This window comes from Lepisosteus platostomus, chromosome 8 (genome assembly GCF_059453375.1).
Source record: "Lepisosteus platostomus isolate fLepPlt1 chromosome 8, fLepPlt1.hap1, whole genome shotgun sequence".
In the NCBI taxonomy this organism is placed as follows: Eukaryota; Metazoa; Chordata; class Actinopteri; order Semionotiformes; family Lepisosteidae; genus Lepisosteus; species Lepisosteus platostomus.
The window spans coordinates 26426549-26570727 of NC_142618.1; the positions used below are offsets into that span (position 1 = coordinate 26426549).

Genomic DNA, 144179 nt, shown 5'->3' on the forward strand with positions numbered 1-144179 from the left:
CAAGGAAACTGGAAAACAGTAGGAGGCAATATTTTTATTATAATGGACAACAACTTCAAGCATTTAAAGAATTGAACATTAGAAAATAAACATCATGGCTAAGATCTAAGTAATTCTGTGACTGCTTCAGGGAGGTTTTATTATACAAGTCATTTAAGAGGGAGCATGTTTCTAAAGACAAAGAGCGAACATTTCCAAAAAAAGGAAATTCAAAGTAGTTTCACATCTTTATTTCATGTTCACCATAAATATTTCCAAACATAATCTATAAATTTAAATTTCATCTTAGTTTAATACACTAAATATATTCATAGTATTTGTAAAGACACAGACACTCACACCAGGGACAGTCTTCACAGATGCCAATTAACCTAACAGTATGTCACAAAGGAACAAGTAAAGGTTTATTCCATGGTGAAAAGAGAAGAAAGGAAACACAATGTTTCGGCTATTGAGCCTTCTTCAGATGTGTCACCCGAAAAGAAGAAAGGAAACGTTGAGTTTCCTTTCTTCTTTTGAGCATGGAATAAACCTTTACTTGTTGCTTTGCAGCCTATGAATGCTGACGCAGCTACCTGCTTGAACTAACAGTATGTCTTTGGACTATGTGTTACACCATGCCCTCGGAGGACTCGTTCGGCTCCGCTTCTGGTTTTGTACTTTTGCACTGGCTTGTTTACCCACGGCTTTTGGACCTCGGATTGTTATATCGACTACGCCTCTGGAGATTGTTCTGGTTTTCTGCATAGGGTCCTCACTACTATTTCCTAACACTATGGAAGGAAACTGGAGCACACACCCAAGATCCACATCATAATAATAATAATCCCCATCTATGAATTGACTTCATTACTCTGCTCTCCTCCCCACTGATAGCTGATGTGTGGTGAGCGTTCTGGCGCACTATGGCTGCCGTCGGATCATCCAGGTGGATGCTGCACATTGGTGGTGGTGGAGGGGAGTCCCCATTACCTGTAAAGCGCTTTGAGTGGAGTGTCCAGAAAAGCACTATATAAGTGTAAGCAATTCTTAATTATTATTATTATTATTATTATTATTATTATTATTATTATTATAAACACGGAGAACAAACAATCTCTACACAGATAGCACCATTGGAATTAGGCCCAGGGCCCCAGCACTATCAGACAGCAATGCCAACCACTGCTCCATTGTACCACTCTTGATCTTAATTATAATGTTAAAAGGGCAACCTCCAACATTTTTCGGTCAATTCTAATATTTGTGCCACATTTTGTAATGCCAAATAAACATCAGATAATTTTTCCAAAGAGCTTTTAAATGAAAAGTCTGCTGCTCATTTGGACATACACCTTCTCTGTGGGGAGAACACCTTGTTCTAGAAGAAAAGAGCCCTTGAATGTTATCTGCAAAAAATATGTCTGATACTGAAACCACTCAAAACATCCAGTTTCAAAATGAATGTCTGCTACTATAATAGAACTGGATGATAAAATAATCCCAGTTCATTGTGTTGATTACAATTGGTGCTTAATTATTGCAGACGTCAGAGGTGGCCTTCAAGAGAACACTGCACTCACCAGTCAGAAACTATGAACACATCTGGTGAATGAATATCATATGTTAATTTTCACACAAGCTAAAAAAAGGGGATTGAATTTAAACTTTAATGCTGATTATTCGACATTATTACCTTAAATGTATATCACTTTTTAATATTACTTAAATAATGTATGGTATCTATGAAAAATCATCTATTGAAAGCTATTACCAGATTACTGTACACAATTAACTATTTAATAACTAACCAGAGACATTTGATATTTGTTCCAAAAGTCTAAATTGTTACATAATAGAACTATCATGGACAAGCTAGAGTCTGAAATTGTTACTTAAGTAGTAAAGCAATGATAAATCACACAAAGACATGGCAAACTAAAAAAAGAGATTAAAAGGGCACCATTTTTTTACTATTAAAAAGGGCAGAATACTGAAGATCTTAACTACAGCAGATACAAGAGTTCAAATGGTTGAATGGAAATAAATAAGAAAGGCTATCAGGGGTAGGCTGCAGAACAAAATAGATAGATAAGACTTTATTGATCCTGAAGGGAAATTGATGTGTTACAGCAGTCCAGTCCAAGACAAGCAAAATCAGATATCAGAACAGACGAAAATTATACAAAATAAAGATAAAATAAAATAAATGCATAATAAGCCTATTCTTTATAATACTGGTAAGAAATAGCTGTTTTGATAAACAGCTTGTTTTTATGCCTGCAAACAATTGACATTAGGTTTTATTTAGTGATACCTTTCACTTGAACTCGACAGACAGATCATGTCTCCTTTCATTGATTTGCAATTTAGTATTGAGAAAGGTTTAGAATTTTAACTTTGGAATATAAATGTCTTCACAGTTACTGACCAGGCTCACACCTGCATTGCTTCAGTGGATTGCCAGTTGTGAGTTACAGGTTGATATACTGTACAGTGGCTGCTGGTAATTTAATAGAAATTTAAGCTATAAAAATTTAAATTCACATAGGGTTTACAATATTCTGGATCTTTATTTTCAAGGAGCCGTTGGAAAAGGTCTCCTATGAGAGATATTCCACCGTTAGCACTCACTAGTTTTACTCTTAGCTGACATTGACATAAAACACAGTTTTAGAGAGTAGCAGAATTGGAGTGAAGAAAGATGTGAAGACGGGGGTTTGAATTTAATCTTTTCTGTAGGGGGTTTAGACTTCCAAGTCACAAGCTGGGGTTTATGGCAGGAAAGGGGGTTAACTGATAAGGATTGCAGATGCCAGCTAGGAACCCCCCTGGGTGTAATGTTAAACTGACCATTTGCCCAGAACATCGTAAACTGGCCAAATACCATGAACCCCCCTCTTTACCATCAGACCGAGTGACGTCAGAAACGGAGAAGAAAACTGTATATAACCCAAAAGTTTGTAACAGTACGGGGAACAATACTTCGGTTTTATTGTTTCTTGCGGGAAACAAGACTTCGGCTTTATTGTTCCTTGCATGCAATAAACTCATCTGTTTTACTTCATCTCGGGATCAAGAACCTTATTTCTTCTGTTACAACAAATTTGGCGTAGTCGGCCGGATGCTCCAGAAGGCGCAGAACTTCCCATCGGCAGGAGAGACGGTCAGCGCGCACATAACTAAGAGGTAAGGACTCCTCTTTTATTTAAAAGTCCCGACTCTCTCTGACCGATTGGGAAATCTCTGCTCCCTGCGAGAATCGCCCGAGATGACGGAGTAAACGTGAGTTTCTGAATTCCTCTGGCCCGGGGAAGGCACCGGTGTATGTAATGGGGTGGTTGCTGTAAGCCCAGAATTTGGTCTGGCAGGGGTTCCGCGGTATTGTGTACAGGCGTTCGAAACTGGTGTATGCCTTAATTGCGCGTGGAGTTTTGAACGGGTTTTGGACCCTTACCGTGAAGTTCAGGACTGGTTTGGGTCTTAATTGCACCCGGAGTTCTGAGGCTCAGAATCGGTGTGGGCCTTAATTGCGCCCGGGGTTCTAGAGCAAGTGGTGCATTAAATGCACGTAGTTCAGGACTGGGGTGGGTCTTAATTGCACCCGGAGTTCTGAAGGTCAGAACTGGTTTGGGTCTTAATTGCACCCGGAGTTCTGAGGATCAGAATCGGTGTGGGCCTTAATTGCGCCTGGGGTTCTAGAGCAAGTGGTGCATTAAATGCACGTAGTTCAGGACTGGGGTGGGTCTTAATTGCACCCGGAGTTCTGAAGGTCAGAACTGGTTTGGGTCTTAATTGCACCCGGAGTTCTGAGGCTCAGAATCGGTGTGGGCCTTAATTGCGCCCGGGGTTCTAGAGCAAGTGGTGCATTAAATGCACGTAGTTCAGGACTGGGGTGGGTCTTAATTGCACCCGGAGTTCTGAAGGTCAGAACTGGTTTGGGTCTTAATTGCACCCGGAGTTCTGAGGCTCAGAATCGGTGTGGGCCTTAATTGCGCCCGGGGTTCTAGAGCAAGTGGTGCATTAAATGCACGTAGTTCAGGACTGGTGTGGGTCTTAATTGCACCCGGAGTTCTGTGGCTCGGGATCGGTGTGGGCCTTAATTGCGCCCGGGGTTCTGGAGCTGAGTGGTGCATTAAATGCACGCATAATCCAGGATTGGTGTGGGCTTTAATTACGCCCGGGGTCCTGAGATTAGCTACGCCTTGATCGTGCACAGATTGGAGTGGCGTGGTTTCTGGCGTGGCGTGGTTTTTTTTTGTTTTAAAGGAAACAGGAGTAGAAGAGATATATGTATGTATGTTTTTGGTGTTTTCCTTGTTTGTGAAATACATATACACACGCACGACACTAACATAAACACACCTCATAATAAAAGAGCAAAGCATTAAGTAGCAGGATTTAAAGGATGTTGAGACCCGAGAATCGCCCTGATTGAGCTCAGTGCGTAAGTCCACCCCGGGGCAAAAGCAGCGATGCTGGCGTTCTGGGAATGGTGAATTACTGATCAGGAAAGGGGGTTTTCGAGGTCTTGTTTCTTACCTGTGAACAGTGCGGTGTAAATCCTCTCTAAAGTCTCTGAGAGGTATTTAGATCCGGAGGTAACAGACGCCCTTGGCTGAATGAGTGCAGGAATGCACAGGTTTTTCAAGTGAAAGCATCCCCCTACTGAATGAGCTGTTACCTCACACACGACAAAAGTAAATCTTAAAGAGACCGAACATGTGCGCTAACTGATGGTTTGAGAAAGTGGTGGAAGGGTCCGTTTAAATATCGGAAAAGTGTAAGTTGACGGAAAAGAAGGAGAAAAATATGGAAAAAGCTGAGCTTGTCAGAGGGAATTTGGGGCGAAGACGCCTGTAAAGAAAGCATATATGAGTATTGATTGGCAAAAGCACAAGCATGTAGCTCCCACCCTGGTGCACGGCCGGCACCAGTGGTGGCAGATACATGAGAAAAAAAAAGAAATTGGGATGTGATTTAAAAGTGTGTTTACGGGGAAAACAAAAACCCGGAAGAAAATATACTTTACTCGCTACGAAAGAGTATAGAAAAAAAAAACTAAAAGAGGCAGTACAGGAGAATGAGAAACTAAAGAAGGAATTAACTCCTGGTCACGCTGCACTGGTTAATGTGCTGCAGCCAGCGACTAAGTTATATCCTGCTCTCCCACAGGGGAACAAACAGGCAGGAAACGAAAATAATTGGGATCAATTCCCTCAGTGGCCATATGGAGAAGGGGGGTCTGATTGGGATAACACTTGGTATGAGTGTGATAAAGACGGATCAGGGTCTCCCCTGTTAGAGGGAGGGCGCCCGCAGATCTGTACTCTCACTCGAAGTGGGAAAGGACTTGATGTAGCAGGGGCTGGCGCCGTTGATGACAGCGCCACTCTAACACTGTCTCGCACCCCGTCGAGGGGGTCTGCAATCGCACCTACCTTCCCTGATTTCCCCCATACGATCAAATCCAAAACCGTAAGATATTGACCGGTGGGCTAAAGTACCGCACCCGAAATTAGAAATGCAGCGAACCTGGAGTGCGCTTCAGGAATTAAAAGGATTCATGTAGAAGTAAAACAAGAATACAGCACATTGTATTACGAAGAGAAAAATATATTCTCGATGTGTATGTGTGTTTTATGAATTTGTGTGCCGGCATGTATGTGTGTAACTGTGAGTTTTGGTCTACTAAATGACGGTGTGAGTGTGTTTAGCCAGCGGGACTGGCTAGAGACGTAACTAAAGAGACTTGACGAAAATCAACTTAAGGAGATTGGAAAATATAAGAGCGTCTGAAACGTATAAGTACAGTACAGGTGGACGTAAAAGTAGTTAAACAGTTTTTGTATTTTTATACAATTAGTTGCAATAATGGAAACAATTTGGTTTTATTCGAATGTCTCGAAACCAGACATGCTGAAACGCTGTAGGTTTAGAATCGAGACTGGGGAGAATAACGTCTTGTGAGAAAATCTGTTTACCTAACGATTAGATCCTGTAAATCCCTTGTAGCCTCCCTAAGTCTGTCCCAGTCCAGTGGATAAAAATGTACTGTTAATGGAGTGTTGGTTTCTCTGTTAGGGGATACTGGAGCACTACTGTCCTGCTTGTTTCACTCCTCTGTTCAACAGTGTACTATATAGCAATGTATAGGGGAAGATGGCAGGAGGCCACAGGAGTATTGGGACAGCAAGTTTTACTTGCCGAGTACCAGATTTTAATGGGTGGTTTTATTCCAGATCTATTGGGTTGGAATATTATGCATTACAAAGAATGACTATGCAGAACAGGGTATCACGGGGCTTCAACTGGCTGTGATCACTCAGTATGTTGATGGTATTCTGAGTGCTTCTCCTGACGAGGAAACCCACAAGTCTGAGTTGCTTCAGCTTTAGAGTGTCTAATAGAAGCAGTTATGATAAGGCCCTTTTGTGTCTAGCATTGTGAAATTTTAACAGGGCCTGGGTGCAATGTTTTTTTACAGGGTGAGCACAACTCTTAACAGATCTGCTTAAGGGGGGAGTGCAGTACAAGGACAAGATTGCCTTGGTTCCCACACCAAAAGCCGCCTGTAATAATTTGAAACAAGTTCTCTTACAGGTGCTGAGACTGGGGTTTCCTCAGATGGATCAACCATTCCTTTGTATTATTGCAAGTAGCTGACAGAGGCCACCCAAGGAGCCCGCGAGCAGGTCCTGGAGGCGTGGGGACCACCACCTGAAGGAGGGCACAACCTCATCCCAGGAGAGTGGGTGTGGATCAGGAAATTTCCTTCACAGGTTCTCCAGCCCAGGTGGGATCCAGATCCTGTTGACAACCGAGTCTGCGGTTCGAGTGGAAGGAAAAGATCGCTGGATCCAAGCGCCACACTGCCGACGAGCATTTACAGACTCAGAATGAAATCATTTCTGTTTATAACAATAATTGTTGCTGTAGGACTATGTTCCGCAGGAATTAATGATCATCTCTCCCACAAAGGAGAACATGGAATTAATTCCTTTTTAGGCCTCTCCTATCTGACAGCTAAGAAAACCAACCAAAGTGCCTGCTGGGTGTGTGCCGCATTACCCAAATATGTACAGGGAGGACTTCCTATGGGAGCCATTCCTTGGCGTCTCGAGGAAGTCATAGGCATGATCATTTGGAGGGATAAATTAGGAGATTTTAATATGACAAACTATGGGGGGTTGCCATAACACGACTTTAACCTGCACAACATTACAATATCTACAGGAGCGAGGCTTAGAGCCCACGAGTTTCACAGGCTCTTACGCTCCTAAATATAACAGAAGCCACACACCACCATACCTGACTCTCAATAAGGAACGTGAGGGAAACATGTTTTCAGTACACTAATTGGTCTGCACTTGGTTGGATGGAGTCGTTGCAACCTTACCATCGCTGCAAATATATCCACCTCTACCTTCCAAATTCCAGGATGGGATCGGCACACCCCACAATTCGGTATAAGCTTCTTATTTTCAGAGGCAGGGGGAGCGCCAAACGGAACATCTTTCATTTGTGGAAAACGAGCCTACCCATGGTTGCCAGCCCAGTGGTCTGGCTCATGTTATTTAGGATATGTGGTTCCTCATATCCGTGTTCAAATCCACAGCCCCTTCGGACCTAACCACAGACCACAAAGAAAATTGGCTGATTGGGAATATTATTTAGGTATAATATTTCCACAAGCCGGCATGAACTTTCTGAGTCGAGAGTTAATTCAAATGGCCTCGACTTTAGAAGAATTAGCAAATCCTACCTCATCTAGTCTGAAGGCTGTTAATGATGAGATGGTAGCCCTCAGAACAGTGGCCATGCAGAACCGACTAGCTTTAGATTATGTACTGGCGGCCCAAGGAGGAACTTGTGCAGTAATTGGCACTGAATGCTGCACATATATCCCTGATAATTCTGAGCACATCTCAGATCTGGCCCAACACATTTACAATGAGGGACAGAAATATCAGGACTATTATACTGAAAATTGGGGAATTGGGTCTTGGGTAAAGTCTGTGTTTGGGGCCTGGGGTGGAACCTTTTTATAGTGTTTATCTGTAGGAGTAGTATTGTTTATATGTATAATTGTAATCATCACGTGCACAAAAACATGTATCACATCTTGCCATAACCGTGGAACGTACAATGTCATGGCAATACATACCTGTTCGCCAAGAAAGGAAAGATCTGCCCTGACATTGTATGTATAAAAATAGGCTACACTGACGTATGCCATATTTTATAAGGGGGGAATGAAGAAAGATCTGAAGACGGGGGTTTGAATTTAATCTTTTCTGTAGGGGATTTAGACTTCCAAGTCACAAGCTGGGGTTTATGGCAGGAAAGGGGGTTAACTGATAAGGATTGCAGATGCCAGCTAGGAACCCCCCTGGGTGTAATGTTAAACCTACCATTTGCCCAGAACATCGTAAACTGGCCAAATACCATGAACCCCCCTCTTTACCATCAGACCGAGTGACGTCAGAAACGGAGAAGAAAACTGTATATAACCCAAAAGTTTGTAACAGTACGGGGAACAATACTTCGGTTTTGTTGTTTCTTGCGGGAAACAAGACTTCGGCTTTATTGTTCCTTGCATGCAATAAACTCATCTGTTTTACTTCATCTCGGGATCAAGAACCTTATTTCTTCTGTTACAACAGGAGGTTACTTATAAAAGCACTTCCTTGAGATCAGAGCACTAATAGCAATTTAGTACAATCTTCAGGCATTGCAAAGGTAAGAGAAATTAACACCACCAAGGATATAATTAGAACATAATAGTAATACGGTATGTAGTGGAAAAGATTAAGAAATGAACAGTCATCATTCAATTAAATTTACTATGAACAAAAAGAGCTACATTATATACTGTATAGTTATACTCCAATACTCCAATAACAAAAAAGGTAAATATTATGCTTGGATACAGAACAAAGAATAGAGCAAACACAATATACTGTACAATGCTCCAATCTGACTGCATGCCTTTTTAGAATATGTATCATACAGAGATATTGAGAGTTATCCACTTATATTCAAGCACTTTGAAAAGTCACCTTTAAAGTTGCTATATACTGTAAAATAATGTTCATTATTTTTACAGTATATACTGTACCACCTATTCTGTGATAGAAGTGGGAATAAGGCGTATTTACTACTCGGAGGACATTAAAGTGTATCCAGGTGTAAAAATCCTATGTGCAGCCTTTAGAGGTTCCGATACCTCTATTGTATTCATTCACTTACATTAGATAGTGACATGAAGTACAACTTTGCTAGGTAATGTGTATAGCAACAATGACAACTACTGCAACTAGAAATGGACTGATTGCTCACTGGAAAATAAAGATGCAGAATTCAATGTGTATTGTTTTTGTATAAATAAATCAGAACAATGCAATATGGTTTCCAAATATTTTGAAATATTTGATATATTTTCAGGTGGGTAGCTGCGTCAGCATGCGTAGGCTGCAAAGGAACAAGTAATAGGTTTATTCCATGCTGAAAAAAAAAGAAGAAAGCGAACACAACATTTCGGCCGTGGAGCCTTCTTCAGGTGTGAGAGAGACAGGGCAGTAGGCAAAGGAAAAGTAGCGGGAGAACAAAGGTTGGGAGGGAGCAGGGGACGGAAAGAGAGGCCAATCAAGAGGTGTGAAGTCAGAATGGGTGCAGAGAGGTGTGAAATGAAACTTCCAATGAATGGAGAAAATTTAAAAGAACAGTAGTCTGGCGTTAAGGGAAGGGAGAATGTGTGATCTTAGCTGCAGAATAATTTTAGTTTCGGTGTTCTTTCTGATGTATGAGTTCGGAAAACCGTCTTTGAGAACACAGATGGAGAGATTACAGTGGTCGTGGCCGTCAGAGGTGAAATGAGAAACAATGGGCTTGGAGAGATCTTTAATCTTCACAGCCCTGACGTGTTCTCTGAAGCGGTCTCCGAGTCTCCTTCCTGTTTCTCCAATGTAGATGGCTGGAGATTTACTGCAAGAGATACAGTAAATAAGGTTGCTGGAGGTACAAGATGCTGTCTGGGTGATCCGGAATTGTCCTGAGGGGCCTTGAATGAATGTGGTGGTGGCTGTGTACTTGCAGGTGATACAGCGAGCTCTGTTGCAAGGGAAAGTGCCTGGTGTGGATGGTTGTTGAGGGCGGTCAAGGGAGCTGTGAACAAGGAGGTTACGCAGATTAGGTGGTCGGCGATATGAGATGATAGGGCGATCAGAAAAGAGGGCCCCAATGGAGGGATCATCCTGTAGGATGGAAAAGTTGTGGTTAATGGTCCTGGGGATAGGAAGTGTGTTAGGGTGGTAAGGAAGCACCAAAGGAATGCAGTTGTTACGGCGGGAGTTCCTGATCGGGTTGATGGTCCGGGGGGTGATTTTGGCTCGGGCAAGGGCCCTGTCAATCACACTGCTGGGGTATCCTCTGTTGATGAAAAATGAGTACATTTCGAGGGCTTGGTTCTTGAAGTCAATGTCGTCGCTGCATAATCGTCGTAACCTAAGGAACTGTGAAAAAGGAAGAGAGTTTTTAGTATGGTTGGGGTGAAATGAGCTGTACAGGAGGTAGCTGTGTGAATCTGTGGGTTTGTAATAAACTGAAGTGGACAGTCGGGGGTAGTAGATAGACAAGTGGATGTCTAGAAATGGAAGAGTGGTGGAGGATATGTTAACCGTATATTTGACGCAGTCATCAATATATCGTTTGTAGAGGTCAGGGACATAGCCAGTGTAGGAAGCGAAGAAGCGTTTCTTCGCTTCCTTGATTTATTTGATATATTTTATACTTTCATATACATCTGAACATTGTATGAACTTGATTATCACATTTGGGTCACCTTAAATATTTTTAAGTATCAGAAACAGGGTTATTAGCAATTTGCTGTAAATATGTGAGATACTGAATGCTTTATTTCCATCATATACAATATCTTATACTGTATGTAATGACGCGGCAAGGCGAAAAAAGCCGTGTCTGACTGAGAGCTCAAGCAGGTCTCAGGCAACAACGAGGCGGGGAACACCGCAACAAAAGGGAAAAAGGAAACCAAAAAGAAAAAGAAAAACACAAAAGTAACCCAGCACTCAGGGCTACAGAGCGGTAGTTGCAGAGAACAAACTACCGGTTCTCTGGTGGATGCTGCACATTGGTGGTGGTGGAGGGGAGTCCCCATTACCTGTAAAGCGCTTTGAGTGGACTGTCCAGAAAAGCGCTATATAAGTGTAAGCAATTATTATTATTATTATTATTATTATTATTATTATTATTAAAGAAAGCGCTGAATACAATTAAGCGCAAAACCACAATGGACTAAACAAACTAGCACAAGGAAGCTGCAAACTAGCAAATCGCACGACAGCTCAACTAATAACAGACCCCTGGGTGAAGGGCGAGGTAAGTATTTAAATAAAAATGGAACTAATAAGGAAATTATATTTCAATAATAGTTTGATTAGTCGCCCGCTAGGAAAGTCTACCCGAGCATGTTCTAACAGCGCCGGGAGGTGTGCTGTTAAGCGTGTGTATGTGGGACCAATCACGGGCACTTGCTCAGGCGTGACAATATAATCTTAAATTACAAACATAGCTAGTATATACTGTACATTAAATAAAAAAAAACATACAGCACTTTATCCAAGATTTGTCAAAATATTGAAAACTGTAGACCACTGGTAATTTTACGATTACTTTATGACGTGATTTAAGTAAGGTTAATTTGGATGTTTTTCGACAACTTATTTTCATCTGCATTAAAGTTCAGCAGTTAACTCAGTAAACATTTCCCCACATTTGTTGAAGCACCACAGGAAGGTTTGGTTATAAAATTACCTCTGAGTCACTTATGTAATATTTACAAAATGTGGGTGACAATTTATAGTTTGTGTATACAGCTAGATACTGTATAGCTATGCATTCACAAAGATTTTAACTCGCTCCAAAATGTCTTTATTACATCCTTACGCAATTACTACCAACGTCAGACTGTTGTATTGCAATCTTTTAATTTCCTCTTGAAAGTTTCATCTATTCATACAGCTGACAAGGCTATTACCTTGTAAAATAATTTGCAACCGGCAAGGAAGACATCAGGGGCATAGATAATTATGAAATATAATGCTGCATCAGTTAGCAATCTGAGCAAATGGCCAAAAAACTCTTTATCCATATTACTCTATACTGTACAAACTAACGAACCTTATTGCATCATGCGACTTCAAGGACAGAGCTTAAGAGTTGTAGAATATGATCAAACATGATGTGGGGAATAATCATGTTCAAATATAAGGTCATCTGACACAATACAAAATGAGACAAAACATATAATCATCATTGAAGAAAGTATAAAAACACTCAGTTTTTTAACACAAAAGCAGAAGATAATTGAGGCAATAAGTATTATAGAGACCACGCAATAACACAAAAAAAGATTCCTCAAATGTACTGTAAGTTATTAAAATACAAAACAGTATACATCTGAATGAATATGTACAGAGAACAGTGTGCTTTTAAGTCCAAATACATGGATTGCAGTCCAGGTGATTAAAAGGCTATTAAGAGGAAAATCATTTGGTCCACACTTCATTATTAGTATCATCTGATTTAAGAACATTGTGAACATTCTTTTAGAAAGTTTAGTTAGCTTATTTTTTTTAGCAAAATGTGGTTTTAGAAGGATTAGTAATTTATTTTGAGTGAAACATAATGGTAAAAACAGTGCTACCATCTGACATCTTGGGTCTTTGGAGTATATTAATTTATTCTTTTTCTATTGCTAACACTGGCTATGAGAAATCCTAATATATTATTTTCTTCAATGCAGAGAAGTGTCAGTTCATGACACATGATCATGTACTTGACAACTGTAAACTAAAATGTGCCTGATAATTCTAGGATTAGTCTGTTTTATTCTGATGTTTTAATTTAATTTATTAACAACTCTTGAGTTCTAAGTTTTTTTTCCATATTTGGTGCATATTTTGAGCAGCTGTGAGGTGAAATTAAATGTTGTTTTTTTCTTTCTATTAAGTTTTCAAGGATAATATGCGGTAATGACTTTGTAACTCCAAATTGCACCTTCTCTGGGGGTTTAGTACACATGCCAGCTACTATGCCAACTCCAAGAATCAGCCACTGCAAAGCCTCCTGGACACATCAGCATAAAAATCTGTGTAAATGAAGTATTTCACAGGGATCATCAGGAACAAAATTTCGAGAGAGAGAAATTCTCCCGGTGAGAAGTGAATTGAGCTGGCTAATGGACTGGAACTAGGCAAGCTACAGTATGTGATGGCTTGAGAAAATACAGTGAGGGATGCTGTACTGAGTGAGGGATACCACAGTGGTGTGAGAGAAGAGATTATTTGCTGGCCATAGCCAGCTAGAAGAGCAAACTGTGTACCTTCTCACTATGTGTGAGCGGAGAGACAATTGAGGGTGCAAACATGATGAAGTACACCGGAATGAATACAATGAATAATTGTGCTGCAGAATAAATGTAAGCTGCAGACAAATGGGCAGCCTAAGGTGTTCTAGGAGACAGAGAGCAAGGTTTTGCAGTGTAAACCATAAAGAATGCACTCCAGACATAGTGGGAAGTATTCTGTGGGAAGACCTTGAGAGACAAAGAGAGAACTGAAAAAGGAGTAAGCCTTACACATTGATTTGCGAAGAACATTCTGTGCATGTTAGTGTAAGACCTGTGTGAATACAGAGAGGGTCACAGGGGAAAGAAAAAGATCACCTAGAGAGAAGGTGTAAGAAAGAGGGAGAGGAAAAGGTTTAGATCAGAGATTCAGAAACTTTTTTGACTTGGTGCCCCCTTTATTCACCAAACTCTCGTCCCGCCCCCCCACATTTTTTATTGAATGAAATCTAGCCCTTTGCATATATACTTATATTATTGCTTATTTGCATTATTTTGTAATAAATGTTGTGTGTAACCATAATGTACAAGCATCCCCAATACACAACAGAATAGAAAATAAAATACAGAAGAGATAAAAAATTACTTCATCAAATAATAATACACACATATACAGTATACTGTATATATAACACCTCTAAAAGGAATAATCTTAAAGTGCTTAATGTCCACACTGTACATGCTCTAAGTTTAATTTAGCAGGGACTTTGAGTATTCTTTTGAAGATTACATAGGGATCTTTAATGATCATGTAGGTAGATCCCAGATTTAATGACTCATGCTTAATGTACAATGTTTAATGGAGAGTGTTTGCAGTCGGCATATTGGGCATGTGTTTTTGTAATTTCTGATCCACAGGTAATAGTACCACCTACTGATCCACCATTTGCAGCAGCAACCTGTTTTTTTCCTCAGTGCTCTCTCATCTCAGAACATAGCAGGCTTAGCCTTCCTTAGCTTCTGTGATCTATCAACAGCAGGAGGTAAAACAGTTGTTTAATAAAGAATTTAATTGCATGTCATGGATTGAGGTGTTCATCAACTTCATACAAAAAAACACAAGGACAAAAGCAAGTATGCATCAGCATGCATAGATTGCAAAGGAACAAGTAAAGGTTTATTCCACCCTGAAAAGAGAAGAAAAGAAACACATTTTAGCTGTTCCACACCTGAAGAAGGCTCCACAGCCAAAATGTTATGCTTCTTTTCTTCTCTTTTCAACATGGAATAAACCTTTACTTGTTCCTTTGCAACCTATGCATGCTAACGCAGCTACCTACTTGAACTACTTCAGCCCACCTCTGCTGCACCCTACTATGCCTTCCTCTAAGTCTTTTCCTTCTCTTCATCTTTCCTTCTCCTCCTCCCTGGCCTACTTACCCCCTTCTCTCACCAAACCAGCATTCTATCTCTTCATAGCCATCTGTTCCAAGACCAGGCTTTCTAACCACCTCCTATTCCTTTACAGATGTCATCGTTACAATATCTGCTTCCAAGATGACGCCCTGTTAGTGGCAGCCTGTTACAGGAGCTCTGTGTCTTTTTGTTGTCTTTTCGTTTCTTTCAGTTAGTGAGTTAGTGTTTTTCTTTCATATCCTTGCCGGCGACTAGATACATATTGTATTGTATGTATTGGATTATTATTGTATCATTCGTTACACTGTGCTGTGTTGACTGTGTTAAGCTGCTGTGTTCTGCAATTTCCCTCATGGGATCAATAAAGTATCTATCGCTATCTATCTATCTCACAGCCAAAGAAGGCTCCACAGCCGAAACGCTGTGTTTCTTTTCTTCTCTTGTCAGCGTGGAATAAACCTTTACATAATTCTTCAGGTTAAATTATCTCTTCATCCCTTGCTTCCTTTGGAACACCTCTGCACCATGATGTTATCCTGGATGATAAATATAAATTTAAGCTGTGGATCTTGCTTCTGGAGCAACAGAATGGCATCACAGTCTATAATGATCACTCTAAACCTCTGTAACCTAAAGACCTCCATCTTTTCACAGATGCTGCCCTGTTCATAGGTTAAGTGTCATTGCAGTGGTTCCCTTTTCAGATCCTGAAACAATCAGTGCACAACAAAATGGTCACCAGGATATTTTGTATGAAATATTTACACAATGTTATCTATATGTGTGTGTTTACTTATCTCACACATTCATCTTTTTTATTCCTGGTTTATTTGATTTAACTATGTATCTTAACAAGGTGAATTAGTGTGAATGCAGTTTGTAGATAACTCCTGAAGCTCCCTTAGCAACTTTGGTCATAAACATCATCATGTGAAACATTAATGGTTTTCTTTGGCAACTTCTAAATTTGAGGTTTCTAGATTTTTTAAAACTGTACCCTATTGTTATTGCATCAATTCCTTGGGGATACCACTTGCTAATTCTGTACCATTCTGTTCCACACACTTCTGTATCCAATGTACTGTACACATTACAAATTCTAATCTCTGCTTAGAATGAACCTGCCCAGATGTTTAACCTGGGTTTCTATCTGTATCAAATTCTAAATATGCACTCCTCATATTCCAGATTACCCAGATTATATTTCAGACTCCCCCATTCAACAGTTCAGGACTCAAAGACACAAGAAGCTTTAAAACAATGGGTTTGAAGTGTTTGCGCAGCTGAAGATGGGCTAAGAGACTGGTAAATATGAATGGTCAAAAGGATTTCTAATGGCTAACTCTGGTTAATTAAATCCATACTGTAGTAAATCACTAGAACCATAATAAACCACTAGAACCATAATTAAGGATAAACATGTAACAGCCACAGAACATACCATAAATATAGAGACAAGAGAGGAAAAACAAAGGAAATTGTACAGTAAATCTTAGACATACTGTATTCTGACACATCTGGGTTAATTTTATTGAGATGGGACTCTACATTTGTGTTTCTCAGTGGAAACCAGGGATACTGAGGATTTGGGGGTAAGAGAATAAATTGTGTAGGCAAATATAAGGATACATGAAAGAAAAAAAATTCTTTATCATCATTACTTTTAAAAGTAATTATTTAAGACAGTTCTTCATAACAGTGCCCCTTTTCTTATCTGTGGCTGTGGTACAATAAGAATGGTAGTAAAACAGCTGTAATGTGCAGACAGTCTTGGAGACAGAACAGGAGGCTCATCCCAGTTGATAGCAATGTTGTGTAGGACCTCACATGCCACAGTGACGGTGCATGGACTGGTACACAGATCTAATAAGAAACAAGCAAATCTCTTTTTTAAAAATTTAGTGATCAAGTATCACATCAGTAGTATGTACCCTTATCTGACATATTTTAACATAAATCTTCATAAATGTTCTTAAATTAAAAATAACAGTAAATTGCCACAAACATTCAGTTACTGTATATATCAACATGTGACAGAAAAAGTAATAATCATGGGCTACATATGAACTAACTGATTAGTTTAATTGAAATGTTCTGATTCATAGCCCCCTGCAGTTCCTGCTAATTAGGTCAACAACAATGCTGAGCCCTCAGCACTGTACTAAGCCCAAGTTCAGTTGGTCACCAACTTTGTTCCACAAGATTTCTGTTGCAGTTGAGTTCAGAGGTGGAGATGATCTCCAAATAGTATTGTATTAACTAGTCCACAACTTCGTACACAGCTGCAATTTACCCAATTTGAGGAAAAGTTAAATATTTTTCTATAAATCTGGATGCTACAAGTAAATCCCCCTATTCCAAAAGCATCCAGTAATGGGAAAAGATTTTTTAACCTAGGGATTCTCCATACAGGAAATCGGAGTTTCCTAAATAAAATAAAATGGAAAGCTCCCTATACAAGGTTCAAATAATTTACTAGAGTCTGGTCTTTAAGGTTGATCTGGACAAGAACCTCTCACCTCCGGTGTCTCCCTTTTCCCATTTTTCTATGTTACTTCTGTATTATGTAAACACAATACAATAGACTGGAATATGTTAAAGGTGAGCAACCTTAGAAAACAAAACATAAGGGTCTGTAACATGCATATATTTTGAAGGAAATAAATGTCAATTAAGAACAACAGTGAAATTGAGTTTTTAATGAAAGTTCGGAGGGATGAAGGCAGCTGAACTACTAATTAAAATCAGCTGCCACAACTCACACTCATTTTGACATAAGTGCTCTGTCTTCATATATACCACGTCACCTTCTCCTCTTCCTTTCTAGTTTTTCTCATCCCTCCTGCACCTTTGCAGCTAGTCCCTTGGTTGGACAGAAGCCCTACCCTCCCCATTAAATGGCCAGGAGGTTGACCCTCAGTTTATCTCAATAAACAATTCTACTTTATCCCAGTCTTGGGCTGCTGTCATTCCTCGTGAAAGATAAAAACGTTCCTGAGAGAAACAGTATGTTTTAACCCCTTTAATTAATTGATATTGTACCTTATCCTAAAGGAAACTATAAATAGAATTTATTGCATACAATAAAAATTCAACAGTCTATTCTCCTTTACTCTTAAATAAGATTGGATGTGCTATAATTTGGAGTGTAGGGTTACTTTTACTTTTGAATTATGGACTAAAGATGTATACAGGTATACTGTAAATATTTTATTCAAAGTGAACGTTGCATTACTGAGAGGGAAAACACACAATGATGTGTGACAAACTTTAAAGAAAAAAAATTATGAAAAAGACCGAATGCTTTCAATATCTGATAATTAATGGGAGTTTCAAAAGGTGAAAAACACAGAAGTATTCTACTTAACATAAGTGTGCCCACTAAATAAAACTATAATTCAAGTCTTTACATGTAACTTAAATATTAGTCTTTTCCTTCTTTTCAGACACTTAAATAGTAAGTGGACTAAAAATGGTCTCCAGGGTATTTTTATGAAGTATTTATACAATGTTATCTATATGTGTGTGTTTACTTATCTCACGCATTTATCTTTTTATTCTTTTCATGTTTTTACTACTGTATGTAGCTTGACAAAGTGAATTAGTATGGGAATTCTGTTTTTGTAGATACAGTAGCTGTTGAAGCTCCCTTAGTAACTGGTCAGACATACATTTCAGTATGTGAAAGAGTATTTTAATTTGATCTTTTTAAATTTGAGGCCAAGTGTTTATTCTATTCTGTGATTCTGTAACCTTTCAATACTGTATATTAAAAAAGTATTGAAAAAGTATTTTTTCTGGATGACATATTCATGAGCTGTCTTTTTATTTCTATAATTTTGCTTCAGAAAAATGAAAATTTTGTCATAATGGATTGAGCTATTAAGTTGAAGAAAATGTCTATAGTTCACAAAACAACAATACAGTTTCTGACCCACCTCAAGCTTTTTGCAACCAAAATGCAACGACCTTCTCAAATGTCAAAATATTTTCATGCTTCATTTAAATTTACTATTATTAATTATTATTATTACTATTATTTTAAATAGTTTTCAGGCATATGTAAGAGTAGGCATATGTTGTTTACTTAATTGGAACACAGTGCTCTGTACTGTACATTTCAAAATATTAACATAAGATGTTTCAGTTGGAAAAAAAGAAGTAGAACTTTCAAGTGCAAGACAGACATCAGACAACAATAATGTGTGGACAATAACTTTTTGTAGCCATTGGAAAGTCTCCATTATGGTGTAAAATACATTTTTAGAGTTTTCTAATAACTTTATGACTACTAAATAAACAGCATGTGACCAACAAGCACAAATCTGGCATCTAACACAAAGAATTATAACCATATTACAAACTATTTCAAGTGAAATATATTGTTTAATATCACAACATCCAGTTTTGCAACTACATATGATGATTTTTTTTTACTTTGAAAACATCATTACATCTTAAAGTACAAATAATACTGTATATAATATATTCTGCAAATAGACAGACTAATAGACATTCTAATAAAACAAACCATTCTAATCTCACATAATACATTGTACATTTACCATTCCAGAAATAAAAAAAAAAACAGTAAAGGAACAAACCATACAGAACATTATATACAGTTTTAACATAATTAAGAATATACATTCTCGACAACATTTTCTTAGAGGTAGAGAAGCTAATTCACATTTGCCTTTACACTGTAGACAACAGATATTGGTGTGAAGCCTTCAAGCACAGTTACATATCAGAAATCGGAAATACAAGAACAGAAATGCAAGGGGCTTGCAGACAGAAACACAAAGCTAATATAGACAACATATTCCAACCTTATAAAGTATATCACCACTAGTTTTTTAAGTTTTATTTGTATTATTTGTGTTTCAGAACTGTTACCATCTAACAACTCTTTGTCAGTTAAACAGATATGCACCGCTTTAATTTCAAATTACATATTACTAGTATTTTACCGGGAATTTCAACTCACATTTGCTTTCTTTCAAAGAACAGAAACAGGAATGCTTATTTTATTGCAATTATAAACTGTTAAACTGTTAATCAAGCAGGATCACAGAACAGAAAAACCTAAATACAACAACACTTCCGCAGAGCAGGTCCATACCAGCTAACATTAAAAAAATGTTGTAATAATATTTAAAAATGTTGCTGTAAGGATGTGATTAGATTATGTTAGACAACATTTTGCAGTGTTTTACAATGTTACTAGAAGAGTGTCATTGGCACAATCAGGCATTTACACATAATGTTATAGCCATTTTACAAAAACCTAAATTATTTACAGTATATGTGGTATACAGAATATGTTCTTATACATCAAGCATTGTACCAGTAGTGTGTTAATTCTATGTTTTCTTTCATGCTATGACTGTGATAACATAGTGATAACATAGTAAAGAATAGTTCTTCAACATCCATTTTTCATTATGGTACCACAATTTGGTAAATTGGGTATCACTATGGTCCACTGGTGGAAAAGCGAAAAGAATACTATCTGTGATGTATTATTATATAATATCTAAACAATAAAGTTTAATATTACATATACATTCAATTTATGAACATCATTACTTTTATTATATACTTTTATGCTGTCCTTATAATCATTAGTCATTGGCTAACAAACAGATCAGACAGAGGAGGGCAATTTGTCTACTTATGATGATTCCAGTGACCACATAGTATTTCCCTTTAAAGGTACCTATACGGTATATATAAAAAGTTCAGTAGCCATCATTCAATGCACTTCAGTGCTACAGTCACAAGATACATTGCTCTGCTGGTGTGGCTGCACAACATCCTAATATACTGTAGATGTATATAATATCTGTCCGCTACATGTTTTCATGTGAAACCATGTTTGAGTTTATTTGAGTTTATTAATTTTAAATTTGTTTATTTATAAATATGGTTTTCTAAAAGCTGACCACTTGTTCAACTCCTACATTTTAAGTACTTACAGCTTTTCTTTGGTGATTGTGTGCAGTTGTAAAAACTTTAACATTTTGATCTGAGGAACCTGGCTTAATGATGCTTTAACTCAGACAAAGTGCTTCATTATCCAGTTGTAAGCACCAGCAAGATTGACACACACTACCACTATGTACTGTATTTGTGAAAAGGACAATTGTTTTTTTGTTTGCAGGAAGCGGGAGGATTGTCATAAAGGTACTGTATTTGCAGCCTTTTTAGTACACTTAGTGTAGAAAAGGTCATTAATTGTAAATTTATCAAGTCTACTGCCATTAACACAGACTCAGGTTTTGGAATGTGCAGAATTTTTATTTATTTTTTTCTATTTAAAGACATGTCTGTGTCAAATAAGTTCTTACAATATTCACGATATGTACACTAATATAAACTCTTGGTAGCCAGCTGTGAAGTTTAGCATTAAAATTTATTGATTGATTTACTACTAGAGCTTTTTTAAAGTTTCATAAAAGAACTGCTTAAGATTCTTCTAGAATATTGTTGTTGTCTGAATGTATTACTTTTTCTTTTTTCATTTTGCTTTAATTTTTTATAGACTCTCTTGTATCTTGAATGAACGTTCCCAACAAAAAAGCTGAAACACCAAGCAGAGATGCAATATACTGTAAGTTCATAACTATGTTAAACTACAGAGGAATCAGCTTGAAAGCTAGATGCCCTCTGGGTCTTTGGACTGCATCTTGTGAACACTGAGATCTGAGTGCTGAAGTTTGTGCCACTGTTTCCCATAGAGGGTTGATGGTACTTCATGTCCGTGCCAAGCAGCCTCTCCAGATGCCACCTCCTCCACTTCCTCTTTATTTCTGCTTGAACCTGTGGTTAAAGAGTAGAGACACTTTTTATTATGATTATCACTTTGGTCTCATGATGTGACATATACTGTACATACTGTATATAAATACAGTAATAAACTATCAATTGTAATAAAATTCAGTTACTTTTGGTAAAGTCGGAAAGATATCAACAGGGATATTTGGATAACCTTAATCTCAGATGTCAAGTCTTGTATCTTTAATTTGTAAGTATAAAATTTGGAATTAAAAAATAACTAGCATTTCTTTTATGGCTCTTGAGTGTTAGGAATTTACTGTCATCATGGTGGTAATAAGAAAGGGAATGCATTTCTTATTACCAATTAGAACTTGAGGACACAAACTACTGTTTTCTTAGAACTAGAAGAAGAAAAAATATTACTTGGAATACAATGTAAAATAATCAGAAAGCCAATCAACACAGACACACCACTCCTGCAACATGCAGAGTACTAGTTCTTGCTACACAAGCAGTAAATGTTTCTGATGTAAAATGATTAACAGGAAAATTATGTTTTGCCCTGTTCATATATATGTTTAAGATAACCATTAAAAAAAAGATTGCCATTTCTAATTAAGTCATTGTAATATGTATTAAATATGTTAATAAAAGTTTTATTAACCAAAATAAGCGAGTGAGTGTGAGTTAAACACCCTGTGAACACAGAAGTGACAAATGATAATAACAATGACACCATTTTGTAGCCAAGGCTACATTTGGCAGCCATCTGTGGAAGATTGCTGGCTGTGCATTCTGAGGCCACTGTCACCATGGGTAAGTGATGCCAGACAAGGTTTTGTTGAAATTAAGTGAATCACTAAAGTGGTTGGCTTCTGAGAAAAAAAAAAGTGAGAAGGTGAACAAAGCAGCTACATCCCAGCTGTTCCCAGATTCTTTTCAAAAAGGATATACTAAAATTAGATTTTAAAATATTTTAACCAACCTCTCCATTTAGAAAACAGTAGAGGACAGCTACAAGAAACCCCTGAAAAAGACAACAGACAGTTAGAAGTTTTAAAATGAAAGACAACAGTACACTGTACTGTTTGTCTTGACAAGCTTTCGTAATAAGACAGACACCATTGTTTATGGTGTAATTTAAAAGATAAGCTTTCAGAGTTTAAAAGTAAATTAATTGGGACTTTCTAAAAACATTTACTACCACAAGACGTCCAGACCTGTTTTTTTTTTCAATACAAAAGTGCAGCAGATGTAAAATCCTAAAGGTTTCATGATGCTACCTGAACAAACTGGAAGGAAGTTTAGAAGTACTGCTTGGATTTTGTTGTATGCACAATTCAATTTTCCTTTACATGTAATTAGATACATAACATTGTGTAGATTTTGCTACATTCTTTTAAAATGTTATACAACGTATTAATATCATTGACGATTTAATTGATTTTATGAATTACACCTTTGTCTAAAATTAAATCGAGAAACTTTAATTGTATTGTAAAATATATAAAGTTGTAAGTTATTTTATTTATGGAAGCCCTTTTTCATGCACGTATGGCACATTATGAGAGTGCATATACATTAGTTTAAATACTTGATGGCTGTAGTGCAGACTTTTAAAATTTAAGTACCAAAACTGATATACAACAGGTGTGTGTTTGTAATCCAGGTTTTTAAATATATTGTACAAGGTCATGAATACAAAGCAACTATTACTGACAATTGTACTATTTGCGGCAATAAAAACGTAACAAGAGAAGTGCTATGGTTAAAGGAGAATTATTACATGCATTGCTTCATTACTTACACAACAAACAAGGAAAATAAACATATTTATTGTTGTAAAACTGAATCCTTTGGGTGCCATAGTGAAATGGCAGTTAAATAATGCTGGCTGCTAGCTTTTGAGCCCTGAGTTCAATGGGGTTTATGCTGGGTGCTCCAGTTTCTAATCAGAAAGCATAGGTTATTTGGCGTTTTTAAATTCTGCCTGTAAGCATGGGAGTGGTTTCATTTGGTCCAGAGAGTAGCCCCTAGTCACAAACATGAGAGAACAATAAAAACAAACACTTGGCCCACTACATTAGAAGGTGGTGATGATGATAATAATAAATCCAAGAATTTCTTGAAAAAAGACAGGTTAATTGCTTCAAGAACAAGGCTGCATTAGACCATTGTTTTCCCAGAAATGTGCCTCCTATTCGCAATTTTAAAAGTTTCTCCACATAGTTTCCACCTGTGTCCCCTGTTTGTGTTTCACTGGTAATTCAAAGGCTCTGTGTCCCCTGCTTCTAGGATAGGCTCTGAGTTGCTGTGACGCTTACCAGGAATAAACAGTTTCCTGTTAATGGATGGATGACCACTTTAGACCGAGTGCCTTAGTTATGTTCAAGTGGCAAACTGCTTTTACTGTTTTCAAAGTGCATACAATGACGTGGAAAACAGAAGGAAAGCACTTAAAATGAAAATACTGACATCTACAAATGCTAACCATCTTCTTAAGTCAAGTTTGTGTTGTAATGCTGCTGTGTACACAGCTCTGAAACCCATTTAAACACTTTTTTTTCCATTAAGGCGAAAGACTTAACCAGCTCAAAAAGGGAGCAAATGAAGTGTAGTTCCAGGCTGGAAAACTCATTCCAGAATAAATTGTGCAGTTTGATGTATGAGGTGATGTATGTGATAGATAATTTCAATTCCATTCCTCTGATAAAAGGGTCCTTATGTTTATTTGCTATTCTCCTACTGATCTAATCAGTTGCCCTTATTAGAATTAAGAATTAAGGGTATTGTGTGGTCATATATAAATTCAGGATGAAATGTTATTTACACCTTGATAGCTAAGGATTATCCTCTAATAAAAAAAAAGAAAAAAAAACTACTTTCTGCCAAAAACTACAAAGCTGCATTTCAAATATGTTTAATTGTTGTACAATACAGTTAGGACTCTTACACAGAAACATTAGAAGAAGATACCTGTATAAAGTTGGAAATGTCACAGCTCACATGTTACATCTTTAATCTTACTGCTTCATCAAGCTGCCTGTTGACATTTACAAAAAAGAGACCTAGCAAGCTTCCCTTTAGATCTTTGAAATGCCAAAGACAGAAATAAGGTGAAAATATACTTTAAACTTGAACTTAAAAAATCACTTATGGCAGACAATATGAATTTCAGCAAATTCATATAGTTAGAACCAGGAAAATGAATGAATCCTTTTTGTTGAAGATGCACCGGCATTTTATTGAACATGACAAAGTAAATTTGGTATGCTGGTTAACATTTGTCATAAACAGGGTTGATTAACACAGGGTCAGCAGTGAAAGGCACAGGCTAATTGCATGAGTGGCCACCACTGTAACCAATGCATGCTTTGCATCAGGTTGCAATCTCCAGCGATCCCGTCCCATTATTGCAGTGCTAAGACAAAAATCTGTCTGGTCCCTGGACCCAAGATGCCGTATTTCATCCTAACTCATAAAATAATGTGTGCTCAAGTGTGGCAAGGATTTGCTGCATGGATAAAACTCACATTCATCTCCTAAGAAAACTGTTTTTACATGAACAACAGGGAGATGTGTGTTGTCCTGTTGTAATATTGTCATGTCAAGATGAGGTGAAGGTAGGATTGTATGTGAGGTCAAAGGGTGGGATAAATGTATACGTCTATACTGGAGATCTGGAGGCTACCACTACAAATGGAATTGATTCACTTCACTACAAGTCAGAAAGATCTGAAGTCAACAGTCAACTAAAATCATTGTTTTCTTGATAAGCAGGGTACATTGCTGCCTTTCTCTGTTTTTCTTTCTTAATTCTTTCCAGGCCTGACATTCAACAGGTCAAGTAACCTCCTCATCTTGGCCCAATCAACATTTGTACTGAGAGAAGGTGATTTAAAACATATGCATTATCAGTATCATAATTATTATCAGTAAATCAGGCCTGAATGATAAATTAATCTAATAATCTAACCAAAATTATTTTAATCATTTAACTTTACTTACTGTACATGCATATGTATGCATATACAGTATGCTCAGCACATTTAATATACAGTACAGGCTTTTGAGCAATTTTCTCTACTTACCTGAAATGACCCAAGGACAAGGTCGATTACCAGTCTCACTTCCCATTTAAAGTTGTCAGGAAAGAATGCAAACATGATGTAATGAATCCCAAAGAGAGGAATCAACAGCAAAGTGGATTTTGCCAGTCGTCTATAACATCAAAAAGAATATTACTTGCAATGCAGTTTGCATTACTAATATCCAATTCTTATTATGGCATTAATTAAATATGTTACCATCATCTGCTGAATTTAATGAGAGTAATGGCATGAGAGTTCCTCATACACTTCCGAAATAATCTTACATCTTTCCATTATCAGCAAAGGATCTTGAACCTACTGTAGTGCAAAGCTATGAAAAGCTTTCTGAAGAACCACTGTTTTACCTCAGGATGAAGAACAATTTGTAAACCTGATATACCAATGCACAAAGACAATGCAACAATCTAACTTTCAAACCAATAGCTCATTGGGAACATACATCATGTATTTAAGATTTAAATAGTGAGCACATGGATTTTTTTAAAGTAGAATTGATACTTCACATAACAAAAAAATGAACTCAAGTTATGTGATTTCACAAAAAACACCAGGTGCTCTGCGTTTGGCATTTTAGCTGGGTGGATATTGAAAAAATGAACTAATGATCTATATAAATATGCATTGACAAATATTATTTTTAATTAATGCAAAAGTAGTGTCGAGATTCAATCACACCCCACTAATGAGCAATGAAAATGTTTTGTTTGCCATCAGGATGATTGAAGGCAGACTGTGAGAGAAGTTGCCTGGAGAATTACATTTTCTGCTGCTATAATCAACAGACTAGTCTGGTGTAAACTGCATCTATTAGACACAAGCTACTGTACATTAAGTGCGACATACCAATGGCCAAGAACCATCACAGCTATATGACCCACATGTGTAATTGTTTTCAGTGCAGTGTAGTGTAACTGCAGCACAAGAAATTCTGGGAATAATTATTCTGTGTTTCAGCAGAGTGACTTCTGAGATGTTAGTAAAGAGTGGTGGAGAATTCTACTCAGTTATGAATGCCTATAATAGCCTTGTCAGACATAACATTGGACAAGCTGTGGAAAGTTGTTGTGAGCATTGTGGTAACTATGTAATTTTTAAATCAACTGGTAGTGCTGGAAAAGGAGGAATCTTCATTAAAGTAAAAAAAAAACTTTTGATGCAGACTGAGGGCAACCTGTTCAGCAAAGTCCTTGAGTCAACAATTTTTTCATTCGTGCGTGCCAATCTGGAAATGTCTTTTTTCCAGTAACAAAATAAGACCACACTTTGCTTTGATTACAGTGGAATGACTTTGTCAAAAGTGTGAAGGCCAGATTATAAGATAAGAACATATGTGGGACCCAGTCATCAGTGCCATCAAGACACTTGCAACTGGCTAACCTTTGCCAGATGACAATTGCTATGCAGAGAGAGTCCTGGATTGTCCCACAGTAGTCTGAGCAGAGTATGGTATGTCTATGCAACAATATTGCCAGGACTATGACAATCAGTGAATAAAGGAGTGTGACTGCAGGAATGTCATAACCAATAAAGTACTAATGTCATATTGTTTTCATATGATACTGTATTGTATTTCTTACTTAAAACACTTCCATTTTCCTTGTTTTATATTTTGTTCATATTTTCTCTGATATAGTTTTGTCTGTGTTTATATATTTATATATTGTTATATATATATTATATGTTTATATATTTTTTAAATAAATATTTTTTTTTTCATTAGTCATGACTGTGCTGTTTCTTTTTTGCATCAGTATATAAAGCAGACATATGATTAAAAGTATCTGTTTAATATTTTTTAAAACTGACAAAATCTGTTCTGACACTGCAAGATTAACTTAATAAAATCAATTAAAATAAAAAAAGGAAACCTCTCAACCGACCAATATTAAACCATACTTACAAATATTGGCTGGATTCCTTTCTTCCCACATCTGGAGAGTGTATCTTTTGAACTAATATGCGAATAATGCAAATGAACAGAATGAAGTTCACCTATCAACAAAGTAGAACAATGTCAATGGATGGTACATTGCAGTTTACTTCCTTTCATATTTTTTCAGATACTTTACTTAGCTGTTTTCTGCTTTTTAAGGTTTAAGTTAAACATATCTCCCCATCTTTAATTCATGTTTTTATCAAGTTTTAAAATATGAGAACTGGGGCTAAGTTACCTTTTAATTGAAAAGAACACAGACACACTTGTTTGTGGACCAAGGAGCGTGAACATTTTCCTTCACTTGTCATATCTAAAAATGAACTAGCACTGGAAATGACTTGTCTTGTTCATTGAAATCATATACAGAATTTTAATTTAGCATTACATGAACTTGATTATTCAGCTGAAAAGTGAGGTGTTCAACTACACTAAGCTCCAAATCAAAAGACAACTCTAAGGATTGTATCATGAAAAGCAAACTAATGTAAATATGTTTCTTTTTAAGATTAGTTAATCTGTGACAACTTTTATGAGGTAGTGACCTCTTCTGTCTGTTATAAGCATTTCAAAGTATTTGAATTGCATTTTTAAGAAGTTCACAATTCACATGCCTGAATGCGGAAGCACATTGCTGCCACCAATGAAAAAAACAACAAATTGATTCATCAGTAAGTAATTATGAGATAGAAATGATCATACTTGTGTATAAACCAGTGCCAGTCAACGTATCGATAGCTTGTACTGTAGGTACTGTCACTGCAAATGTAACAGGTTGCTCATACACTGATATGATTGTTGCTTTCTTGAAATTATGAGATAGCTCAAGCATTTTTTTTCCTTGGTGGCAGCAATGCATTTCCGTACCTGAAAGACTGTGAGGCTCCACCCTGTGAAATACTCTAAAGATGGCAGATTCTGCTAAGGTATTACTCTAATTTGTTAACTCTTGATCTCTTGATTGATAATGATGTTTTCTGGGAATTTCAAATGACATGAGCAAAATTATCTTTATATAATAAGTTGATTTCTGATAAATTACTTCAAAAAAGATATTATTTGGGGTAAACAGTATTTGTATGAATTTCGTGTACCAAAATGGTGTTAATCCATTAGTAGTAAGAGAGCTACTCATTTAAATACAGTGGCTACTAGCTACTGAAATGAGTTACAATAAATGTAAATGTATAATGAAAAATCATTTCAATAATGTCAATAAAGTCATGTTGTATAATTTCAGTATGTTATGAAAATGTTTTCTTTTGCCACATTTCTCTGAAGAAATGTACAATTCTAAACTCACAAAGGTTTTCTTCAGACAGTATTATGTTCAAATTGAGTCATCAGCTAAAGCCTTAATGGTATTTAAGATTTTTCAATAACCTACCTTATGACCTTTATAAGGGTTCATACTGTAACCTTAAGCTTTCAAAAACGTAATACTTACTCACACACAGCAATCTCTACTCAGGTTTCACTTTCACTTCTTCTGGTTAACTGTATTCTCAGATCAAGCACTGTCACTAATCTGACAGTTACAGTACTTTACAGAATGAGATTCCCTGGTATCTATTTGTAACACATTTATCAATACAGTATATGCCATTCTGTAAACATGCTGGTATTTGAACTAACTGTTGACACACTAAGTAATTATCTGTAACACAGAAGTATTTTATTTTAATGCATTACGTCATGCAAACCACACCTGACTTTTAAATCATTTTTGGAGAAGCTTCTTTACACATATGAAATTGATATCAAATCTAAAATCATTAAAAAATATCAAATTAATTTTATGTTTCTAAAATAATTCAGGATTAAAAAAATCTACAAGATTTAACTAGATGCTCAAGAACATCCAATTAATATGTTTCTCATATAACAAAAATACCAGATGTACAGGTTGTAAAGGTTATTTATTTTTCTTTTTACTATTAGTATTTCCACTAATACTAATAACAACCCTTTGACAGGTTCTAAACTTACCACTATTGATACAGTAATGGGTGCTTTGATAATCCACCAATATGGATACACTATCATGTCCCAGCATCTAAATTACAGGGAAAAAAAATATAACATAGATAAGGAGAGAATAAACATTGGGTAATTCTTGTGCATAATAAGTGCCTATGAATTTACAGTATGTGCAAAATATTTTGCTCAAAACCTTTTGAAAATGAAAATGAAAATTTGCAAAGTTCATTATGTTAAAATTATACAGTATATGAGGTGATAAAACAAATATGAAGTGCATTTTTTAAATTCATCACATATATTTATTAACAGACTGAATAAACAGAAATACAAGTTAAAACAACACTTGTAATTAAAGGGGAACTGCCGTCCCAATTCCTCAGACAAGTTAATAAATCTTGATAAAATAAATTGACAGTATCACAAAATTTTACAAATTCCAAATTACGCACAAACTTGTAAACCCAATGAAAGTACTGGATAGCAGCTATATTGTCAAAAAAACCCTGGCCTGGCTATGGTAAAAAGTGAGAGTTCACATGAATTGCAATGTGAGAAGGCCGTTCCTGCTCACTAGTCATTGTAATGGCTAATGTAATGCGATCTACAAGCGAATAAGTACAGGTTGTGCAACAGACATTTCAGTGCAAAAATGTTCCTGTTATGACCCCAAGTGTCTAGGGGTACAGGGGTGTAACATTTAGGATAATTCTTTTGGAAGCAGGTGGGTTCTGGTGAGGGACTAGGAAGCGTGATAACAAAGGTGAGTGCAAAAATGAAAAGTTGAACAAGTGACTGGTAAGACACCATAACACACAGGGATAAGGAACTAGAGTGGTGCCAAAGAAAAGAAAATAACAAACAAAAATGGAGTTGGCTAAGAAAGTGTGGGAAAGCTAACCTGACTACAAAAGAAAACCCGAAACACACGGTCTTCGGCGTCTTCAACACCCTAGCTAACCTCCACTGACTACCCAAAATGGCACTCACCCGTACTAAACTAGTGTTACTAATACAAAATCAACTAAGTGTGTAGAATGTACCCAACAACCTAAACTAACCTTATACACAAAAGTTCAAACAAAACACAAGTGAACTAGGAATACAAATAAGGGAAAACGAGAGTAATCAACAGGAACAGGGTACAAAAGAACACAAAAGTTGAACATATAACACGGTAGGGCAAGGTAATGGAAAAACAAGGATAAACACAAACAAACGAAAGTACAAAGAAACTAACAGAAACTAACAGAAACCAACAAAACAACAACGCAACAAAGCCGAAGCTATACGAAAACACACGCACGCACGCACGCACGCACGCACGCACGCACGCACGCACGCACGCACGCACGCACGCACGCACGCACACACACACACACACACACACACACAGAACAAAACAAACCAACAAAGCCGAACAAAAAGCGAAATGAAGCGATAACCAAAGCGAAATGAAGTAAAGCAAAACCAAACGGAACCTCCATGTTATATGCTGAATAAGATGCACTCTGATTGGCTGAGAAGCTAATTGATCATGATGTCACACGGAACAGTGGTGTAATCGTGGGCCAATGGGGAAAAGGAGAACAATCAAAGGTCAGCAGTGTGGAACATAAAAAAAAACACACACAGACCACACACTGGGATGTAACAGTTCCAAAGTGACCTGCATGCAGAGTTAACAAATAAGTTGTATTTGTTAGAAAACCTGACTTGAAGTCGAGACCTATTGGATTAAAAGTGATGTATTTACAAGCTTGCTTGTTTACAATGTAATAAGGCCGTTTCATCTCATTGGAAGTTGTGTTGCCCCTTTCTGCATCACAGAATATGGCACTGGACATTTTGTAGGTTTTTACTATGTACATTTTACTTTCATTGTGGTTTGAAAAATATAAAAATAGTGTTGCAGTATAAATCAGTTCAGGTTTTTCACCCTCCTCCATTTTCATTGCACTGCTATTGCACCATCCCCTCAGTTCACCTTATGTGGAAGGGGAAGGTAGATTTAAATGTTATTAGAAGACAAAAATACACTTTGAAGGCAAGTTCTGAAAATCTGAAAAAAATGTGACCACAATCAAAGCACTTTAAAATCACTCTGAATCAATCAAACAAATCAATCAGGAAATTAATAGAATCAAACAATAAGTGATTCATATCTTTGTGACTACCACTGCTCAATCTCTGTGGGTGAAAACACATTTCAGAATCTCCTATATTAGATTGTATGATTAAAAATATATATATTTACCAAGACAAACCAAATAACCACAAGCCCATTCTGCTCACTCAGGTTTCAAGACTGTGACAGAGATCCTGCAGCTTGCCTTTAATGTCTGCATCACATCAACATCACACCATCCTTAAAAACAGCTTATTCAATTCAGGGTCACGGTGGCATTTCTGAGATCAAACACTTGGCCTTGGCATGTTTGTGTCTGCCCTGCAACATGCTGGGGCATGTGTGACTGGCTTCCCATCCAGTATGTTCCCGAGGAAGCATTGGGGGTAAGGCTGGATTAAGCCCTGGATGGGATGCCAGTCCATCACAAGGCACACACAGACACAAACACAAATAAACACACTAGGATCAAGCTTTTATTTTTACAGATTAAGCCAGCAGTACATCTTTTAATTGTGGGAGGAAACCAGAGCACCCAGAGAAAACCCATATAAACAAGGAAAGAATGAACTACAAAAAGACAGCATGCCAGGAATTGAAACGAGGGGCCCAGCACTGTGAAGCAGCAATGTTAACCACCGTGTTGTTTCTTTAACATCTGGTAAATTCCAAAATTTACTCTTCCTCTCGGCCCCACAGCACCTTTTCCAAAAAAAGGGGAGATTTCCGCTACATCAGTCTGGTCGTTCATGGTGGGAGAACTCCAGGATACTGAGCATCCTGGGGAATATGTCAAGGCAGTAACAGGCTCAATTGATAGAAACTACAGTATGTTAAACTTCCATTGATGAGAAATCAAGTGGCTAAAATTCCATGACAAAAGCAAATTAAATGCTGTAATAAAGTATTGGTACAGTACTGTATGTTGCAGGTGACAATTTCAAATATAAGAAAAAAATATTGTAGTCTTAGGTGATGACAAAGTTAGGTTTAATAAACTCACCCAATATCATTAAAATAGGCCCTTGCAATGCTCCAAGCTGTAATAAATACTGATGGTGTTCCTGGAAGAATGGAAGATTATATAATTATAGCATCTGAAACAAAGAGTGAGGCCACTCATTTCTAGGTCAGCAAAAATCATTTGAATTCACTTTATTAATATTGTATCCCTCTGGAAAACATTTATACGAGTCATAGTTAAATTTTTATAAAAAGTAATAATAAATAGAAACCTACCCCAACCAATCAAGATGTAACACCAGAAATACTTCCGCTCAGAAAAGAATGAAATGGCCAGTAGAGTATGCAGGTAAAGACCTTCAACCAGAAGCCAGAAGAAGTTGGCCATAATACAGTATTGGAAGAAGACAATTGCAGCTTTGCAGCCAACCTAGGAAAACACACAGTAATATCAGTGATATGTGATTTTGATTTAACAGTACCCATCAGCAGGATAATTTCAATATTGTAAGGATGTACTTCAGTGATACTGAATGAAACACTTAAAAAAATGTAAAAATGCATGTTTAAAGGGTTCTCTTTAGTTATAAAACCTACAACTGCAAAAAGTTTTATTATCCATTAATTTATCAAAAAAATAGTATCCATTATTTGTATGCACGAATAAATAATATCATGAAATAATAGAAAATGCTGGGACAGTCTAAGAACACTCAGCATACACTAGAAAGAGAACAGCAAACATGTGGGTCTTGCTACAGAAATTAGGATCAGACCTTTTAGAACTACCCTGTTTAAGCAGTGAAAAACATTACACTGTTTAGTTAGAAACTATTGGCTGTTACTGAACATTTTACTATGCTAAACTTAATTCCATGTGCAAATATAGTCTATCTAACCTGTTGGAGTTAGGATATGCTTAAAACCAGTCTTGTGATTTATTATAATAGTTCTTTTATTCTCAAATTGAAATGTGCACAAATACACATCTTTAAATTTATCACACTTCCATGGGTAAGTTATTTTAGGGCTATTTTATCTATTTCTAAAACTGACAGAATCAGAAAAACACCTGAAAAATGTAACAGTTAGTGTGAATTAAAAAAACATTAGTTGCATTAGTTGCAAAACATGGCCAGCAGCCATGTCACCCTGCAACTCACAACTGGCAACCCACTGAAGCTAAGCAGGTGTGAGCCTGGTCAGTACCTGGATGGGAGACCTCCTGGGAAAAACTAAGGTTGCTGCTGGAAGAGGTGTTAGTGGGGCCAGCAGGGGGTGCTCACCCTGTGGTCCACGTGGGTCCTAATGCCCCAGTATAGTGATGGGGACACTATACTGTAAACAGGTGCCGTCCTTCGGATGAGACGTAAAACCGAGGTCCTGACTCTCTGTGGTCATTAAAAATCCCAGGGCGTTTCTCGAAAAGAGTAGGGGTGTAACCCTGGCGTCCTGGCCAAATTTCCCATTGGCCTTAACCAATCATGGCCTCCTAATAATCCCCATCTATGAATTGGCTTCATTACTCTCTGCTCTCCTCCCCACTAATAGCTGATGTGTAGTTCTGGCGCACTATGGCTGCCGTCGCATCATCCAGGTGGATGCTGCACATTGGTGGTGGTGGAGGGGAGACCCCATTACCTGTAAAGTGCTTTGAGTGGAGTGTCCAGAAAAGCGCTATATAAGTGTAAGCAATTATTATTATTATTATTATTATACATTTACATTAAATCTTAAGAGTATATACAGTACAATATCTATAAGCTGCAGAATCGTCCACTTTGAAGAAAAGTATAAGGCTTAATATGAGTAGGGAAGAAAATTACTTTAATAATCTGCATCTATAAATTATGCCTTACAGTTTGTACAAAGGCTGTTAGGATATGATAATTAGCATGCTAGATTTCTTGTTAAAATATTGCATACAGAAAATATGGGAATAGTTTGGAAATCACTAGGTATTTTCATATCATTTATTAATGTATTAATTGACTAATTAATTGAAAGCAATTTAATAAAATGGCTAATTTAATTAGTTTATCTTTCTGTTGATTTTTGTTACTCTTCGCTGAAATATTTACAGTATACATATTTTTCAAATATTTATAAATATTTTTCAAATGCAGATAAATAATTTTATTTATAATATAATTTTATTTTATTTTATTTTATTTATCTTAGGAATTTCTTATAGGCTATATATTTCGTCAATGTTTAAATCCAAATTTACCAGTGATGTAATTTTTCTACCATACACAACAGATGGAAAATTTATGGAACATATGCAGACTCAGTCTGGCGATACAGTAAACAAAAAGCTGGAGGCATCACAACATAGATCTTTCAAAGGCTCAAGGTCCCCACTGGACATTAAAAGTCATTAATGACTCCTTATTTCCAATTACCTATAAAAAAAGGAAATACCAAACAACTGAGCTGTGAATGTTTCTGTAACTCAAATAATGACCCAAAATACCACTGACTTAAGTCACTGAGATTGACTTAATACACTCTCTTAAGTGTCATCACTGTGCAGAGCAAGCGAGTAAAAATATAGCATGCCTGCAACTTCAAGTGGTTAGACTGTAGGAGTTGGGATTCTGGCAAATTAGTTTTTGTGACTCAAGCAAAGATGAATCATAGGTAGGTGGTACTGTATAACAGATGAAGGTAACAGACTGGAAAACAGGGCAAGCTTCAGATATAACAAATGTAGAAATATCTAATTTGATACCTTTAAAATAAGAAAAGCTGCCTTCAAACAAACCCGTCTTAACCATGTTTGAACAGAAATTTTACAGTAAGCGTTATGGTTTGTCTTTTTTTTGTAATCCTGAAAAATAACTTAATGTTTTACTTTGCATTTCTGTGTACTGTATAAAAGAACATTTGTATTGGTTAAAAATACATTGAAACAATCAATCTCTACAGTTAACTAGCTGTCCAGCTTCAAAAAGGAAACCAAAAGAAGGAGATACTGTACTGCTCTATGGAAACAAGTAATTTTTGCATATTTATATAAAATGTGATGAGGATTCTAGTTCTTTACCAAGTTATTAAGATTGTGGAATTTTTGGTGCTGTGAACACCTAGTTTAAAAACAAAAGAACTGAACATATCATTCCTTACCCTCACTGGCTGAGAGCTTACATGCCATTTTTCATTGTATCTTGCCTTCAACATACTGTAAATAGTAAGGATTTTTTCTGCATTTTATACAAATAGAATGGTTTTGGTTCACCAGATGTTACATTTATAATGTGCTATTTATAGTTTGAACATGACACAATACTGGGCTGTGTACACAGGACTGCTACATTTTTTACAGACAAAAGCTGGACAAATACTCTGCAAATGCTAAAACAATCACCGTTCAACTTAAAACAAAATAACAGAATGTACTAACATTTGACTTGCAATAATTAAAAATTGAATTTACAAAGAAATATACAAGTTTAGAAATAAAAGGTATGGATAGACTGAATATAAATGCATATCTATATACACTGTATATATATACATAAAAAGTTTGATTACATAATAACATAAAATACCTAAAATTATTTTGGATAGAAAGAAGAAATTACTACAATGGAGCAAAGTTTAACCTGAATGTAGATTTGGCTAAATGTTTTTCTTTAGCCATTTAAAGAAATACATAAACACCATAAACAACTTAGGAACCTTAATATAAAAGTTCCGTATGTCCTGGGAGTCTTCCAATTGTCTCAACCTAAAAAGGTTCTCATTCGGAGAACTGTGATTTCAGCTCTACCTGTAAGCAGAGAGTGTTGTTCAGTGAGATCAGACCCTGTCATAAATTATGCTGATTCTAATGTAAACACTGTGCTATGAAGTATGAAAAATGTTGTATGGCCTTGTAGCAGCAAAGCTATTTACTGTGTGTTTAGAATTACTGTAAGTGTTCATAAAAATGATAATAATCTTTCCCTTGCCATGAACAGAAAATAACCCTGGCACTTCTTAACTCCTTTGAGTCAGTTTCTTAGGAATGCAGCTATAACTTGGAACACCGACAATTTGGATTGGATGGGCTTATTCGTTAACACAAAGCAGGGCATCATAAATATAGGCTCATCATGTCACCTCCAGTGATGAACTGCTCAGAGTGACACTTCTTAAACTACGTCTCAAAGAGGGAGAGACGTGTGGACTTCAACCCCAGATGCAAGCCACCTGTCATACTGTATATAACCATTAACAGGGTCAGTGTGATACACCAATGAGGAATATTTCACATGGAGACAGACACATCCCCTGATGACAGCACAAGCAATCGGCACCCATGACAAAGCAACTTAACAGGCTCTGCTCATTAGTTTAAAATGTACTAATACCCTGGCAACATGACAGCTAACCAATATTGTGACTGCAACTATTGCTGTTCAAACATAACTGGAATAAAGTCAACTGAAAAGAACTACCGGACTGAGAGATCTATGTAAACAGAATCATGACCAAGAGATTCTCTACGACAAGAGACATTTTGTGACCTACTCCCAGTTGATCATTCATCTTGCCAGATCAATGAACTAATACAATCAAACTTTTGTCAACACCACTGAATATCATGGAATATTCAGAATAATGGCAAGCATATTTTTTTTTACATTTCTTCCCATCTAAAACACATTCACAGCTGGTCCAAATTCAAACACATTTCATCTTCAGTGCAAAGCAAAGTAAAACCATTTTTTTTTCACTTCTCTTGAGCTGAAAAAATTAGCTTTTGCACAGAGCCAGAGACAGGGATTGGATATGTTGCAATCGGATCCAGTATTTCTCTGCTGATGGCACTTAAAAATACCATCCAGATTGCGCTTGGACGAGCATTCTAAAATGGATGAGTATGTATTCAACGTTCACATTATAATACTCAGGATTTTCAAAGCAAGTGTTTGGTGAAGACTAATTTAAGAATTTAGAATATAAAGCAAGATATAAAGCCAAATCCCAAATTTGTTTGGAAAAGGCTGATGTTTAATTTTGAATTAGATAAAGATAAAGAGAAAAGTGTAACACTATTAATTACACAATCTAATGTTGTATGTATTTGGTCATTCATGATATTGAAGTGTATATAAATTAAAATGTTTTAATCCTTCTTAATTAGGTAAACCTAAACCACAGTAAATCTGCATAATGAAGGCCAAAGGCACAAGAACACAATTTCCTAACTGAAAAAAGAATCTTGGTAGATTCTCTCTAGTGGGAAAAAAAAAGATGGAGGAGTCTGCTCTAAGAGATAATAAACACAGTAAGTGGGGCTCAGTTATAACTGCTTCCATGACAAACTGCAGATCTTTCCTTAGCAGTCAGTAGATTGAGAAATTATCTGCTTCATCACTGGTCTCTATTTACTGTATTTAACCACTAAATAACATCTGCTTTACTTCAGATGAAACCGTATTTCTTCCAAAAGTTGTAGTCTAGCTATTGATGATTCCTTTTGGAAAAAAAAACAGAAGAAAATCAGAACAATGTAATACAACATTCCTTCAGTATGCCTCACCATCAGGGGTACTCCCCTCTCAGTTAGACAGCTACAAGCGAAGCTCTGTGCTGTAAGAATCTGACTGCATTAAAAGCAACGTTCCAGCCTTCACTGCCCCCATTCTTGGCACTAGGGATCTCAGTAATACTGAGTGCTATATACTGTAAATAATGTCAAGATAGGACAGAATGCCAGACTCTGAAAAAGGGAATTTGGAGGCTCTAGACCAAGCTCCAACACCTTTTTCTCTGTAGTTAGACTCTACATTTCTTCTGCTGTGAGAGGCCAATCTTGAGTCATCATTAAACTATGTAAGAATAAGGAATATCTTTCTAAAATCTAGAATATCCCAGAAAACTGGAAACACCCTAATACATCTTAACTGTATTTCCTAAAAAAAATCCTAAAATTAAGCAAATAGGTGGCCACTTTATCCCACAGACAAGCTTTAGAAGACAGCATCTACAGGGGATCTACAAGGGATACAGTAAACTCCTTTCATTTATCCATTATCAGGAAGCTTCTTATTCCTGGTAAGGCTTACAGTTAACCTGAGCCTATCCTAGAACAACTGGGCGCAAGACAGGATTTTACACTGGATGGACACCAGTCTATCATAGTGCATACAAAAACCAAGCAAGAACAAGACACTAATTAACCTACCCAGCATATCTTGCATATCTATGGGACAAACATACAGTAGGAAGAGCATGCAAGATACTTTTATAAGGTATCTCAATCTGGTAAGGTTGAGAAATGTAGTTCACTCACCAAAGAGTTCTCAAACAGTTGTCAAAAAGAAAGTGATAGCCGTATCAAAAACAAAAGTCAAATGAATTAAATTCAACATAAAAGAAAGCAAATTTAAATTAAGGAGTTAAAGTATGTTGCTCAAGCAGTGTATGCAGTGGAAGCTTGAACCCACTCCCCCAGTTATGAAACCAGATCTGTCAGACCCTAATGTTTACACTAATGCTCTAATAATCAACTCAGAATTTACTTCATTTGGATACAGGAAGTTCTTCCATAGACAACTCTAAATCCTACAATTTAGAATTACTCTGATAACAATTGATAGTGAACTATTTTACATTTTATTTCTGCATGTCTCAAAGAAATGGCAGTCATTTCAGTTGTACATCCTCATACAATCCATCAATGTATTATGAATACACAAAAGGATTTCATGGACACATGCCAATCATTGTTCAACATCATAAACTAAATAACTGAGAGGAAGAGACAACATCAGTATCTTCTTAACACTGATTTTTATAAAATTATATAATGTTTTATTTTACGCAATTAAAAATTACACAATATGTTAGATACGATAGCACAAAAATGCAGGGGACTGTAAATATAAGAGGAGTAGGGTGGCGTGGTGTGCCGATATCTAATTAAAAAAACGTGAAAACACAAAAGTCAAGAAACAGATAGCAAAATGAAAGCTGCAATTTCAATTTTCTCTTAAGAAAGCACCTTCTAGAATGTAATGACCTTCAACAAAAGTAACCACTATGTAACAAATTAATATTTATTCCCCTTATTATTAAGTTGAATTAAGATTAATTACCCTGGCAGTTATTGTTTTATATTATGTTTGTCAGGTTACATGTCCAGTTGTGTTCTCTGATGCATTGTGTTCTGCTGCCTAAACCAATGAGAAACATTACAAATGTAATAGCCTGCCACCAAAAGAGATCATAATCTAACAGCATGTGTAAAATAAATTGTACTACAGATTAATCTCAAAACTAAATTTTACCCTGACTACATTCATCAAAGGGGAATATATCTAGCAGTACTGAAAGCAAGTAGTAATTGAATATACATTATATGAATATGTACAGATTCAGCCATCTAAAATGTACATCAAAACTCAGAATGAGCAGAAAGCACACTGCAGAATACTATAGTTTGGTCCAGCAGGCCACTTTCACCCCTTCACTGCTCAATACAGTTCAATAGGTGACACTTGGGTTACATTAGATGCATTAGATATTACTGAAACAGTAGCTTCAATAAATCTGTTTTTTAGTTTAATAATTGGATTTCTTGAACATATTACACTTTATTCTCTCATTCTAGCGTTAATCCCGCATCAACAGGGTCCGCTTGTTGGCACGCTCGTCTCCATTTGGTGGTTTGAACTAAATCTTTGAGCTGACGTTGCCATTAAATGCGACCGAGAATACTCCAACCTCCACCTTCATAGAGGGGGATTATTAGGAGGCATGGGAAATTTGGCCAGGACACCGGGGTTACACCCCTACACTTTTCGAGAAACACCCTGGGATTTTTAATGACCACAGAGAGTCAGGACCTCGGTTTTACGTCTCATCTGAAAGACGGCGCTTGTTTACAGTATAGTGTCCCTGTCACTATACTGGGGCATTAGGACCCACATGGACCGCAGGGTGAGCGCCCCCTGCTGGCCTCACTAACACCTCTTCCAGCAGCAACCTTAGTTTTTCTTAGGAGGTCTCCCATCCAGGTACTGACCAGGCTCACAACCTGCTTAGCTTCAGTGGGTTGCCAATTGTAAGTTGCAGGGTTACATGGCTGAACATATTACACTTTATCAGTTATGTAAAAATAAAATTCTTAATGTACCTACCATTTTAAAATGTAATTTGTCTACATTATATTTTTTTTTCTGAAACAGCGTTACTATACATGCCTGGATCAGCCTGGGAATTCTCAGAATGTAAGCAATATCATGTAGTGACTATACAATAGTCAAAACAACTGACACTGTTCATATTGCAATTTGCTATTATATTATTGAGGCATTGTATGCATTGCTCAAATAATTTTAATATCTTTTTAAAGATTGCTTGCGAAACAGTTTTGTCAATAACTGCATCTATAGTAGATGAAGGCAGTATACAACAAAAGCGGTAATAATGTATTTGATGTACAGTACGGAGTGTGGGGTGTCGGGAAATGTTGTTTTTTTTGTCTATGTATTCAGCTCATGTACCAAATTAAAAACTACAGTATATAGTGCTTGATGTTGAAATCTAAAATTAATGCCACTCACAATCAAAAAGTATAGTAAATATTTCTCTTTTGCCTTTGTCTCCTTATACCAGAGCTAATAGTAAAAAAGGTCCTCAAAATATGATATTGTCTTTGAAATGTATTAGTATTAGTATTATAACTTCCATATCCAAAATAAAGACTTCAGGAATAATTGAATTTTTATTTATTAAAAAAAATAACTTAAAAATCAGTGGATGTCCACAGATAACCAAACTGTACATCATCTACAGTTTTACTGCAATTCTAATAGACTGCCTAGATCTAGATGCAATTACTTACATCACTGTTTTGCAAGAAAATCATTTAAATGTTTTGAGCAGTGCATATTAATATAGTATTAATATAGCACAGACTTGTATCAACTACAATGCAACTTACAGTACATGACAAACTCATTAAAATCTGTACTAAAAACTTTTATTTTAGTCTGGCCTTTTTTGTTTATTATGTGTTTATTTGCTTTTAAATACAATGTTTTAAAGATCAATATGTTTTTTTTAATTAACATCTAAAAAGTATTTGTTTTCTAATTAATATTTATACACAATTGCTAATAATTTGATATACTGTATGTAATTAAAGATTTATAATTTAATTAGTATTATTCACCATTGTGACATATCTCATTTGGAGATGTGGCACTGTAGCAACGTGGTAAAAACATTCTGTCTCAACAATGTAATCATTATATGAAATTGTTGTTAGTATGCATGCAGTATGAATAGAACAGTAAAGCACTAATGGATACATTAATAAACATTTAGTAGTGTACAGATTTACCTGAAAAACACACACAGCTGCAGTACTTTATGAATTCACTGCACCACATGGCAGTTTTACAGAGTAGTGCAGTGCTGCGATGATGCACTGTACTCTGCGCGGGGCCTACCACTGTACATTTACAGACACCTTGTGCATTAAATATGGCTAAATTTGTCGTTCTTACTATTAAGAAGCAGCTTTTGTTATCTAGTTACATTAAGTCAGACAGTATTTCTAAAAGAAAGAGATAAATATACTTGAAATAATGCCCCTGTTCTCCTTTGTGTTATTTTTTCTTCTTATTTAGCCTTCACATCACTTCTGAAAATGTTTTTTTGCTTAATTTGCTTTTATTCCTTGAAAAAATTGAAAAACCTCAGCTTTATCTCAGACTTATTTGAGAAAACATGACATCCAATATTCCATCTTCATCTTCTTTGAAAGCAAGAAATTTCTTAACCTAGTTAATGTGATTCACCAAGATTTCTAAATTATTTTATGATAACAAGAACGCCTATAACATAAAATGCCCAAAGTATTATTTTTGAAAGTATATGTTCTTACAATATTTTTAGATTAAATGAAAACATGGAAATATGTACTGTAAAACACTTGGTATTTGATGACACAATGCTGATTTGTGTAAAATAAAAGTATATTTTTTCTAAATACTATATATGACTTTTAAAATTATTTACACTTCAGCAATCAGTTTTTTCATATTTATTTTGATCCTCACTTGGCTTTGAGAACATTGAGAAGGTGATTTCTGTAGCCTTTAGGAAATTCACAGTAGGGATTTTTGACCATTTCCTCTTGCAGGATTTTTACAGTCCAGCTTCAGTACTTCAGATTACATGGCTTGTTCTTGTGATCTGCTTTCTTTGGTTTACATCACAAATGTACTATTTTATTCAGATCTGGATAGTGTGATGATCACAAAAATAAGCTTGTTTATTTTTTTGTTTTCTTAACTATTCTGAAGTAAATTTGGAGGTATTATTCAGGTCCTTCATTCTTTCATTTTTATCTTCTTTGTTCTTGTTAATATTAATGTATAAAAATACATTTGGAATCAATCCATCCCTCACTTTTAAGAAGGGCACCAGGACTAAAGGTTGCAAAGCAGCTCAATTTTTATTCTTCCTCACAGCGGGGATGATGTTCAACATAAACCTCACCTTTCTCTGTTACTCCCAGTGAAAGCGTTCTTTCTACAGTATATTTTATCCTATCACATCAGGTGGCTCCATTTGACTTGGGAGTCAATTAGTTGCTGTTTAGCCAGTTGCCATGGTCAGCTTCAAACAATAGTCTTGGAGATCTTGTATGCTCATAATGCCAGGTTTCTGAAGATTTCGAATTAACTGTCCTATGATTTTTTTTTCTTACATTGTTTTCTTCGTAGAGTAGGCACCATCCTAATAGCCCACAACTTCTTAGTGATGGACACCATCGTCAAAACTAAGGAGCATTATTAAATTGTCTAACTATAACTAAGATTGTTAAGATAATACTGTAATGGTAGTCCCCATGATCAAATGGTACAAACTATTTTCCTTCTGTATTCTTTCTCCAAGACCAAGTGGCAGTCAAGTAGACATTCAGAAGCTTTTCAGAACAGCTTTTAGATGTTCTGTGAAACTATCAGTTGACTAAAACTTAAAAGTAACTAAAAATAGGAATATAAAATTCTAGAATTGAAAATTCAATATATTTACAGGGTATGAATACATTTTTGACAAATGTTTTTGCTTCAGCCAATATGAATAGTATAATTGTTCATGTTTTAAATTATGTAAAAAATAGTAAAATATATGCTTAAATGTTTTAGTCTTTGTCACATTGTCTCCAAGGTATGAATTCATTCAAAGGCAACTGTATATACGTTAATATACCTTGTCCTAGATAAGAATAATGTGTTTTTTGGAAAGATTTGAGGTATATTGGTATCCACAAATAGGTCTGATTACTGTACATGTAACAAGCAACAAATTACCCATTTCTTCAAAAACTTTTAAAGGCATCCAAATAAAAAATGATTAAATTGATGATCCTCAGCATGATATAACTGTAGCTATCATGTTACCAACTGTGAATGAAGCGTTTTATGCCCAGCAGTTCTTTTCTAAGAGATTAAAATGTAAAATAACTGACTTACCGAACCAACAGCACAGTGATCGGACTCCCCAGCTTCAAAAAGAATCACATCCTTAATAAACACTGAGATTGTTTTCAGGATGAAGGACATAAAGAGATGCATATGAATGTAGTTTCTTGTGCAGTGGAGTTTCCTAGAAAAAGACAAGAAATACAAGATCCAAATTGGGGTATAGTACTTTGCTCAATGTGCAATAGACATGGGCACCTGATGTCACCAAAACATGGAATACTGTGGAATTCCAGAACCATATTTGGAAAACACTGCTTCTGCACTGTCCTGAGGAATATGGAACCAAATATCACCCAGTTTATATATCCTGATTGTAAAATGGCATAATTCTAGTGAAATACATGGCACACTTAAAACGTGCTATTTCTAAGTTGTCTTTTGCTTGTCTTTGATTTTCCATAATGAAATGTTTGAGGATAAAAAAACAGACAACATTTAAATATGAATGACTTTCTTTTCACTTCTATTGTAATTGCCATCTGTTTAAAGTGACAGTTTTTCCTTCTTCATTATTCATCTGTGTTTATTTGGACCAACTTCTCACTATCTACAATCTGTGCTGCTCTTGGACCCTTTTGGCTCATGACAGTTTGTCCACAGGGACTTTGTTAAAACCAATGTGTGACTCAGTGAGATAGATGGCTTCACAAAGATATAGATATTGAGAATGCTGTAATGAGGTGCATCACAGATTGTGGACACAGAAGGGAGGGCAAAAGTCTAGATTATGCACAACCTTTAAGAGCTGTAGACATAAGCTGTCTGAGACCATAAGACAGTGGAAAAACCTGCAACACAGATCTGGTATACAGAGGTGTCCCTGGCTAAACAGGATCAGATGGTAAAATATTAAAGGACAACAAAGAAGTCGTGAAGAAAGGGGAGAAAGCAGTAATGAAGAAAGGTGATAGATCAAGCACTTACATCAATACAGCCATCATGTCAGTTAGAGGCATGACACCCTATAGGTATGACATACCTCCTGCTCTTCCTATCATTTCATTGCAGCAGGTAAGTGATGATCTAATACGTTTAATTTATTTTCCACTATTATCTTTTAACCTGAATTGTCAAGAGTGTGATCCACACTTGTTGTCTCTGTAGCAAAAGTAAGAATGTCTACCAAAAAAAGCTCTTTATATACTGTAGGTATTCTGCTTTGGACACAGTTTCGGACTCCATTCTCTCTTATTAAACCTGTCCGCTTTTTTGGTGTGTGCATTTCCTATTCCCCTCTCTACTTCTCTTATTAAGAACATACAAAAAGATACAAATGAGAGGAGTTATTGGTCCATGAAATTCATTTAGCAGTTTATAACTGATTGATCTGAGGATCTTATTCAGTTGCTTCTATACAGTATTTTATACACTATACAATATTAATATGAGGGCAACAAGTGCCCTTTCCTTTGCTGGGTATGGCATATTGGAGTTAAAAAAGGGAATCCTTTCTTTCTGAACTGAGTATGCCATTCCTGTCTTTTGTCCGTTGTCTTCAGTTGGTTTCTTTACATGTCTGGATGCTTGGCACTGTTTCCATTTTACAAAACCAAGAGGGAGTTTTTATTTTCTATATGTTTTGCTTTAAGGATCTTACTCTTCCTTCCATATTATTTGAATGGCTCTTGAAGCTTTTGCAATCCTTTTTTTTCCTATCTGATGTTTCTTTCAGGTTTAAACAGAAAACAGCTACAAGGAAAAGGGAGAGGGAGCAGCAGGCTAATGCAGGTTGAGGTGCACTGCAGTTCCCAACAAAGCCTTTCCAAATAACTTTTTTCTGCTTCTGAGTTTGCGGTTGCTCAGGGTTGCCTGCCAACAAAGAAAATGACATTTTGCAGGTGGAATATTGCCAGAACTGTGACACTATAAAAAAATCAAATAAATATATTTCTCAGCTTAAATTTCACCTTACGGAATTGGAGGATAGAGGTTTGTGATCTAATTGTGTCATGGAAGTCTGCCAAGGAAGATAGTCTTATTGCATTTTTACAAAACAATTCTAACAATACGGCAACCTTTGCTGGGTACAGTACACAGGAGTCTGTGCACAATTCAGGTGTACCGAGCAACAAAACTCATAACTTTCTTTTTACACTACTAATGCAGCATGACGAGCCTTCAATACTGTTTTTCAATGATCATTAAACTCTTACTGTGCAATACATTTTGTGGCGTAATCCCTACTCTAGCCAAAATGAAGATCACGCTGAGTGGCCAATCCATCCTGTTCAACAGAACATGAGGATTCTGAAGTTTCATTTAACTCTGGAATTCATTCTGCTTCTGACGAGTGAGTTAGCTTCATAGGTGGCAATGCCCAAGCCAGGTCAGGCTTCTTGTTGCCCATGTTCAATGTTCAAATCTTGGTTTATCTTGGTTTCTTCTGTCCCTAAAACATTTCCAAAACTCTCTTTATGAGTCTTCCTAATCAAATTGTTAATCATAGTGGAAGACATGTAATGGCCTTGGAATGCATCACTGTCTCTGGAATTGGCTCACGTGCCTTAAGTGATAATGTAACTCATGACAGAAGAAGCAGGATAAATCAGAATAAATTCTGAAGCTTACTGAAATAACTTACATGCTAATGTGGAAGAAAATGCATCCATACAATTTTGTCAGCTCTTCATCGTGCACCATGGCAATCACCCAAAACATATGGCCAATGTAATCAACCAGTTTATCGGGAGAAAACACCCAAAATATCTTAGATTGCTCAATGACTGTATGTCTCCAGATTTAAATCCAATTGAGCATGTACAGGTATAATACATAGTGAAGAAACACCTGAAGTCAGTACACCCCATGAATAAGCAAGAAATCAAACTGGCTGCAGCAAAGCATCTCAAATAACACCATAAAGTACAACAACAAACTTTTTGTAGTTATTTGAGATTCAGATTGTTGACTTCATGGATGTATTGACTCAATGACTGGAATGCTACTGGAGGAAAAGACAGATGTAATCAGTCCAAATTGTGATTCTACATTCCACAGGATTAATTTAGGGTATATTAGTAGCCAGGTGTGCTTAGACAGGAGGTCACAGGGAGAATGTGGCAGAACTGTAGTGAACATACTGTAGATAGGACAGAAGTAATTAAATGACTCCTGTGTCATTCCATCAGCAGATCAGCAGGCAGTCCCAGTATTTAAGAAGGTTTACAACATTTAGAAGGATTAGTTTTATTTGTGATAGAAGGATCCAGAGGGAAATTTAACTCATTTGCTAAGAGTGTATTTCTTACATTTTGTTTTAAAGCTCCGGAGACTCTAAGGGTAAGTTGATTAGTGTAGTTTTGTCAGAATCTGGGCATAAAAGGGCTAAAACCAGAAAACCTATTTTATGAGGTTTAGTGGAGATTGAAAACCTCTTAAATCACATTTGTTTCTATTCATTTATATGGTTAAATTGTTTTGCCTGTTTGATTTGTGTCATGGGCAACGCAATGGATGCCTCTCTGCTGGGGGCCCAAGTTCAATGCCTAGGGTGCTATCCGTAATGCATTTGATGTTCTCCTCATGTTCACATGGGCTTCTTCCAGGGCTTCAGTTTCCTCACACATTGCAAAGACATACTGGTAGGTTAATTGGCCCTGATGTGATTGTGTGTGTTTGTATCAATGTGTAACCTATGATGAATTGGCATCATGACAAGGGTGTATCCAGTCATGATCTGCTTGCTTGCTCCACACATCCCTCTACTGGAGGCTGGAAAATGGACGGATGAATCATGGATCATGAACATCATTTCTTATGTTCATGAGCCTTTTTTATTGTAGTTTGTTGTTGGTTTTGTTCTATTTATAACAATTGGCTAAAACTAATTAATTTATTCTGCTATGGCTGCATGCAAATAATGTATACTTCTTTTCTCCACTAATTTGTCACTGTTTATTTCATTCTAAGCAGGTGATAAGGGATATGTAAACTAATAAAATATTTGTTTTTGTTTTTTTCAGTTTCTTACCAGGTAAGTAATTTGAAAACAAATTCTCATTGATCCCCTGGAGGCCCATTTATATAGCATAACATTTAATGGAGCAGTGCTGGAATTCGGGCCCACAACTCCCTGTCCAGAGCTTTAACTATTATTCCACAGTGCTATATTTTATAATACCTATAATACTCTATAATACCGTTAATCAGTTAATGTTACAGACAATACAGACTGTCACTGTCACCATAGCTTTAAGACAGTTGTTGAACTCTCATTATAGGTTTTCTACAGCAACATCAAACTGCTCTTTTGAACACAAAATGTGTTATTTCATCTCCATATATATTTTATGTGAGCCTTCTTATAATGGGCTTTAAAGTAGGAAAGGAAAACTGAAAGTCTGAAAAATACTAGAGCCTAATCCATGCTTATAACTGCATTTGCAAGGATAGAACAAAAATACATAACTGAAATTCAGCAGATCATTTTAGAAGACTTTCTAAAATACAAAACTAATAGTAATGTTGTTTATTTAATCACAATACAAGACTTGCATATGGGTAAACATATGGTATGGTAACGCATGGGTGTCAAATGGCCTAATTTATTTTTGCAGCAATTTGTAATCATGTTTTTTTCTTCAGCAGTTTATGCTATGTCTATAAAAATATAATATAGATAACAAAGTGTTCTAAGTCTATGTATTATGCTTAATCCCCTTGTTCTGAACTTGAAAATAATTTAAAATTATATTTGCACAGTAGCATTAACAGGTAATGAACAATTCAAAATTTACTTTGTTTTCATTTACTGATAATGTTATGGTCTACATAAGGAAACAAGGAAAATCTGAGGTGTTCAAATGCTGATTTACAGTATTTGTTCCTTTATTTAATTTTTTAAAATATTTATAAAAGTTATATTTCAGGTAGAAGGTTTATTATTTTAGTCATGTCATAAAAACCGACATAATAACATGGGGTTTTGATTAAGGATCATAGCTGCTAGGTCATTAAAAGTTAGTCGATAAAAGTTCTCTAAACAAGATATTTTAAATTCTAACATCCCTTTCTCAGTAGGAAATGAAAGTCTGGTAAACTATTTTTCAAATTGAGCCTTACCTAAATACACACAATATGATTGTGGCAGCACTGAGGGATATTAAAGACACACTGTAACCAATAGTGTAGCCAATCTTCACACTTCCAAAAAAGGTGGTCTGAAAGACAAGAAAAACAAGAATATTTTTTTTCACTTTTGTCAATGTTAAAAACCAATTGTTTTATGCAATTTACATCTCAAATACTGCACCTATATCCAAACTATGTGTGTGCTGTCTGGTAAGAACATTTTCAAAATATTTTACATTCTGCTAAGAAAGCAACAAAAGTATCTTGTGAAAAGCTGGTGAAAAGGAAGAGTAGTGTTCTCTTTGTACAATAAATTAAAAAAAGGTCTGTTTCCTTGGCATTAAATAAACTTTTCAAAATATTTTCTTTTTCTACTAAAAAAATAAGATGGTAGGATGCAAAGCAAGGTAATTAATAAATAGCAATGAAAAGCACATTGTGTACTGTACACCACCCCTTTCACCTGTGGTAACAGGAACTTTTCAGCTGCAGGAAATATAGTTTATATTCATGATATGGTATATGACCCCAAACTAAAACTGAGCTGCAACATCCAATAATATTTAGATGGTATCCAGCCACAAAACATCAAATTCCTTTTAAATACTCCTACTAACACATTCCCATCTGAATCCCCCACCTGCATGTTAATCAGGAACCCTATGTGAGTTCTACGTGAGAGCAAAACCTGGAAAAAGCTTTTACCGCCTTTTAAAATAGGTTCATTGTTCAGTGAATTGCAACATGAACTATATGAATAATATTTATTTTACAAGAGAAACTAAACACATTTGTCACAGATTATTTATTTTAGTTAAACTTTTCAGTGCTTATCTTTCATTATGTGACAACTGGAATAATATTTAAACTAAGAATTTTGGGGAAAAATGATTAATTTAGATGCAAAATGAACTTGCTTTGACAGTTTAACAAAGAGGAGAGCCAATTGGTAATCACAGCACACACCTTCTCGTGACAGTTGTCCTGCTGTGTACAGGAAAATGCTTTGGTCAGAATTTAGAAGCTTCTTGAAAAAAAAGCTGAAAAGCATCTGTAAAGCTTTGTTTTAATAAAATATGTAATTTCTTTAATCCTTTTATCTGGATCCTGACATTTCCTCATTTAAGAAAGAAAAAATCAATTTTAAGAAACTATATTTTCCAATAGCTGAACAAAAGTTGTAAAACCCATACAAAATAAATAATAAATACATTTCTACATAGCTACAAATAAAAGGAGTGAATGAATATATTATTAATATAGACAAACACACTAAAATGTTGAACCATAATTTGGAGTTTTACAAACCTCTTCCAAAGCGGTGCTGTTAGCATCATACCTACAAGCCACAACATAGGAGACAGGATTCATATCTGTCCAGCCTTCTGAAGTACAGGTTCTTGTCACATTACCTGAGTAAATAATAAAAATATAACCAATAACAATCAATAACAGACGCCCATTTTTAAGTTACATAAATTATATAATCCAGTTGCCAATGCCTCATAAATAAAACAAATGTAAAATATAACTAACATTACAGTTAACCCGCATGCAGTCATAAGATTAAGGAGCTACAATTATTACAATGTTTTGTTCTATGAGCACACTTAAATTGAGTTAATGCCAGTGATTTTATGGTCAATTATACAAAACATGAAAATTTACTATATAGCCAATAAAAGCACAGGAAAAACTTAACAAAGCCTTAGGGCAAAATGACTTGTGTCGATTTATTCTTAACTTTCACAATGGTAGTTTCAACAAAACAAAATCTCAGTGTTGCTCTAATTTAAACTCAATGTGATATCCTAAAATACTTCCCATCTTAAAGACTTACATCTTGACCATTTTCTATAAGGTTTTGCAATACATATTTTGACTAATCCTAATTATAAAATTAGAACTTTATGGTCAATCCCTGAGACAGAAACCCTTTAGAATATGAAATTGATGTGACATGCTCACCTTCCCATACAAGTCCCTCTTTTATCCTACACAAGGCACCATGAACATTTTTCCCAGCTTTGTTTAGTCTCATTGGAAGACAAATTGTTATTCCAAAATGACAGGAGGATACTCTGGGCAAGATGTGGCTTAGGTACTCCTTATTATTCAATTTTTAAAACTTTTTAAAATGGATTAAATAAACTTCCTTATGTAGTTTTGCATGTTAGCCTTCTGTGAAATGGTGTCTTACAGAAAAGTGGCACTGACCTAAGTACGAATGAAAAAAAGAGCGCAGCCAAATGAAGTGACTGCTAAACATGTACAATCTGTCACTAACCAAAAAACAAACACTTCAATTATGCTGTAAACAGAAAAATGAAAAATGAAATATCAAACTAAATTAGGTTAAATTAAGATATTTATGGTGTAGCGCCAGTTTCCAACATAAATCACTAATGTATCTTAATCCAACCTCCTATATACAGAAACTGTAACAACACTTTGAGTCATCATGATAATAATAGAACAAATTAGGTGTAGTCCAGCCATGGACACCATAAAAAATACTCTCACATTTATGGACCTAATGAGCAAATATTTAGCTTTACCTAAGACCTCAGCCTACATGAACAACTATCGTACATAATAGTGTGGCATGCAGCATTATCAAATATTAAAGTATATATTCACCTAGGAGACACAAACAGAACTTGTGAACCTTCTATTAATGAAAATGCTGTTTTAAGTAAGAAGCCTAGAGATCTCTAATAATTTAACTTCTTACAAGTATTAAAGACATTCAGTGTGGACAACTGTTTCCTTATTTGTAATTTCTTAAATTAATGTCCTCTTTGTTTGCATAATTGTATTCCAATAAATCTGATACAGTGAGAGCGAATGTACAGTAAGAGAGTTGTTGGAAGGGTGGGGATTTTAGTCAGGCATGTTTAACCTTAACCCAGTTTCATTCCAACTCTGAAATCCTAAAACAAATAAATCATAACCGTCGTTGATAGGAAACAGGGAATACACTTTGCTGAATTAGTTTAAACTGAAAGAATTGTTCTTGGTTTGTCTGTACTTCTATGTGTTCTGTATCAACAATGCTAAAATCAGTGAGTAAGAGAGACAAGCTCGGTGCAGAGAATCCTGTGAAAGGTCAAATAAAATTGAAATTTTGAGCAAACATGACTGAATCCAGCAATTCTATAATCACTTAGAACACCTGTACACTGTGTGGTGTGCTATATACCACTGAGAGACCACAGGAGACACCTCACTATAAATGGCAAATATGCATAGAAAACACAATTCCAGTCAGTATACTAATAAGGAAGATTACAGTTGCCAAGGAATCGGAAACCTAAAAGGCATCAATCAATGTAAAAAAAAACAAAATGCAGCTGTGACTAAAGATCAGAATCAAAATGCATTGATTGAAATTGATGTGGACAAATTAGATGTTGTCACAATCTTTTTGAGATATCTTCTTCTGCACATGTGTCTATCAAATGGTAATTCAAGAACAGCCAGATCATATCAATAGTTGACTTTAAAGATACAGTGTTCCCGATGCCAAATACAGTAAATTGGTGTGAAACTGTACTTTTATATTCCATTCCCCATTCCTCTAGTACAGCAAGGACACAATTATTTCATAAACATAATATTATTAAATAATAACAATAGTAATTTCTTAAACTTAGTATATTGTGCTTTTCTGGACACTCCACTCAAAGCTCTTTACAGGTAATGGGGTCTACCCTCCACCACCACCAATGTGCAGCATCCACCTGGGTGATGCGATGGCAGTCATAGTGCGCCAGAACGCTCAACACACAGTGGGGGGGAGAGCAGAGTAATGATGCCAATTTATAAATGGGGATTATTAGGAGGCCATGATTGGTAAAGGCCAATGGGAGATTTGGCAAGGATGTTGGGGTATCACCCCTACTCTTTTCAAGAAATACCCTGGGAGTTTAATGACCTCAGAGAGTCAGTACCTTGGTTTTATGTTTTATCCACAGGCCAGCGCCTTTTTACAGTTTAGTGTCCCTGTCACTATACTGGAGTATTAGGACCCACACAGGCCTGTGAGTGCCCCCTACAGGCCCTTCTAATACCTCTTCTAGCAGCAACTCTCATCTCATTGCTCGGGATTGGTAGCTCCTTAGGAACTCCTTGCCTTGCATTTCCTCTCTTGCTCTTTCTAGTCTTACTAATGGCCTTGAATTCGGAACCTGTCCTCGACTTTGTTTCTCGTCTAGCGATCTGGCTTTGGTAGTACCGATTACTTTCCCAGCTCACATTTTTTCTGACCTGCATCCAGAACTCCGCATACGGTCCATTAACTGCATCAGCACTGCTTGCCTTTACAGTGTCCTTAAGTATATACTGGGTTGATTTCATAATTCACATACATTTCTGTCATAAGCATATACAGAAAAAAAATCATCAAACAAGAACAGGTCACCTACAGTACTTTGCTTTACTTAAGCTCATACTGTAAGTCTTATACAAACATTATTGTTTTTCAGTTCTTTATGTCAAAATAAAACTGTTCACCAGAGTAATGTCTTTTCATGCATGTACAGTAGAAAGCCAGGGGTTCTTTATTTATTTTTCCAGTTATAATCCCTTTATGTTGAGCTTTTGTATATTTTCTTCAAATATCCTTTACTTCCATCTTACCACACCCATACACAGTATTTGTTCACATTAGAACTTCTTCTGAATGTATTCAGTCTGAAAGCTGTATTAACCTACACAGAACAGTCTTTGATTAATCCCTGCTATGGAAAATTATTTTCTCACACCTAATTCTATAATCCTTTCATTGGCATGCAGAAATGTTTTAAATCTAGTGCTGAAATATTTTTTTTTCTATGTTTGAGATTTGTTTGGGATGAGATATTTTGTATTTATTATTCTGGAGATGTTTAATTTTCCACACATTTTGCTACAAAAGGTAAAAAACTACAGGAACTATAGTACAGGAAAAACTACAGGAAAAAATATTCAATTTCGAAGATCTGCCATAAATTGTGCTTTCAAGAAAATCAAAGCACAAAAATGCATGCATAGAAATTAGATTTCTTCCCTCAGGTTTGATTGAAACCTGTCTCAAAATAGAATTTCCATGAAAGGTCAAAGACATTATTCAAAATCGGATGGATTTTTAACATTTTCCATAAAACTACAAAAAAAGTATTTTTTTTTTGTAGCTCACCAGAGACAGCACTGATCATTATTTTTTTTGTCAACCTTTCCCCCACTACTATATTACTTTGAAAACTTATTAGGAAAAAAAAATAAAGTAGAAATGTTTACAATTTCCAGAATTTCAGTGTAATTGACTGTATTTTGCTTCTTTTTCTCAAAGATAATGAAGTTCACAACTAGAATGCACATGGATTTGAGATCGTGAAGAAATTTTGAAGTGAAGACTCATTTTGTTATTCTGTGAAAAAGATATTATCGATGAGTCCAAAAAACACTTAAAGCATTTCATGAACACTGGTGCTCTCACAATTTCTTTCACAACAATCAATAGACAAACTCATGTACTGTACATAATGAATCAGAGTTTTAAGACCTAATTGTACACCATGGTACTTTTTTTGTATACTTCGTTTATACTGAGGAATTAAAACATTGTTCTTCGGGACCTTCTCAGATGAAAACTCCGCTTTAAATTCTAGTGTGAGTCCAGATCCAGAATGTGCCTGGGCTTTATTCAGGGTTTTATACACAACATTTATAACACATATTCTTCATACATACTCAATGCTATACAGATGCAGCCATTCAAAGTGAGCGGTACAGACACGTACCGCAGGTAAGATGACACGCGATACCGCGGTGCGTGATTGGTTGACCGACAGGGGCACTCGTGGTCCGTTGGTCTGTCGTAGAAAGACTTACTGTAAACGTCTTTACTGTGCCCGTTGTAGATATTGAATTTTACCACTGAAGGGAAATCTTAGTAGCTGAGCATAAAAAGAATAGGAGCATACTATAACGCGTGTGAAGGCCATAAACGATATTAATTTTGGAACGTAAACATACAGTATATAGCTGGTCTTGGTACTTTAAAGAAAAAAATACACACCAGTATTCCATTTCTCCCTAAACATTGTAAGCTTCGAAGTCTTTAACTAACGTGATACCGGATACGTCAACAAGCATACTTTTAGAATTTGATTAAAAGGGAATATAATATGGAATCGCATATCTCAAGAATTTAATAACGGTATGATTATATCCGTGTACTGCGGCAGAACTGTGTAGGGCTGTTTCGCCTACCTGATCATGCGAGCTGTCTTGTAGCCTACTGGTCTAGGTGCGTGACTACCAACCGGCAGGTTGTGTGTTTGAATCCAGCTGGTGCTGGACTTCTCATTTTTATTTATTTATTTTTTAATCGCGTAACATAAACATATTACCGTATGCAAACTGTACTGTATACAGTATGTATATGTATATTTAATGTCTTAACTGTGCCCGTTTAATTGAATTAAAAAAAAAAATTTAACACGAACATTAAGCTGTTTACATCTTCCGCCTGAGAACAGTCACCCGTTGCTACCCAACGCAGAATGGTGATTGGCTGACACTATCTGACACCCCTCTGATTGGAGAAAAAAGACGAGCTGGTTTGCTATACCAGGAAGAGGATTTCTTTCTATTCAAAACGTGTATTTTAAAAGTTTAAGAAGTAAAAACCTTACAGCGTACACAGATTTCTAAACTAATCAGGATCGTTATCTTTGTCTTATGCATAATAATGTTCACCGCTCTGTCCAGCAAATTAATAATAAACTTTATTTTATATAGCTTTTTAAACAAATAAGTAATTAGATTGCTCATAAACCTAATCACTTGCTTTTTCTTTTTATTTAGGCTCAGATTTCAACTATAGATCGTATTATTAATAACCATAATAACAACCAACCAAGAAAAACAACCATATAAACATAATACCAACCAAAAACATAGATAACAACCACAATACAAAATCAAATAATCAAACCATTTTACACTCGCAAAGTCCTCCAATTATCATAACCCCGCCCCTTATGCAAAACCAAACCTTCCTCCCATCCCAGTTTATCCTGTTTATCATAAACAAAATCCACCTCAATTTTCAACATAAAGCATTACACAAAATCAATACCTCAACACTCCATACTCAACAACGATAATTCACAAACAGCCAGAACATGTAACTACACATTCCCAAACATACCTACTTTCCATAGCCCCGCCCCTTATGCAAAACCAACATCCCTCCCCTGTTCTCTCTCTCCCCTGGCGGTTGTAATTGTTTTTATTTTCAAATAAATTTTAGCAAAGTCATGTATTTTAAAAATCTTAAGATTTTTCTATTTATGTCTTTATTTAGTGGTTTCATTAGTGACAAAGGCTAAACTTTCTTGGAAAAATGTCTTTTATGTAAACCATGTTTGCTATTAATTCATTCAGGGCTAAAATATGTTCATTGTCTTCTAATGAAAGAAGGGTTCCTTTCGCCGTAGTCGGGAGCCTAGCCTTTAACTAGTAAGTACTGTATTTACTGGGTTTTTGAGGGGGGGGGGGGTGTCTTTCGCTGGAAATCTCGCCTCCTACTTTGAAAATACCAGTGAAACCGGTTCAATTCGTCACAGCCAGCACTCCTGCAGAGAGTTGGGTTGTACAGTACTTGCAGTGTATACAGTACACGCGTTATGCTCTTCGTTAATGTCTGTGAAGTTTTATTTAATCTCTGAGCCATACTGATTCTTCTGGAAGCCAGTTTCCGCCAGGGAGTAAAAAAAAAAACACACTATGGTATTCTCTCCAATGCAGTGCAGTTAAAAACATACCTCTGATGCTGCTCCTAAATGAATATCGTTTATGACCATCAGAAGCTTTATGCTCCTTTTCTTTTTTCCAGTGGATTGAACAGGGAGAGGCATTTCATGATGTACTTTTCACTGATGAAACAACAGTGGCTCTGGAACAGTTTTCAACCAAGTCGTTTTATAAAAAGGGGAGATATGTACACGTTACTGAAGCTAAAAGTTTAGCCTTTGTCACTAATGTAAACACTAAATAAAGACATATAGAAATCCCTACGTTACAGACTGTATATGGCTCGTATTGGTAGTTTAAAGAAAAAATAAACACCAGTATTCCACTTTCTCCCTAAACATTTTTAGGATCAGAGTCTTACATGTGGTTATTTCGAAAACGTTTGTACGTGCTCCTTCTTACCATGTTACTGTTTACCGTTACTGACCATATTAAGTTTAAGTGCCTGTGGGCACTTTTCCTGTCCGTGGGGGGTGGACCGTCTTTCATTAGAAGGTTAGTCTGTTCTACTCTGAGAATGTAGAGGGGGTGGGAAGTGCCCGCGGTCATTTAATTAGTATTAAAATCTTAGTTATCTTTCTAGTTCACAGGTTTGCATTCATAATTTAATTTTGAAAGCCACTGAGACATCAGGTACTACTGTGTATTTATGAAAAAGAAACAAAACAAAAAACATACTAACAACTGTGCCATCCTACTCCTTAGTTAATACATTTTATTATTCATAAACAGTTAACATTGTTAGCAAAATATTTTGAATTATATTTAACCCTATTTTTTCTTTAGTTTTGTATTTAACTTATTATATGATAGTCAGACTTAATGTATATTAATGTATATTTGAACAATGAAAATATATTTTTACAAGATTTTACATTAAGCACTTAAAATTAATATGGTTAATAATAGTAAACTGTAACATGCTGTAACAAGATCGGTTAAGCTGCAAAGAAAATCCTTTCAGAGAAAATGTTTCAGGTGTGAAGAACAAACCTGTTCCCACACACCCTGCCCCCACTACCATTAGAATATACACAAACATTTTAGCGTTTCATTCTGAGCAGAAGACCCTCACACCTGAAGAGTGCTGGCTGTGACGAATTAAACCGGTTTTACAGGTTTCAATCACAGACTGGGACTCAGTAAAGTAACACACAGCGCCACTGGATTTGATAATACTGTACCTAACCAAAATCCGCAATATGGAAACAGAACCTGTGTAATTGTTGATAGATGATGTACTCGTAACATTTTTTCAAGACGAACTACAACATTTAAAAAATGACTTGTATGTACTTGATATCTCTAATCAATCCACGGGTTCCAGCACAAAACGAAACTAAAACGCATACCGTTTAGCGCTTCTTATTAGTTGCTCAAAAGTAATTTGACCGTATGAAATGCATAATATAAACCTAGAAACATATACGTGAGCAGTACTTAAGCACTGTAGTATCGGTGTTAAGACATACCTCTCAAATACTGTAAATCAAGTTAAAAATATCTCAAGACCGATTCTGGTCGTAATGAAACCATGTTTCGTGTATGTTTTCTTTTTCATCTTGAAATAACTCATTTCTAAATACCTTTTTCACTGTTAACATCTTGTAGCAACTTTGCGACAAAATATACACTCTGACAGTTCATCCTGCTACCAACATTAAATAAAACAAATCTTAAGATTTCTATATTTATGTCTTTATTTAGTGGTTTCATTCGAAGCTTACAATGTTTAGGGAGAAATGGAATACTGGTGTGTATTTTTTTCTTTAAAGTACCGAGACCAGCCATATACTGTATGTTTATGTTAAGATTTCCCTTCAGTGGTAAAATTAGATATGAATATTCAATACTTAAACGGGCACAGTTAAGACATTAAATATACATATACATATTGTATACAGTACAGTTTGCATACGGTAATATGTTTATGTTACGCGATTAAAAAATAAATAAATAAAACTGGAAGGTCCAGCACCACCATTATGTTTATATGGTTGTTTTTGTTGGTTGGTTGTTATTATGGTTATTAATAATACGATCTATAGTTGAAATCTGAGCCTAAATAAAAAGAAAAAGCAAGTGATTAGGTTTATGAGCAATCTAATTACTTATTCGTTTAAAACGCTATATAAAATAAAGTTTATTATTAATTTGCTGGACAGAGCGGTGAACATTATTATGCATAAGACAAAGATAACGATCCTGATCAGTTTAGAAATCTGTGTACGCTGTAAGGTTTTTACTTCTTAAACTTTTAAAATACACGTTTTGAATAGAAAGAAATCCTCTTCCTGGTATAGCAAACCAGCACGTCTTTTTTCTCCAATCAGAGGGGTGTCAGATGGTGTCAGCCAATCACCATTCTGCGTTGGGTAGCAACGGGTGACTGTTCTCAGGCGGAAGATGTAAACAGCTTAATGTTCGTGTTAAATATTTTTTTTTAATTCAATTAAACGGGCACAGTTAAGACATTAAATATACATATACATACTGTATACAGTACAGTTTGCATACGGTAATATGTTTATGTTACGCGATTAAAAAATAAATAAATAAAAATGAAAAGTCCAGCACCAGCTGGATTCAAACACACAACCTGCCGGTTGGTAGTCACGCACCTAGACCAGTAGGCTACAAGACAGCTCGCATGATCAGGTAGGCGAAACAGCCCTACACAGTTCTGCCGCAGTACACAGATATAATCATACCGTTATTAAATTCTTGAGATACGCGATTCCATATTATATTCCCTTTTAATCAAATTCTAAAAGTATGCTTGTTGACGTATCCGGTATCACATTAGTTAAAGACTTCGAAGCTTACAATGTTTAGGGAGAAATGGAATACCGGTGTGTATTTTTCCTTGTGATATTTTAAGCTCTAGTTGAATGATAGGTGTCGCATTTTAAATCATTCTCGTAGCTAGAAATTATGAAACGCCCTGTTAAAAGCAAGGAAGTTTTTATGCCCCGTTGAAGTAAAACAAAATGCCTGACAAAGTATGGCTTGGACAGATTCCAAGTGCTTGTACAAATGTGCTAAAGAAATTATACTTTGAGTATACAGCTTGTCCAAAGTCATCCATTATTAATACTATTAGTAATATCTTCAGTAAAGGCTTTGATGCATAAATATTTCTGATAAAGGTAGGTTGTGTACTTTTGTCCAACTGAGCAATCTTGCTTTCATAAAATATACCAACATTTGAATGACTGATGATTAACATGCTGTAATACACAGTTCAAAATTAAAGGCTCGAATGCTGTACATGAGAGGTTAAGCTCCCCCTGGCGGTTTTACAAGGCGACGCCGGATAGCTAGTCACGTGACACACGTGATACCGCGTGATACCCCGGTGGGCGTGTCGCGGTATGCCGTGAAATACCTCACCCATTTTGAATGGCTGCATCTGTACATAACGTCTTGCAAACAGAATAGCTTTCATTACCTCTCTAAGCTATGCTAATTGTCTTCTGTTGTTGCTCTACACAAACTCTTAGTTTTATAAACCCTGGTTTACCAAGTACACACAGTGACATATCTTTTTGTATACACAAACATATCTATGCAGCCTACATTCCATTCAAAAAGAATCACCTTTATTTGCCAAGTACATTTCATGTACAAGGAATGTAGTCTGGGGTATTTGGAGCTGCAAAAACATTCTACATACTGTATACTATATACAAACTAGATAATAGACATCTTTAAGACAGAGCACATATAACTAAGAATTCTGGTCGATCAATAAGACAGCACTACGAAAGAAGCTGTTCAAATACTGGGTGGTTCTGGTTTTAATAGACCAGTAGTGTCTTCTTGAGGGGAGTTAATGAAACAGGTAATAAGCAGGGTGAGAGCTGTTGTCAGCAATCTTTCCTGGGCACTGCATTTGTACAAATCATCAGTGGAAGGCAGATGACAGCCAATGACTCTCTCTAGAGAGCAAACAACACACTACAGTTTGCCTTTGGAGCAGGCAGACACGTTGCCACACCAACCAATAATAGAGGCAGTCAGAATGTTCTCAATAATGGCTCTGTAAAACTGGAATAGAATTGGTTGAGAGACACCAGCATTTTCCAGTTGGTACAAAAAGCACATTCTCTGCTGAGGTTTCTTTGTGATACTGGAAAAATCCATGTCCTGTTTTAATATTAGAGTATTAGGGATCTTAATTCCTAAAAATCTCTGGGCTGCACCATCCTCTTAGCCACGTCATTGAATACCAGAGAGAGAGTTTTTGGGGAATGTTTCCAGAAATCAACAACCATTTCCACTTTTTTAAGAGTATTAAGCTCCAGATGGTTGTTAGCACACCATGATCACCTCCCTTCTGTACATGGTCTCAACATCCTTAGTGATGAGACCTACAAGGGTGATGTCATTCACAAACTTTGTGTGACAAAGGAATTGCTGGAGGTGCAGTCATTGTGGTTCAAGTAGTAGAGTAAAGGGGATTGCACACTTCCCTGAAGTACACCAGTATTCACAGACAGTCTGACAAATAAGGACCTAGCTGCACCCATTGCCTTCAAATTTTGAGAAAATTAAAAATACACTGGTAGATGGAAAGTGGACCATTCAACAGTAAGAATTTATTGTAAGGAATTCTGGAATTATGGTATTAAATGTAGAACTAAAATCCACAAAAAATAATTCTGCATCTGCACTTGAGGATTCCAGATGTTGCAAAATATAGTAAAGTTAACAGCATCATCCATTGACATATTGGCCCTATGTGCAAACTGTAGAGGATCAAGAAGGTGTGAATCTGTAATAGCTTTGAGATAACAAAGTACCATATGTTTAAAAGCCTTCATTATGATAGATGACGAGCTAGTCTATAGTCATTAAGACACGTTAACATGAGCTACTGTAATTACAAAGTTCCTGAGATAGTCTTCATGATGGACACTAGTGGGAGCTCAATGTTCATTAGAATCCCACAATAACTACAAAACAACTTTTGTAAATGTACTTTGTGATCACACAAAGTGTGATCAGTACATGATTAATACTGTATACAGTATATGTAGTTAACTAAGAAAAAACATTTAGAATTTTGTGTTACAAAATAAAAACATATATCTTAAAACAAATAGCATACAAATAACATATAGCATAAAAACAACTATCTTGTTTAAGTTTAAGGGAGGATAGTTTATGTTCCTGTCAAATATTCTTTAGACCACAATGATGTGGCCAAGTATTTTATCAATTGTTGAAATATGGAAGGTAAAGACATTTCACGTAAACATTTTTATTTTTGTGCCATATCTATTCAGCCAAAGTTTAATTGCATGATATATACCTTAGTTTGTTTAACCGCTGTCGCCATGAAGCATAGATCATGACAACAAATCCAGCAATGAGATAAGTACTGTAAACAAGAGCTGCTGATGAAGTCATAGATTTATTTATTCCCCTTTTTTGTTTTGTTAAGGTACCCTAAGGGATCCATAGTCAAGATAGTTTAATTTTATTCTTACTTCATTTAAAGAAGGCAAAAAAGAAAAAAAGAAAATTAATACATCTATCCACTAAAACATGCATGAATTGGTCCAAATCAACTGGACCAAAAGCAATATTCTGGAATCAGTAGAAACTGTAAAATTCACATTCATGTAATGTACACAAATGTGTACATACTGTACATGTAATATGTATCAAGTATCAATATTTTAAATTGATATTAAAACAACTTTTTTGCTTTTGAAAAGGAACTGATACCAGTGTAGCACTGCTCTTAAAACTGAAGTTTCCATATTAATGTCAGATTTAAGATTTAATTTGTCCACGTATGCCACATATTGTTTTCAATATACTGTAAAATGTGAGTCTCTTACTTTTAGTGTACTGGGCAAGAGTCTTTCCACTGAATATTGGTTAAATAGATCATCTGTTATTTCCACTTTTATAACCATATAGTTCTGTTGTATGGTAGAAGAGTGCATATTTTTTGCTGTATTCATAGACCCACTACACAGAGATTATAATCAGTATTAAAAAAAGAATAACAATAAAATACTTGATGTAAAAACTAACAGTTCTACATATATCTTCATGTTTTAAATGAGTATATAAACCAACTCTGTAAATAAGGATACTATCATAAAACAAAGAATATGTCACTCTCATTATAATTTCCAAAATTATCACATTAAAGTGTTAGTATTGTTTGCATTCCAAATAGACTGCAAAAAACATTGTTACACTCTTTATCATATTTATTGCTGTGATCTCCCTATTTCTAATTTCTGAATTATCAGGCTCATTTCTGCATAATCAGTAACACAAGGAGACAGCAACATGTATTGTATTCTGTTAAATTTTGTACTATTTAACTTCAGTTCTGACAAATAAAAAAATCACGTATCGTATAAAAATTTTCATTTGGCATCTTACATAAGACAAATTTACATTGCATTACATAGGGACTAGTATGATTTGCAGATAAACACATTGGTGGTTTTTGATAATAGAGCATCTATTTTTGAAGAAGTGGTGCTCTGGACCCCTTTGGATTTTAGTAGCAGTGAACAATTACTATGATTCCCAATGAAACACACATACTGTATACTAAACTTAAAAATTGATGCAATGAAGTACATGCACAGTGGGAGATACAGCTGAGTCACTGTTGTGAATATAATTGAAATGCCTTAATCCAAACAACAGAAATGTCCATAATCATGAAATAAAACCCTAACAGTAAATATATTAGATATGCAGCTGTAGTGGATCATTATTATAATTCAAATATGTTTGGAATGGAAGCTAAGCTTCTTTTTCATAAAATTAATATGTTAAAAAAAAACAGGAATATGTCTGAATTGATACAATAAAAGACAAACACAAAGCTTGGCAAACTAGCCACCGGGGTAGTCGATATCCATGTTCATACCATGTTGGCTCTCAGTTTAAAACAATCTTTGCAGCTGTTCAAGCAATAAGCCAAATGAGCACTGTCAGACTGCACTTGCTCTTTCAAAAAACTTTTTCAACTAAATCTATCTGTACATATTTCAGGTGTGGGTTAACTAACTTTGACAAAATATTGCAATTCAAGTACTGCACCTACATGTACAGATCACTAAAAATATTTACTGTGTATACATTAACCACAAGGATAAGTATTATCCATTCTGGGAAGAGCTAATTTAAGTGTCTTAGAATCAGTTATAAAAATATTCCCAATTAACCTGTATTTTTTAATCTGACCTAGAGGCTTATAGTAGTTAGTTTTTATTGACTATATATTCAGGGTGCCATCTGGGACAAAACACTATCATCATCGTCTTGTTCAGATGTTTAGTCTTCTCTTACTGGAGAAGAAAACTGTCACAAAAACATCAGCTTTTTGACCAGGTCAGTCTGTAAAACTCTTTTCAAGTGTTTACATTTTTCTGCACATATGTGCAGTTTTTGCTTTCGACAAAACTAATTACAATAAAAAGGGGAAAAGATAATTAAAATCAAATAAATAAAAACAGTCTAAAACATCTAGAAAGGTTAGAAGAAAACAAACTACATTGCAGATGAATACATCTTTAACAAAAGATTGAAAGAAAATGCTTTAATCAACTGAAAAAAAGCAGGCAAGGGAGCCATTGGGGATTGCGTGTTATTTGCCAAGACACCGAATGCACAAATGAGTTAATCATCCTTATGTATGTTGTTTTTGCACATTCCTGGAAATTATTTTCCTCAACTTATCACAGCATTGCACATTAGGCCTTAAGGGCATAAGAGAATAAAGAAAATGACTCACGTCTCACTAAATGCAATGTACAGGTCAAAAGGCAGTTATGCTGTAAAAAAATGTGTTCCATTAGAAATGTATGGATTTAACTAAATGGCTGCACTAAACTTAGAACATGCTGGGTCTCAAGCTAAGCTATTTTATTACCTAATCTGTTGTTTACATAATCACTTTTACTGCAGTGTTTTGAGAAGCCTACAGTAAGTTAACATTTTTCAATGGGAATCTAGTAAACAGCACAAAACTGAAAGATTCAGCCATTATCAAAAATCTACATATGCATTGTGAAAGTTGCAGCAACACAGCTTATCCCAGAACCATAGGGTGCAAAGCTGAACCACAAGCCGTATGAGATGACACTTGATTGCAGGGTAAGATAAGGCAATCCAAAAATTAAAGGCCTGTGACATAAAAAAGTGTGATTAGACTTAAATAGCAAGCTCCACCACTGACATATAACTGGAGAGTTACATAAGAGAGAGACAAACGGGAATAAAAAAATGAAAACTGTTGTACAGTAAAACCTACACATTAACAATTTAGTTTATGCACAATTCAAATAAGGCAAATAGAACTTATCAAGTCATATTATTTAACTGAAATATACTGTACAGCAATACTGTGAAATACATTTTATAGTAGTAGATTTTATATATAGTGTAATACAAGAGGTCTTAGGTTCTACCATGCACAATATTTTCAACAGAAAAAAACTGTCCAAAAACAACAAAGAGTACAATTTTGATTCTTACTCAGCTGCTCTCTCTTAGCTATCTCCTTTCAGGTATTGTGTTTGTTCATATTATTACAAAAGCAAAACAAAAGCAAGCTCCATGAAGATGGCCCCACCTCAGGACGACTCCCAATTCATTTGTTTGTGCTATGTTTTGTGCTGCTAAAACTTGCGTTTGTGCTGTTTTGGTTTCTGAGATATAAGGGATTATACTGTATATTCACTCAGTGTTGAAATTGCCCCTCCTACAAACAGTACAAACAACAACTCTGAATTCATTTGTGGCATTGAAAACAGCATGATTGCTTCTTTGTTTTCTAAGATATTACATAAATACAATGTACAAAACAGTTCTGATATTGTCTGGAAATTGCCAGCCTTTTAATCAGTACTGTACTACATACAATATTGCTAATGGTTGTTGCTTTGGACGTAAGCCCCAAGCAGCAGTTACACTCCACCATGTTGCAGGACGTATGTTATTAGACCAACTGTATATATTAGACCAGTGTCTATCAAAAGTCTATACATCTTTTCCAGAATAACATATTTTGTGGTATAATAGCCTGTGATCTAGACAAATTAAATCAGAATTTATTTTATCTTTATTTACACATTGTAACACACAGCCTCCAAGTGAAAAGCAAATTCTGAAAAGTAAACATTCTGAAAAGTAATTACAAATGAATGTGTTGTGCCACAAAATGTGTTATTTTGGAAGGATTGTTTAGGCACTTTTTATATGTATATACAGTAGGACAGAAATGTAACAGCTGTCTGATAAGCTGTGTATTCTCATTCGAAAAAAAAAATCACTTTAGTATTCAGGGATCTACAAGTATTAATAGGGTTCTTGTGCTGCACTGCATTCATGATGGAGGGATAGATGATACAAAGTACTGCAGGACTGTTGAAGAAGAAGCAACATATTTTACACATACTAAGTAAACACAAAAATATAATATACTGTAAAGCACATTATTCAGCATTTCTCTGATGAAGTAGGAACAATAAACATTTAACAGATTTAACAGTTAACAGAAAGGTCTATGGATTCAAATAATGTTTATTGCTTAAAGCATCTAGATCTAAAATAAAATTCTCCCTTGGAAGGGACTACACTGACTAGACTTGTCTTCTAATGTTTAGTGAAGTTCTGAAATTTCAGAAGGGAGATATGATACATGGAGGATTTCTCCATGTAAAGCTGCTGTAACGTACTGTAAGACCCTTTTGGTTTGTATGAGGGAACATCTTCATTTCATCTTGAAATTAGAATCACAAACGTTCAACTGCATTTAGGTGTGGAGATGGAAATATTTATTTTGTTGACCAGTTCTTTTTTGCTTTGGATACAGACTTTAGATCATTGTCATGCTGGAATGTCAATTTTCAGCCAAACCTGAGCTTCCTGGCAGAAAGAACCAGGTGTCTGGCCAGAATGTCCTGGTATGTTTTGGGAGTTCATGATTTCCTATATTGTGACAAGCGCTCCTTGCAGAACAACCCCAAAATAGTTACCCCAGAAAATGTTATGTTAACTGTTTTTTCAACATGAGCCTAATCTACTTCAAACTTCAAACATTATACTAAGGAGCATGTCCAAAAAGTTTAATTTTCATTTTACCACAAGATTCAATTGTCATTTACATGATGTTTGGCAAGTTTGAGTTGCCACTGTTTGTGGTTTACCCTCAGAAGAAACTTCTTTGGGTTTTTGGTTGCCTCCTAATAACCACATGTTTCACAGTTCATGGTGGCAAGATACACTAATTACCCATTTCCTTGCAGGGTGGCAACTATAAATTTAGCCTTAAATGTCTTATGGACAATACACTGGAAAGTGGCGGATTCTGCTTTTTGTAGATTCTTTCATAGACATCTCCCAACATTTGGAGGTTAATAATCTTTTGCTTGCAGTCTTGGAAGAGCTTTCTGACCTTAACCTTGACATATGCTAAAATGATTACTGTAACATATTTGAAGATTTGTAAGTGAAATGCATTAACCCAGTTACCAACATTTCATAAGGGGTATGGACAAATTTACAGGACACTGTATATAATTCCGAAAAATGTTTACTGTAAAAAGTTAAAAGGCTTTAGAATTAGGTTAGTTAACATTTTTGAGTCATGAGAGGCTTGTTTTTGACTTTATTCAGAAATGTTGAAATATTTTAATTAGCCCACTATATTCTGACCAGTTCTGGCCAGTGCAAGAACAGATAATTTATTCCAATAGCCTGGTACTCCATGCTTTTGAATTCTATGTTTCTCTATCACCATAAAAATTCCATATAAATGTTTAATTTGAGGAGTTATATTCATTTCTAAATTTATAGTATGCGATTAACAAATGGTTGTTAACAATTTCTTTAAACTGTTCTTAACGTTTTCAAATCAACACAATTATAAAGTATTAAGATATTATTAAGTATTAAGATAGTCAAACACTTTTTTTAGAAAATGCAGGCATTTCTTAACTACCTTAACTACCTTTCATTTTTAAAATGGATAAGAATACTTATTTCTTTCGTTGAGGTTAAATTAAGAAAGTAGACATACACAGAAAATAGAAAATCAATAGTTAAGATGTTAAATGAAGAACACCCTCTTCCCCTGGACAGATCAAGAAAGCAATTAGGTGTCAATATTTGGTAAAGGAAAACAATTCCCTTTCAGAGTCAATGTTTTGAGATAGTTTTTTTTGTGCAGTATAAAATACACAAATCAAGCAGTACTGAAACTCCACACAGTCAAGCCTCGTCATAGCAAAGTAAAAATAAACAAGTAAATTTATTTTAAAAAAGTTTGTGCTAACTCGGTGGCTATTGTTAATTCTTCAAATACTCATCTTTCTGCCACAGGGCTATGTAGTGGGAATGGTATGCCCAGGGTGAGATCCTGCTCTTCCCATTCAGTTTAACCACTAACTAGTTTCAGGAAGAGTGACAAAAGAATGTCTAACATCTCAGAAATCAAATGTTAGCTGTTGTGGCACAAACATAGCACAAAAAGATTAAACCAGTTTGGTCCCTGTGCTGTTGTAAGAGGGCTGAATGACATATCTCCCCACAGAAGAATACTATACCTCAAGAAATCAGCACAACTGGTTTTACTTTGTGTATACTGGCACCAAAGTAACACAAATAAAAGAATTGTGAATTCTGACTTGTGTAGTTTGTATAGAGGCTAACTGCACACGCTGAGTTGAAGTCATTCTCCCAAGAAAGATTGCCTTGTTTATCTCAGAAACCAATGCTGCAATTTATAGCACACACTGGCACAAATGTAGCACAGACAAATGAGCTTGGTTTGGTTCTGCTGCACAGTTGTAGGGGGGCTGATTGAGCTCATAAAAAGGTACATCATGGCTCATAAACCAAAGTAGCACAAGTGCTACTTTTATCAATCCATACAGCACAAATAAAGTACAAAAAAGTAGACCTAGAGTATTTAGTTCTGCTGAGCCAGTTAGAGGGCTGAGTGATATCTCAGAGGCCATGAGATGTTGTGCAGTTTTTTCTTTGGGCCAACTTAGAGTTAAATAAGCAAGGGAAAAATATACCACTTTTCATATCACTATACATAGCTTTATACAAGATTATTTCATGGGAATATAATAAAAAAAACTTTTCATATCACTTCATTCAATTGCTATACAGTATATGCAGTTTAATCTTATCTTGAAAATAGATGAGACTAACCACATAAGTGTTGTTTTTTTATTCTAGGCAGTTTTAATTCTATCATAAAAAGCTAGTTTTAACATGAGGTTTTAAGCCTTTATTTAAGTGAAATACAATCAGGAAATACTGGTGTTTTCATGGAATTCATCAAAAGGAAATTAATTACAAATATACTAAACAGAAAGTAGTGGATTCCTTTTCCAAAAATATAAAGTAGACCTTTAGCATTTTATGTCATTTCCTAACTACAGCTTGTTTCTTCACCTTTTTAAAAGAACCCCCACAATGACTTTAAGTAGGGCCTTGTTTAACACAGTATAGAGAACTGAAAAGGATTTTTGAGATAGAAAATGTTTTTGAAAACAAGGTATTTGCAGTTACTCAGGAGGTAATTAATTTGCCTAAAAACATTAAGGAAGTACAGACTTTGTGTCTGAGAATCCTTAATGTTCATTAAGTAAAATGTTATCAACAAAAACATCCAAAAAGACATCCAATGTCAGGAACATATTAGTTGCAATACTGTACAATTAGAAGAGCCAAGTTAGTTTGATGGGAAACTTGATACTTTGCCAACATAATGTTATTTAAATTCAAAAAGTATTTTAGCAGGACAAATGAAGTGTATGCATTTGTCATAAATAGATCCAAGGTAAAATGTTCAAATATGTAAGTACAGTATATGTAGATAGGTCAGTAAAGAGGTTTACAATGTATAAATTATAGTAGAAGTCAAGCCTTTTGTGGTGTCTGGTTTTATTTCTTCATTGACAAAACTTTGCACAACAAATGGCTTTCACATGCTTCAAATTTAAAAACAAAATCTACAAATGATGAAGAACATGCTTCTGAATCAAGTATGTCTTGATACTTGCTTGGTCTAGCCATCAGGCAAAATGCCAAAGAACTCAACTGTTTCACATTGAAATATAAAGTACATCAGTAGAAATATATTAAAAACACACAAGCATTTTTGTGACATTACTTAAATTTACTTTCAAACTGATATGGTATTGTATGTTGCTTTTAGAACTTAAAATGTCATAGAAATATATTAAACGTGATTATGACTACAATGTTTCATGTTAATCATAAGATGACATATGTCTGAGAACAATGTATTCAAGACAGATACTTAAAATTAATTAATAATATAGAATAATAATATCTTGGCAAGCAACAGACGCAAGGCAAGACACACCATGGACAGGATGCCAGTCCATTGCAGAGCACAGAGAGACACACCCACTCATACCTGGGCCATTTTCACTAGGAGACTATTCACCTACCAGTATGTCTTTGTATGTTGGGAGAAACCAGAACACCTGGCAAAACCTCCAGTGAATAATTGTGTTCCAAAACTTACTCAGGTCCAAACTTGTAAGAAATCCTGTTCTACATGTAAAAAGCTTTTAATGTTTTCATTTAATGTGCAACTAGATGTATACAGTATATGGAGTCAACATTTAATGGTTCTTGTAACCCATAACCCAAACTGGCATGAAATGCACGATCATTTAAATACCATTTGTACAGACCTTTTAACCTGATTGGAAAATTGCCTAATAAGGACACATTATTTAAGAAGATAAATGTCCAGGAGCTTTCTCTTGGAGTTTTAGAGTCATATTTCTTGGTTTGCCAAACATTTTTTTATTGTTTTAGTGTCACATTTTTTGGTTTGAGGAACATTTTCAAATATGATGACTACAGGGCTTCAGAGACATATTAAATGATTGCTGCGTTCAAACTCCAGCTAGGGTTAGGGCTAGAGTTCACAAACTACTTAGACAATTTTTATGCTCAGTGCTGCATTTTGGGTGCCAAGGTAACTTTAGGACAAATGATAATCTGTTCATATCTGCAACTTTTTTTCAGAGAATTTGGCTATCTCTGTTCTATATTGCAGCATTCAATAATTGTGTTCCAAAAATGATCCGGATTAAAAGTTGTAAAAAATCCTTCTCTACTTGGTAAAAGCTTTTAATTTTGTAATTTAATGTGCAACAAGATAAACATCCGGAGTCAACATTTAATGATTCTTGAAACCGATACCCAACAATGGCCTGAAATGCATGCTCATTTCAATACCATTCGTACAGCATTTTTAAGCCGATTGGAAAATTGCTTAAATAGGACACATTATTGGAGACGATTGATTTCCAAGAGCATTTTTGAATGGTTTTGATTGTTTTAGAGTAATATTTCTTGGTTTGAGGAACATTTTCAAATATGATGACTGGAGGACTTCAGAGACATATTGTAGGATTGCTCTGTTGAAACCCCAGCTAGGGTTAGGGTTAGCGTTCCCATACTACTCAGAAATTTTTTAAGCTCAACAGTGGAGTTTGGGTCCCAAGGGAACTTTAAGATGAGAGATAATTTGCTCCTATCTGCAACTTTTATTCTGAGACTTGTGGCTCCCGATATTGTACATTGCAGCATTCAATAATTGTGTTCCAAAACTGACTCAGATGAAAAGTTGTAAGAAATCCTGTTCTAATTGGTAAAATCTCTTTATTTTTTCATTTAATGTGCAACTAGATGTATATCATGTATATCTGGAGTGAACATTTAATGGTTCTTGTAACCCATACCCAACACTAGCTTGAAATCCATGCTCATTTCAATACCATTTGTACAGCATTCTCAGCTGATTGAAAAATTGCCAAAATAGGACACATTATTGGAGATGATCACTTTCAAAGAGCCTTTTCCAATGGTTTTGATTGCTTAAGAGTAATATTTTTTGATTTGAGGAACATTTTCAAATATGATGACTGGAGGGCTTCAGAAAAATATTTCAGGATTGTTTTATTGAACCCCAGCTAGTGTTAGGGTTAGAATTCACACACTACTTAGACGGATTTTAAGATCGGTGCTGGATTTTGGGTCCCAACAGAACTTTAGGATGAGTGATAATCTGTTCCTTTCTACAACTTTTTTCCAGAGATTTTGGCTACCTCTGTTCTATATTGCATATATTAGCAGGTTTAGCTAAAAGTTTATTTAAACATTATTTTCATTAAATACCTTTACCGGAAATTCCATGTCATCTTTTATTTTTCCTTGGTAAACCCCTTGATAGATTGGATGTTAGAAAGTGTTTGCCTAAGGTTGGGTGATTAACTGCTTGTCCTTGGGGAATGGTTTATTTTCAATACTTTTATTTTTTTTATCACCTACACATCAGTGTTCTCTTAACACTATAATTTCTGTGGAAGATGGAATTGGGACCTGTGTTTGATTCTTGACTAGGGTGTCTCCTGTGTAGTGTTTGCACATTCTTCTCATGTCTGTGTAATCTTTCTTAAAATGGTCTGATTGTCCACAAAGACATGCTAATTAGATTAATCGCTCTTTAATTGTTCCTGTGTATGTCACTACTTGCCCCGTGCTGGAATTACCTTCCTTCCTCCATCAGCCTGAGGGTTTAATATACTGTAGCCAACGTCGAAAAGACATCGGAAAGTCCTTATTTTAACCTCAAAGATCAAATTTACTTGACAGAAAAAAATAAAGGATGCCAGGCCTTTGAAGTTAGTTCTTAAAGAAAACAAAATAGAATCGATGACAAATAATGTTACAAACACACAATCTATCCATCTGTTATAAGAAAGCTGCTCATTTCAGATGTGTGTGTAACTACTTGCCCCGTGCTGGAATTACCTTCCTTCCAGAAGCTCTTGCAACTATGATAGGCTCCATATCTGAAATGAGCAGCTTTCTTATAACGGATGGATACATTGTGTGTTTGTAACATTATTTGTCATCGATTCTATTTTGTTTTCTTTAAGAACTAACTTCAAAGGCCTGGCATCCTTTATTTTTTTCTGTGAAGTAAATTTGATATTTGAGGTTAAAATAAGGACTTTCCGATGTCTTTTCGATGTTGGCTACAGTATATTAAACCCTCAGGCTGATGGAAAATAAGTGCTGTACAGTAAACAGCACAACAGACATTGTACAGTATATAAAGTGAGCTAAGGGGAAATGTGATGCAATTGACACAAGTAGAAAAGTAACTGAAAATAAGGTTTTAATGATTCACCTTAGAAAGTAAGTATACCCAGAGTACATTTAAGTGTATCAATAGGTTAGTGAAGCCAACAGATAAAGGGGTTAATTGTATTATCAGTAATGAACATACACAATTATAACTTCAGTGGAATAGAATTAAGCAGAAGAGACATACTGTATGAATACCATTTTGCAAAACTGTATTCATTTCCCCTCATTATTTTCATGTTTCAAATTAGTTGGTAGCCTTTAAAATGCTTTAAACAATTATCCAGCAATACTTGACCCTCAGCTCCACGGACATTCCATCCACTTCAGGTAAATAAACAACCACACTTTTTGTTACTGATAATGAGTTCACTTATCACTTTTCATTATCAACACAATGAATAGGATTAATTTACTACCATCATGATATATGATTATTTGACTATTCTTTTTGGAGTATGTATTCTCCATTTATTCTAAATTGTTATTATTATTATTATTATTATTATTATTATTATTATTATTATTATAACTATTATTCTAAGAACAGTAAGATACTATATATATTATTTGCATAATTTATATGAATGCAGTATTAAATCTACAATATTACATTTTGATCACAAAACCCATCCATATGAGTAAAATATTTTCTTTCTGTTCACATAAAACAATTAAATGTTGAAAAGAAAATCTCCCTTTCAAATGTTTATGACTGGTCAAGAAGTGGTGACATGCTGTTCACTGTGAGAATGGGGGCATGAATGTTAAATTTCTGTGAAGATAAACTGAACTTTATTTAATGGTCGTTCAATGCGAATTGTGTTTTTCACTGAATTTCAAAACAAGACTGCGTAAACATGAAAACAGTATATTTTGATATTTGTGAAACAAAGATAAAGTAGCTTGGGAGACCATCTAACATTTACAATATGCACAAAGTCGTAAATTCATATAATACATTGCACTTCCTTTTATGGTAATGTTATCTATAAATGTTTTTTTGCATTATGTCTAACTTTCGGAAATTACATTCATTATATTAATATGGAACTGGAAGCAGAAAGCAAGGTACTTTTTCATGAAAGCTATGTTAATTTATTGGAGATAAAATTAATGCAAACATGATGCTGTAAATTTAAAGCACATTCTAAGAAAAGAAACTTGCTGATTGTTGTTTTTTCACATTGGTTGAGAAGAGAATTGCAATTTAAGACTTGCAACAAAGTATGAGTTAAATAAAATATATCACTGCTAGATTAGAATAGATGACATTTTTCAATAAAGATTTTGGCCAGTTTACAATTTAAATACAATATTATCATCAATTAACATGATAAAAATGTGGTAGAAACCTGAAGTCATACAGCTAGGAAACAAAGAGAAGGAGACAATGAAAGCAATTACTTAATGTGTATAATAATATACATATTAAACATCTGAGTAACAAATTACTGTCATAACAGAGAGCCAAATTAGTAAAGAAATATTTGATTTTCTTGTTTTGATTTATATACTGTATACAGTATATAGTCTGTTGTTCAACAAGTAAAGTAATATGTTGTACATTTCACAATTACAAATAGAAAGCCATGATACTTTCATACTTCAAAACCTATGACCTCCACATGAAGTTCAGAGACTCTGTATAGGTTTCGGGTATCCAAAGTACATGTACAGTAGGTAACCCAACCTGAAGTAAATGAAGATTGACTCAGCTGAAGCAAATTGCATTTCCATGCATTTCTGGTTTTGTGCCAGATTCCTTTTGTTACTCCATCTTCAGCTTTTACCATTTTCACTGTTGTAGTGTATTTAACATTGAATTAAATAATGCTGGTTAGCTTCTTAAGAGCTTCCAAAAATCAATATTCCTTATTATTTCAGAAGAAATCTAATTTAAAATTTTACTATTTTACTGGGTGTGGAGGGACATAAATCTTTTACAATTGTATATAAAAATCAATTTTAAAGTCCCACACTACTACTAAAAGAGTCAAGTGTATTATTAGAATGCAGATAAGATTGCTTCAACATTGCCTTGTTCATATATTATTTTAATGATTTTAGCGATGTTCATTAAAGTGGCAATAATATAGCAATCATAATCTAAACACTGTAAATAGTAAAATAATATAAAATGATGTGTGCTTACATCTAAACATTTTAGAAAACAGAAATTTCATTTATTTAAAATTTATTTCATTTTAAAGGTTTCCATTTTATAAATAAAGGCTTCAGGCCTCAATTTTTTTTAATTTTGATTATTATATTGAAAATGTGTGTAGTGTCAACCACTGAAAGGCTGAAAGCAAACAATAGTCATTTCTGCACTGCAGATTGCTGATAGATGTTCTATTTACTGTCTTGACGAAATAGAATTTGACAGTCTGAATGTGAATATTACAGAAGTAACTCAGCCAGCAAAACATTCAGTGAATAAACAACAAAGTATGATTGATCCTTTAAAACTAAGCCTCAGCAGACAGAATTTACATAACAAAAGTTGTTCTGTAAGACTGGAATATTACACAACAAAACAATGCAAGTTACAAATAATAACAACACCGAAAAGAGCTCTTCCCTTTTTGCAGTATCTTTATTTTATTATGTTAATATTTAATAGTTATTTAATACATAACTTTGCAAATAGATTATGTGCTATTATCATGCAAATGTCCTTGATCATGTTTGTAGGCAGCATTGATCATTTATAATACGGAATAGTGTGCAAATATTCATGGAATTCAAGTTTTGTCAACAAAAACATGTTTGTTTGATCAGCATTTATTTTAGAGTTGTAGAACTAAAAGTCCTTTCCTGGCTCTGGTTCTGTATCAGACAACAAGTAAATACAAAAACTTCCTACTTATATTTAAAAATAAAAGTAACCAGATGTAGTAATTCATCCTACCCTAACACTTCTCTTTTTTAAGTTTAAGAGTTTTATCTAAAAATACAAAACCATTATGTTTTATTCAACATTGAATTTGAAAGAAAAGGTACAATGAGATGAATTATTAATGCAGTCCTGATTCTGTATTAAAATAAGTTCTACTGTACTTACTTTACTTACTGTATGTGCTATTTCTTGAATATACTGTACTACTGTACCTTTTAAATATAGACCACTAAGGGCATGTTGTTTGTAGAACTGTGGAATTGTAGGTGAGTGTGACTTGGCAGTCATAACAGTTACTTCAAATAATAAAAGATAACAAGGTTACAAATTAAAGCTGTAGCAAATAAGGAAATGACCTTTACACCTTTTTAATAACAGCTACTACAAATGTATTACTATGTTACATTGTTTGTGAAAATTGTCACACTGAATCAGTATTATTCCTTATCTTCCATTTAATCTTACACTTAACTTCCTGGATCTTAATTTTAAAGTTTACACATTATTACTTTGATTTGTAGAATTTCATATTCAGAGTTAGTTGTTTCCATTCGCAAATTGGTTATTCTGTTTATTGTTTTTTTCAAACTGATAGTTAGGATGTCTCTTTCTTCCTACTGTATATGATCTGAAAAATCTTCACAGGAAAAATTAATGCAATTTAGCATTTATCAAAACTATTGCTGGTAAAATCACATAACTGGTATATGGAGAAGGTAACTCAAGATAAAAGCTCCAGATCACCCATCAATGCACTCATTGTTTGTATTCTTTCTGTTTTTTGTTTACCATCACAAAGTAATGAAAAAACACTATTTTCTTACTTAAAAAGCCATTTAAAAAATGACTGTCCCAAACTAGCAAACATGGTACTCTACTCACACAGTCAATTGAACCAGGTGGTGATTTTTAAAACTAAGATTACGGTTGTAATCTAACTAATCTCACAAAAAGGGGATGTCAGCTCTCAACAATTGACCTCATAACTTGACTTTTTGGGTGAAAAAAGGAAAAGAATGAACCACAGGAAAACTGGTCATTCAGGAAGACTACTTCCATATCACATTCGCATAGTGGGTCTTCTACAAGTGCTAAGCAAGACTATTCAGTCAGGAGGTGAAAAGAGCTAACATAATTTGTCAACTGCACTTCCAGAGGCTGCATCAAACTCCAAGTGTTTATTGTCACACTTCTCTGCCACACAAATAGGCAAATCAATTCTGAAAAAACAGGGATTCTGGCTGCTTTTATTATGCTATACTGTGGTTCTACAGATGTTGGGGCGAAAATAGAAGGACTTTTTCCATTTACATTTAACTCTTAGAGCTGGGTTAGTCAAACTGCAAAAAAACAAAACAATTAGAGCTCCAAATTAAAGATCTTATATAGAGTTATAGAGATAGAACAGAGATCAAAGTGTTACTTATTATTAAAAAAAAAACATTTGTATGATTTACATACTGTAAATCAGTCAGACCAAACACCAGAGCCAAAAAGAAAAAGAATCCTATCTAGAGGTTCGACTAAGGAGCTGTGTTTGCGTGCAAGCTGCAAAGCAGTGAGCAAAAGTTAATTCCATGCTCAGCAATAAAAAGAAAGAAGAAAAAAGCAGCATTTCAACAAAGCAGCACATTTTCATCTTTCTTTTTACTTTTCAGAGTAAAATTAATCTTCACTTAATCCTCTATCAATATTACCTTAATTATAGAGAATGACAAAGCTCTAATTTGTCATTCAACCCACCTGGATATACTGTTCCAAAGTGATAAATCAAATAAGCCTCACTTTTAAGAAGTAAAAGATCAATGTCATCACATCTATGGGAAGTTTAATACCAATACTTTTTAGCATGGAAACATACTGATTGCACTCATTAAAATGTCTTCCTACAGATGATTAAGGGTCTTCTATACAAATGACTCACCTGTCCTCATTTTCAGTGGTCTTTAAGTTATATCTACACACTCAAAACAACAAGGGCATTTTAGGAGACATATCACCTGAAACATAGCATAAGTATTTATCTTGTTGTCTGAGAGATCTCCCATGTGAACATGTTGAACTTGAACTTGAACTTGAACTTTATTGCCATATGTAACCGGTACTGGTACAATGGAATTCTTACTTACAGAAAGTCTCTCGATTGTAAAACAAGTGTAAAAAACAAGACAAAGTGCAAACAGTGCATCAAGACAATGTACAAACAAACAATAGACAATGTGCAAGTAAACATGTAGACAGTTTGAATGTAAACAATACAGACGTGTAAACAATGACTGGAGATGTGCAATAGATAAGAAATCATAAAGAGGTAGATGGTGATGGTGAAGGTGTGGTCCGAGGGGGATGGCTAAATGTGTTTGCCAGTCTCACTGCTTGTGGATAGAAGCTATTGAAGAATCTAGGGGTAAGTGTCCGTATGCTCTTATATCTCTTGCCTGAGGGCAGTGGGGTGAAGAGCTCATGCCCAGGGTGGTGACTGTCCTCTGTGATGGCCAGAATTCTACCACGGCAGCGGTCCTCATAGAGCTGTTTAATCTCTGTGAAACCGCAGCCGATGATCTTCTGGGCCATATTGACCATTCTCTGCAGTGCCTTTCTTTCTCGCGAAGAGGTGTTGCCATACCACACGGTGATCCCGTTGGTGAGGACGCTCTCGATGGTGCAGCAGTAGAAGTTCACCAACACATGTATTGGCATCCCCCATCGCTTGAGGCACCTCAAGAAATAAAGGCGCTGCTGAGCCTTCTTCATGATAGAGTCAGTGTTCACAGTCCAGGTTAGATCTTTAGAGATGTGAATTCCCAAAAACCTAAAGCTGGTGACTGTTTCCACTTCCGTTCCATCAATACTGAGTGGGCTGTGAGTGTATGGCCTGTGTCTCCGAAAGTCCACTATTAGCTCTTTCGTTTTCTTTATGTTCAAGTCCAGGTTATTGCTATGACTCCACCTAAGCAGCTGTACAACTTCATTCCTGTAAGTGGACTCGTCATCATCACTGGTCAGTCCTATTATAGTGGTGTCATCGGCAAACTTAATGATGCGGTTGTTGCTGTGTCTTGCTGTGCAGTCGTGAGTAAATAGGGAGTACAACCTTGGACTCAGACAGCAGCCTTGTGGGGTTCCAGTGCTCAGGGTGAGTGGTGTTGATGTTTTATTGCCTATCTGCACCACATGTGGTCTCTCGATAAGAAAGTCCAGCAGCCAGTTGCAGACAGAGTTGCACAGACCTAATCCCCTGAGCTTTGTCACCAGTTGACTGGGTATTATGGAATTGAATGCTGAACTGTAGTCCACAAACAGCATTCTCACATACGAGTTCTTAGTGTCCAGGTGTTCATAGGCTGTATGCAGAGCCAGGGAGACAGCATCATCCACTGATCTGTTGTTCTGGTAGGCGAACTGCAAGGGGTCCAGGGACTCTGTGATGGAGGAGTTGATGTGTGACAACACCAGCTTCTCCAGGCATTTCATCACCACAGATGTTAATGCTACTGGGCGGTAATCATTCACTTTTGTCTTTTTGGGGGTTGGAACAATAGTGTTTTTTTTAAAGCAGGTGAGGACCATGGACTGTGACAGGGAGGAGTTAAAGATGTCCGTAAACACTGTGGTCAGCTGGGCTGCACATGTCCTCAGGACGCGAGGTGGTATCCCATCAGGCCCTGCAGCCTTACGGATTTTCACCCTTCTCAGAGTCTTCTGCACGTCCTGCTCTGAGAGTTTCAGAACAAACTCGCCCTGCACACTTGGGGTCTTCTCAGCATTGCCCGTGTTCAGAGCATCAAAGCGGGCATAGAAGTGGTTCAGCTCATCAGGCAGGGATGCGTTGTTCGTGTCAATCTCGTGTTCATTAGTACCCATTGTTCGTCAGGCAGGGATGCGTTGTTCGTGTCAATCTCGTGTTCATTAGTACCCATTTGTAATAAGTACTTAATTTATCTGTTATTGCATAAATAACATACCGTACAGTAGGTGCTACAGATCATTTCAAGTACTAAGAAATTACATGACATCCTAATACTTTATATAAACCTTTCTACTGGACTTTAGAACCCAATGCAACTATATATGTGTGTATGATGAAATGGTGTCAGTAGATTCTTTACAAACTAAGGCATACAGGACTGAAATGTACTGTAATAACACAAAAATATAAAGAATCTTTCTTCATATTTTTACAGTGGAGCGATATTACACAACAAGGTTCAAAACCATAAAGAATTGGACAGGAAAATATCAGACACTGCAGTTATTTAGAACTTGTTCAAGGTAGCTTGATACTACCAAAATTTCTATTTATGGTCTACTGACAACAAATAGGTAATACTAATACTTCTCTTCAAACCCTTTAATTAATTTATTCACACTAATTTTCTATTTCTATCACAGATGTTTTTTGTGGAAAGTGGCATCTCATCATATCATTCAGTTCTTAATGAAGCAGAAATACATCTTCATACAAAACAATGTAACTATTTACAACCCACAGAAAGGGACTTTCTCAATGGAATTTTCTTTTATGGTTAGTTTTGAGAGAACCACTCTCAGAATTGTAAAAGTTCAAATCAGAAGGATCTGAATTTTTTTTTATCTTGGTATTTGTCAGTTATTTAATGTCACAGATCTTACATTAACTGTTATTTGCTGCATACAGTGATTACAGTGATTACACCATACACTGCTACTATTGCTACTTATTTTATAAACCAAACAATTATCTAGTAACGGAAAACTCTACTCTTAGTGCATCAAGGAAGTTAAAATACATTAACGCTTAGTTTTTGGTATGTTTAAATTTCTCTTAAGACTTTTGGGTGAGGCCAGATAAATATTTGCATGGTATCCATGGAAAAGCTGGGACAAACCCCTTTCTTCAAGTCATACTATGAATAAAGTTCAGGGAAGTTATTTATATTAGTCACACATAGAGGCAATTAAGAGTAGGAAGTGGGATTTTCTTGCAAGAAAATATTTGTATCACCAATTTAGGAAATTTAGAAATGAAAGATTTCTCATTGATCTTAAATACCTTACCAATGTTATACTCATGGTACACTCTTCATACTGTATGTTTATAGCATGTTGAATGTTTAAATCCAGCTGCAATGTACAAATACTGAAATGTGTTATTAGGCTCCAAGAACATTAATCTAACAGGAAACAATATTTTTTTTAACATAATGTTTACAGCAGAGTCCTGGGTGTCAAACTACTATTCATAAAACGGACCGACAGAAAAATGCTGATGATAAACACATCTTATTGGACAGCTTCTGAGGTCAAGTCTAAACAAGATACAGTAGCAACCACGATTAAAATATAGATGTCAGAATTTTATTCTGAAAAAGATCCTTGTCTGCAAAATGCTAAGATAAGCAACATGAGAAATGTCACAGATAGTTTATTTCACTACTGTTACAAACCTCACGGTTCCAAAACTAACTACATAATTCTATATGTGATAGGTGACAATACTGTATAGATCTTGAAAATAACTGTGCTTTTGTATTGTAAGTACAGGAGCTTATGTTTTTTCAAGAACAATAAGACAAGTTAGCAAAATAATTATTTCAGTGAGCAGGCAGCTGTTTGAAAATCTTTGTTACATTCTTTTTGCCTGCTCCTTTCTATTCATTTCAGATATATTTTGATTTTTGATATATATGCATATTAGATATTGTTATGTCCCAGTGTGTGGTCTGTGTGTTTTTTTTATGTTCCACACTGCTGCCCTTGATTGTTCTCCCTCCCCTGTTGGTCCATCATTACACCACAGTTCCGTATGACATCATTATCAATTAGTTTCTCAGCCAATCAGACTGCATCTTATTCAGCATATAACATGGAGGTTCCGTTTGGTTTTGCTTTGCTTCGTTTCGCTTTGGTTATCGCTTCGTTTCGCTTTTGCTTCGGCTTTGTTGGTTTGTTTTGTTCTGTGTGTGTGTATTTTCGTATAGCTTCGGCTTTGTTGTTTTGTTGGTTTCTGTTTGTTTCTTTGTACTTTCGTTTGTTTGTGTTTATCCTTGTTTTGCCATAACCTTGCCCTACCATGTTATGTGTTCAACTTTTGTGTTCCTTTGTACCCTGTTCCTGTTGATTAATCTCATTTTCCCTTATTTGTATTCCTAGTTCACTTGTGTTTTGTGTGAACTTTTGTGTATAAGGTTAGTTTAGGTTGTTGGGTACAGATGCAGCCATTCAAAGTGAGCGGTACAGACACGTACCGCAGGTAAGATGACACGCGATACCGTGGTGCGTGATTGGTTGACCGACAGGGGCACTCGTGGTCCGTTGGTCTGTCGTAGAAAGACTTACTGTAAACGCCTTTACTGTGCCCGTTGTAGATATTGAATTTTACCACTGAAGGGAAATCTTAGTAGGTGAGCATAAAAAGAGCATACTGTAACGCGTGTGAAGGCCATAAACGATATTAATTTTGGAACGTAAACATACAGTATATAGCTGGTCTTGGTACTTTAAAGAAAAAAATACACACCAGTATTCCATTTCTCCCTAAACATTGTAAGCTTCGAAGTCTATAACTAACTTGATACCGGAGTCAACAAACATACTTTTAGAATTTGATTAAAAGGGAATATAATATGGAATCGCGTATCTAAAGAATTTAATAACGGTATGATTATATCCGTGTACTGCGGCAGGACTGTGTAAGGCTGTTTCGCTTGCCTGATCATGTGAGCTGTCTTGTAGCCTACTGGTCTAGGTGCGTGACTACCAACTGGCAGGTTGTGTGTTCGAATCCAGCTGGTGCTGGACTTTTCTTTTAACAAACATTTCTTTGAAAAAATAGGTAAGCGATATTATGGACAATCAATTGACTTTTATATTTCAAAATATCGCAACATGATCGATATTTGCGATATTTTGAATATATCTTCCCTTCTGACAGCGGTTCCTGCTTCTATTGTGTGTGTGTGTGCAACAGTAAATTTTTATAGAGAAATGGAGGCTGGACAGTATGCGTTACAATATAAACATTTATATTGATTTAAATCTTGTTCTGATTTAAATCGCAAACGCGTGTTTAATTATTTGTTTTTTAATCATGATCAGGCTAATGCATTTCTACATTTTCTGTATGAACCAGCTTAGAGGTTCATACAGAAAGACAGCTTGTGTTTAAATTGAGTGTAAGGTAATTTATGCTTCTAAAGTCATGGTCAGTATTGTTGTACTGTGCTGTACTGTGTCACATTATTTTATAGCGTTTTTATTGCGTTATTAAATCCGGTGGCGCTGTGTTAGTTTCCTGACTCACATTATTTAAACTGCGACACTGATCATTCATCTCTAAATAAACTTTATTTTATATAGCGTTTTAAGCGAATAGGTAATTAGATTGCTCATAAACCTAATCACTTTTTCTACATAAACACAGCGTGATTGCTCTCTGAAAATGCTTTTCCTTTATTTTTAAAGTAGGCTCAGATTTCAACTATAGATCGTATTATTATAAACTTTCTTGGAAAAATGTATTTTATGTAAACCATGTTTGCTATTAATTCATTTAGGGCTTAAATACGTTCATTGTCTTCTAATCGAGTCGAGTTGACATTGGAAGCCTGCCACACCCGGACCGTTAAACCAACGCATTAGCACGTCATAGCCCATTGAGCCAGTATTGGCTTTAGTATCCCCCCCTTCTCCCCTCAATTCAATTCAATTCAAGGTGTTTTATTTGCATGACAGATGGGTACAAGCAGTGTTGGGTACTGTATGTATATTGTAACACTTACGGCAGACAGGCACTGTGTAGGAGCCGACGCACCAGAGCAGCGCCTGCAATTTTTATATTTATAACTTAGTTTTTAAAATTAGTCAAGCAATACGAAGCATCTCCTTTTACTTAGTGCCTGAGCATACTGCAACGCGTGTGAAGCCCATAAACGATATTAATTTTGGAACTTAAACATACAGTATATGGCTGGTCTCAGTACTTTAAAGAAAACATACACACCAGTATTCCATTTCTCCCTAAACATTTTAAGCATCGAAGTCTTTAACTAACGCGATACCGGAGTCAACAAGCATACTTTTAGAATTTGATTAAAAGGGAATATAATATGGAATCGCGTATCTCCAGAATTTAAAGACCAGACAATCGCAAACTCGTTTTCAATAAAATTATTTTATTCATTCAGCAGTTTGTGAGAGGGACATCCAGCAGGGAGAGACACACACACCGGTTTTCATTGACAAAATTGTTTTTTTTTCAATTCCTCTTGTCTAACAGGAATGTTTTGTTTGTGGACAGACTGTTAGACAAGAGGAAAAGACCGCCTCCTCCTACGAAGCATTTCGTTGATCCGATCACGAATTCTTTTCCAGTCGTACGCAGCAAGGGTTGAGAATCTCCGATTCACCATCGTACTAATGGTTTCCCGGAGATTGGGTTAAAACAAAACAAAAAACATACTAACAACTGTGCCATCCTACTCCTTAGTTAATACATTTTATTATTCATAAACAGTTAACATTGTTAGCAAAATATTTTGAATTATATTTAACCCTATTTTTTCTTTAGTTTTGTATTTAACTTATTATATAATAGTCAGACTTAATGTATATTAATGTATATTTGAACAATGAAAATATATTTTTACAAGATTTTACATTAAGCACTTAAAATTAATATGGTTAATAATAGTAAACTGTAACATGCTGTAACAAGATCGGTTACAAGAAGAAAATGCTTTCAGAGAAAATGTTTCAACCAAACCTGTTCCCACACACCCCGCCCCCACTACCATTAGAATATACACAAACATTTTAGCGTTTCATTCTGAGCAGAAGACCCTCACACCTGAAGAGTGCTGGCTGTGACGAATTAAACCGGTTTTACAGGTTTCAATCACAGACCATGTGACATGGGACTCAGTAAACTACAGTAACACCGTATTTGATAACGCTTTAAAAACGCTATAAAATAATGTGACTTGGCACAGAACAAGTTTACAACACAGTACAAAGATTAATGCTGACCATGACATAAATTGCCTTACACTCAATTTAAACACAAGCTGTCTTTAGCCCTCTAAGCTGGTTCATACAGAAATGTAGAGATCTAGGCTCAGAACACACAGCTTCATTAGCGAATACATATGCAGGACAACTAGAGAAGACGTTTTACAGAGGATGGATTTTTAGAAACATCCCATCAGACATCCCATCATATTCACAACGTGAAATCTAGAAAATAATATTACGTAACCAAAATCCGCAATATGGAAACAGAACCTGTGTAATTGTTGATAGATGATGTACTCGTAACATTTTTTCAAGACGAACTACAACATTTAAAAAATGACTTGTATGTACTTGATATCTCTAATCAATCCACGGGTCCCAGCACAAAATGAAAGTAAAACGCATACCGTTTCTCGCTTCTTATTGCTCAAAAGTAATTTGACCATATGAAATGCATAATATAAACCTAGAAACATATACGTGAGCAGTACTTAAGCACTGTAGTATCGGTGTTAAGACATACCTCTCAAATACTGTAAATCAAGTTAAAAATATCTCAAGACCGATTCTGGTCGTAATGAAACCATGCAAGGGAGTTTTTATGTCCGTTGCAGTTCTTTTGCAACATGAATATAATTATATCGTTATTAATTTCTTGAGATACGCGATTCCATATTATATTCCCTTTTAATCAAATTCTAAAAGTATGCTTGTTGACTCCGGTATCACGTTAAAGACTTCGAAGCTTACAATGTTTAGGTAGAAATGGAATACCGGTGTGTATTTTTTTCTTTAAAGTACCGAGACCAGCCATATACTGTATGTTTATGTTAAGATTTCCCTTCAGTGGTAAAATTAGATATGAATATTCAATACTTAAACGGGCACAGTTAAGACATTAAATATACATATACATATTGTATACAGTACAGTTTGCATACGGTAATATGTTTATGTTACGCGATTAAAAAATAAATAAATAAAACTGGAAGGTCCAGCACCACCATTATGTTTATATGGTTGTTTTTGTTGGTTGGTTGTTATTATGGTTATTAATAATACGATCTATAGTTGAAATCTGAGCCTAAATAAAAAGAAAAAGCAAGTGATTAGGTTTATGAGCAATCTAATTACTTATTCATTTAAAACGCTATATAAAATAAAGTTTATTATTAATTTGCTGGACAGAGCGGTGAACATTATTATGCATAAGACAAAGATAACGATCCTGATCAGTTTAGAAATCTGTGTACGCTGTAAGATTTTTACTTCTTAAACTTTTAAAATACACGTTTTGAATAGAAAGAAATCCTCTTCCTGGTAGTGTGTATAGCACGCCAGCACGTCTTTTTTCTCCAATCAGAGGGGTGTCAGATAGTGTCAGCCAATCACCATTCTGCGTTGGGTAGCAACGGGTGACTGTTCTCAGGCGGAAGATGTAAACAGCTTAATGTTCGTGTTAAATAATTTTTTTTAATTCAATTAAACGGGCACAGTTAAGACATCAAATATACATATACATACTGTTTACAGTACAGTTTGCATACGGTAATATGTTTATGTTACGCGATTAAAAAATAAATAAATAAAAATGAAAAGTCCAACACCAGCTGGATTCGAACACACAACCAGCCAGTTGGTAGTCACGCACCTAGACCAGTAGGCTACAAGACAGCTCGCATGATCAGGTAGGCGAAACAGCCTTACACAGTCCTGCCGCAGTACACGGATATAATCATACCGTTATTAAATTCTTTAGATACGCGATTCCATATTATATTCCCTTTTAATCAAATTCTAAAAGTATGCTTGTTGACTCCGGTATCACGTTAGTTAAAGACTTCGAAGCTTACAATGTTTAGGGAGAAATGGAATACTGGTGTGTATTTTTTTCTTTAAAGTACCGAGACCAGCCATATACTGTATGTTTACGTTCCAAAATTAATATCGTTTATGGCCTTCACACGCGTTACAGTATGCTCCTATTCTTTTTATGCTCAGCTACTAAGATTTCCCTTCAGTGGTAAAATTCAATATCTACAACGGGCACAGTAAAGGCGTTTACAGTAAGTCTTTCTACGACAGACCAACGGACCACGAGTGCCCCTGTCGGTCAACCAATCACGCACCGCGGTATTGCGTGTCATCTTACCTGCGGTATCTGTACTGCGGTGTCTGTACCGCGCACTTTGAATGGCTGCATCTGTACACTCTGACAGTTCATCCTGCTACCAAACATTAAATAAAACAAATCTTAAGATTTCTATATTTATGTCTTTATTTAGTGGTTTCATTCGAAGCTTACAATGTTTAGGGAGAAATGGAATACTGGTGTGTATTTTTTTCTTTAAAGTACCGAGATCAGCCATATACTGTATGTTTATGTTAAGATTTCCCTTCAGTGGTAAAATTAGATATGAATATTCAATACTTAAACGGGCACAGTTAAGACATTAAATATACATATACATATTGTATACAGTACAGTTTGCATACGGTAATATGTTTATGTTACGCGATTAAAAAATAAATAAATAAAACTGGAAGGTCCAGCACCACCATTATGTTTATATGGTTGTTTTTGTTGGTTGGTTGTTATTATGGTTATTAATAATACGATCTATAGTTGAAATCTGAGCCTAAATAAAAAGAAAAAGCAAATGATTAGGTTTATGAGCAATCTAATTACTTATTCGTTTAAAACGCTATATAAAATAAAGTTTATTATTAATTTGCTGGACAGAGCGGTGAACATTATTATGCATAAGACAAAGATAACGATCCTGATCAGTTTAGAAATCTGTGTACGCTGTAAGGTTTTTACTTCTTAAACTTTTAAAATACACGTTTTGAATAGAAAGAAATCCTCTTCCTGGTATAGCACACCAGCACGTCTTTTTTCTCCAATCAGAGGGGTGTCAGATGGTGTCAGCCAATCACCATTCTGCGTTGGGTAGCAACGGGTGACTGTTCTCAGGCGGAAGATGTAAACAGCTTAATGTTCGTGTTAAATAATTTTTTTTTTAATTCAATTAAACGGGCACAGTTAAGACATTAAATATACATATACATACTGTATACAGTACAGTTTGCATACGGTAATATGTTTATGTTACGCGATTAAAAAATAAATAAATAAAAATGAAAAGTCCAGCACCAGCTGGATTCGAACACACAACCTGCCAGTTGGTAGTCACGCACCTAGACCAGTAGGCTACAAGACAGCTCGCATGATCAGGTAGGCGAAACAGCCCTACACAGCTCTGCCGCAGTACACGGATATAATCATACCGTTATTAAATTCTTGAGATACGCGATTCCATATTATATTCCCTTTTAATCAAATTCTAAAAGTATGCTTGTTGACGTATCCGGTATCACGTTAGTTAAAGACTTCGAAGCTTACAACGTTTAGGGAGAAATGGAATACCGGTGTGTATTTTTCCTTGTGATATTTTAAGCTCTAGTTGAATGATAGGTGTCGCATTTTAAATCATTCTCGTAGCTAGAAATTATGAAACGCCCTGTTAAAAGCAAGGAAGTTTTTATGCCCCGTTGAAGTAAAACAAAATGCCTGACAAAGTATGGCTTGGACAGATTCCAAGTGCTTGTACAAATGTGCTAAAGAAATTATACTTTGAGTATACAGCTTGTCCAAAGTCATCCATTATTAATACTATTAGTAATATCTTCAGTAAAGGCTTTGATGCATAAATATTTCTGATAAAGGTAGGTTGTGTACTTTTGTCCAACTGAGCAATCTTGCTTTCATAAAATATACCAACATTTGAATGACTGATGATTAACATGCTGTAATACACAGTTCAAAATTAAAGGCTCGAATGCTGTACATGAGAGGTTAAGCTCCCCCTGGCGGTTTTACAAGGCGACGCCGGATAGCTAGTCACGTGACACACGTGATACCGCGTGATACCCCGGTGGGCGTGTCGCGGTATGCCGTGAAATACCTCACCCATTTTGAATGGCTGCATCTGTACATTCTACACACTTAGTTGACTTTGTATTAGTAACACTAGTTTAGTACGGGTGAGTGCCGTTTGTCTTGTATGGTTTTGGGTAGTCAGTGGAGGTTAGCTAGGATGTTGAAGACGCCGAAGACCGTGTGTTTCAGGTTTTCTTTTGTAGTCAGGTTAGCTTTCCCTCACTTTCCTGGCCAGCTCCATTTTGTTTGTTATTTTCTTTTCTTTGGCACCACTTTAGTTCCTTAACCCTGTGTGCTATCAAGTCTTACCAGTCACTTATTCAACTTAAAATAATCACTTTTGCACCCACCTTTGTTATCACGCTTCCTAGTCCCTCACCAGAACCCACCTGCTTCCAAAAGAATTATCCTAAATGTTACACCCCTTTACCCCTAGACACTTGGGGTCGTAACAGATATATTTACAACACACATTTATGTTTCCATTAGAGGTGGCACGGTAGCACAGTGATCAACATTGTTACATCACAGCACTGGGTTTCTGGGTTCAATTACTGTGATGCTATTTGCATGGTGTTTACATGTGCTCTACTTGTTTATGTGGGTTTCTTCCAGAAACTCCAGTGTTCTCCCAGTCCAAAGACACTGTGGTAGGTTGATTGGCTTTGAGAAAATTGGCCCTGGTATGAGTGTGTGCGTGTTTGTGATTGCAATGGACTGGCATCCCGTACGGATATTTCCAGTAAAAATGTTGGACTCGATAATCTTGCATGTAATGTTAATTATATGTTCCGGCATGACTGTATACTACCTACAGTGCCTTGCGAAAGTATTCGGCCCCCTTGAACTTTTCAACCTTTTGCCACATTTCAGGCTTCAAACATAAAGATATAAATTTTTTATTTTATGTGAAGAATCACCAACAAGTGGGACACAATTGTGAAGTGGAACGAAATCTATTGGATTTTTGAAACTTTTTTAACTAATAAAAAAATGAAAAGTGGGGCGTGCAAAATTATTCGGCCCCTTTACTTTCAGTGCAGCAAACTCACTCCAGAAGTTCAGCGAGGATCTCTGAATGATCCAATGTTGTCCTAAATGACTGATGGTGATAAATAGAATCCACCTGTGTGTAATCAAGTCTCTGTATAAATGCACCTGCTCTGTGATAGTCTCAAGGTTCTGTTGAAAGCGCAGAGAGCATCATGAAGACCAAGGAACACACCAGGCAGGTCCGTAATACTGTTGTGGAGAAGTTTAAAGCCGGATTTGGATACAAAAAGATTTCCCAAGCTTCAAACATCCCAAGGAGCACTGTGCAAGCGATCATCTTGAAATGGAAGGAGTATCAGACCACTGCAAATCTACCAAGACCTGGCCGTCCCTCTAAACTTTCAGCTCAGACAAGGAGAAGACTGATCAGAGATGCAGCCAAGAGGCCCATGATCACTCTGGATGAACTGCAGAGAACTACAGCTGAGGTGGGAGAGTCTGTCCATAGGACAACAATCAGTCTTACACTGCACAAATCTGGCCTTTATGGAAGAGTGGCAAGAAGAAAGCCATTTCTCAAAGATATCCATAAAAAGTCTCGTCTAAAGTTTGCCACAAGCCACCTGGGAGACACCCCAAACATGTGGAAGAAGGTGCTCTGGTCAGATGAAACCAAAATCGAACTTTTTGGCCACAATGCAAAACGATATGTTTGGCGTAAAAGCAACACAGCTCATCACCCTCAACACACCATCCCCACTGTCAAACATGGTGGTGGCAGCATCATGGTTTGGGCCTGCTTTTCTTCAGCAGGGACAGGGAAGATGGTTAAAATTGAGGGGAAGATGGATGCAGCCAAATACAGGACCATTCTGGATGAAAACCTGTTGGAGTCTGCAAAAGACCTGAAACTGGGACGGAGATTTATCTTCCAACAAGACAATGATCCCAAACATACAGCAAAATCTACAAAGGAATGGTTCACAAATAAACGTATCAAGGTGTTTGAATGGCCAAGTCAAAGTCCAGACCTGAATCCAATCGAGAATCTGTGGAAAGAGCTGAAAACTGCTGTTCACAAACGCTCTCCATCCAACCTCACTGAGCTCGAGCTGTTTTGCAAGGAAGAATGGGCAAGAATTTCAGTCTCTCGATGTGCAAAACTGATAGAGACATACCCCAAGCGACTTGCAGCTGTAATCGCAGCAAAAGGTGGCTCTACAAAGTATTAACGCAAGGGGGCCGAATAATTTTGCACGCCCCACTTTTCATTTTTTTATTAGTTAAAAAAGTTTCAAAAATCCAATAGATTTCGTTCCACTTCACAATTGTGTCCCACTTGTTGGTGATTCTTCACATAAAATAAAAAATTTATATCTTTATGTTTGAAGCCTGAAATGTGGCAAAAGGTTGAAAAGTTCAAGGGGGCCGAATACTTTCGCAAGGCACTGTATTTTTGATAAATAACATACTGTATGTACACATGTAGCTTCTTGCTAGATTATGACAAGGAAATTCTAACATTGTATTAATTTCCACTTTATGAAGCTTTGTTCTTGGCTTTTTATACACAAAATAATTCCAATCACTTACAGAAAAGCTCTGAAGTATGAGTCTACTGAATTTTGACTAACAGAGTTCTGGTTAAAAGATTTTCTTGTGGCAACTAATGCTCTAATGGACTCAGACGTTGTAGTGGCAAATGTGTACAGTAAAAACTACTGTATATGACACTATACTTATCTATAATTAACTTATTATCTTAGAAACATTTGCTTTTCATCACAGATAAATTATGACTATCAATATTATTATTTGGATAATTTTAAAAGAATCTGATTAACTACAAAACCCAGAGTACCTGCTGAGTACTTTTATGAACTGACACCCAATATACCTAGATGTGGAATAGGAGTGTAAAGCACACTAATAACATGATACTGTAGTTTGTTAGACCTCAATCAGAAAATAACAAACCAACATACCAATGAAGGAAACAAGATTGTGCCCCTTGTGTACATATTAGGCAATTTCATATGTGTTTTGGGGAGTGTCCACAATAGGTAATATTTTGAAAAAAAATTGCAGCTTGTGGTTAAAGTTTGGACATAGGTTTCCACTTTTCTAATTAGGGATATTCCTTGGTCTCACCACGTACTCTTGCTAAATGATAATTGGCTTCTCAAAGCAGCAGAAAGGGATATGGTTGGCTGGTCTCACTATAGCTAATAGTATGGTATGTTGGTGCAGCATTGATATCCCCTGCATTCCTTTTCCTGGCATCACTGCACCCTGTCCTGTCTCGGTATTATTTATTTTTAGTTCTCCACGAAATATTTGCTGACACCCTTAGTAGATTTAAAGGTTAACAAGTCTCTAAGCAATTATAAAAATAAGTAACAGCTTAATTACCTGTTACATTAGAGAAAAAACTGAAGTATGTGGGGCACTGCACTGTGACCACTTCTCCAATGCTTGCTGAGGGCCAGCAGGTAATGTTATCCCACAATGTTCGGCAGCCTAAAAAGAAAGTAAGCAAAATATGAGAGACATCTCAGCTGAAGCCTAGGTAATTCTTAAAATGGAGGCAGGTAGTCATACTGGCATAATGACACACAGTGAAATAAATTTAATGAGACACAAAAAACACCTTCAACATTTAACTTCTCATGACATGGAAAATAAATTCTTAATGCACTAAAAATATGATTCACAGTCACTGCATTTCCAGTAAACGACTTCAGTTTCCTATTAACTATGTCATCCATTTGCCAGTAGTACTGTGAGTTGGATCCAAGTTACTTACCAGAAGATAAACATTTTAACATTCATCATATATTTTATTCCTTTCTAAATGTTTTTTATATTTTTTCATACATTTTATTTTCAATTAGGAAAAAACCTCTAATCATTACGGTTTTGAAGAGTTGTACTACTGCATTGATTTTAAAAGTCAAGTTCTGTTAGCTTCACAAAAGCCCTACTGTGTGCATATTTTACACTGATGTAGATTGAATAATAATGAAATTAGCACATGTGACCCCATTCCAGCCCTTCTAAAAAAAATGTAAAATAATTCACATGACAATCAGTTTTGTGAAGAGGATTCAGATTAAAAATCAGTTTTTAATTCCTTTAATTCAAGATGTAATATATCAGTTTGTTTTATCGTATAACACAAGCTATATTGCTTACTTTAAATATTACAAATATGACAGCATATTTAAAACAACACAATTGACATATATTATTAATGATATATATTTCAAACTCCCAAGTCTGTATTATTACCTCCAAAGAGTTTGTTTTCCAAAATCTTTTCTTTAATATTACTTTTTACGTTATCTGCTGTATTTATTACTTTAGTTATTAGAGTCAATAATTTAAGCATTGTCTGAAGCATGTGATGGCATAAGAAGCTTACACAGTACATACAATTGTTTCAGTTTTAGTACAGAGTAAAGAAAAATAACAACTGCAGGGCAAACAGTTAATTTCCAGTTCTACAGCTAAGGATACAATTGAACTACAGTATTTTACTGTTTGTGATGGGGACAAAAGATTAAGACAAAATTGGGATATTCTGGTTTTACTGGGAGGTCTGGTATTTATTGATGAATCTCTGGAGAGAACAAGATTGTATATATTCATACTAAAACAGCAACATTTGTAGTATTTATATGTTGTATTTTCTTGTTTTCAAATCTGACTAGTAGTTATGAGATTTCAATTTTTAAGATTTAATTCAGAATGTTCACAATAAAGTTCTAAGTACAGTTATTTTACTAATTGTATTTGCTGCTGGAAGTTATTATCATTGTGAATGTCATGTCATGTAGAATAACTGCAGGCTTTGTAAACAACAAAATTACAATATGTAAAACAATGGAATTTGTATACTGTAGCAGTATAGTTAAAGTAATGATTGATATCTTATTAACTAATATTTTTTACTATAAATAAATTAACTATAATTTTTTTACTTTTAAAATAAATAATGTAAATCATGTAACCAGGGAATTATATTTTTTATTTTTTTGTCCTAAAACTGGATTCTTATACCCTGAATTAAAATGTTATAATGCGAGTGATAATTTTAAAACTTGGTAAAACAAAAATGAACATCAATATTCTTTATTCTTAAAAAGGGTGCTAAAAGGGCACAGTGTCATCATGTTTCAGATTTTCATTATCTTTTTCTTTTGAAAGAGTTTGCAAATCAAAATAGGATAATATAATTCTGGAACCAGAAACTTTCACTATGCTTTTTACATCATTTTAAAAATAAATAGACTATGGCAGACAATTCTGTTTTTGTTTGTTAATATTACATAATATATCTACATTCTACTTTTATTTTAGGTAATTTGGCAGCAAAGTTATTCCTGTTCCTTTTAAAATTTGTTTTTATAGCCTTACACCTGGGATAGCATATATATAAGAACGGGATATTGTAATCTTAGGATACCACTGTTGCCATATTCAATTAGGTTAGGTTTTCAACAACTGCCCTTTAATGTATTAAACATAAAATAAATCCCAGAGGGTGGTGTAGTACATTTCACATAAAATTGCAATAATTTTTAACTGCCTTAGTAAGGATGGGAAAATACACTTTAGTATTAAAATATTCCAGAAAGCCCTGCAGCTCAAAAAATGATACATAAAGTAAAGCACAAATTCAATAAAATCACAGCACGAGTACAATTCCTGTGGAGCTTGCATGATATGTTATATGCATTTAAAACACTTTTTTGACAGGCATTAAGAAAGTTATGTTTAAGACATAATGCAGTTTTCCACATGTTACTTTTTTCTCTTTCTTGACACCAAATCCTTATATGCAATATTCTTGTAATTCACCATTTCTATTACATGACAATTACCAAATAACAAACAAAACAGATACCAGCTATCAAAAGTCTGACACCAAGAGATTGTTTTCTTCTTTTTTAACTTTTAGTTTTTACAACTTTTAAGAGGTGTCTCTGCATGGATCTACAGTACTGTGCTCAGACATATGTTATGTTGAAATAAAAACATTGTAGAGTTTAGATGCTCAATTAAAGTTATCTCTTAATAGAATGGACAACTAATTTTATTGTTCCAGGCTGAGATAGATGACAATGGAGGTCTCTAAGAATTTAGACACAATGGGTAATACCTAACTAGTGTCAATATTTCCACTTGCTAGAGCTTCAAAGCCAATGGCGGGTTTGGTGAGATTTACAGGGTCCAGATACTGTGATCAAAACATTCAAAATTGGTTTACTTTAGTTATTTTAGTTGTGGCTATATGATTAAGTGTCAACCAACAGTCCAGAAACACAGGATATAAAATCAGATCAGGGATTTTTAGAATAGGGAGATACAGTATGCTCTTTATTTTTTCTTCCTTGTTCCCTCCCATTGTCTGCACATGTTCCCTATTCCCGCTCCCCCTTAAAAGCCAGACGCGGACCTCACTCCTGGTTCCTCATTGATTTCCGCATCATGAGAGCCCGGGGTCCTGCCGCGTCTGGCTCCGTTATGGTTTTAATCTTCTGTTCCTGATTCCCCTTCTTTCGCCGGTCCCGACCCGGTTCGTGTTTTAACTCCCTGGATGGATCTCCTGGCCTTGGACTCTACCCTTTGTCTCGGATTACTCTTTTGGATTTCGCCTTGTTTGTTCGCCCCGGATTCACTCCCCCTGGACACCAGCACTGCATGGACATGCCTCCCTGTCTCCAGACCCTCTCCCGCATGACTTTTTCCCTAGTGTATCTTCACTATTCTGGATCGTGTTGTCCGCATAGGGCCCGGAAGGAACTGCTATGTGACACCAGGTCTCAGTGGCAAATCCAATATAGGATTCTACAAGAGATCTAACTTTCATTCCTTTCCAGGATCCACTGAGCCATGGCTTGCTCCCCATAAGTCTTTGACCTTTGTTTCAGGCTGTGATTCTGCATTAAGTTACATCGAAAATTTATGATGTCACCTGTAGCGGCGAGGCTTATTAATAAGGCAGAATTAAGTGTTTCTGAGCTTTCCCAAATTAGGCCTCATTTCTCTGTTCATCTCTGTGGTGCAGCCACAGAGAAACCATGCAGGCTGATTTAGGGTTCTTTTGATAAAAGACAGCTCCCAAAGGGGGATGCACTTAGCTAAGCCTGGCTATCATGATCAATGGTCATCCATTGGCGCCTATCTGTCTAGGGAGTGCCAGTTGGACATCTGGACTGCATTACTAAGTGTCAGGAGTAAGTGACTCATATCTCACCTTGATCAACCAATCAGGGACTGGTAGGGCCGAGTAACCCACGTATGACTCTGATGCCCATGGAACTTTCAGCCAATCAATGAGCTGAAGTTCCTCCAGGTAAAAACAGGCAACACAGAGAGCCTGGAAGATTCAGAGTGAGATTCAGTAAGATTCAGTAAGATTCTGGAGAGGATTCTGTGGACTGTTCTAAAGGGAATTCAAAGGAGAATTCCAGGGCAGGACGGCCCAGGAGCAGAAGGCTCCCAAGGGCAGGACATTCTCGCAGCGCCTCCTGACCATCCTGAGACTCAGCCCGGACAACCACGGAACGGCCAGTGTGTCCGAGTGCCAGAACTTTCCTTTGTTCTAAGAGTCTAGAGTGGAGGTTGCCAGAGAGTAACCAGCAGCAGGCCTCGTGAACAGGTCGGAACTGTGGACAGCTGAATCACTATTCAGAACTAGCTCTTCATCAGGAACGAACCGGTCCTCTTCCTGACATGCTGGGACCCACAGTCATCTTTTCTCCTGTGCACAAACTTTGCTAGTTAAAGCCAACAGTGAACATCAGCAGCGCACCGTCGCAAGCCACACAGCACAGCCTGGCACCGAGCCAGAGAGCGCGGATTGGACAGCAACAGCCTGCAACTGTTTCTTTGTGCCCGCAGGAGATCTGAATCCCCAGAAATTGGATGAGTATTCAACTTCAATGCATTACAGCTCGAGAGTTCAATTGTTATCCCAACCAGTTGATATCAATTTAATTCCTAAGAGTTATGTACTTGTTTCGAGTATCTAATGTAGAAGTTATAACCAAGTTCATTTATGAAACGGTCTAAATGAATGATATACTGAACGTATGTCCTCTTGATATGTGTAACACTTTGTAACTGACTGAATATATATCTTTTGTATTCTGATAACCCTCTCGATAAGATCTGTTAGGTTTACATGCATATTCTATGTATTAATACATGTATCCTCGTGTATTAGTACCTGTGTGTGTGCGTTGTTTGAGTTATGTCGCATGGTTGGACTCTAAAGCCATCAAAAGAATCAACTTTGTGATTTACTGCTACAATTAATAATTGTCTCAGTAAATGCCCAAACCCTACAGAACTGGTGCCTTCAGAGAGCCACTACATTACATTTTGGCTATGGCAACGTTACATATTTGGCGTCCCTGAACGGCTATGAAACACTACACACCAATTCCAAGAGAGTATGATCAGCACCCATCAATCTGTTGGAGCTCAGAAAAATGGCTTTAGCTGGAAAATGTCTTCCCAATTATACAAGTGATAATACATCTTCATGAGTGTGACAATTGTGACATTCATCAATCACCAGGATGTTCTCAATCTCAGTCCAATGCATCTACTTCATTGCTTTGATTCCATTCTATATCTTCGGAGTGCACCACGTGTGCCCCAAGGTGGATGCACCTTCTAGGCAGTAGGCCTGCTATTGAAGGAAAGCCAGACACCAATTTACCAAGCAGTCATATAATTGATATGAACATTGTTTGGTACAGTGCCTCATACCAGTTTATTAGCTGTCTTTTATACAGATCCAGCCATTCAAAATGTGTGTCAAATCTTGTGTCCGTGGTAAGCTAGAGGGTTCTGTAACATGACGTACCATGTACCATTCGGCATATCCAATTTAATAATAATAATAATAATAATAATAATAATAATAATAATTGCTTACATTTATATAGCGCTTTTCTGGACACTCCACTCAAAGCGCTTTACAGGTAATGGGGACTCCCCTCCACCACCACCAATGTGCAGCATCCACCTGGATGATGCGACGGCAGCCATAGTGCGCCAGAACGCTCACCACACATCAGCTATCAGTGGGGAGGAGAGCAGAGTAATGTAGACAATTCATAGAAGGGGATTATTAGGAGGCCATGATTGGTAAGGGCCAATTGGAAATTTGGCCAGGACACCGGGGTTACACCCCTACTCTTTTCGAGAAGCGCCCTGGGATTTTTAATGACCACAGAGAGTCAGGACCTCGGTTTTACGTCTCATCCGAAGGACGGCGCCTGTTTACAGTATAGTGTCCCCATCACTATACTGGGGCATTAGGACCCACATGGACCACAGGGTGAGCACCCCCTGCTGGCCCCACTAACACCTCTTCCAGCAGCAACCTAGTTTAGTGCTTCAAGGCCCAAAGAAGATTGATAGGTGGCAATTGCGGTGCGTTAGATGTTACTGAAATGATAGTTTAAGTTTATCTGTTGTACTCCTTTAAATCCTCTTAATATTGAATGTTAATATGGAATCATGTACAGTAACTAAAGGGAAATTTGGTAGCTGAAAATAAAAATAAACGAAGTGTACTAATGTCTCTGAATATCATCAATGATATCAATTTAATATAATATATTTATATTGTTAGATGTAGTAGCTGAAAATAAAAAAATAAGGTACACAACAGTACACTCTTACATCTTTTTACGAATGTTCTTTTTTATGAAAATGTAATGCTACAAAGCAATTGAATTGTTAATCACAGTATGAATAAAGAAAGCCAACTTTGAAACTACGAAGAAGCGATACAAAGAAAATTTTCAAAACCTGTGCCGAATGTAGAGAGTGAAGATGAAAATGTCATATAACTCGTTTCATATTGAGTCACATTCATGGGTGAGAGCTAGCACGGAGCCTACAGAGTGGCACGAGAGACGGGGCATGATACAGTTCACCGCATCTTGCTTCACGTGTTGTTCACTATTGTGTGTACTCTTTTTATTTTTACTTTAAAGAAGATAAAAATTGTGAGTGTGTGTCTAATTACATACAGTAAAAAGCAAATGATGTCATGTCATTTTCCATTACACTGCAAAGAAACATATATAATACAAACAAATAATTATAATTACTGATGTTATAATTGCTTGCAGAGGAAATGTAACCAACTGAGACCAAAGTGTTTCCAAATAAAATTGTGTAAATAAAAAACACTGTTTTGTTTGTTAATTGTGTTTTTACAATATGTTTTTAAAGCCACTACAGATGCAGCAATCAAAACGAGCAGGCGATACCGCATTTTTTTGCAGTGCGCTTGATGCGGTATACCGCAAGTTACGGTATTAATACCGTATATTCTCGCATAGAACCGCATGATACCGCATGATAACGCAGGTAAAATAATAGTATCCGGAATTTCCGCAAGGTGGAGCTAATGAAGCTCAACCTTTCATGTTTGAGCTGTCACCATCAAAGTCTTTACCGAAGATATTACTAGTAGTATTTATAATGAATGACCTTGGACAAGCTGTAAACTCAAAGTATTGCCCTGATCCACATTCTTTTTTTCATTGACCGTCTTTGTAAAAGTATCACCACAGCATTTCGTTGATCCAATCACGCATTTATTTCCAATCATGCAAAGTACAGTAATTTTTGAGAATCTCCGATTCACCATGCCTTTCACATGCTCATAAAATATATTGATTTAGGAACATAAACATATTACTGTAACTGTACTGTACTGTACTGTATACAGTATATATATGTATATTTAATGTCTTTACTGTGCCCTTTTAAGTATTAAATATTTATATGGAATTTTACCACTGAAGGGAAATCTTAGTAGCTGAGCATAAAAAGAATAGGAGCATAACGCGTGTGAAGGCCATAAACAATATTAATTTTGTTACATAAACATCCAGTATTACAGTATACTGTATGGCTGGTCTCGGTACTTTAAAGAAAAAATACACACCAGTATTCCATTTCTCCCTAAACATTTTAAGCATCGAAGTCTTTAAATAACATGTGAAATAACGTGTATAAAAAGTGGTAGTTTTAAGCTTTTCTGCGAATACGCTCGATACCAGAGTCAACAAGCATACTTTTAGAATTTGATTAATAGGGAATATAATATGGAATCGCGTATCTAAAGAAATTAATAACGATATAATTATATTCATGTACTACAACACAATAGTACACACTGTACAATGTCTGTTGATACTGTTTGTGTAGGGCTGTTTCACCACTCCTCATGTGACCTTGCGGGTGGTACTGTGGTCTAGGTGCCCGACTAGACAAATCCAGCCGGCGCCACAGCTTTTCCTTTAACAAACATTTCTTTAAAAAAAAATAGCATTGTTATGGACAATTAATTGACTTTTTATTTTCTAAATATCACAACATGTTTGAATTTAAGTCATTTTTTAATAACAATGAATAGTTGTAAATTGTAAATACGACGTTTACATTGGCGTTATTATCTATTACATTTATTTAGTATCTAAAGAAATAACAGTATAACTATGTTCGTGCACAAACAGTAGCATGTTACATTATTAGTTTGGGTGCCAGAAAGCTCTAAATTGCATTTTGAGTGTGGTTTTTTACTTTTTTTAAATTACAACTCATAAATAAAGCTGATACTGTTTAGACTTTTAATTATTTTAAACTGTATTACAGCAGCACAATGCACAATGCAACGTAAATTGCTACCTTTGTCTTCTGCGTAATAATGTTCACCTCTCTGTCCAGCAAATTAACAATAGTAATAATAATGAACTTTATTGTACATAGCGCCTTTAAAGGTGGCTCCTCAAAGCACTTTACAGAATAAAAACAATAACAACAATACTGTTAGGCTGGGCAAATGATTTAAAAAAAAAAAAGAAATAAAAAATGAGATATAATGATGTGTTCCGGCTTAGACATTGCACGACTTAAAACCTATAAAAACAGATTTCAAGAGTTAATAACCACTTTTTATGCACGAAAAACGGGTGCAGCTCTTTCACTGTTTTAAACGAATAAGAAATTAGATTGCTCATAAATCTAATCACTTATTCTACATAAACACAGCATAATTGCTCTCTGAAAATGTTCTTTTTCTTGTTCGTTTTGGAGACCTTGATCGAAACTGATTTGAGATGTCAGAACGGATTTATTTTCTGTGTATTTCTGTGTGCGGGTTTCCTACATTGCTTCCTACAAGTCAGGCACCCAGAGGTGGGGGGTGCGTCTTTCTGCCACCATAACTAAAATGCCAAATAGGAGTGGCGCAGCGCGGTTTTCATCACTCTCTGTGGGAGTGCTGGCTGTGACAAATTAAACCGGTTTCACAGGTATTTTCAAAGTAGAAGGGGGCGAGTCTTCCAGCGATTACAGATCAGATCAGATTCCCTTCCCCCCACAGAAAGACAGACAAATGTTTTCACTGCTTATTAGTCGCTATTCACCGCGCGACGAGCAGCTCCAATTTCAGGCGTAAGCGATAAAAATACTGTATATTTAGCTGAGAAGCTGTACAACGCAAGAATTTCGTTACCCTAGGAGGTTTCGTGAAAAAGCTACAGGCGTGCCAATTGGAAATGTTTTTATTTTTAAATACATTTTAGCAAAGTCATGTACCATAAAAGTATGGTAATTAAAAATCATTAATACTTTCGCTTGGGTTTAAATAAAGTCGATGTTTTCTCTTTTGGCTAGACTTGACTATTTAGCCATGAGATATACAATAGATTGTCATTAAACAATCTTATGTTTATTAACCTTCCTTGTTATGCACAGTGGGAATGATAATGTAATGAGAATTAATTTAATCACAGAGTGCTCATAAGCTGATACCCTGGATTCTCTCCAGACACAGCTGTATGAGCTCCACCAGTCAGGACAGGAGGCTCTACTGTACACAGAGAGGGGCGGTAGGGGGGAACAAGCTGCCCAGCCGTGTGGTTGAAGCTGATACCCTGGATTCTCTCTAGACACGGCAGTTTGAGCTCCACCAGTCAGGACAGGAGGCTCTACTGTACTCAGAGAGGGGCGGGAGGGGGGAACAAGCCAATACCCTGGCTGATACCCTGGCCTGTGTCTCCAGACACAGCTGGATGAGCTCCACCAGTCAGGACAGGCAAATAGGATACACTCTACAGACATTCACAACAGCGACATATCATAAAACATTTGCACAAAATGTTAAATTATTCCTTTTTTTTCAGGAAGTTAAAAAAACACTTGAATTACTTACCCAGTCTCTCGAAATAAAATTATTTTTCAAGCAATGTAATGCAAGATGCTTTCTAACATCGGGCAATGTGTTTTTTTTAATCTAACATTGATAGATTAAAAAATCATTCCTAATAGAAATTATTTACCTGCATAAACTTATAAAGGTTGTATTTTCACACAGTGAAGAGGTCTTTTTTAGTTATACAGTAGTTGTGCAAGCTCTGGTGAGTGTATCGTTTTTGACGAGTTTCAAAAGACAAACACAGCTGGATGAGCTCCACCAGTCAGGACAGGCAAATAAGATACACTCTACAGACATTCACAACAGTGACATATCATAAAACATTTGCACATATTGTTAAATTATTACTTGTTTTTCAGGAAGTTAAAAAAACACTTGAATTACTTATCCAGTCTCTCGAAATAAAATTATTTTTCAAGCAATGTAACTAACGTCGGGCAATGTGTTTTTTTTTTAATCTAACATTGACAGCCACATCTTAAATCTTGTCAGTCAGCTCTTTTTTCTCTATTTGAATTGTGATTCAAATAACTTAGGATAACAAGTGGTCTCAAAGTCACCTAGCTCACAGAGCTTCAACAACAGATGACAACTTCCTTAGTCTTCCTAAAATTGTGAGACGGGGTGGGGGGCACTCAGGAATGTGAGTTATGCGAGTTAGATTATGAATGAATAAAAACATTTAATTAAAAACACGTTTGCGTTTGTTTGAGAGCTATATTATGTACTTTTCATATATAAGATATAATGATGTGTTACTGCTTACACATTGCACAACTTTAAAAGCTATAAAAACAGGTTTTGATTCGTGTCTTTTTCACATTATCTGGCGAGCCTTGTTTTGTCAAAGAACCAGAGATCATCTCGCTTTCAAAGGACAGCACAGACTTTTAAAAGGCCGCAAATGTATTAGCAAGGGTTAATTGCACTATGGACCGTACAAAGAAATGTAAAATAGTCTTCTTTAGGTGCGAGGGCAGGAGTGGATCGCAGCAGGCATACACAGCAAATAACAAGAAAACAAAGAACGGGGCAGGTGAGACGAGTATCCAAACAGTGAGTGATCAGAAAAAGGAAATTGTTATGCCCGGCTTTTCGACGCAATTTTTTTTAACTTGCTAATGTTATGGAGGCGGAAAGATGCACCCCCCACCTCTGGGTGCCTGACTTGCCGCCATCTTTAACCATTCCATGTTTGAGTCACAGTAGGTAGAGACATGTACAAAAAAAAGTTCATTCCAGCTACAATACATATATATTTTTGTGGTAAGAGGGAGCAAAACATCAGTATTTACTGCTAGTAATTAGTGTACAATTTATAGTTGGAATCCTGAGCCTAAATATAAAGTTAAAATCTCGACAAACGAAGCAAGGTAGGAAATGCGCACACAGAAATACACAGAAAATAAATCCGTTCTGACATCTCAAATCAGTTTCGATCAAGGTCTCCAAAATGAACAAGAAAAAGAGCATTTTCAGAGAGCAATTACGCTGTGTTTATGTAGAATAAGTGATTAGATTTATGAGCAATCAAATTTCTTATTCGTTTAAAACAGTGAAACAGCTGCAAAAGATCACCCGTTTTTCGCGCATAAAAAGTGGTTATTAACTCTCGAAATCTGTTTTTATAGGTTTTAATGTTGTGCAATGTCTAAGCCGAAAAACATCGTTATATCTCTAAAAAATTGCCCAGCCTGTTATTTGCCCAGTTGTTATTGTTTTTATTCTGTAAAGCGCTTTGAGGAGCCACCCTTAAAGGTGCTATGTACAATAAAGTTCATTATTATTACTTTCTGGCAAGAGGAGGCACCCAAACTAATAATGTAACATGCTACTGTTTGTGCACGAACATAGTTATACTGTTATTTCTTTAGATACGCGATTGCATGTTTTTTTTAAATCCCTGGCGGGACCAGGCATCCATAAGAATCAAGTAATAGGTTTCATTGCGCTTTGACAGATCGTCTTTAAATCAATTGCTGATCAATTGCTTAAAGTTTGACAGTAAATGTTTATATTGTAACGCATACTGTACAGCCTCCATTTCTCTATAAAAATCTAAAAGATCGTTTGCGCAGCCTAAGAGGGGGGTCTGCTCTCAGTGACAGCTGACAATCCTCCATACACTCAAGTGAAAAATCAATTACGCCAATGTAAACGTCATATTTACAATTTACAACTATTCATTGTTATTAAAAAATGACTTAAATTCGAACATGTTGTGATATTTAGAAATATAAAAAGTCAATTAATTGTCCATAACTATGCTATTTTATTTTTTTAAAGAAATGTTTGTTAAAAGAAAAGTCATGGCGCCGGCTCAATTTGAACACCCAACCTGTGGTTTACAAGTCAGGCACCTAGACCACAGTACCACCCGCAAGGTCACATGAGGAGTGGTGAAACAGTCCTGCACAAACAGTATCAACAGACATTGTACAGTGTGTACTATTGTGTTGTACATGTAGTACGCGATTCCATATTATATTCCCTATTAATCAAATTCTAAAAGTATGCTTGTTGACTCCGGTATCGATCGTATTCGCAGAATAGCTTAAAACTACCACTTTTTATACACGTTATTTCACATGTTATTTAAAGACTTCGATGCTTAAAATGTTTAGAGAGAAATGCAATACTGGTGTGTATTTTTTCTTTAAAGTACCGAGACCAGCCATATACTGTAATATTGTATGTTTATGTAACAAAATTAATATTGTTAATGGCCTTCGCGTTATGCTCCTATGCCCCTGTCGGTCAACCAATCACATACCGCGGTATGACACTTGATGACGTAGCCAATTACCCGCGGTACTTGTCTGTGCCGCGCACTTTGAATGGCTGCATCTGTATATATATTACTTTTTAAAAATCAAAATCTAAAATAAAATGATGTTTTCTAATTACTATTTATACACAATTACTAATAATTGTGTACATTGTGAACAAAAAAAATCCGTTATTGAAACTTACAGTATGATTAGCACTGGAAAGCACTAATGGGTTAACAAGCAGTTAAATTGTATTAAAAAATGATTTTTCTGACAACCATACACAGCTGCACTACATTAAGAATTCACTGCACCACCTAGCAATTTTACATAGTGCAGTCCTGCATCAGATTATTTAAAAAATAAAAACTGTGAGGCACGGTACTATAATGCTGCTGTACTTTTTGCAGTATACCACCTGACACCTCGCACATTTGGCTGAATCTCTAGCTTTCCTTTCAGGAAAATGAAGCCTGTGGGAACTTGTTACTCTATCTCAGCTGTCTACTGGCCCTGCTTTAGAAAGAATTTAAGCAGGCTTGGTAGAATCACTGGTTTTGATTATGTTGAGCTGCCACAATAGTTCACCTCTTGGAGACTCTCCCTTCAAGTCAGAATCTTGAAACAGCCTACTGAACCAGAAGGATAACTTTAGCATCCTGATCAATTTTAGTCCTTACTGCCACTATGGCAGTGGATGCATTAAAAACATTATTAAAAATGGAAATTTCATTTCAATATCTAGGGAAAAAAGACTTTTCTTTCACTAACCTCAACTTGCCTAGTAAATATGTGGATATTTATGGAGTCGCGTGGATATAATTAAGCTATTTTAGTGCAGTTAGTTTTAGTTTAACAAAATAAAGCTAATGTTTTATGTGCTATACAAAATGTTCATATTGTTGCATAAATGCCATTGATACAGAGTGGCACTTTCTTCCCTTAGAAAATAATTTTTGCATGTCATTAAAAGAACAAAGAAAATCTGACCCTCATTTAAAAAAAATGGAAATGGGTGAGTATTTAGGTACTGTATAATTGTGATATTTATTTGACACTGTTATTGTCCTTTTACAGTAGCACAATTGTTTCATGTCTGGGAAATAAAACTGTGTCTCTTCAACAGCTGTCTTCAAGTTCTAGAGAGGGAAGGACAATATTTGGACAATGTGGTATAATGTTTTACAGAACAAGACACATGATTCATCCTTTATAACTGGAAAATGGTAGCATATGCTGGAATCTGTTCTGGTAGTTTGGTGGTGATTGCATAGACAGGCTGAACTCTGACGTATGTTGGCAAAAAACACTCATAACTATTTAGAGCACACAGAATATGAACACAAATTAACAAAAGAAAGAAGTCAAATATTTGGAACAAATAAAACAACAACAAGACAACAATGTGACAGCAGAAGGTAGGATATAGGGAAAGTTTATGAATTGAACAAAAAATAATACATAGAATACATAGAATTGTCAACATCCTTTTAAACCCCGCCCCCCGCGAAAAAAAAAAACTATATAAACTTTTCCAGTATTGTCATGGAAGTGTTTCCTATCATTTTGAGTGATTGCATTCACTGACACTAATCTTTTTGTCCATATTGCAAATGCTCTCATGTTGTTTGTATCAATATATAAACAAATCACGAGCTCTTTGTATTTTGTTAATATATGCATGATACTGGGTACATACCATTGTAAATTTGTCAGTTCTTGACTGGTTGACTGGCACATATTGCTTATACAGTATCTATGATGAACTGTGGGACCCAACTCATTCTTCTTGAAAAAATGAAAGACAGTCCTCTGTGGGATGCAAGAGAAACAAGGCTACTTCGATCCATCTGTTCCTCCATGTTATTCCTGGACCGGGTGGAATACAATAGTTCAATAGTTCTTCCTTTCTCTGTGAGGTGCATATGGAATAGAACTGTGTGTGCTGTACCTTTCAAGGATAATTTTTTGTCTCAGCTTGCTTTGCATGTGTATTCAACTGGTACACTGTACAATGAGCATAGCATATCTCCACTTTGATGAAAGATGTCTGGGGGCTTTATGTCTTCAAGATAATATTTCCTTTTTTATTCATTTTGTAGGTGTGAATACTGTTATAGCTGGGGATGTGTTTTAAAACAATGAGTTCCACTCTACCCAGTTGTAGCTGAACATACAAGCTGGTAAATTCAGAGAATAAAAGGGACATTTCTGGTTTACGCTAATTAACTTATCGGTAAATAAGTCAACTGCAATGCTCTGAAAACAGCATATGGAGGATGATCCATTAGCAGTTCATTACTAAGCTAGCATGCTAGGTAAATACCAAATGCAAAAAACTTGGCTGGTGAAATTAGTCCCCTGCTCTGTACTAAAACTTGTTCTCAACTGTAACAAACCCAAAGTAACATCTCTTCTATAGGGTAGTAAAGTCCAGGAATAAGTTTGTGCAACTTTATTTACTAATCCTATAAACTAAGAAAACAGTTCTTAACTCTTTTGCAACTGCAACTTCCTTTTGACGACTGAAAAAGCGCATGACCCCCTATGAAAAAACACATAGTGACTTTGTTTTGCAGAGATTTGCCTGGTTTGTACAGTAGGTGTTGTAGCATTTTTGATGGGTTGAGACTCTCCTTTGCCATACTTTACCATATACAACAGGTCAAGGTTCCATTCCTCTATCACATGAGAAATCATATTCCAAATACTTGAATTTCCTACATTTTCCATTTTTTTTCTTTGTCTATCTCTGCAGTTCTATGCTTTCACTGTTTCACTGTTTGAGTTGTACACTCGCTCCAGTTAGCAACTGCTCCATTTTTAAGCTCTTTACGAAGTAATGGCTCATTCACTGTGACAGTGGGGTGACTAAAATAGCCACTAGGTAGTAGGTTTCTGGTGCACCTTTCAGAAATTTAGTTGTACTATTAGAGCGTTTAATGACTTTTTATTTATTTTAATATACTATTCACATGACCCACCCAAGACCATGATGCGCAAGACCATGGCCCCAGGTTAAGACTAAGACATTTATTACTGTACCAAAGGTAACAAGGTAACATTGGATTGTAAGGTAAAGTTTCATATGCAGTAGAAGGTTATTACTGAAATAATAGTTTCTATTAAATTATTTTAAATGCTTGCCACTGGGAAATTTATTGCAATATACAGTAAAACTAAAATTACATTCTATAAATTACAGCTGACTAACTACAACTGACCTGTGTTTCATGTTCTAAGTTAATTATATGTAACTTTTAAGTGTGGTCACCCACATCTGGGTATCATTTTAGTCCTGTGTTACATTTTTCATTGTGATGGGATTCCATGCTAGTGTTTCTTAGGAGGGAAGGTTACTATCTCATCATCACTGTGATTTCTGCAAAACTGTGTTTTGTATTTGGTTTACTTGCTGCATTTACCTGCATTTGGTTGCTGATGTACTGATTGGTATTGACCCTGCCTCTTTGGTACCAAAATGATAATGGTGTTTTACATTCATTAATATTCACAATTTCATTTTAAAATAAAATATCTAAGGATACATGTCAGATTTATTTTTTCATCGTGTGACGCAACACAAGCACAAAGCACAGCCTTGAAATATAACACCTAGACTAATTAATAAATTAATGATAAAATATTGATTAGCATGCTTGAGTGTGTTTTAGTGCACACAAATTTCAAAGTAATCAGAGATGTGCATCTCCCCTCAGATCTATAGGTAAATTTGATGTTTCAGTATATATAGTATCTTATGTTAGGATAAAATCACTTAATGCACTAATTCCACTGTTGTCATAGAGAACAAAACTACAAACACTCCCTTTTCCATGCAACAACATCATCTATTATATGTGAATAACACACTGAGAATGAAGACTAATATCAACTATGTACAGAAATTTTGTTCTAGATTTTACTGAAAGTTTAAACCAGAAAAAAAGGGCAGAGAAAAAGCTAGGTGTTCCTACTTGCATTAAGTTTTGGGATTGGATATAAAACTGTTTAAATCAGACTGAAAACATACACTAGTTAACATATTACACCTTTTTTTAGTGCATATACTTTCAGAGATTCAGCCTCAGAATTACTGTCTGGCTGATTGAAGTACAATGGGACTGTCATGCATGCATGCTCACATAGTTGCCTTTGTGACAAAGACAATATTTAATGCATAATTAATATTTTTCTTGTTTCTGTTAAATTGTTGTAAAAAGTAGCTGATGTATATTTTAAAAAACAGGATGAAAGTTGTAAGCAAAAACTAATGCATATGCTTAGAATATACCACTGAATAGTGGTCAGTGATGAAAGCCTTAAACAAAAATAGAAATTACATTTGTTAATTTTGGCAAAATGTAACTGTTCAGATACTTAAAATATAAAACATTAAGTGAATGTGCATGTATTGGCAATGACTAATTAAAATGACTGTTGTTTTCTTTTTCTGTATCAAGTTCTTATTTTTTTTTAAAATACATCTACTGGATTGTCTATACAATATTTATAGTACTGGGATCCATAAATATTTTAAAACAATAAACATTTATGTTCTAACAAAACCTGGCATACAAAACAAAAAAATACTTCTCTGTTGATAAAACAAATTGATCAATGATATTCACCTTCCAGTAGTTAGAAAAAACACAACTAAAAATCCTCCTGCAACATGTCGTAGAGGTAACAGTTACATTAAAATTAGTGCAAATGTGCAAATGAATGCTAAAAAATAAATTGACCATTGGCCAAGTACTGCCTGGATCATTTCCCCATTATACAAGTGAATAAAAACTCAGTGTGTATTTTATAAGCAACAACAATTTTCCAAAACAATATTAGTGACATACACACAGTATAAAGGTTAAATGCAGGATATAAGTTAGCAGGTTTCTTATGACAAAGTCAACTATTTTGTAAAATCCCAAATTTATACACTTCAGTTTGCACCCTTCAACTACTATCTCTCTCCATTATACAGATATTTGAAATTTGAAATGATATATATACAGTATGAGGTACACGTGAGGAGCTCTTTCATCCTGTGAACAAGAAATACAGTAGATGGATCCATAACTGAAGAAGGCTCCATAGCTGAAATGTTGTGCATTATACTCTTTCCTTCAAGGAACTAACCTCTATTTGTTCAAATGCATTATGTATGACCTTACCTTGAATGATGGTTTCAGTTTCCATTGTAGTGATACATTTTTCTCTTGTTCTCTCAATCTCCAGCATAATGTTGCACCCCTGGGGTGAAGCCATCACCTATAAAATGCAAAACTGATTAATTTTATTTTTCATTTGCTCACACTTACAAATTAGTTTCATAATCCCTGTTATTTTAAGAAAACTAAAAATATATATATAAAAAATGTTTCTGGCTGTCTTCATGATTTCATTTCTTAATACCTTGCATTAAAAAAATTAGATTTAAGACTTATTTGCTTCCTTATTTCTAATATGGAGAGGTGTAACTTCTGTTGTGGCCAATACATGATATACAGTATAAACAATCAAATCATCATAATTTATGTAGAAACCTGTTCCTCAACAATCTTTTTCTTAGGGCTGTGCTCTTTTTATTTAACAATTTTTTTGCTTTCCAAGGTATTTAAAATGAACCAGAACTCGCATATCATCAGAAATTCAAACCCTGATTCACAAAAAAACATAAGGAGGGATAATGATACATATGTTCTGTTTTGGCTGTCACATTACTGTTGCTTACACTTATAAAGCACTTTTCTGGACACTCCACTCAAAGCGCTTTATAGGTAATGGGGACTCCCCTCCACCACCACCAATGTGCAGCATCCACCTGGATGATGCGACGGCAGCCATAGTGCACATGTACACTCACCAGCTATCGGTGGGGAGGGGAACATACTGATGAAGGAAATTCTTAGATCAGGATTATTAGGAAGCCATGACGGTTAAAGGCCAATGGGAAATTTGGGATTTTTTAATGACCACAGAGCGTCAGGACCTCGGTTTTACGTCTCATCTGAAGGATAGCTCCTTTTTACAGTATAGTATCCCAGTCACTATACTGGAGCATTAGGCGAGGGTGAGCGCCCCCTGCTGGTCCCTCTAAGTTTTTCTTAGTTTTTCCTAGGAGGACTTGAATCCTGGGAGAGGATTGCAAAGAGAGAGATTTAACTGCAGGCTGTATTGCATTTATTAAGGAGACAGCTGATCTATTATTGTGACTTCTGTGGGCATTATTTAAGATTTCAATACTTAGTAGCAGTCTGAGGATGTTAATAATTAATAATAATAGTTCCTTACACTTATATAGAGCTTTTCTGGACACTCCACTCAAAGTGCTTTACAGGTATTGAGGACTCCCCTCCACCACCACCAGTGTGCAGCCCCACCTGGATGATTGACGGCGACCATAGTCCACAGTTTGCTGACCATACACCAGCTATCAGTGGGGAGGAGAACAGAGTGATGAAGCCAATTCATAGATGGGGATTATTAGGAGGCCATGATTGGTATAGGCCAATGGGAAATTTACACCCCTGCTCTTTTCGAGAAAAACCCTGGAATTTTTAATGACCACCGAGAGTCAGGACCTCAGTGTTATGTCTCATCCGAAGGACGCTGTCTTTTTTTTTTTTACAGTATAGTGTTAGAACAAAAGATGTTAGGCATCTGAAATGTCTTGTCTGTAAATACTGTATAAATAGAATAACGTATTGTTGTCTGTAGCATAGTGTTTGTCTTGTATTTGTTAATAAACATTTGTTTAACATGTGCTAGAGAACAAAGAATTTACATTCCTCTAATTATACCAACCTCTAGGTATGTTCAGGAGAAATCACTTACAAGCTAGGGGTTATGAATATATATTTTACTTATTGACTTAACCGCTCAGTCACTTCCTGATTTTCACCATTTCCGTAACCCCCTATTTGTCAGTATTATCTCAAGCAAAGCAAACTAGACATCTGTTTGTATAAGAAGTGAATATAATAGCATAAGGTAGTAATGTTAAAATTGTTTAATGTTTAAGTACCATATAAAAAATCAAACATTAAACGAATTATTAAAATACATAACTCTCAAGATCTTATTCTTATAGGTGCAAAATTGGTCATAGATGATCAAATATAATCAAGTAGGTACTGTAGCTGTGTCAGCATGCGTAGGCTGCATAGGAAGAAGTAAAGGTTTATTCAATGCTGAAAAGAGAAGAAAAGAAACACGTTTCAGATGTGGAGCCTTCTTCGGGGGAGGGTCACACTCCACAGTCAAAACACTGTGTTTCTTTTCTTCTGTTTTCAGCATGGAATAAATCTTTACTTGTTCCATAAAATATAATAGCTAATGGCTTTAAAATGTACAGTAAGTCAATTCAAGACTTTACTCTGACTATTTTAGTTGTGTTTCCACTTATGTAGATAACATTTTTTTATAATTTCGAAGCACAAAAATAAAGTTCAATGCACAGCTTTGAAAAATCAGCCAGCATTTGTCTTTCCAAGCAAGGCCATTTATTTTGATATTGCTATCCGCTGTCTCCTAGCAACATCAAAATATGTACCGGTATGGTATTTAGGGACATGAGAGAAAACAAATATTTATCACCTGTGATCTTAAAAATTAGGTTTGAACACCAATAAATCAGGTCTGCCACATTGTTTGCATCAGCAAAACCACCACTGACATAATAACAAGTAAGAATGTCTTATCGGAGTTATAAACAAAGATGCTCTAAAAGGCCTTTGCACAAACAGAAGTTTATAGAGGCAAGTTTTAATGAAAAATTTTACAGGGCAACAAAAATGTCAACGACATATAAAAATCATAAATCTCTCTACTGTAAAATTTGAACTAAAAATATTTCTAGTGACGAAATACAGGAAATAAAACAATAAAAATGTAAATACTTTAAACATTTTTTGGATTGGAGTTTCCTGATTTGTCAGGAACAGTTAAAGAAAAAAGATTTTGGAGATAAAAGATATTTACATAACTGTAACCCATGTAGTAAATGAAGTACAGTATCATCAAGCTACTGTTTCACTACTGCAGTACATATTGTGGGTGTCTGGCTGTTGCTATTGGCAATTGAACTGCTGGTTTAGACACAGGCTGTCAATATACTGTACATACTGTATTACCACAATGGCTAAAGGGTGTACACTGTTGGCATGTAAAATGTTTCTTTAAGAAGTAATATTAAATGCAGTTTAATTAAATCACTTCTTATTCGTTTAAACTGCACTGGTAAATGCTGAAATTCTATGATAAGCCTTTATATTTTCATAAACCATTCCATCCATAGTTTACCTGACATTTTTAAAAAGGGAAAACAAGCTCCCAGTGCTAGAAAATAATTTAATGAATAATATGTATGCTGCCTTTAGGATAAATTAATTTCCTTGACAGAAAAATGTATTACATCCATCCAAAATAATATATGGTCTAATTATTTTCATTAATGACCTGTTAATTGCCAGCTGAGAGAGTGATGGTATCTTTGACATTGCTCATCTTAGTCATGACCATATATAATAATCACATGACCTGAATCAGTGCAGGAAAATATTTCACCCATATACTTAACTTTGAAAGTTACCCAAATAAATTGCTACAGTGCACATACCTGTACATACCGTAGATGTAAACTAGTAAGCTATACTTTATCTGAACTCTATGCTAATGAGACTTTTGCTTGAAATTAACTTTTTTCAGTTATGGTCTCTTTAGATCTCTTCTTAAACTGCTGTCCTCCAATATACAGTATATTATTTAACATACAACAGAGAAGTCAGACACAAAGCATGGTTATGCTTCTGCAAATCACACAGAGAAGAATAGTATATTTACAGTATGTTTAGTGTCTGTGGGGGAATTTTTTCAAATGAATTCAATGCATTTCCCTACACTTCACAGCAAGCCTTTAGTTCAGATAATTAACATTAAAAAATATTGCAAAAGTACAAGCAATTCTCTAATATGTCATTTTTTTAATACCAGATAACACTTTTTGTTCTATGAATCATACTGTAAAGTAGACTGCATGCACAATTTTGTTTAACTGTAGCAGGAATCTGGTATGAGGAATATTATTTCCTCACTGGGGTTATACGTTTAATGTTTTATCAGTTCCTATAATACATGATATACTGAAAACAAAAATGTATAGGAGGCAAGAAAGCATAAACAATTTTTTAATACATTTTATTTAAAGAATTGTGTATGATTTCACTGCCATATACTGTCACATAAGTGTAATTGTTGGAATTTTCCACTGACAACAGTTTTTTTAAAGTCTATAACAGTTTTAATTTAGAAAGCAAAATATACAGTCCTTTAGTTTTCATGATTGAAGAGGACAATGTGGAGTGCAATTCCATAGTTCAAGTGCCCATCACCTAGGCTACAGGATTTATTCCATTGCTATAATTTAGAAACATTGGAACTTGTTTATATTTAATAATGTCCCTATGTCCCAAGCCCTTTTTGTCTTTTTTTCAGAAAATAGTTTAAGATGTTTAAGTATCTGTAATATGTAAACTACACCTATTTCTTTGTTACTCTTATCTGTGGTATGGTTGGAAAGAACTCTTCAAACAACAAAAATGTACTTCACTGTACATTTTATTGTAGAATTATGTTTTATTGCAGAGAATTAGAATGTCTATAAAAATTACTAAATGTGTGTTTTTAATTTTCTAAAAATATTTGCAACATTTAAATATGTATTCTTGTTTTATTTATAGATGCTTTCCAATTCTTTCCAATACATGTATTGTACACTTCTTTTAGACTTTTGTCCTGGTCTTCACAGTTCACAGTTTTCAAAATGGCAGCCTCATCTTATGTACTGCTTAGGAAACATAAAATGTATTTAACTAACATTGCAAAACCCAACAAACTTGTATGTGTTGGAATCCGAGAATGGAGGAGCTTCCATTTTTGTTTTTCTTTACTGAAGACTCTAAGCTCCAGTCCAATGGAAAACTGAACACATAGTATCAATTGTATCAGGAGCAGATATCTTCCGAATTCCAGTTATTATGAAGCTCAGGCTTGTTTGCTAAGGGACTATGGGATTACCATTATCAAGGGATAATAATATAAAGAATGCTTCAAACTAAATGTCTTAAGAAAGCATAACAATCAGTGTTCTTAATTATACTCGTGGCTCCAGCAGAACATTTAAAGTATTGGCTGAAGAAAGTAGATAATAAATGCAGGTCATGCAACCCAGAAGATCTTGACAGGTTTTGTATGTAATAGTAGTCATAAGACCCTCAAGGGCCAAAGTCAAGAAAGCCATTTAAAATTAAAGTTCTGTTCATAACAATTATTGTTGGTGTTTGATTGAATTTGAAAATCTTGTTTTTACAAATATTTGTAATTATTAAAACAAATATTTGTTTTAGACAGATATTCTATTTATATAAAAATATGGAAATGAAATGATAGTGGCTAATTCCACATTGAAAATTAAAAACTATTTTAGCAGTGAAGCCTTCTTCAGGCATGTGATCTCCTCCAAAGCTTCTGTGACATCAGAAGAAGGCTCCATAGTCCAAATATAGTTTTAACCTCTGTTTGTTTCTTTGACACAGCTCCTGCACTCTTAACATCAACAACATTGAAAGACATACAAGCATTTAATTTTTGGTTTGTCAGAAAATATTGAATGCTCACTTACAGTACCTAATCATGCTTAGGGAGCATTTATCTAAACTTCTTCAATCCTATGAATAGTTTTGTAATCCATCCTAAATGTGGATCTATAAAGTCAAGAATTTGTCCTGTTATAATTTCCTAAAAGTACTTAACTTGGAGGGATTACACTTATTCAGTATTCTTAAACTGAACAGTATACTGTATATACAGTATATGTAAATGATTAATGTTGCCAGGCTACTAAATTATCATAATATAAGCACATGTAGTGATCCTCGCCATACAGGATTTATTACTACATTATATCTTTGTATCAGAACTAAACATTGAAAGAGCCCTTACCACACATGTATATTAATATTAGCCAAACAACCAGTATTAGCATGTTATTTCTCCACCTAAAATCAAACTTATAGTTTATACCTTATAGTTTGGACAGTCACTTAATTTTGAGCTTTAAGCTTTGAGCTTAAAAACATGTTTTTTTGTTTAATTTAATATAAGGCTAAAACACTTTTTGGAATACGACTATTTTGGTAAGAGAAAGAAGTGCTATTAAAGTATAACACAAAACAGCTTAACTGATGAAGAAGGAAGAATCAAAATGACAAAGCACAGACTGTGCGTGAGTTAAAGGTTTGTTTGGATTACAACTTCTTTATACTGCTGTTTGGTGTGTACATGTGTCAAAGAGTATGAAAAGAAGATATTTTTTAGTAAAATATTACATTTTAAATACATTTCAAGCCAATCTTTCTTTTTAAATATCTTAACCAAAATATAAGATGAAATGATGGTTTTGAAAATGTCTATATTTTGGACAATTTCAGCATCTCCAACAAGGAGCGCATAACATTCTATTGTAACCAATTAATAAACAATCATGTTCTAGAAAAGCTAGAGAACTAACTTTATTCCCAAACTAAAAAACTGATCATTGCTGTATCCCACCTAAATGAATAACCATATTTTACTACTGAAGTACTATACTAGCTTATATATGTTAGCTTTTTATACATTTTTTAATATTTTGCAACATATACAGTATATATATATATTAATATATGGTGGTTCAACCAGTAAAGGTGTTTACTCCAGTAAACCTAAAGATACATACATATATCAAGTCTTGAGTCATGTATAAATAATTAAAAAACAATTTCATTATTTATGCAATTTCAATTTATTCTGACTTTCAAAATTACACATTAAAAGAAATGTGATACAACATTTCCTATACTAAATCCTTGACGAAATGTTATCAGTAGTCTTTTCAAAGGTGTTAAGCAGAATTTATTTGTTAATTTTAATAGACATAGTTCCTGATAATTCCCACTGAATTGTAAGACACCACATTTTGTGAATTTAGTCTCTTAATGTTTTTTTCTGCCCTCTGAGATGTACAAGGTGTGTAAAATACTCAAATAAGAACTAAATAAACCTATATGGTTACAAATAATTCCACATGCCTGCCCTGAGGAGGAGCATTTATAAAGAAAGGTGACTATTACCTTTCCACAAAACTATATACATTGAAAGCTAAATATTTAACGTCTGCCTTTTTGAAATTTACCAGACTTGCTTGCTGATTACCTTAACCAGAAAGTTTTTTTTTATTCACACATACCACTTTCCCTGCAAAGTATGCAGATTATACAGCAAAAGGCCATAAGTAAAACTGCTGAAAAATTGATTTAATACATGTAAAATGCAAACATTTCTTGCCCTCAGGAGCTATTTCCCCTCAGAATGAGGGTATCTGATCCACAGGACAGCAAAGAAAGGCCAAAAACCAAACGTTATGTACTTCAGCTGGGTGAAACAATGGATGGGTGTTACTTCAGGGGTTCTGTAAAAGCAAACTACTGCAGTATTTTTTTAATTCATACACTGGTATTTTATTGGATTCTGTGATGTTTTATCCAAGGTTGTCACAGAAGGGACAAAATTACCTTTGCATGCTCAAGGCTGTTGTCATGGTGTTTTAAAATAGCATGACATGTGTATACTTTAGGAGAACCTGAAAAAAGAACATAATGCAATAATGCAATTATTTAAGAGTTAGTGGAATACATAACATGGACATTTGATTAGGGAACCAAATCTATAGTCTTTTTCTTATTTCTTCTGAAAAGTAAATTCGAGTTTCACTTATAAAATGAACATTTTGATGAGCACATAAAGGAGATTAAGGGTGTTGAAAGTATTAAACTTGTGCAATCAACACAGTTAAAACACAATTAAAACCAAGCTGTGTCTACTTTGTATACATTAACCTAAGGTTTAGTTTACAATCTGTTCTGATTCCTTTTTTCATGTGTCCCAAGAATGCACTAAACTTGCATCTTGCTTTTTATGTGCATTGCATCTACTGTAGATGTTCCGCATTACTTGCTAAAACAAGGGCAACTGTTGAAAAACTAATTACAATATCCCATCTGTTGAATATTAAATGTAATGTCTGACTAAAACATTTCACATACTGTATAGAAAAAGCTAAGACAGAAATTGGCAAGTAGATTACAAAATGGAATCTGTGTTTAATTTTTTGGAGGACTGACCAGTTTTACTATCTTGGCCCTCTTAACCGATGTGATATCATTGGTCTTTTTTCTTTTTTATGCCTGGCAAGTTTCAATCTGATTACAACTATCAAATAACTCTGAACTCTTGGACATTTTCAATAAGGACAGAACTGATTGCAAATTCAATGTTCTTGTTTATATTTCTGCTGCATTTTTTTGAAAATTAATTAGATAGTGTAAAACATATGATCACTGAAAACTGAGTTCAAATACCAAGTACATATTTTAGGAGCTGCACCAATAGCAAATGGTAGTTCGAAAATATGTACCTTTATTTTATGTATTTTTAGCAACGTAATATTAGTATTCTTTTAAAATTCAGAATTAATGATGAAATCCATTTGTAACTCCTAAGTAGAAAGTTAAAACTATACAGTGCAGGAACAGTACATAAGTCATAAGCTGTAAACTGTACTTACATAAGCAGAACATATCAGTATTAAGCAGGATATGTAATGTATTAAAGAAATAAAAATAACTTATGATAGTATTAAGTATGATAATTACAACAAGGTAATATTTGATTCATATTAATACAATTTTAAATACTATGTAATTGTAAATAATTAGTGCTTTTCTAATAAGCCACAACTACCTCGGAGGGCGGTAATGGCTCTAAAGGATTTTCAATTGTACAGTATTTCTGAGTTCTCTATTCCTCATACCCAGTGCAACAGAAGGTGAATTCAGATAAGTTTGATAGGTTTCTGACCCATTCAACTGACATTGCCTCTAGCTGTACTCTGTATTTTGTTTGGGTGAACTCAGTGCCATTGATATACAACTGCATTCACACTTTGCTACTCTTGCTACGAAATGTCCATTTCATAGAGGACAAAAATAGACTTCCCAAAGTTGCAGGATTAACAGTTATAACCACAGAATACTTTAAATTAACAGTTTTATTTCATAGATTGCTTGCTGAAGTCCTTCCTTAGGTCAAAGAAAATATATTACTGAAGGCATTTTACACTCATGCTTCCATTTCTTTTTAATACAAATTTAAGTTTTACCATTTTGTTTGCAAGAAAAGCATGCTTTAAGTGATTTCTTTTTTCTTCAGTTTCACTTGCAAATGTGATCATGCAACCCATGGGTCTTTTTTTGGTATCAGTACACAAGTTATAACTCAGTTTTCAAACTGTAGGTCATGCATAAATACACTATAAAGAGATATCCTTCTGGAAAATTTCATGAAATATGAAACCATTGTGACTGTTTCTTGAGGATTACTTCAGATGTTGGTCTGCTACAAAGATAAATGTGACACTCTAAGGAAGCTTTAGTAACTGTCAGCTGGCTCCTCACACTAAGTTGGTCTAAATATTTATTTTATGAGAGAATGCTGAGCTAAAGCTTCTTGGAAGCAATCCAGAAAACTGTGACCAGGAATTGATCTTAGATAAGATGAACAAAACGGTTCATTATAAAAAGTGGCATTTAAATATAAAAATGGAAAGTATTGTATATAGTATAAAAATTTTATGATCTCCATGTCCAAGGAAGAGTCTAACCGTAAAGTAAACGAAGTTGCTTTAGAGTAATATCCAGGTCAAGTCTAGACAATTACTGTATCTGCTGGAACATATTTTAAAAAGAATCCTTCCAACGTTAGCAAAGGAAACACCTTGCATCCCATGTCCTTTCAAACTCCAGAGTCAGAAGCCAAGGTACTGTCCTTCATGAGATACATGCTTTACATTTATAATGTTTGTGCTTGTATTTTCATAAATATGATCTGGCAGTCAACAAGTTGATGTTGATAAACCAAAACTTCAAATTTATACTTCGACTAAATGTATTATTAAAATGGCTGTATACAGTATGTTGTAATATCACAAAATTAGGAACTTGCATTTTAAACAAGTAGGCAACATCCATATTGTTTATATTTTCGTGTATTATATAATTTTATTTTATTACAGATTTTCCTTGCAATCCTAATGTGACACATAATACTCCTGATACACTCTGAAAGTCGTGTGTAACTCTTCTGTAACGGAGTAGTACAGTTGAAGTATTAATCGTACTAACTTGCAGAGAAGCGCTAGCTGGAAAACTCAGTACTAAAAATCTGTAGCACCAATATTGTATTGCTGTTGTTTATCTACATATCACGAAAATATTTTAAAATACTTGTGATCCTATAATGAATTTAATATATTTAACACTTTCAACGGTTCTTCATCGCCAGCAACTGAATCAGTTAATTTTATCTGCAGTGCAACTATTTGTATAGCTAAAAGTACCTGCCATAAAGTCATCCGGTTTTTTAACCCGATAAATTTACATCGTTACTAAATACTCCTATTGTTAAACTAGCAATGAATCTTGTAAATCTACAAAATGGATATTAAAGTACCGTACTTCAATATATTTCTATTCATCCAATACGTATAAAGATGTCTGTTAATAGTACAATTCAAATTAACATTATAATTGTTTTTCAACCTTTAGTTCGGTAAAACAGAGGACAACTGTCATCTCATATATGGTCATTTAGAGAAAAAGATACTTACAGAAGTGAGCAAGCAATTTAGGCTGATCATTAAGATCATACATTCTGAAATATCCATTTCGAATAGGATTTAAAAATCTTCTTTTGCAGTTCTTCTTACGTGTTTAAAGTACTGATCATGTCCAATCCAGACAGATTCAAATAAAATAATTTAGTTCACAAAGCAGTCACTGTAGATTGAGATTAAAAGTTGGTTACAAGCGAAGCCACTTAAGATTTCTCAAAAAACGCCTTCTTGGAGGTTAGTGCGAAATAATTCAGAACTTGTGCGCCCAGCCTCATGCTGCCTTTATCGCTCCTCTGCTCGAGTCCTCTCAACTTCACACTCCATTCATAACCTGGAGCCTCTGTCATAACTGACAAGGCAATAACCAATAAGAAATGTATTGTGGTCTCTTCTAGTCCAATGTCAAATGTCTGTGGGAGGGAATGACAGGCTTGCTGCCTCTGTCCACGCCCTGTTCAGTGCACACGCGGTGATGAAACAAGAGAAAATACTGTGTAGCTACAGTATATCAGCTGCTTAAAGTCTGGTGTCTTTAGAGTGCGCTCTAACTGCATGGTTTTCGTATCCTTAACAGAAAAGGCACTACTAGACTAATACCAGAGAATCATAGTTTAACTCGGTCACTCTCAATTTAAACATTCCAAAACACACCATTGTCATGAAAATACGGTTTTGTAAGAAATAATTATAAAATGGAACATCATAACTTCCAAATATTATTTTAAGCAAATAAATAATATTTAAATAATTGAGATTTGTAAAAAAAAAAAGATAAAGATAAATGCTCACAAACTAACCCTTGCTCTCTCTGAAAAATAAGTGGTTAAGAGTAATTTTCTCTCTTTCACTTTATCTGTCAGGTAATATGCAGGTATGTATAAACAAGGCTCCAATCAATAACAATGAAATATATGCATCTAACAGTGTTTTTATCCTTTAGGAGTCATTATTGGTCCCGTCCAGTAATATTTGATTGCAAGGTGGTGTCTCTGCTTGTTGTCTGCTTTTCTTTCTTATTAAAATATAGAAGGGCTCAAAGTAGATTCTGCCTATCTACAGTAGCTTATTTAGTTGCAAGCTGCTGATTAATCAAAGGCTCTCTTTCAGCCATTTTGGAAGAATCTTGAAGAATCTCTGGGTATTAGCTTTAATAACATAGCTAGTTTTTTTCCAGGTGACTTCAAGCTTTATTTTGATGAAATATTCTATCTTAAATGCTTTTCCAAAACTATGTGCTTCAGTGTCTCAAAGCGCTCAAGGTAAGGTGAAATTTTGCAATAGTACTGTACACACCTTTAATATGATATACTGTATTGTTTAGTTATCTGTTTCCCTACAGTCTGTGTGACTTTTTCTAGACCCTTTAGGTGCTGGCCTACCTTAAAAGACCACATTGTGTCTTTCATCAGCAGTCATATAAGGCACGTATTAGGGAATATGACCTAATTCTTGGGACATTCACTATTGACAATCCTCCAGACCCAGCAGAGACTACTGTGTATAAGATATCAACTCAAGCAGAAAAAGTTATGCTGCAAATTCAGTTTGAACAACTGTTATTAAGTTTAAGTTTAGGTTGCTCAGCTGTGGATTATCGGTTTATAAAATAAGATTATAGAGATGAACCAAGCAATTCAGAGATGCTGTGATTCAGAGAAGATACAGAGCAGGTAGCACATTTAAGAAAAATAACAAATACTGTATCATAATTTTCCCTAACATTGGTTAGGGAAGGGCCTAGGATGTTAAAGTTAGCAGAATTTATATTTAAAGACTAGGAAATACATGGATTCTCAGAAATAAATTCCAGAAGCCTATTTTTGTTTTGTATTCCCATTTCTCAAAGAGTTATTTTACTTCACTACCCTATCTTTCTATTAATTTGAAGTAATCTACACACTTAAACGGTCTTGAAACTAAAAGTAATAAAGCACTTTTTATAGACCCTTTTAGCATCAGTCTTTGAAAATGCTCAGTAATGGAATCACAATATCTCTAATTATCATTTTGAGCTGAGGTAAGTAACTTTATTTACTTATTATCATATTTGTTTGTTAAAGTGTGATGCCATGAAGGTAAAAAACAGTGCTGTTTATTTCCAGTGAAGGGGAAACAGTGCAAAGTGAAAAACAAAAAATACTAGCTTTACTGTATCTTCTTTTCTTGTATCTGCTCTATAGGATATATAGTAGGAGAGCAGAGGTTAATTTCCAGTGAAAATGACTGCTTTTTAATGTCATCATTTGTCTTCCACCAGTTAGTCAGGTGATGGAGGTCAGCAGGTAATTTCCCATTTCTTTCTGGGGAAATCTCTTCTTGGGCCATTTCTTGAAAGAAACCAATGTATTGACCTCCGCAACATGGTTAGGTAGAGTATTTCATAGTCCCACAATCCTTTGAGTAAAGAAGTGCTTCTTGTTCTTAGTTTTAAGTGCACAGATCCCCTTACAGTCTTCTCTGTTGAAGAAATTCCTTTTAGCTCCGATATGCATCTGATTGCCCTATTGTAGACAGATTCCAGATCAAAAATATTTTTTCTACAAAGTGGTTAACAAATTTTTACATAATTCTGAGTTCAGGTGGGTAGCTGCATCAGCATGTGTAGGCTGCAAAGGAACAAGTAATAGGTTTATTCCATGCTGAAAAGAGGAGAAAGAAAACACAACGTTTCAGCCGTGGGGCCTTCTTCAGGTGTGAGAAAGACAGGGCAGTAAGCAAAGGTCATGTAATTCTGGGAAAGAGCATTCTCATAGTGGCACTCTTAAACAGTTTCCTTCTTATTCAGCTGCAAACTTTGAAAGATCAGGTTGATCTAGGCTAATTCAGTACCTAATTGAGGGACCTTACAGGGACTTTATTTTGAAATCATGTGAACTACAATGCACACAAAACAGAAGTTATTCAACTATGTGACTTGTTAAGTTACTTTTGTGCACCTGAATTAATTTAGGTGCCAAAGGGTGCAGCCAAAGGATTTGAATACTCACACAATCATGAACCTTCCATTTTTTATTTAAGATTTTGTTTGTTTTATGCTTTGAATGTGTGTATTAGGATATGTATATTATAATTACTGTATATTAATAGCTGTTTCAAAGTTTCAGTCTGCGAACTTTAAAGCAACAAAATATGAAAACGGAATAATAATAATTAATAATAATTGCTTACACTTATATAGCGCTTTTCTGGACACTCCACTCAAAGCGCTTCACAGGTAATGGGGACTCCCCTCCACCACCACCAATGTGCAGCATCCACCTGGATGATGTGACGGCAGACATAGTGCGCCAGAACGCTCACCACACATCAGCTATCAGTGGGGAGGAGAGCAGAGTCATGAAGCCAATTCATAGATGGGAATTATTAGGAGGCCATGATTGGTAAGGGCCAATGGGAAATTTGGCCAGGATGCCTTGGATACACCCCTACTCTTTTCGAGAGACACCCTGGGATTTTTAATGACCACAGAGAGTCAGGACCTCGGTTTTACGTCTCATCCGAAGGACGGCACCTGTTTACAGTATAGTGTCCCTGTCACTATACTGGGGCATAAGGACCCACATGGACCGCAGGGTGAGCGCCCCCTGCTGGCCCCACTAACACCTCTTCCTGCAGCAACCTTAGTTTTTCCCTGGACGTCTCCCATCCAGGTACTGACCAGGCTCACACCTGGGATCTGAAGGATCTGAATACTTTTGCAAGGCCCTTTATGGCCTTAAGGAGTAATGTGATTGCTGTAAAAATCTCAATTGGAAAGACAGAAAATCTAAAAAACCTTGAAAGGTGATGAGTTATTTAACATTGAAGAAAAATATTTTTTTCTTCTTAATTATGTTGTATAAAAACTGATATTTTAATGAACAATTCAGATATCAGTGGCATTTCATTCACAAAATGATAGCAAAATTAAGTGTACTAAAATCAAAGAGGAAAGCAATAGCAATTGTTCTTTAATTTAATTTTCTTTTATTTAATAAGAAATAATGAATATGTACAAATTGACATAAATTAGTATAATTTAAAGCTTTTCTACACAGCCCTTCAGACCATGGCACAATTTATTGCATATTTAAAATTGAAACAAGATTAAAAGTACATTTTATTTTTATCTGCCATTTGTTTAACTGTTTAAGACAATTTCACTTAAAATTAAAGGAATTCAGCTTTCCTGTAATCAAATGGGAAGGAGGTTTGGGAAAGCAAAGACCATGAAGGCTAAGGTTAAATCCTCAGGCCTCTGCCGATATAAGACAATGGCTAGAAAATAAATAAAATCTAAATTGTGAGATCTTATAAAACAATTAAAAATATGAAATGGATAAAACACAAGAAGGCTCCAGCCTATGACCACTGTGATACAATGCTCAGAAATACTGTACTGTATGTGCTTGAATAAGTAGTCTGCCACCTCAGGAAAGCACATACTAACACCTCAGGCTAAGTCGCCTCTGCAGTGATGACATGGATTTTCAGAACCAAGCACTCAAAATGTATTCTTTATTCATCAACAGAGGATATCCTAACCATGTTATCGATAGGGCCCTCACCCGGGCCAAAAACAGCCCCCGGATCATCAACTCAACCAGGAACGCCTGGTCTCACAACTGCATTCCTTTGGTGCTTCCACACCACTCTAACACACTTTCTGTCCCCAGGACAATTTATTAACAACTATTCAATTTTTACAGGGCAATTCCTCCACCAGTACCCTTTTTTCTAACCACCCAATCATCTCATACCACTGACCACCCAATCTACAGTACATAAACTTCTGGTTCACAGCTCCCTTGACCGCACTCGGCAATCATCCCCACCAGGCACCTTCCCCCCCAACAACTTCCCTCTGTGCTACTTATTCCTTTGCAGACTATGCTTGCTGACGCAGCTGCCCACCTGCTAACACCTGTGCTTTCTTCCTTTCCATGAAAGCCTTAATTAAGCTTAGCAATACATCTAATAATGAAAGACATGAAATGCATATCCTTTAGATCAGAAATAACTTCCACAGTCTTCAAAGATGGCTAGTGAGCTGATATAAAAGAGTTCTTAACATCACAGAATATGCTGATCCTCGTAGAATTGTTGAAAACTATATAATCATATAGAGAAATACAAAATCAACAAGAACAGACAAAACATTTAAGAGATCAAATATGTATATTGATCGGATGTCTGGTTTAATACAGTATGTGATCAAAAACAAGTATAGAATGTAAATTGTGCATAAATATATACACACATGTACTCTTTTATCTTTCCAAGGATATCCAATCATCTCTCTGTTTTTATTTAGTGTTCTCTGTTTCACTCAACGTGGAATGACAGCAACCCTACAATTCACAGCTGTGGTTTTTTAAGATTAAAAAACATATGCTGTTTAGTTTCTAAAAAAGTAATTTGCATTGTGAGGATTGCCCATTAATGTATATGTAAAGATATTTTCTCAGATATTGTTTCCACACACAGTACATAGGTAAGTATGTCTACACACAAAATCAGCTTCTTTTCAACTTCTAAACCCATCACCACCACAATAAACACCAGGAAAGCCTTTTGTATACCCTAATGCATCACAAATTAACACCTATGTGAGAATGCGTGAACTTTTCTCTGATAATATAACCATTAATTGAACTATTTACAAGTGACAGAGGCCTTTGACAGCCTCTTCTGTCAAGTTGGCTGTTATCCCCTCAGAGAACAACCTGCCACAGTAGCTTTTTGATAATTGATGGATGGCTGAATGCTAATCGCAATCCAAGTATAGAACATGAGTGGTTGCATGCAAGCTATTAGAAGTGCTATTGATGATGTTAGTTACTACTTTGAGTAGCGCTGGAAAGGGACCATTTGAAATATATCCCAATTCTTATCTCTCTCAAAAAATTATCCTCTTAAAATGATGCAATGCCTGCTGTTCAGTGATTAATTTCTACATTTTAGTTTTACATCTATACTACTAGAGTAAACCTGATGAAGGAACAGCCCAACATATTTTAAAATCCCTTCCAACTCCAAAAAAGAAATGTTAGCATCTGTCACAACTCACAAACATGTTAAAGGATAAGAATTGTCATTACTCATTACTGGTTCATTTCAGTCAGTTTTTTGAAGAGTTTGTTTATCGGTCTTTTGCAATTTAACAAAGTTAAAATTTATGAAAACTCCCCTGAATTTTAGTGCAGCCTGCACCCATTTTGCTTAAGTGGATCAGAAATCAATTGCCAGAAATTGCCAATTTTATCAAAAACAGCCTACTGCACAATATTTTTAAAAAATGTATGCAGCACAAAATGGATATTAAAATAACCAATTGAGTCACTTATTATTTTACAATCTAAAATAGCAACATCCAAATGCAAATAATACCAAGCTTAGACACCTGTACTCTGTTTCCAAGAATATTATATTAAACCTCATTTGTACTAAACATTAAAAACATCTAGACAAACTCTTGTGTTGTCTAAAGAATATCACTCACAAATTCTAGGACTTTCGGGACTTTGGTAGAACTTCTCTTTACTCATACCACAAGCTATAATTTCTCCACCCAAAATATCCATCTTGTTTGGAATGACGTGAAATCTAAAGCACACAGTTCAATCTTTTAGTTTTCTATTTATTAATGATTTCAAATTAATTAAAAAAATAGTGACAAGAGACACACAAATATCTAAGACATTAGTGCAAATAAATACATTGTAAATATTCATTATGAACCTTTTCTAAGTACACAAAACAATGTAAATGAAGCTTCAAATTGCATAATATTTAATGGAGAATAAAGATGATTTAATCTCTTAGTCCATCATTATAATTTTAAAATTGGAATTGATCCAAAAAAATACTAAGTTAAAGGTCATCAATAGTGACATATGGCCTTGACTGCAGGGCAAAGACAGCCTGTGGGCATTTACAGAAGGTGAGCTACTGTATGTTGTAGACAAGTAATAAAACTAAGGAACACTTGTTTTAAACTGTGTTTTAATTTTATAGACACAAAGCAGGTATGTTTTGTATCCTTTTACATTTTTCTAAGTCACTTTCTTTCCTTAGTCATAGGCAAAAATTACATTTTCAGGACACTTTGATCATTACAACATCAATGAAAAGGTATGAAATCCTCATCAGTCCATATACTGTATAATTACATTTATTATTTAATTAACCTTAATTTTAAACTGGCATAAAGAAGTGAAGCAATGGTGTTAAGGGGAAAGAAACTTTTAGTATTGTAAGTGTTTTACTGCGCAAGTTGACTAGCACTCATTTCTTTGAAAGCTTTTCGCACTTGCAGATGAAACCTGCTCAGCCTATGTCTGTGAGTCAAAGGTACACTTGGTTTACTCAGTTTGATAGAGATAAATCATAATGAAAACTTTATGAGCTTCCTTTCTGACTGAAACAAGCCAGTTAAAAATGAGCTCTTGTTCTTCCAATATGCAGGTATGTATTTACTTTCTGAAATGTTTCAATATTTACTGTGGAGTAAATATTCATATACAAGCATACACACGGTAAGCAAACAAAGGTGTGTATCATTTCAAATCCTTGAGATCATAATGCTGAAGTAGTTGATTGCCATAAACTAAGTATGTTTCAATAAAGCACACTCTGTATAAAACAATTAAACTTATACAAAAATAGCCTACAATAGAAAGATTAATACCATATCAATAGATAACAGAAGTACATAGGCTGGGTGACAGTGGAGCAGATGTTACCATGTTGTCTTGTAGCTCTGTAGCCCTGGGTTCAGTTCCTGGGGTGCTATCTGTGTGGAGTTTATATATCACCATGTTTCCTCCCACGGTCCAAAGACGTAACGGTAAGTTAATTAGCTTCTGGGAAAATGGGTTTTGGTGTCTATTTGTGTCAGTGTGTGCACTGTGATGGACTGGTGTCCCGACCAGGGTGTATTCTTCCTTGACCCCATGACCCTTTACTGATAAAGTGGTTTGAAAATGGATATATATACAGTATGATATATAGGCTATATAGGTAAAAAAATACAGTGTATACTTTTCCAGATATACACAGTTTCTATCGTTAATACAAATGTGAACTTCAGAAAAGATCAGTGAAGTAAGAGACAAGATGTTAAAAGGGTTAATAAGTCAGTTCTGCCTGAAAATTAGACTTCTAAGCAACAGGGGTTTATGGCAGGAAAGGGGGTTAACTGATAAGGATTCCAGATGCGAGCAAGGAACCCCCTGGGGGCATAATCTTAAACTGACCATTTGGCCAGGGCCTTTTAACTGGCCAAATACCATGACCCCCCCCCCCCCTTACCATAACATCGAATGACGTCTGAAGCAGCAAGCAAGGACTATATAACCTAAAAGTTTGTACCGGCACATCGAACAATACTTTGGTTTTGTTGTTTCTTGCGGGAAACAAGACTTCGGCTTTATTGTTCCTTGCATGCAATAAACTCATCTGTTTTACTTCATCTCGGGATCAAGAACCTTATTCCTTCTGTTACAACAAATTTGGCGTAGTCGGCGGATGCTCCAGAAGGCGCAGAACTTCCCATCGGCAGGAGAGGCGGTCAGCGCTCACATTACTAAGAGGTAAGGACTCCTCTTTTAAAAAAAAAGTCCCAACTCTCTCTGACCGATTAGGAAGTCTCTGCTCCCTGCGAGAATCGCCCGAGATGACGGAGTAAACTTGAGTTCCTGAATTAATCCTGAATTAATTGCGCCCGGAGTTCTGAGGCTCAGGATCGGTGTGGGCCTTAATTGCGCCCGGGGTTCTAGAGCAAGTGGTGCATTAAATGCACGTAGTTCAGGACTGGTGTGGGCCTTAATTGCGCCCGGAGTTCTGAAGCTCAGGATCGGTGTGGGCCTTAATTGCGCCCGGGGTTCTGGAGCTGAGTGGTGCATTAAATGCACGTAATTCAGGACTGGTGTGGGCCTTAATTGCGCCCGGAGTTCTGAGGCTCAGGATCGGTGTGGGCCTTAATTGCGCCCGGGGTTCTGGAGCTGAGTTGTGCATTAAATGCACGTATAATCCAGGATTGGTGTGGGCCTTAATTGCGCCCGGGGTCCTGAGATTAGCTACGCCTTGATCGTGCACGGATTGGCGTGGCGTGGTTTTTTGTTTTAAAGGAAACAGAAGTAGAAGATATATATATATATGTTTTTGGTGTTTTCCTTGTTTGTGAATACATATACACACGCACGACACTGACATAAACAACACCTCATAATAAAAGAGCAAAGCATTAAATAGCAGGATTTAAAGGACGTTGAGACCCGAGAATCGCCCTGATTGAGCTCAGTGTGTAAGTCCACCCCGGGGCAAAAGCAGCGATGCTGGCGTTCTGGGGATGGTGAATTACTGATCAAGAAAGGGGGTTTTCGAGGTCTCGTTCCTTACCTGTGAACAGTGCGGTGTAAGTCCTCTCTAAAGTCTCTGAGAGGTATTTAGATCTGGAGGTAACAGACGCCCTTGGCTGAATGAGTGCAGGAATGCACAGGTTTACTGTATGAGCTGTTACCTCACACACGACAAAAGTAAAAGAGACCGAACATGTGTGCTAACTGATGGTTTGAGAAAGTGGTGGAAGGGTCCGTTTATATATCGGAAAAGTGTAAGTTGACGGAAAAGAAGGAGAAAAATATGGGAAAAGCTGAGTTTGTCAGAGGGAGTCTGGGGCGAAGACGCCTGTAAAGAAAGCATATGCGTATTGATTGGCAAAAGCACAAGCATGTAGCTCCCACCCTGGTGCACGGCCGGCACCAGTGGTGGCAGATACATGAGAAAAAAAAAAAGAGAAATTGGGATGTGACTTCTTAAAAGTGTGTTTACGGGGAAAACAAAAACCCAGAAGAAAAGATACTTTACTCGCTACGAAAGAGTATGAACAAAAGCGAAAAGAGGCAGTGCAGGAGAATCGGAAACTAAAAGAAGAAATAGTTCCTGGTCACACTGCACTAGTTAAGGTGTTATATCCTGCTCTTCCATATGGGAACAGACAGACAGGAAATGAAAATAATTGGGATCAATTCCCACAGTGACCATATGGAGACGGGGGGTTTGAGTGGGATGACACCTGGTACGAGTGTGATAGAGACGGAACAGAGGGCGCCTGCAGACCTGTACTCTCACCTTAAGCGGGAGAGGGCCTGATGTAGCGGGGGCTGGCGCTGTTGATGACAGCGTCACTCTAAGTGTCTCGCACCCCGTCGAGGGGGTCCGCACTCGCACCTACCTTCCCTGATTCCCCCATAGGATCAAATCCAAAACCGGAAGATATTGACCGGTGGGCTAAAGTACCGCATCCGAAATTTGGAAATGCAGCGAACCTGGAGTGCGCTTCAGAAATTAATGTAGAAGTAAAACAAGAATACAGCACATTGTAGTACGAAGAGAAAAATATATTCTCGATGTGTATGTGTGTTTTATGAATTTGTGTGCCGGCATGTGTGTGTGTAACTGTGAGTTTTGGTATACTAAATGACGGTGTGAGTGTGTTTAGCCAGCGGGACTGGCTAGAGACGTAACTAAAGAGACTTGACGAAAATCAACTTAAGGAGATTGGAAAATATAAGAGCGTCTGAAACGTATAAGTACAGTACAGGTGGACGTAAAAGTAGTTAGATAAACAGTTTTTGTATTTGTATACAATTAGTTGCAATAGTGGAAACAATTTGGATTTATTCGAATGTCACGAAACCAGACATGCTGAAACGCTGTAGGTTTAGAATCGAGACTGGGGAGAATAACGTCTTGTGAGAAAATCTGTTTACCTAACGATTAGATCCTGTAAATCCCTTGTAGCCTCCCTAAGTCTGTCCCAGTCCAGTGGATAAAAATGTACTGTTAATGGAGTGTTGGTTTCTCTGTTAGGGGATACTGGAGCACTACTGTCCTGCTTGTTTCACTCCTCTGTTCAACAGTGTACTATAGAGCAATGTATAGGGGAAGATGGCAGGAGGCCACAGGAGTATTGGGACAGCAAGTTTTACTTGCCGAGTACCAGATTTTAATGGGTGGTTTTATCCCAGATCTATTGGGTTGGAATATTATGCATTACAAAGAATGACTATGCAGAACAGGGTATCACGGGGCTTCAACTGGCTGTGATCACTCAGTATGTTGATGGTATTCTGAGTGCTCCCCCTGACGAGGAAACCCACAAGTCTGAGTTGCTTCAGCTTTAGAGTGTCTAATAGAAGCAGTTATGATAAAGCCCTTTTGTGTCTAGCATTGTGAACTTTTAACAGGGCCTGGGTGCAATGTTTTTATGGGGTGAGCACAACTCTTAACAGATCTGCTTAAGGGGGGAGTGCAGTACAAGGACAAGATTGCCTTGGTTCCCGCAGCAAAAGCCGCCTGTAATAATTTGAAACAAGCTCTCTTACAGGTGCTGAGACTGGGGTTTCCTCAGATGGATCAACCATTTCTTTGTATGTAAGTGTGGACAAAGGGTTCTGGGCAGCTGTGCTGACGCAGGAGCATGGAGGTAGGCACTATTATACCATTAGATACTGTAGCCAAAGGGTGGGGGACCGTAAAAATTTTAGAAAATATAATACTGTTTACTGATGGGTCCTCTCTGATGCATGAGGGAGAACAGAGAACAGGCTGAGCCGTTACAACAGAATTCGAGGTGCTAACAATCGGAAAATGCCCCTCCACTGCCTCAGCACAGCAAGCCAGTTAAGAGCACTGATGGGAGATTGTAAAAAGAAAGATGTTAAAGGGTTACTGTATATGTATATAATGTATGCATTTGTTGCATGTAGGCCACAATTCTGGATGGCTATGGAGAAATAGGATTCTCTCACAACGGCAGGGACTCCAGTTAAGAATACTGGGCTTGTCTCTGAACTGATTTGTAGTTTTACAGCTGCCGACAGAAGCAGCTTGAGTAAGGTGAATAACACAATAAATAAAGAATTCCAGTAACTCAAGGTAACAACCATGCAGATGCAGATGCCAGACGAGCGGCACTGGGAGAGCGGGAGTCTGAGACCCCTATGAAACCTCTATTGGGGAAAAGGGAGAATTCAGGTTGAGGCCTTTAATAGATGTTTAATAGTGGTTAGAACAAATGTGTAAAGAATGTGGGGTTGTATCATGATGTGATGTGGGTTGGCACATACCCAAGTGTATGACAAAGATGATCCCGTGGTACGGACTGCCTTGCCCCTTGGATACTGATCTGGGGGCATACTACACTGGGAAGGTGTGCCAGGCTGTAATTGCCTCACTAGGGGTAAGTTGGAAGTCACATTGCCCCCATCACCCACAGTCTGAAAGATCAACTGAAGGAACACCGTGGGTAGATGCTCTACCTGCAGTCCTGTGCGGTTTGCGGGCTGGAGCAAACAGAACTGTGAGACTGAGCCCATTTGAGATCATCACGGGCAGCCAAAGAAACTCCCTGGAGGCCAAGTTTGGCTAACGCACTGATGAATTCACTAACTCTCTATTAAAGTATTGTAGGTTTGTTAACTGAAGCGGTGCACAGGGCTCGTGAACAGGTGCCGGATGCTTGGGGACCTCCAGCAGAGGGGAGACACGACTGGATACCTGGCGAGTGGGTGTAGGTGAAGAAAAGATACCCTGCCAGACATTGCAATCCTGCTGGGAGGGACCATATCAAGTGCCACTAACTACTGATTGTGCCATCTGAGTGACAGGATGAGATCGCTGGATCCGCGCATCGCACTTTCAGCGACCCACGGCACCAGAGACTGAGTGAACAGAAAGAAGGATGTTGTTACCGTTTCTGTGTCTGATGCTTCCTAAGACCAACAGTGTGCTTGTTAGGCCTGAGGAGCATTACTGGGGATATGGTATCAATACATTCCGGGTGTTGGCATATCTATCAGCCAAAAAAAATTATAATCGGAGTTGGGTCAATATTGCTATTCCAAGATCCTGACGATAGATCTCCACATGGCTGAGGTCTGCGCTTGGGTCCTGGGGTAGGACTTTATGTATTTGTAGGATTAGGATTGTTTTATATGTATAATTGTAACTATCACTTGTACAAAAACATCAATAACATCTTGTTGTAACCGTGGAACGCACAATGTCATGGTAATGCATGCCTGTACATCTAAAAAGGAAAGATCTGCCCTGACATTGTATGTGTAAAAATAGGCAGTCCTGACGTATGCCATATTTTATAAGGGGGGAATGAAGTAAGAGACAAGATGTTAAAAGGGTTAATAAGTCAGTTCTGCCTGAAAATTAGACTTCTAAGCAACAGGGGTTTATGGCAGGAAAGGGGGTTAACTGATAAGGATTCCAGATGCGAGCAAGGAACCCCTTGCAAGGCATAATCTTAAACTGACCATTTGGCCAGGGCCTTTTAACTGGCCAAATACCATGACCCCCCCCCTTACCATAACATCGAATTCTTGAGAACAGCTGCCAATATTTCCTGGTCATGCCTTTTTTTTAAATTCTACAATCCAGATTTTTGTTTTTGTAGACAAAAATATGGTTGAATTGAAATGAAACTTAATTACATAATTAAACATTGGCATCTGCGGTTTGACAAAATTCACGATAGATTCATTGAAGAATTACCTCCATGACAGTCCTCCAGATATTTCCATTATATAATAAATACTGGTTTTTCAATGGAGTTTAATTTTTCAAATTTTAATTTTTACAATCTTGTAGCTGTCTTATGTTGATACTTGCATCTGTATCACCATGTATCAACTGAACTGCAAACAGTTGGGAGAAGTAGACTGGTTCACATGTTAAAGCCTTGAAAGCCTTGTATCATTCCTGGATTGGCATTTAAAGTTTTTATTTTTGGTTTTGTGAATTTAATTTCTTGATATTTTAGCTCCAGGTCAAGGTCATCTAGACTGGTAAATAAGGCCCTTGATACTGCAATATCATTGTTTAACTCATTTTTTAAAAAGTATTCAGCTCTTCTGAAGAGTCTGTCCCAGTTCAGTGGCCAAAACAAGTATTCTACAGTTATGTAGTTGTAGAATTCTGCAATTGGAAACCTAATGTTAGTTACCAGCTAGTCAGTGCTCAGAAATTTAAGTGCATATCTATTTTCTTCAGTTAAAGAAAGCTTTAAGCTTTAAGCTTTCATTAAGCTTTTTCTTTAAAGCTTTTTTAGTGCTGAGGGCTGAGGGTTTTGGCAACTTTGCTTGAATTTGAAAACTGAGCACCTGTTGGTGTTCAATTTTCTTAGCTATGCAATAAAGTCCTTCTTGTTTTTCTGTTCAGCCAAGCTTGACTTGATTTGGGTCAAGTTGGTTATGCATTGTTGTATGTACAGTGTACAAGTTAATTTGGATAAATGTACACATACAGACCCAGCTATTCAGAATGCACGTTGGATAATGCAGCACATTGCACCGTACACACCGCAACGCTCTATGCATTGTTTTAAAAATTCAGTTGTCGGACTACTCTACTTTGTAAAACTGCCTGGTGGAACAGTGAATACTGTTGTGTGGCGTATGGAAGGATTTGGGCTGTTGCCAGAAAATGCCTGGTTTTGAATTATTTTTCCAGTTATAGAATTTTAGTTGTATACTGTTTAGACCTTTATTAATTTTAATTGTTTTTTACAGTATTTTAAATAATAAATTAATTAAAAAGGAAAGTAAGGATATTTTACAAAAACATAATTACTCATTTGGATATATAAAAAATCATATACTACTATGTGTAGCTTATTGAGACAAAATATGTGTCTTTCAGAGATTGAGATCATCTACATTTTGTCTTAATGCAAATTTCAGGAACGAGTTATTGGTAAACAAATTAACTAATTTTTTACTATGAAAATGTAATTCACATACTGTACTTTTCACATATAAAACCATACAGTATCATTCTGTATATACAGCATATTTATAAAGTACGCTCACACTACAGTTCATTAATGTGTATGCTACTGTTTAGGTATATCTATGGATATGACTTCATGGGATTCACATGTGTGGAACGTAATACCTTTTGAGAAGTTGTGTACTGCTTGCAAAGTAGCTGCAAACTTAAACTTAAACAGCTAAGTTTGCTTGAAGAATTTAAAATCTGTTTGCTTGAGCAGAAAGTCGCCTTGCTCTTACTGTAAGCAGATGAGTTTGTGTAAACACACTGCACCCTTTTGTCTGAATTTGTATCACCTTTATCTCCTTTGTCTGACTGGGGGTTTGGAGCTTGGACTGTAGCTATTGTCTCCCTTTGTCTTTTTCTCAATAATATTTAGAAATCCTTGATTTCTATCCTTCTATCCTACTTCTTCCTTCATGCTCATACTCTGATTAGATCAGTGATTCCCATCCTGCTCCTGGTTACCAACAGATCTGCTGATTTTCATCCCATCCCAATATAATTAGATAATTGAAGCCTTACTCAATCTAAGACATTGTTTTAATTGTTTTAATCTGTATTTTGTTTCTAGTCACAAGTTTAGGGTTATATTTAACTTACAACAAACAACAGTTAAAGCTCCAACATGTTTAAGAGTTGGCTCCAAACTAGCCAATGAAGAGTTTGATTGTGTAACTGAGGATTCAGCTGGAACAAAGACCAACAGGTGTGTGGGTCACCAGGATCAGGATTGAGAACTGTTGTGTTAGACCCTCTCTGATACAGGCACAAACAGCTAATAGACTATGCCTGTGCTATCTAGACTCACTTCATCAGTTTCTGAGCTCTCCCTCTCTTCCACTCGTGCAGGAAAATAGATTCAGCTGCTAGCTCTTGTCCTTCTGGTTGCTAATATACAACAGATTTTTAATCTACTGCAGTGGCCAAATGCCCATAGAGCAAATCAGACATGCACTGTTCCACCTGTGGAATTTCCTACACACTGAATACCAATTAGTCAATTAAGATAGGTGTGTCTGTTTTTCACACAATAAGCCGCTTTAAATAAAACCCATATATTCACACCAAAAAAGAAAAAATAGAAAAAGAAACATAATAATAAATCCCAAAAGCATTTCAAGCTCTCTATTATAAACATTGGAGATATGTTTTGTGTAATGAAATGCACAATGTAACAGGTCATACATTTATAAATTTCATTTAATTTTTCTTATCAATAATCCAGGTCAGGGTCAGGCCTGGAGCCCATCCTGGCAAATAACGTGCCCAAGGCAGGGTACCCTGGACAGGACATCAGTCAATTGCAGAGTAGACACAGATACACAGACAAGCACACTCTCAAAACAGGGCCAATTTTCCCAGAAGCCAATTAACCTACCAGCACTTCTTAGGACTGTGGGAAGAAACCAAAGCACCTGGAAATAACACACAAGAACATATTTGATTATGTACTGTGCATAGCTTTAAACAAAGCCCTCTGAACCCATTGCCGCAGACCTGCAAGGTAGCAATGCTAACCACTGTGCCACCGTGTACTGTAGCTTGTAAACAGAAATTTGAAAGTTAAAATTATATAAAATGTATTTTTTCATGGCTTTTAATTCATAATTATGATTTTGTTCAATATTTTTAAAATCTTATGTTATTTAAATACTTTACATCATTTCAGGTTGCTGCTCTTACTTGCATTCGGCATGTACTATATGTATTTCTTTCATAGTTTCCATGGCACATTTCATCCATATACAGTACAGTACCTTTACTCCTGCAACTGATTACGTACTCACACTTAAAAAGTACTGTGAGTAGAAGTGAAACATTTTGATAATAACCCTGTCATGTGTAATAATATTAAAACATAAAATTTTAAGCAGTTCACAAAGCCTTACTTTTACATGTTGTAACATGCTAGTTTATAAAAAATAATTTTAGGAAATTATTTCAAACATGTCCGTAGCCAGTGGTTTTCATTGCTGTCTCAGTTCTTGGAACCTAGGTTTTTTCTCCCATGAAGAGAAATCCAGATTTAGGAATAGAGAACAATCTGGAGTTTGAAGCTTACAATACAAATTATCTGAAGCTCTACAGTATTGCCGACAGAGAAAATCTTTAAATTGGTGACCTGAAATTTAGCTGTTGTTTTAGTAGGCATGTTTAATGCATCTGAGACAAAACCTCAGCATATCAGAACTGAGTTGTGCAGTAGCCCACCCACTAACTCTGTACTGAGACAATTATAATAATCCATTTAAGACTATTTAAGTATAACTAATTTGCGAGCAGTCTTTAATTTTATTTTATTATGATGCATTTTGGTAATTTTTGCAAACACCACAGTTCCGTACTTCATACTTTTTAATTGCAAGTATGATTCTCTTTGAATTCCAGCAGACTGTAACAGTGAAAACAAGACAGGGAAGCAGAATACCAGCCCATTCTTTTTTACGGTATTTACTGTAATGCCTCCAGGAAGGCAACTTATACTGATGTTTGTTGTCAGTATCATAAAAACATTAGCAGAGTAAACTTAATTCACTTAACTCTTAGAGAACAACACATGGTTTTAAAACTGACAGGCTATTTTCAGTAGCCCTTAACCTTAACCCAGTTAGCTTTAATGCTATTTTTAACCTCATGATTAATATTAACCCCTGGTAAAGATGGAGCTCTTAAGCTGGAGAAAAATATTTGATTATAGTCCTGTCTGGTGCCCAGTTACAATCTCTGCTTTCTACTGTGTGTGTATAGCTGATATGAGGGACAGCATTGATGACTGAAGAGGTCTGCTGGTCTGTAGTTGTTAAATACTCAAAGTCTCTTCAGGAGGGAAACAGGCATAAACTCTTAAAGCTAGTGGGGCAGGTTTGGTCCTTGGAGACCCTGTATTCTACCCTTTTCATTACTGTGTAGTTACAGTATGTACACAAATTAGATAGTAGATCTAATAACTTAACTTGTATATAAAAATACATGCACTTGATCTATTACTTATTATAATGTACTGTATACTGTATGTATTATCATGTTCTTCAGCCTGTTTACTGCATTGCTAGGTGATTCTTTCACAGGAAGGGTGAAGCAAATCATTTGATGTGTACAGACATTCACCAAATTGACTGATGTAAATGTCTTGATTTCCAAAGTTACAACAGGTGTCCCTGTTGTTTGTTTTTTCTTGCAGTTATAAATAAAATATACAAATATGTGCTATAGTGTATATACAGTATGAATATTGATCTTAATAAGACAAATCATATTTCCCAAAGTTTGAAAAAATACCCTAAAGGTTACCCTAGAAGCTCAGAATTTATACATAACTTATACACATTTGAAATTCAGTACATGAATACAGTATTCATGTATTTGTATAGTTGTGTATTTGTTTTGTGGGTTCTAAACCATGGCTCATCAAAACACATCTGTCTCATTTTTATGCTTCTGACAGAACATCCATGTTGCTCATGTTTCACACTCCTCTTGGTTCAACAGTCTTCCAGTGCAAGATCTGTTGAAGGTATTATTAATAGCACATCTTCAAAATTAAATATGAATTACTCTAATCTTCCAACTGCAGTATCTGGCAAATAAGAAATACAATCAGATTTCCACACTACATGGTGACTCAGTCTGAGTAATCATGAATTATTCATATAGAGAGAGCAAAATTCCAAAGCTAAACCAATTAACAGATGCTGGCCGCATGCCTGCCCACCTGCTGAAGTAAATGATTTGATAAATTAGCCATGATTACAAAATTCATAGTACTCTCACACTCTTTACAGAACATGGATAATATATTTCTATTCAAAACAAACTTCAGTATAACCAATTAACATTATTATTTTCTATCCTGAACATTTTAGGATAGGGGCTCTCCAGACAATTCAAGACAACTGAAAAAAATGTTTTCTTTAGAGCAATATTAGTAATAAATTCAAACAGCCTGTCAGAATACAAAAAAAAAGTTCAAAGACCTTCAGTGCTCCGAAAATGCTTTTATTTTAAGCAATCTTATATAAGATATAATAGTGCCACAGTACTGTGCCTGATTGGACAGGATTGCTGGAGAGACTATGAGCATTAATTACCTCTCCATCCAGGTTGCACTTGGATGAGATTGGGGGTTTATCTGTGGGATCTCATAATGGTTATTTAGGCCCTTGCAATTGCCCCTTTTCACCACTGGACACCATGTTGTTGTGGCTATTGACCTAAAAGACTTCTATTGGGCATTACAGCTGCCCATCATGTAAACATGTAAGCTCCAATCTTTGAAAGTCAGAGAGGCTTATCTCTACTTGGCTTGCAAAAAACATGAACAACTCATAGCTTACGGTGCACAGAGCAAATGTTATCACAGTCTTCAAACCCGATTCATCATCCACATCTACTCTGTCCAGTTCATGCAACAGACATGTACAGCGGTATGTGACATACAGTACCATGTCACCCCGATCCTGAAACTCCATGTTCAGCAATTTCACAGGTAAAATAGTTGGATCAGAGAACAATGCCCATCACCCATGATCATAGAAACCATCTGTTTACAGTAGCTATCACAGGCCTCTCACAAGGTTTTGCTTCTGTTTAGATTGGATGCCAGATGCCCAACTGCAATAAAATTCTTAGTCCATCATTAAAATAAAAGGCTCTTTTATTTACAGCACAGGGTTCTCTGATGCTCAGGTTATGGCAGTGAGTCCCAAAATAAATACTGAAGCAATAAGCTGTAAATGAATAATATAAGCAGAATGTCAATAGGGAATCAGCATAACTGAGTGCCATAACTGGAGTTGGAGTCAGTCTTTTATTGCTGAAACCTCTTTCCCTTTTCAACAATAAATTTTTAAAGATCCAGTTACCAAAATAGCAAACCCAAAAGTCTCTTGTCTCTTGTTTACAACTAAACCTCACAAATACCTTTCATAATTTATTTTGTAAAACCTAATGGGCAAAATGTCTATTATATATTTATTTTATTAAATAGAGTATAGAGTTTACATTGTTGACTGAGAGAGGCAGCTCATTCCCAACAGCATTCTTGGGAATGTGGTTAAGACCAAGATCTCCATTTGGTCATGAAGTCACTGTCCTTTTACAGTCGGTAAGCGGCTTAGCCACAAGGCTGAGTTTATAGAGGTTTTTGTGATTGGGATTTTTGTTTCACAAAACAATTGGACAGTTCTCAAGGCATATCAATGTGCCAGGACACACTGGTCAAAACCACTATCATATGAAGGATTTGCTTTTTTATCCTAATTTGGTGGGAGATAAAACAGGAATTCAATGGAAACCCAAAGACAATAAAAATAAATAGTAAAACATTACTTGTTTTTTCTTTTAAGAGTGATTATTTTTAAGTCATAGAAAAATGTATTGATGTTAAATATTTAAATGTATAATATTTAAAATTCCTGTCATTTTTTAAAGCAAAAATGCAGAAATGAGCGATTCTAATAAAAGTAATTTTATCTTAAAGGTTATGGATAAAGGACTCAACTGTGATTAAAGCAAGTGATTTACAATTCATTGTAAATCCAATTAAAATATACTTCTTCCTCTTTAGAGTGCTTTAGTTGTAATTGCTTTTACATATGAATATGTAAATGTGAGTGTGGCATTTTGTGCTAAGTATGACTGCAATTTTATTTTAACTAATTTAATTTGTATAATGTTTCTGTAGATATTGTTTATGATTGAGAATCTGAAATGGAAAATTATAGTAATTTTTCAGCTTTTCTTATTTGTAGAAGCATGTGACTGCATGTAGCAAAAACCCAACAGAAAGTGTAGCAGATTTCTGTTTTACCACTGTACTGTACATTTTATAGATCGAACCTGGGAAAAAAAAACTTCAGTGTTATTTGTCAAATACTGAGCGTTGAGATGATATAAGCTGTAATTCTAATTTCTGTAAATCAAATGTCACTTTTTCCTTCATCTCCTATTTACCATCATTATTAAATGTTCTTAAATGTGCGTAACTCACTTAAAACGTAAGAAAAAAAGTTATGGACAAGAGGCCTTTGCAGGTATAAAGGTAAGGTATTTAGGTGCAGGTTTTGGCTTGTGGATCCTAACACTCACTTCATCTTTTGCTGAAGTTGTATTTGTCACTGCACACCTCTCTGTAAATGCTTTTGTATCATTTTAATTATTTATCTTCTCTCCAATTCATACTGAATTTGAAAAACCTACTGAAAATACTGGTTGAGATGTATTCTGTGAACATGGACGGTGTCAGATTGGTTGATGATAAAAAAATGGATTTGAATCTGAAGCAAGCCTTTTTTTTCTGGTTTTCAACTGTATTATACAGTTCCTATTTTATTTATTCTTATCTCTTTAGATCTCACAGAATTATTTTATGCTTCACTCTACTCCCACACACATTATCTCACATCTCTGCACAATACGTAGCAGAAATTTGTGCTGGGGATATTAATTGTATGCAAGTAATATCAATATAAATTTGTATATATTCTGTATATAACATGAATACATAATTAAAATACACAGGCTGTATTAGTTACTGCTCTACTACCTTACAGGTCTTGGGGCCAGGGTTTCATGACCCATACCAGAAATAAGAGATTTTCTGGAAGTGGATGGGTGAACTTATTACAAAATCTTCTGAGATAAAACATTTTTTTTTCCATTTACAGGCATTGTATTACATATTCTTATTAGGGTCTGTGAGTGAGCAGACAATATGAAGAATTAAAATAATGTCAGCTGCTCCTCATAATTAAAGAGATATTTTGCACTTTACAAACTTTTTTGAATCTCCGTTTATGTACTTTTTTTTGAGAATTTGGATTAAAACATCCAATTGTTTACTATGTCATTAGTAAATTCCACCAAATGAAATAGAGTAAATAGTTGAGTGGAATGAATAGAGCTTTCACTGGACTTTTCCAACAACCTTTCTGTATACAGGTACTTCATCTCTACTTGACATTAGTTACTTTGGTCAAACCCTACTGAAATTACCTTTTAAGAAAAAGTCTGGGTGGAGGTCAGACTCTAATCTCACTGCTGCTCTCCCACGTATACTGGAAATGCCACACCTTTAGAACGGGTTATGCATTATTTTTCTTGCATCTCCTCTTTACTCTTGCTGGAACTCCCTCGGTCTTTTATAAGCAAATAGAGTTCCTGTCAGCCTAATCCTCAAAATCAGGCTGCTGTTCCCTAAACCAGGTGAGGTACTCCAAATAAACTTTCAATGTATTTTGTCTCACCCTAGATTATGGTTTGACCTGACTACTGAATTGTATGTAGTTTTCCTTGAAAGAAAAAACAAAAGTGGTGCTTCAAATGTGGTAACAGAAGTATTTCTCAGTTCATAATATCTCAATAGGAAAGCACATTAAAGTTACATTTGGCAGGAAAAAGATGATCCAATGATTCCTTAATGGGAGAAAACAAATATTTTCAAAATGCAAAGAAGCCATTTCATAAGTCAGAGGCCTGATAATGTCTCCCATTATATAGGAAAGCTAGGTGTTGAAATCATTCATTGCCCAATCACTCATCATCTGTAACATAGGGAATGTAAAAATAGATCATTCATGAATCCCAGATCTCAAACACAGAATTATTTTCTCAGTTTGGTTATCAAATACCTGAACCTTTATAAATACATTTAAATTTTAATTTTGTGTGTTCAGTTGAGCAAATACATGGTCGTATTTCTAAATGGCTTCTTGTTAACACTTTTATTTTTTTTATTTAATTGCTTAAACAATTTAAACAGGTTGACATACTGTACACGTGTATTGTAAATACAACCTTCAGGATAACCAAAATAAGCATGTACAAATGGAACTGCATTAGGTTTTAAAGTAAAATAATAATAATATCATATATGTAGCACCACATCTTCACAAATGTTACAGGCAGATCCTGTTTGGCCATGGACCGCTCTTTGTAACAAACATGTTCATCCCCAATATAGCAATAGCCAAGTTCACAGTTTCCATCTGCTCTCTTTTTTTTCAGTCTCAGAGACCACCCATCTATTTACCGATGGTAAGACAGGGAGTATTCAGAACTCAACCTAAGCCATCTTGTCTTCTCCCTACCTGCTGTGGGAGATGTTACAATGCTAGCTTCTTACTTTGCTGTATGCTAAAGCTTCCAGTTAGCTCTGGCTCAGGCCAACTCTGCTCAATGGTAAAACACTTCATCCCCATTGTACATAGCAAACAAACTACTACACAAACCACCTCTCCATTCCCTTTGGCCCTTAATATAGCCTGAGCTAAATCTTTTCAAGCCTGGCTATCTTTCTGTCCCACAGGCCTGTAATCCAACACAATCCATTATTAGCCCAGATAGAGTGAAAACCCTTTGGCTCCCAACAGGCATAGTAAGTCTCTTAATTAACCCAGAGGAGTGTCCAGATCCAAACAGTGTCTGTTGTGACAGATTTCCCTCATGTGGACTCTCACTCCCTTTGACTGCTAATTATCATTGAGAACAC

At 35.8% G+C, this 144179-nt stretch overlaps 1 protein-coding gene across 1 annotated transcript; it reads right to left on the reverse strand.

Annotated features, from left to right (window-relative positions):
- Positions 1-19130: 19130 nt before the first annotated feature.
- Positions 19131-121200, reverse strand: LOC148657141 (vasoactive intestinal polypeptide receptor-like). The gene is made up of 13 exons (XM_088643011.1): positions 120854-121200; positions 110265-110361; positions 92473-92580; positions 50540-50643; positions 49223-49320; positions 44150-44282; positions 32940-33093; positions 32704-32764; positions 29582-29648; positions 27560-27651; positions 25639-25768; positions 22533-22574; positions 19131-21589 (listed from the first exon to the last, which is right to left on the reverse strand). Exons 1-13 carry the CDS (start codon positions 120908-120910, stop codon positions 21398-21400), a joined length of 1335 nt encoding a protein of 444 aa, XP_088499137.1. The 5' UTR covers positions 120911-121200; the 3' UTR covers positions 19131-21397.
- Between the last annotated feature and the right edge of the window lie 22979 nt (positions 121201-144179).

Coding starts and splice junctions, on each gene's coding strand:
- LOC148657141 (XM_088643011.1), bottom strand. CDS start 120,910: ATGGATATTTCAGAATGTATGATCTTAATGATCAGCCTAAATTGCTTG. Junction 92,581..110,264: donor AACTGAAACCATCATTCAAG/GTAAGGTCATAC, acceptor CTTTCTTTTTAG/GCTGCCGAACATTGTGGGAT. Junction 29,649..32,703: donor GCCTATTTTAATGATATTGG/GTGAGTTTATTA, acceptor CCTGTAATTTAG/ATGCTGGGACATGATAGTGT.